Consider the following 119,444-nt stretch of genomic DNA (forward strand, 5'->3'; position numbering starts at 1 on the left):
AAGCCCGGAGAGCTGCTTGGTGTGCAGGGCTGGATCCTCCCCTCCCCCCGGCACAGGCTGCCGCTTGCTGGGGAGAGCGCTGCCGCTGCCGTTCCAGGCGGATAATTTCCCCTTCCCGTGCAAGTCCCTGCACGCTGCCCTGCAAACATCCCCACAGAGCGTTTCAGCACAGCAGATGCTGAGGCTCACAGCCCAGGCCCACAGACCCACTTCTCCTGCTTGCAAAGGGGAAACGAAGTCGTTTGTCCCCGAGGGAGGCAACTCTCGGTCTGCCTCGGCTGTGCCTCCGGGCCCATCGCTCCCGGCACGCCGCTCGGCAGGCACTTGCTCTGGATTTGGAGGGGGTTTGGTAAATGAGGGATGCATCTGCAATGATGACTTGGTGGTGAGGTTGTGAGCTCCACATGAGCCGCTGGGCTTGGTGATCTCTTTCAACCTCATCAGTTCAATGGTGAGGGTCTGGAAGGATTTAGAGAACAAGTCTTAAGAAGGAGCAGCTGAGGAAACTGAGATTGTTCAGTCTGGAGAAGCCTGAGGAGAGATTTCATTGCTCTCTGCCTGAAAGGAGGCTGCAGTGCTGTGGGGGTCAGTCTCTTCTCCCTAGCATCACAGAATCAAATGGCCTGAAATTGCCATTTCAGGGGAGGTTTAGGTTGGGTATTAGAAAACATTTCTTTACTGCAGGAGTGGTCAGGCACTGGAACAGGCTGCCCATGGAGGTGATAGAGTCACCATCCCTGGGGGTGTTCAAGAAACGTGTGGCCATGGCACTTTGAGGCATGGTTTAATGGCCAAGGTGGCCTTAGGTTGACACTTGGACTTGATGATCTTAGAGGTCTTTTCCAACTGAAACAACTCTATGATTCTATTCTATGAAGTGCCCACCGTGAGGCTGTGTGCCCATCCTCACTGCAGCGGCTGGAGCATTACAGTCCCTAGCTGGTGCAGCTTGCTTAAAGAGTGCCATACCCTCAGGAGGGATGATAAAGGGGATTGCACCACCATGCCTGCCTCTGAGGGCAGGAGGAACACCCCAGTGCCACATCCCAACAGCACTGCCCTGACCATTCCAGACCCATGAAGGCGATGCTCCAGCAGGGCCAGTTGCAACTGCTGGCCAGGAAGGGCAGGCGTTTAGGAGGATGAGCTGCAAGATGGGCCTGCAGGCATGTGTTCTGGAGGCAGCAGATCTGGTCCCCAGGGCAGTGAGTAGGTACAGCCACTGGCAGAGAGGCCCCTCTTAAGTGTTTCTAGTTGGCTCAGAGAGGCCCATGGTGCTTTCCCTTCCCTAGCCTGAACATGCTGCTTCTCTGTAAAACCCTTTGCGTGCAGCTAACCCACAGCAGAAAGTCTCGGCCTTATCAAATGGAGATCTTGGGTGGAACCAGGAAATGAAATCTCTCCCCATGATTAGGGAGAAAGCTGTGTCCCTGCCAGCCAAGTGATGGAGCTCTGGTTTTCCCTGCTCCCTGGGAAAGGGCCCATTGCATCTGAGAGAGGAAGATCCCAGCAGCAGGATGTGGCAGCACGAGAGGTTGACACCAGCCTATGGAGTCTTTGACTGGCAAAACCTCACTTCATGCACAGCTCCATTCCCTCTTCCTTCTCCCTTTCCTCCTAGTGCAGTTTCCCAGTGCTCTCTGCTTGTAACCACAGGTAACTCTGCAACCCACCCCTTTCTACAGGAGCAGGAGTTGTTGCTTGGGATAAACATGATACCTTTCTTCCCAGCCCAGCCTGGCTTTGAGTTGAGTAGGAGATGTGGAAAGCAAAGTTTTCAGCAGCTGTAGGCTCTCACCCACACTGATCAAGAATTAATAGCTGGAACTCAGGAAAAGTTCTCCTGTGCATCTTTCCCTTCCTGGATCATTGGGACATTAACCAATCCAAGTGGACCCAAAGAGGCCATCTTTGCCTTTGTATGGAAAAGAAGAGTCCATCAAGTCCATCTTAAGTGTCCTGGCCAGTCATGATCTGAAGATTTTGAGGTCTCCATAGCTGGAGTGCTGCTCACTCTGATGCTGTGGTTTAACTGGGAAAGGCAATACTTCTTATTGAGCCATCTGGTACCTTTGGAAACATAAACCTTGGACAATCAAGCTGTCCTTCACTCACATCCCCAGAAAGGCTGTCTGGGTTTTTTTTCCCCAGATCAGTTAATATGATGTTCCTCTGCTCCACAGCCAGGCAGCAAAGGCTTCTCTGAGAGATAAAACTCAGCCTCCTGCAGCCCTCTGCAGCCCCTAGACTGGTACCTTGCTCTGCCACTGCTGCAAAAAGGAACACTCAGTGTCATAGAATCATAGAATTGTCAGGGTTGGAAGGGACCTCAAGGATCAGCAGGTTCCAACCCCGCTGCCATGGGCAGGGACACCTCACACTGCAGCAGGTTGCTCACAGCCACCTCCAGCCTGGCCTTAAAAGCCTCCAGGGATGAAGCTTCCACCACCTCCCTGGGCAACCTGTGCCAGTGTCTCACCACCCTCCTGGGGAACAACTTCTTCCTAACATCCAATCTGAACCTACCCATTCCTATTTTTTTTTACATTCCTGTCACTCCCTGACACCCTCAAAAGTCCCTCCCCAGCTTTCTTGTAGCCCCCTGCAGATACTGGAAGGCCACAATAAGGTCTCCTCAGAGCCTTCCCTTCTCCAGACTGAACAGCCCCAACTCCCTCAGTCTGTCCTCATAGGAGAGGTGCTCCAACCCTCTGCTCATCCTCATGGACCTTCTCTGGATATGTTCCAGCACCTCCAGATCCTTCCTGTAACAGGGGCTCCAGTGTCATCAGTCTGCTGACAATGAGGTTGAGTTGTCAGCAGCTTTTGTGCCCAGTGGGCATTTGTACATGTTTTGGAAGGGGAACCAGGTTAGAACCCCCCCAAGCTTATGCCCAGCCTTTCTGCAGGGTCTGCCTGCCACATGGCTCTTCCATGGGCACCAGCTTCCTCAAACAACACTTCTTCAGCAAAGCACTGCAGGGAAAAGAGACTCCAAGAGGGCTTCTGTGCCCACCTGGAACAGCAATGAGACAACACCTCCCCAAAAAAGAGATCTGCCTCACGTCAGTCTCTTGCCTTGCTGAAGGTCAGCACTTCTAGCCCTGTTAGCTGGGAGTTCCCACCCTGCTGCAATGGATGAGTCCAGGCCCCTGAGCCCGCTGTCTCCAGGGCTACCTGCTGCTCCAGATGCAGGCAGAAGGAGCAAGGCAGCTGGCCACTTGTGAAAGGCTGCAAACACAGGGAAATGCTGGTTCTTGTAGCAACCAGCTGATGCCCTGAGGCCAGAGGTTTGCTCACTTGTACCATGGAGTGTCTAAATATAATACAAGTATTGTTCTGAGCCCTGCCTCAGCCCCAGTGAAATCAGCCACCAGTACCTGATTTTCTCGCCTTCCACGGGCGAGAGACACAGCTGTGTGAAAGGACTTTTCCTTTCATTCCCTCTGAAGGCACCTCCCACTGCCATTGCTGACTGATCACCCAGCCTCCTCTCATGAGACATCTTAAAGAAGAGGAGCTGACTTGCAATTTCTAGCTGCAATTACTTCTACTGTCACTTTTCCCCCCCCATTATTCCTTGTGCTTCCCTGCTAGTTCCTCTACAAGCCACATGACTAAGCAGCAGGGGAAATGGACAAGCTGCAAACAACTCCAACTGGATTTATCCCTTCTTCCCCTTCAGTTCAACCTATTTCTGAAGGGCCAGGAAGAGCTTGAAGTTGAAGTGATTTTGCAAGTGGGGCTAAGATGCTATGAAGAGAGCACCCAACATGACCCCCTGCAGCACAAAAGCAAACAGATCTGCCCCATGGTGACCCCAGGGAAATCATTCAGTCTCACCATGCCATGCAACTTCCCTCTCTCACTCTTGGTACAAAATGCTCACTAGATTGAATCTAAAATGCTGAGCAATTTTAATAGGATAGGGTGGGATAGGACAGGATAGGACAGGATAGGATAGGATAGGATTAACCAGGTTGGAAAAGACCCCAGAGATCAAGTCCAACCTATCACTCAACACCATCTAATCAATTAACCATGGCACCAAGTGCCTCATCCTGTTTCCTCTTAAACACCTCCAGTGATGGTGACTCCACCACCTCCCTGGGCAGCACATTCCAATGGCCAATCTCTCTTTCTGGGAAGAATTTCTTCCTCATCTCCAGCCTAAACCTCCCCTGGCACAGCTTGAGACTGTGTCCTCTTGTTCTGGTGCTGGGTGCCTGGGAGAAGAGACCAACCCCCACCTGGCTACAACCTCTCTTCAGGGAGTTGTAGACAGCAAGAAGGTCTCCTCTGAGCCTCCTCTTCTCCAAGCTAAGCAACCCCAGCTCCCTCAGCCTCTCCTCACAGGGCTGTGCTCCAGACCTCTCCCCAGCTTTGTTGCCCTTCGCTGGACACCTTCCAGCAACTCAACCTCTTTCCTTTTGATACCACTAGAACTGCACTTTCTGCTGATTTCACCTGATTGCTCTCACTCACCTCCACTGACACCCCCCCAAAAAAGTGCAATATATCATGGGTCAGCCTCTTCACAGCTCCTTGGATTTGCACCAGGAAACCACATTCCCATGTGCATTCCCATGCATTGGTGTCCTGTGATTCAATTCAACAGTGTCCACTTTGAGACAACTTCCAGTTGAAGCTGGACTTATGGCTGGAGGGTTCAGAACCTGAGGGATTTGCTGGTGATTGGCAATGTGCAAATTTGCACTGACCACTACTGCTCACACAGGGTGCTGATGGAGTCTGTCTCTATCCCTCTACCTGCTTCTGCATTCACTTCCATCATTGTCCCCCAGCATGGAGTCTCCAAAGGACCAGTCACAGAATCACAGACTCACCAAGGTTGGAAGAGACCTCAAAGATCATCAAGTCCAACCTGTCACCACAGACCTCATGACTAGACCATGGCACCAAGTGCCACATCCAATCCCCTCTTGAACACCTCCAGGGATGGTGACAGACACCTGTTCAAGCTATTTACAGTTAAAATTGTCCAGTTCTCATATTCTTTACTTGGCTTTGTTTTCCTAAAACTGAACAGAAAGCTTTCTGGTGATTTCCTTTGAACAAAACAAAACCAAAACCCCACCACACCACAGGGAGGAAAAGCTTCACCTAAACCTGGGCATTGAGATCTACCTGTATCTGTCCAAACCCCTCTGCAGTCTCAAGGGGCTATGTTAGCATTTACTGCAGGGTGTGGAGAAAAGAAGGAGAGGGGGAGAACTGGGGCAAAGAAGACAGAAGCTACCCACAGACTGCCCATCCCTGGAGGTTTTGAAGGCCAGGCTGGATGTGGCTCTGAGCAACCTATCTAGTGTGAGATGTCCCTGCCCATGGCAGGAGGGTTGGAACTGGATCACAGACTCACCAAGGTTGGAAGAGACCTCAAAGATCATCAAGTCCAACCTGTCACCACAGATCTCGTGACTAAACCATGGCACCAAGTGCCACATCCAATCCCCTCTTGAACATCTCCAGGGATGGTGACTCCACCACCTCCCTGAGCAGCCCATTCCAATGGCTGGCCTTGAGGTCCCTTCCAACCTTGACAATTCTATGAGTCTATGGTTCTATGCTCTAGCCAGCGTGACAAGAACCCCCACAGCAAGGTCCCCATCCCTTCCCCTCGGTCCAGCCCCAAACAATGCTTCCAGGCTCAGGATGCCATTTGCCAAAACAATCCCCATAAGCTCTGGTAGAAGGTTTAGTCTTCCTGTGCTGCCCTCTCCCCTTGCTGCTTCCCTCTCTTTTCTCTGCTTCCTGCCTTTTCAGGACAGGGACCACCTTCCCATCTCCTGCCTGCACAGCTCTGAGCACCCTGGGGCTCCTTGGCAGCAGCTGGGGCTTCTGGGGGCTCCCCCAACACAAACAACAACAACCTTCAAAGTGCCTCTCCACACGCAGCTGCTCTGAGGGCAGATTCAGGTTTCCCCCACCTCCTTCTCCCCATCCCTTCTTGCAACACCCACCTTGCAGCTGGTTAAAAAACAATCTGGCTTTTTCAAACGTGTTGGAGGGATTTACCTGATATATCCTGCACCCTTCCCACCCCTTGGAGTTGTGGTCCTAGATTTCGTGGCAAATCTAGTTAAACTAACAGTAAAAAGCTCTGCAATTATTTGGCTCTAAGGCTTGGGTCCGTGCCCAGCTCTGACACACACACACACAAGTTCACTTCTCCAGCAAGGGAGTGGGTAATGCCTCTCCTCTTCCTCCTCCTTCAGTCCGTCACGGAAGGGCTGGCTCTGCAGCGAGGTAGTTCCACCTCCTGCAACTTTCTCCCTCCTCGCTCTCAACCTGTGCTACTGGAGTTTCAGCCAGCGAAATCCCTTCCTGCGGGAGTTTTTCCGAGCCCCTTCCTCTGATTCGCGAGCACCATGGACCCCCAGCAGGCAGCGAGGTGCTGCTGTGGGAGAGGATTTTCAGCGGTGAGAGCCGAGAGGCAGTAAACTCAGGAGAGCTCTCTCCTGTCGCAACAGGTAAGGCACGCTGCTCGCCGGGGTGGGAATTGCAGTGTGACTCAGGGAGCCGTCTGTGCTGCACGGATGGAGGAAGGCATGGAGGATGCAGAGATTTAGTCACAAACCTGCTTTTGCATGTGAGTAGCTTTTGCTGAAAACAGACTTATCTTAAACGTGTTTGGGATGCAAAGGGAGAGCCTTTAACGTTTTCTCCCCTTCTGGCAAGCCCTAGCACGAGAGGCTGTAGAAGGAGCCAGGAAAAGCTTCAGCTGTGCTGGCAAGGAGTTTTCACCTGGACTCAGGTGGGAAACTTTAGCACATCGCAGCCAGTGCAAGCAGGTGGCCTCCAGGTAGCAAAGGCAAAAGCCTCGCTGCTGATCAAGGCAGGTGAGGAGGGACTGAGCAGAGAAGCTCTCCAGGTGTCTGCACGGGCAGGGTTTCTGCGGGGAGCATGTCTGTGCTGGAGCAAAGGGATTTGCTGCTGCAGGAGCAGCGACGGCGCCCGGCCGTAGGCTCAGCTGTTGGACACAGCCCCGTGTACCGGGGGGAGGCAGGACCGCTCCAAGGTCTGTCCCAACATTCCACTTGTCATCCCAAACTCGGCTGTGCCTTGGGGATCTCTGAGCAAACTGCCTGCCCTGGTCCCCCTCCGTGACAGGTAGCAGAGCCAGGCAGCTGAAGCGAGAGCCGCAGTCCCTGCTTCGCACCCTGCTCCGCACCGGAGCGTGTTTAAGCCTGTGCCTGTTTGCATCAGGGTGACTGTGCTCACCCTCAAGTGACTGATGGCAAAATGAGATTAAATCCCAGAGAAAATCCAGTCACAGTTCAGGGTGTGCAGGAATAATGTCCCACGGACGTGTGCAGCGCTGAGAAAAGAGGTGAAAACACCGGGAGGGAGGCCTGGGTGCTTGGAGCAGAGGGGACCCTTCCAAACAGCAGCTATCAGCTCATCAGCCTGCCAGGGCAGCTCAAGGCAGACTTGGTGGAGTGCAGCCTCCAGAGGGGCAAAGATCAGCTGTCACATCACAGGGTTTGCTCAGGACAAAGCCCTGACGGAAATGCCGGTGCTCACTTGGGTTTGCTGCTGTGAAGGGCTGAGAGTTTCCAGGAGGTGTGGGAAGCTGGGCTGTGCGGTGGCTGAGGCAGGCAGGGCTGCGGCTGACAGGCTCCTGCTTCACCCAGAGCACCCCGGATGCAGGCAGGAGGGCACGGAGTCCACTACATCCTCTGCTTCGGCATGCAGAGTGGGCAAAGAGCTGGCATGAGGCATGTAGAGAGCTGCCACAGCTCTCCAGGCTGTCAGCTAGAGAGCCCTGAGAGGTTATCAGAGGCTCGGGACGGAAAGCAAACAGTCTGTATCAGGCTCCTAAGGCTGTCTCGGTATTCGGGGAGCTTGGTATTGTGCACCCTTATCCTCTCCTAATGTGCAGTGCACCTCAGCTTATCAGGAACAGTTCAGGGACATCCGCCTGTCTGATAAATGGTTGGGGTTCCTGAGGGACTGAGCAGGCAGGAGGTTTCCAGCCCAGGCAGGAGGTTTCCAGCCCAGCCAGGGGCTCTGGTCTCTGCTTCTCCCCATCTGCTCCCTAACGCTGTGAGAGCGAGCCCAGCAGCCCCTGCCTCACCGAGGGGAGAGCAGAGCAGAGCAGAGCAGGGTCTGCTCCTCTCCCAAACCTTTCCCTCAGCTCCAGCTTGCACCACGACCTGCTTTTCAAACCCTAATGCCCTCACAAACCAGAGCGTCTCCCAGCCCTCCAAACAAACCCTGCGCGAAGGGAGAGTTCAAAGGAGGCACAACACCTGGAATCAAACATCTGTTACAAACTCATGCATTTTGCATCCCACACCCCTGCCAACTGCTCCGAGGCAAGTCCTACAGGATGGCTGCAGCCACCTCCGTGCTGCAGCGATGCCATTCCCTGCTCCCTGCGCTCACTCTGGGGTTTTTCTGCCACGTGTGGGGCGCGAGAGCGCGGCTGCACCCCGGGCACTCGTGGGCTTCTCCTGCCTCACGCACAGCCAAAGAGGATTAAATACCCTCAGCCCTTCGCTTGTGTTTCTCTCCAAGGCTGGGCTGGCAGCACTGATGCTCCATTGTCTGTTAGCAGGCTGATTTGCTGAGCCAGCAGTTTTCCCTGCTAATGGGGCAGGTACTGGTTTATTAGCAAAGAAAATTTCTTTCCTAATTCTCGGGAGAAGGCACTTGAGGGAGGGGCAGGCTGCAGAGGGCTGTTAGGAAGGGTTTGTAGCTCAGAACTGAACGAGCAGCAGGTTTGAAGCAAACCAAAGGAAGCATTCTTTTTTCCTTTTTGATTCTTGTGATTCTTTGTTGGTTGCTTGGTTTTTTTTACATGGAGGGCATAATTAAATCCTGGGACACGTTGCCACAGGATATTGCAGAGGCCAAAAGTGTACTTGGCTTCAAATAAGGTTTTGATCCATTTGGGATGGAGAGCCCCAGTGGAGGTTATTAAACAAACCAGCCCAAGAACCACCACATACTTGCACTGATGCTGGAGAGTGTTACACAGAGAATCATAGAATTGTTAGGGTTGGAAGGGACCTCAAGGATCAGCCAGCTCCAAACCCCCTGCCATGGGCAGGGACAGCTCACACCACAGCAGGCTGCTCACAGCCACCTCCAGCCTGGCTGCAAAAACCTCCAGGGATGAGGCTTCCACCACCTCCCTGGGCAACCTGTGCCAGGCTCTCACCACCCTCATGGGGAACAACTTCTTCCTAACATCCAATCTGAATCTACCCATTCCTAGTTTTTTTACATTCCTGTCACTCCCTGACATCCTAAAAAGTCCCTCCCCAGCTTTCTTGTAGCCCCTTCAGATACTGGAAGGCCACAATAAGGTCTCCTCAGAGCCTTCCCTTCTCCAGACTGAACAGCCCCAACTCCCTCAGTCTGTCCTCATAGGAGAGGTGCTCCAGCCCCATAGAACCTGCCTTGTTCCATGTGCTTCTCCTCTAAGCAGCCAAAACTGGCCCAAACTGGCCAATTGGGAAGAAAGATTGTAGAGAGAGGGCCAAGTGTGGCTATTTTGATGTTCTCATGTTGTGGGACTGTTTTGGCCAGAGCAGGTTGTGCCTTGGATAGATGCTGTGACTCAGGCAGCCCAGGCTAGGTTGGTTATGCCATGAATAGATACTCCATATGGCTCGGGCTGATAGGGACATTGTGTGCCCAGCCTGGTCTCTGGTTGTCACAGGTGCTGCAAGCAGTGTCCACACACAGCTGCCTGCTCCACAGAGGTGTTGCAATGGTGAGAGCCTTCAGAAATGTGAGTCCAGAAGACAGCCTGGACCGGGAGGCAGTGCCTAGTGCTGGGAGCAGGATATGAGCTGACGAGGACATGCTGTGGCCTGGGTAAACACACCTGTCTCAGAGGTTAATCTTTTCTCCAGTGAAACCCTGAGCTCCCCAGGGCAGGGGCTAGGTTTGCATCATCACTGTGAGTACAGAAGAGGAGGTGGGCTGCTGTAGGCAGCTTTCCCAAGGGCAGGCAGGAATGCAAGCCAAAGGTTTTCTATTTGAATTCAATAAATGTCTGCTGCAGGGAATTTCTGTGGCACAGCTGTTGGCATCCTGGATGGCCATCCTTTTACAAAGAAGGATCATGACCTGATCATCTCATTCTTCCTCTGTCCTCTGTGTCCTTAAGCTGCCTTAGAACACAGGAGAGGGACAAGAAGGAGCAGCCCAAAGTAGGCAGATGGCAACAGAGCGAAGGAGGCTGCAGTCAGAGCAGAAAGCTACTTTCTGTGCACCAGAAGGGAAAGACCAGCAGGGAGCTGGGCAAAGGAATGAGGAGATCTTAGTGCAGGAACAGGTCTGTGGATGAATGAGAATTGCCTGGTAGGAGAGAAAGAGATGAGAGAGGAGGCATAGGGGCCAGGGTAGAGTGAAGTCAAGCAGCCCACATCCTGCTGAGCACTGGGCTCCTCGCCTGGATCCAGCAGGGTGCATGGTCCCAGCTCTTTGTGCCAAGATGTTCTTGGACTCCTTCCCAACAAATCTGACAGGCCATAGGGCAACATGTATGTTCCCCACATGGAACCACAGAAAGGGAATGGGAGGACTGCTGGCACTCAGGTGATGCAGCCACTGTCCTGGTTGCTAACACACAGGTGGAGTTAAGGTACAAATGAGGACTCTCAGGGTCAAACAGCACAAGGTTAGAGCCCTTCCAAACGCTAGGCAGGGCTGCTCCTCTCACCAGGCTGGGGTGGGAGCTAAGTCCAGTCTGGATTCACAGCTCTGGTGGGTCAGAAGGGAGCTGTGTGTTGGGATCTCACAGGCTTTGCAGCACCTAAATAAACAGCTGTTTGGTGAGCAGCTAAATTCATGAAGCTTGGTTGCCTGGGGCACTCGCTCTCTCTTGTGTGGATCCCTCTGATGTCTAATAATCGGGTTGGGCTCACATTAGAGCCTTTTCTTCCAGCTGGGAGTCCTAATTTGGATTTCTCTCCTCTCTCCTGCTGCTTTTCACAAGTTTCTGCAAACCCAACACCTTTCAAGTCTTTACCTATCTGGTTAAATTCGACTGAAACTGGCCAGCAGGTAGCAAGGAGGACTGACAAGGCGGTGCCACACGCCAGCTTCCTTCAGCGGTCTGCAGACAGGGCAAGGTCATTTGCATCTCAACCATGAGGAAAATGTGAAAGGTTCAGTGTGAGCCTTGGCAGGAGAAAGCAATCAAGAGCGAGCCCAGGATCCCCTGTGGGCTCTCACAGCATGTGCTGATGGCCACTGCATGCCTGCTGGGAGAGATCCTTGTAGTGACTGAGGAATGTGGCCTTGGTATTAAGAGCTTCCGTGGGAGCTGAATCCCAGGCAGAGAGGTGCACGGCCCCAGCAACAGCAGAGTTGGGGCAGGCTCACATGAGGACCTGGCACACTGCAGCTGGCTCTTGTGCCAACACGTTTGGGCTGCTGCACCGTGGTGCCCAGCCCCTGGGCCCCTCACAGCATGCTTAGGGAGCAGCTCCCACCAAGCCCCGTCCCCACCGGCACTACTCTTATCCAGCCCCCTAGGGCTGTTCCTTTTCTCAGGCATCAAGTACCCAAATCCCATCTGAGGCACCAGTGGAATCTGCCTTTTCAACTCCCTGTCTCATGGCTGTAATGTTTGCAGTCCCTGGCCAAAGAGTTAGTCAGCACCCCCCATCACCTTCCTGGTTACCTGTGTAATGCAGCTTCTGGACCACAGGCAGGATTTATCCCTGTGCTGCCTGTAACTGAGGAGGGCAGGAGGCAATCAGGATGGAAAAGCAGCTCATCCATTCAGGGAAAAGCAGAGGAAAGGGATCTGGCTTCCCAGAGATGTGGTGGAGGCTCCATCCCTGGAGACATTCAAAGTCAAACTTGATGGGGACCTGAGCATCCTGGTCTAGGTTAAGATGTCTCTGCTCACTGTGGGGGGGTTTGGACAAGATGACCTTCGAGGGTCCCTGCCAAGCCAATGCATTCTGCAACCCTATGGTTAGGAATAATCCATAAGGATGCTTCCACCTGCCCTTGGCACAAGCAAGTCAACCACCCTGATGTCACACTTTCTCTGGGACAGGAGCCAGAAGCAAGGCAGTTGGCACTGCAAGGTTCCCTCATGGAACAGAATCATAGAATCAATAAGATTGGAAGAGACCTCAAGGATCACCAAGCCCAACCTGTCACCCAACACCTCATGACTACTAAACCGTGGCACCAAGTGCCACGTCCAGTCCCCTCCTGAACACCTCCAGGGATGGTCCCCTAGCCCCCCTCCAGCAAGGCCAGAGCACCACCGAGGACTCCACAGCTCTGGAGCTGTGATTAACTCCTGCTCTCCGATGATGTTGCAATGCCAAGACAGATAAAGATCACTGACCCTTCTAACTCCACGGGGAGTTCAAGCCTGTTCAAGTTCTCCTGGGCCTAACAGACAAGCTCCTGGAGGCTTACAACAATGACAGAGAAACCTCAGCTATGTGACACGTATCTGAGCCAGGCTAAGGTGCTGGCAGCAGCACAAAATCAGGCTCCTCACAGAGCATTGGACAGAAATGCACATTGTGACAAGAGAAAGCCTTTGGCTTTGCAGGCAAGGTGATGTTTTGCTCGTGCACAGAGGGTGGCTTGGAAGCAAAGGCACCTGGCACCTGTTCCTTCTGGTGTGAAGGAGCAAAACAGAGCAGCAGGTAGAGCAGAAGGCACAGGCAAAGCCATGAGGATGGAGCAGTGGGCACAATGTCCAAAGGAAAAGGAGTGAGGAGCTGCTGGAGGAGGCCACAGTGAGATGTCACGGAGGAAGGTGGCTTTGGACCCCATCTGGATCTGAGCCTCCAACCTGTGAACAAATGCATGGTGGCAAAGGCAGCAAAAGCACTCAGCTGTATGGGCAAAGGAGCAGCTGACATCAGAGTAACTAAACACCTCTCAGACACCCCTCCAATGTGGAAGACCATCCTGCTCTCTGCTCTCCTGTGCAACTAACCCATGTTCTGCACATCTGCCTTCATTGCTCCAGGGACAGTGTCCAAACATACTCCTGCTGTCAGCCCTGAACAGTGGTCCTAGCAGGACCTCTCAGAGGTCCTCTGGCAGAATAGACCCTGGGAAGGCAGCAGCCTGCTAGAGAAAAAGGGTGTCCCAGCACCATGCCAGGTCTACCAGCCTGGGGCCCAGATTGCCCCATACAAGACAATAACTTACAGGCTTCTGCTAAAATCCTTCAAGAGAGTCTCTGCTCTTCCAACACCCCTTAGATGCTGTTGGTCCAAGCTCCCCAGGATACTCAATCTGCCTGGAGTTAAAGTGCCTGCCTGGCCCAGCTGGTGAGATGAGCATCTCCATGGTGCTCATAATGCTGTACCCATTCTGCTCAGGAACCTGTTTCTGACCTGCCCCCCACCATGCTGAGCAGTCCAAACAAGAGTTGCTGCTCCACACGGTAGCATGGCAGTCCAATGGCTTTAGACTGAGCTTTACAGCTGAGCAGCCCCCAGTGCTGCCCACCCCATCGGCATGCAGCCACTTTATCACCAGCAAAGGAGCTGAACCATGAAATGATTACAGCACAAGGCCTGGGCACTGCCCACAGGCCACTCTCTGTGACAGGAGCAGCGTTTCATGGATGACTTGGAGCAAGGGTAGACCTCAGTTGTAAAAGGCACGTGCACCAGGATTTAATCCACCAGCCACCTTGCTCCAGGCTGTCTAGCAACCTGGAAACAATTTCCAAAGGTCTATCCAAGTCATCTGGAGATTGGAAAGTTGAGATGGGGAAGGAACAGCCCAAGTGTGCTGGGGTGGAATCTTGCAAGTGCAGCAAAAAGCTGTAGCCACACGAACACAGCCCCAGAGCAGGCTGGCGCAAAACACAGCTCTGCAAACACAGCTCGAAGAAAACCATCCACAGGCTCTGGAAAACCCCGAAATACTCTGAGGAACAAAACACCAGCACTTCAGGGGCTCCTTTCATTAGTTTTCTGGCTTTCTGCAGTACCTCCAGGATGTATTTCTGCAAAACCAAGCAGAGGCTCCACGACTGATCATGGGAGCAGGATCCCCGAGAACGGCTAGCAGCAGTTGCTAGCCTGCACTCAGCATCCCTTTCTGAGAAACGCTGCTGAGATCATGAGAACAGCTCCATGCCACAGCTTGGGAAGGGAGGGGTTGGTTTGTTTTTTCCCAAGTCTGGGAAAAGAGAACAAAAAAAATACCCATCTCCCCACAGAATTTAAACCCCACAGGTTTGGCTGGTGAGTGGCTGGCAGGAGACTCACCAAAACTGAGCAAGGCACCAAGTGGAAAAGGATCCAATTCCCATCAGCTTTGCTGTGGTGGAGGAGAAGGCAAACATTAACCCGACAGCCCAGCCCCCACACAGCATGCAGAGGGGTTACTTCAGTGCTGGGAATCCAAACATCTCACAGACAGGGCTCAACACCTGTACAAGGAGCATTCCTTTTCATCTGTCACTTTCCAACATTAAAACCCCAGGGACTGCTTTCTGGTTGATCCTATTTGGCAGGCAGCTGTAAGGATGTTGCCTCAACTATGCCTGAACTCCTTCTGCTCACCAACCATGCAAGCCAGGAGAAGACAGCATCCCAACTCTTATTTACTTCCCCAAGGCCTTGTATCCACCATCTTCCATGATTTACTTCTTTTGCTCTCTGTCTCTATGGCCCAGTGACCACTGAAATTCAGACCTGAAGTTAAGCTGTCCCATCACTGAGCATTAGACAACCAAACACATCTCCCTTCTCCCCCTTGGCACCTCCTGTTGTAAACTCCAACAAAGATGTTGATGTGTTTGGGGATGGTTTAGATCAGTACCTGTCCTGGGGGAGGAACTGTTTCTTGTAGTGAAGTAAAAAATGAGAGGGAGAATGTGGGGGAGAGAAAGAGAGAGAGAGGAAGAGAATGAGAGATAAAGAAAGAGGAAGAGAATGAGAGACAAAGAAAGAGGAAGAGATTTTGGGACGTGCGCTGGCAAAAGAGCAATGAGGCAAGAGTTGTCTTTATTTCCCCAAGAAAATGATGATTTTTTCTCTGATCTTTTGATGTAGAAACTTTGGGCCAATCTCCCACCACAGCTAGCGAGGGGAATCCTGCTCCTGGTGTATTCAGCGCTCGCCTTGTTTTGTGTTTTGGGTTTTTGTTGCTCTTAAATGCCTCTCTTGAAGAGAATTGAAGGGTGGGGCTGGGGCCACACCTGCTTTCTAGCAGGCTGCAGCGCTTTTCTGCAACATGGCCAACAAACACAACAACCCACACATGGCAGGAGACCCCGGGGAGGACCCCCCCCAGAGGGCTGCCAGCCCCCAGCCCGTGCCCCAGCTGCACACCCCGGCTGACTGGAGCAGCCGTGCCCTGCACCAATCCCCCTCCACATCACCCAACTGCACAGCCTCCCCACGCACCCACTTTGAACCTCAGTGCTGTGTTTGTTCCTCCATTTCAGAGCAACAGATTGGGGCATGTCTTCGAGAGAGGATCACAATTTGGATGTTAAATTTAGACGCGCGCTTAGGCTCTGATTAGAGATACTCCGAATGTTTACGCGCTCCGTGGGGAGTTTGCATCTACAGGGCTGAGGGCAAAGCCCCTCCGGGCTCTCTGATCCTCGCCTGGTGATTAGGAGAGGAGGTTGAATCACCACATAATGATGCCCTGGTATTTCCCTCAGTCAGGAACATGCCTTGCCTTCCTCACTCTACCCCACCGATGGGCTCCCTCCAACACATCCACCTCCCCATGTGCAACCGGCTCCAGGAGAGCATCTATGCCCAGGGAAGTCATGGGAAGAGAGAAGCACAGAGAGTCAGAGTCAGAATCACAGAGTCCCAGAACCACATAATGTTAGGGGCTGCAAGAGACCTCAAAAAATCATCCAGTCCTACCCCCCTGCCAGAGCAGGATCACCTATACCAGGTCTCATCAGAACACATCCAGGCAGGTCTTGAGTATCTCCAAAGAGGGAGACGCCACAACTCCCCCCAGGCAGCCTGAGCAGCAGAAAGAATGCAGAGTCATGAGGTCTGTGGTGACAGGTTGGACTTGATGATCTTTGAGGTCTCTTCCAACCTTGGTGATTCTGTGACAACATGGAGATCCTTGAGCTCCATTGCAAGGACCCTTGAGCTTAGCAGGGCTGCCCTTCCTTGGCAGCTGCCTGTATCAGGGATTTTAAGGGCTAGCAAATTGATTTTCTGCTGTTTTCACATTATCCACAGCTTTCCCACCCAAAGTACAAGTCATAGAAGGCAAACCTCCTTTCTGCTGCTTGATTAATAACACTTCCCAGGGGTGGCTCCAGCAGGGCTTTCCCTGGAGCTGAGCTAAGGCAGCAGTCAACCACATTCACCCTGCCTTCAGAGCACCGTGCCCCATTGTTCTGGTGAGATTCACCATGGCCTCTGGAAATGTCCCAGTTCCACTTCTGGATGGATTTGCATTGTGAATGTGGTGTAAACGATCCTAGTTGCAGAAGGTAGAGCAGGGGCTGCACAGTTGCCTCCTGGGAGATCTATTACTCTTCAAAATACATTAAAACCACGCTGGAGGAAGAGAAAGAAGGCATCTAGTGTGGCACTGTTTCAAACAAGGCATCCAGTGTGGCACTGTTTCCCAGTGCAACCTACTAAAGAGGAAACTCCAGGCTAGAAGTAGTAGGTGATGGTTTCTCATTCTGAGGTGGGAAGTTGCAGGCTCTACTGGGAACCCCAGGACACTCAAGCACAAATAGGTCAACTTTTGAAGCACACTGGTGTCACCAACCCTCTCCAACTCATCCTTTTAGCAAAGGATAAAATAAGAGGCAAACATGGGCTTGTGTGGAACTGCTCAAACAGTGACAGGATTTCCCAGCAGTACTGGGACAGAAATTGTCCAAGCAGATGCTCATGCAATAATAAGGGCGAAGAAAGAGCACCCCTCAGAGCACATGCAGTTGCTGTCAGGGGGTGTCATGGTCTCTCTGTGCTATTGTTGGGGCTTTGGGTATGAGACCCACCACAAAGGGAAGCTGCCAGAGTTCAGAAGCTGGTAGTGATGCCTCCTAAAAGTTCCTCCCAAAGTTTCAGATCGTTTCCAGAGGAAATGAGGCTTCTGCCTCATGCATGCCCCATGTGTGTAGTTACCCTCCATCCTTCATAATAACAGCTGAAGCCATGGGCTGCTGTCAACCCAGCTTGTAATTGAGAGCCAAGCTCTCAGAAATATGAGGTCACTACAGGTTTTGCAAAGTAGTTAGCTGGACAGAGGAGTAAAACCCTGCTAATGCCCCCACCACCACCACCCCCACAGAGATTAAAACCAGCAATGTGAGTGAAGCTCTTCTTAGATGTCAGGAAATCTGCAGGTAAGAGTGAGGTTAAAGACATTCCAGGAGGGATTCAGAAGAAAGCTTGCATCTTGCTAAATGCCAGAAAAACCCACTCCTTGCTCAAGGTTATCCTCCCATATTGAATTGCTGGTGTTCAAGAAGGCATGTGCTCTAGCTCCAGCTTTTCTTGTGGTTGTGGAGTTCATAACCGTCTCTGCCTTGCGGGTTCTCTGATGTCTTCTGAGCGATGAGTTCACATTGCCATTGCAGTGCAATTCAATTAAAAAGTCAATTAGCCCAGATACAAAGCGATCATCTTCATTAACTCTGCTGTTCATGGAACAACAACTGTTTTGTTGCTGGTTTATTCTGCTGCCTTACTCTGCTCTGGATTGGAGGTGACTTTTCCTGCTCCACAGTCCCAGCAGACACGCGTGCTCGCAGCACGCATGCATCTCCTTTCCAGGTTCAGCAGTTGAAAATGTTGGAAGGGAGCAGCTCTAGGCAAGTCCCTGCACGCTGCACGGCTCTTAAGCGTCGTTAAGTAACAAGCAGAGCTTTTAAGAACACGGTTTTCAACTTCTCAGAAGGAACCATGTGCCTTGCTGGGTCGCCCAGCCCCGTCCCCCAAGATTTTCTTTCATTTGCCCTGCACTTGAGACTTTGTCCTCTCTCCTAGAAGTGAAATGGTGGCATAAATAAAAGACTTAAACCAAAAAAAGAGCCTGGATTTTGTCAGATCCAGATCCTGTGGACTTCTCCTGGTTGTTTCTCCTCAGCTTCAGACCACTTGTTTCAAAAAGGAGTGACCACACAGCAGGGAGACTGCTGGGTGGCTGGCCTCTGCTTACCGAGGAAGAAAAGAGGTTTGAAGGAAGTCTGAAGGTTACAGCCTTGTATTTATCGGTAATTAGATATCTCAGGCAGAGAATATGACACACATTGTTCGTCAGGCTCGAGTAATTTGTCCCTACCATTCGACTTGACTTATAAATTGAGCTAGTTCTGGCTTTTAAAGAGATGAGTCGTGAAAAAGTGTCTGGAAGAACAAGTCTTCCCTGTTTAAATCAGGAATGTGCCAAATGACTGGCAGGTACTTGATCTATAATTTAAATTTAAAAGAGGAAGAAACAGTCCTAGATAAAGATCTCCTGGGATATCTAGGGGAACTATATGCACCTATATATAGCTTATCCCTGGTTTCAACCCTCAAATGCACACAAAGCAGCACACAAAGCAGCACACACTCGGGCTTTTGAAAAGAACAGACCGTGATCCTTTAACAAGCTCCACGAAGCTCCCTAATGAAGTTACAACCTTGTTAATCACCTACACGCTCCCCAGTCCCTTCTCTGGTACACTTTGTTCACAGAGAGAAATCAGCGAGCTGCAGCTGCTCAGGAGTTGTTAGAGAGGGAAGTTGAGGGTCGTGGATGGCAGGTCTTCCACAGGAATTCTGACCCCAGGGCTCTGGGAGGCACCAGAGAAATTGCTCAGTGGTTGAGGATGGCATGGTCAAAGTGTCTTGCTCTTTCAAGCAACACCGAGGAGGCAGCCAGGATCAGCCCTGTGAATCAGAACTGAACTACAGCTTGACTAGGATCTGAGCTGAAGCTGTTGAAAAGGGCCACACTGCTGAGCTGACCATTCAGAAGGAATTTGCACAGTGCAGCAGGGCATCCCTGCTGAAAGGGGGAGAACAGGGGGAGAAGAAAGGGAAGACAAATCATGGGGAGAGACATCAAACCGCAGTCTGGATACTGACTCTTGAAAATACTTTGCAAGGACTTGTGTGGAAAGAGAGTTAAGATGGAGAAGGGAGGATGGAGAAATGAAATTGAAGTGGGGTTTGATTGGGTGTGGAGAGTTCAAATATGCTGTCTGACAAGGGAGAAGGCAGAAAGGAGGGAGGGAGAGATCATTCACACATCAGGAAGTCAGCCTGATCACTTTCTGCCCTCTGCAAGGTCAAAACCAGAAGGAGAGAAAGTGAATGGGTCTGAGCCAGCATGGGGATGTGGGAGGTCAGGTCCTTCACTGGGACAGAAGGAAGAAGAGCTGAGCTAATTGTCAAGGTAGAGGGAGGAGGGAGGTGAGGCTAAAGCCCCGAGCCCATGGGGATTCTTTTCCTAAAGTTAATACAAATCACCAATGATCTTCCTTTGACCCTGCAGGACCCGAGGAGACACCACACCATGGAAGTCACTCTCAGAAGGCACTTCCTGAGTTTTGCTGTTTTCCTGATGCACTGTGTGGTCCACAAGGCAAGCTGTGAGAAAGGCAACACTTCCCCCCTGCACTTCACCCACTTCTTCTATAATGCCACCATCTATGAGAACTCAGCTCCCAAAACCTACGTGGAGAGCTACGTCAAAATGGGTATTTACAAGACAGACCCAGAGTGGGACATCAGATACAGGATAGCCTCTGGAGACAACACTGGTGTCTTTAAAACAGAGGAGCATGTGATTGGGGATTTCTGCTTCTTGAGGATAAGGACCAGGAGCAGCAACACAGCACTTTTAAACCGGGAGGTCAAAGACAGTTATATATTAATCATCAAGGCCACAGAGAGCACTTTTGCCTACGAAGCCTGGGCCAAGGTCTTGATCCACATTCTGGACAGAAATGACTTGAAACCTCTCTTTTCACCCCCTTCCTACAAAGTGTCCATCAGAGAAGACACTCCTCTGAAAACAGTGGTCAGCACGCTCAGTGCCACTGACGCCGATGCTGGGCAGAATGCTGAGTTCTACTACGCCCTCAATACCAAGTCTGACCTGTTCACTGTCCACCCCACCACCGGGGCAGTCATGACCACGGGCAGGCTGAACAGCACCCACCGAGGCAGGCACCACCTGCAGGTTTTGGCTGTGGACAGAATGAGAAAGATCATGGAGGGGAATGGCTTTGGCAACCTGGCTAGTCTCACGATCCAGGTGGAGCCATCTGCCAGGAAACCTCCCTCTATCTCCTCAGTGAAGGTGACACCGCCTGACTCGGCCGAAGACTTCCTCTATGCGACCCTGTCTGTAGAAAGCGGTGACTCAGAAGCAGGGATTGATTCAGTTGACTTTGTGGATGGAGATCCAGGAAGGCATTTCAAAGCCATCAAATCCTACTTTGGGAGCAGCGAGTTCATGGTTGTGTCCACCAAAGAGATCAACTGGTTACTTTACCCATTTGGTTTCAACCTCAGCCTGCAAGCCAAGGACAAGAGCAAGCCACCACTGTTCTCTCCTGTCAGAGTTATCCATATACCTCCCGCCAAGTACGTCTCTGCCAGGTTTGAGAAAGAAGTGTACCAGGTGCAGCTGAGTGAGTTTTCCCCAGCTGGAAGCCAGGTTGTTATGGTGAAGGTCACGCCAGCCTTCCCAAACCTGAAATACGTTTTGAAACCGACTCCCGACAGCGCGAGCTTTAAAATCAATCCTCACACCGGGCTGATAACTACCGCCAGAGCAATGGACTTCCACGAGCAGTCTCGTTTTGAGCTTGAGGTTACGACCCCGAGCGGCCACACAAGCACAGCTGTTGCCATTGACATCGTTGACTGCAACAACCACGCCCCAAGCTTTACTCAGTCCTCGTACCGCGGGGCCTTCGACGAAAACGTTCCGCCCGGCACCAGTGTCCTAACAGTAAGCGCTACAGACCAAGATGAAGGCGACAACGGCTTCGTCACCTACACTATAGCCAACCACAAGTCGGTCCCCTTCGTCATCGACCCCTACTCTGGCACCATTTCCACCTCCAAGTCAATGGACTATGAGCTGATGCAGAGATGGCATCACCTGCGAGTGTGGGCATCGGACTGGGGCTCGCCCTTCCGCCACGAAACGGAGGTGCACGTCTCCCTCATGCTGAGCAACGTCAACGACAACGCTCCTGTGTTCGAGAAGGCGAGCTGCAGCGGCACCATCCCGTGGGACTTCCCCGTTGGCAGCCCCGTGGCCACGGTCTCCGCAATCGACAGCGATGAGCTGCAGCATATCAAGTATGAAATCAAGTCTGGCAACGAGTTGAGGCATTTTGAACTCAATCCCATCTCTGGAGTAATATCTCTTAGAATCTCTCTGCGAGATCTTCCTCCTCCTGAGCAGCCACTCTTCTACTCTTTGAAAATAACTGCAACAGATGGAGAGAACTACGCCCTGCCGACATCTGTAAATATCACCGTGGTCGGCCAAGGCCTCCCTGTCAAGATGCAGTGCGAGGAAACAGGAGTCTTGAAGCAGCTGACAGAAACTATCATACACTCCATTGAGTCCCAGTCTCAAGGCCATGGGCAGGATGATGAAGCATCCCTGAACTTGCACCTCGTCAACCATAATGCTCCAAGGTTTGACGACAGCTTTCCACGATCCATTGATGTCGTAGAGACGGTTCCCATCAACTCAACCCTCGCTGACCTTTCAGCTATTGATCCTGATACTGGCTTCAATGGAAAATTGGTCTATGTCATCTCAGATGGAAATGATGACAGTTGCTTTACCATTGACCTGGAACTGGGTCTCCTTCAAGTCCTTTCTCCCCTAGATCACGAACGAACCAGCTTCTACATTCTTAACGTTACAGCATATGACCTTGGCACGCCGCAAAAATCAGCTTGGAAACTCTTGGCTGTGAACGTGTTGGATACCAATGACAACACTCCTAAATTCTCACAAGGTGCCTACTGGGTGGCCATACCAGAAGATGTGGCAACAGGGACAACAATAGCTCAGCTGAAAGCAGAAGATGCTGACACAGATGACAACGGCAGAGTAAAATATTCTCTCCTAACTCCCACTGAAAAGTTTGCCATTAACAGTGTCACCGGGGAAGTGATGGTTACAGGTGCCCTGGACAGAGAATTGTGGCCTTCCTATGTACTGAAAATAGAAGCGAGGGACCAGCCCAAAACCGGCTACCAGCTGTTCTCTGTTACAGATCTCATTGTGACTCTGGAGGATGTAAATGACAACACCCCACAATGCCTCCCAGCCCTCAACAGTGTGAAGGTCCCAGAGGACCTGCCCGTGGGAACCATTCTCCTGTTTCTGGAGGCTTTTGACCCAGATGCAGGCTCTGGGGGTGAGGTGAGGTACAGCCTGGTTAACGATGAGGAGATGATGTTCCGTGTGGATAAGCTAACTGGAGCGCTGAGGTTGGAGAAGGAGCTGGACTATGAGAAGAAGGACTCTTACAACCTAACCGTGCAGGTCAGTGACGCTGGGAAGCCCTTCACTCGCTCTTCCCTCTGCCACCTGGAAGTGAACATCCTTGATGTCAACGAGAACTTGCACCCACCACGCTTTGCCTCCTTTGTCTTCAAAGGCTGGGTGCAGGAGAATAGCCCTGAGGGCACATCAGTGATGATGGTCACAGCAAAAGATATCGACAAGGGGAAAGACGGAGAGGTTCAATACTTCCTCCGGGAGGGCACCGGCCTGTCTGCCTTCAGCATTGAAAAGGACACAGGTAAGGACAGCTCAGTTTAAATAGTGCATCTAAAGGCTTCAACCACACACGGGGTTTGGCCTGACTCTTTGGCCCAAGAGGACATTTCTGTGTTCTCTCCGTTCATGCAGCATTCAAATCTCTGTTGGTTGCGCAGGGATGTACAACGTGCGTTCCTGTATCTGGGGAGGAGCAAGCAGGCTTTGCCTCCTTAAAATAACACAAAGCCAATGTCTGTCCTCACTCAAAATGCCAAGTCCTTCCCTTTTGTGTACCATTTTACCCTCGATACAAGCAAGGCCTCCTCTTGGAATTAACCAGGTTGGAAAAGACCTTTGAGATCGTCGAGTCCAACCTGTCATCCCACACTATCCAACCAACTTCCACACATCCTGACAGCCAGGCAAGGTTGATGCACCTGCAGCAAATACCAGGAAGCAGACTACAGGCACAGGCTGGTCTGTCACTAAGGCTAAAGTGGTCTGAGTTTCTGAAATCCCTCACAAGTCATTTCTGTCGTTCTAGGCACCATCCGCACCATAGGACCCCTCGACCGAGAAGGAACATCTCACTACTGGCTGACAGTGCTGGCGCTTGACCTGGGAACAATTCCTCTGTCTTCTGTGACTGAAATCTATATTGAAGTCACTGATACCAATGACAACCCACCTCTGATGTCCAGACCTGTCTTCTACGCCTCTGTGATGGAGAATTCCCCACCAAACACATCTGTCCTTCAGCTTGATGCCCTAGACCCAGACTCTAGCTCAGAGGGAAAACTGACTTTTCATATCCTAACTGGAAATCCTCAAGGACTCTTCACCATTAACCTCATTACAGGTAAGACTGACCCAACTCAGCATCTCTTTTTGAGGTTTCCAAGTGCCCAGGGGATGTTCTATATCCAATAGAAACAGCCCACACAGTGGCCTTTGTCACAGCTTCCTTCTGCAGCAAAAGTCCCAGCCTCCAAACACGCAGTGTGGGGAGGCTAAGGGTTGAAACCCTCAACCTGAGGGCTGCTCTCTGCATCCAGATGGCTCTTAGAATGACACAAATGGGCTACTTTCAAAGCCCTAAATAGAACCAAGGAGTTGCTTTTAATCTTCCTTCTTGTAAACAACTGCCCTACTGCAGAGCCTGAGCCAGGAAACACCCTTCTGGAGGTGACTATCTGCTCTTGAGACAGACCAAGGCAGGATTAATAAAAGTGAATCCCACTGCACTTAAAGGCTCCACCCGTTCTCCGGCACTATTCATGTGCTAAGTCTCTTCTGCCATCTTCCTAGACCCTATCTTTCATCTGAGGATTAATTACCAGGTCTTTCAGAGCCATCAAAAACCCGCTGCTGTTTTGTGTAAACAGCTTCCTCCAACCATCCCTGCAGAGCTGACATTGGGCCAGTCTGGTGAGGAAAGCTGTGCCGAGCCCTTCGCTCCATCAGCTCCTGGGAGAAGAGAGAAGGGAGGGCAGAGAGCCTGAGCATGAGAGAGGATTAATTGCATGACTTTGATCTCCTGGGGATGATAAAAGCAGTTCACCTACTGCAGCAGGACAGAAGCTGGCTTTCAGCTGAGAAAGAAGCTGGATGTACTGAAAAAGGCTAGTGCAGCTCCCAGTTAGGTGCCACCTGCAGTGGAATGGCTCTTTGGCAGTCCTCTGCAGCTGGCTAGGAGAAGGGTTTGAGGGGGAAAAAAAACTGTTGTGCTGAAACACTGACACCCTTCTGGGTGAGACAGATTCATAGGGTGTCTACACATCCCCATGCAGATACACTTGGAGGTATCAGCTAACTGATCAGTGCTACCCCAGTTGTAGCTGCCTTCACTGTCAGAAGGTCTTTAGCCAGGTCAGGGCATTGCTCTGCATCCAACTTTCCCATGTGGTCCAAACATCTATGCACAACTCAGCCCCATGGACAGCTTGCACAAAGAGTGGGTTCCATGGAGAGGTGACTTCAGAGGCTTTGTTTTAGCAGACCACTTGCCTTTGCAACAGGATGTGGACCAGAAAGGGCTATCAGGACACCAAGGCTACCTCCCTTCACCTACTGAGCTCCAGCTAGCACCCTGCACGACATTCAGACACTCCATGCTGCAGGCAAAGCTGTCACCCCACTGCCAGAGCAGCCCTGCCAAGCCACAGTCCAAGGCAGTTGCATTTCATGGTAAAGTAAGAGACACTGGCACAATGTAGTGCTAATGAGACACCTCACCTCTAAGCCAACCCTTGAATTCCAAACTTAGACCAAAAAAAATAGTCTTGGGTATGAGTCATCTCCCATCCATCTCCCTCTACAGTCAGTTAATGTGCTTTGCATGCAGAGTGATAAGTTCCTCAGTCCTGCAAGGAACCCATGAGCTGATCTTATCTCTTGGACAGTTGCTGGAGGTCTCTTCTTTAAACCCTGAATTTGTTTAAGGCCCTGCTTCCACTGAATTCAGTTATCCATTGTTTTACCTGCATGATGCCCAAAAGGATAAAGAATGACCTGCAAACACTGTCATAAAATGAGCAGTTTGTATGCTTGCAGTATCTGAAGAGAAGTCTTCTTGCTGCTACTGCCAGAAAGAATGTCACAGCCTGGCTAAATTTCAGGCCTGTAGGGTGATCACTTGAAACCCTGGGACTTTTGTTCTGGAGACAGGGACATGCTAGTTGCTCCATCAAGCAGAATGAAACTACAGCCTTTGGTCTCAGCCTGGTGGTGAAGCATTGGAAGATGAACTGCTGGTCATTCAGGTCCTGGTCATTCACATCACTGCAGGGCTGTATCCCATAAAAGGGTAACCCCAGTGCAGTGCAAAACATTTGAACAGGGGAGGAAAGAAAGCACTGCAGGTATCTGAGCACTGCAAGACCACCAACACTTACTCTGCATCTTTAGTTAGGGCATAACCTTTGTTTTGTAGATGCAGTAAATGCATCTCTCCTTTGACTACCCAGGGGAAATGATCACCAAAAGACCCAGCAAGATTTCAGTTCTTGAAATACCAGAGAGAAATATAACCCAGGCTGTCAATACTCCATCCATGGTCAATCCCAAACCCTAGAACAGCAAAAGAGCTTGAGTAGGCAGAGCTCCTTATCTGTGATGCAGCTGAGCCTCTGTCACATTATTCAATGATAAACACTGAAGTTTCAAGAGGAAACCACAGAACCAGCTACTCTGTCACACCACCTGAGCAAAGGACAATCTGCATGTGTCAGGAGTTTCTCCAGCACCTGGGTGAGAAGGGAGGCTCCTACACATGGAGAAGACCATGACTGAGACCTTGCTTCTTCTCTTCTCCCACATCCATCAAAGGACAAACAAGTCACATGGGTACTGAAATCAAGGACAGCACAAGAGGGACAGAGGTCAGCCTGGGTCTCTCCTAGGCAGGGCATTCCTGGTAGGAGCCCCTTAGAGGAAGAGGAAGCTTGTTCTCATCCTGTGCACCACTAGGAATTAAGGTCCTGATTTACAACAGGAACATCTACACCCAGAATAACCCTTGATAATTATCCAGGGCATGGTGCCACACCATTGCAAGCAAGCTATTTCTGATCCTGGAGCTGGCATTCGATCCAGTGTCTCAGCATGAGGGTGGGTTGACAGTGGAGGCATAACCAGCAAGGCCCCTTGACATCTCCTGAAGCCTTGCAGGGAGACAGGAACAGCTGGGATCACTGTCCCTCAGCTGGGCTTGGCTCCTCCAGCATCCCTGAACTATCACAGGAGAGCTCTAAGCTCTTCCAGCTCTCAGTACTCTGAAGAGGGTGGAGAAAAAGAGGGAAAAATAAATGAAAGGCTAATGAGAAGAAGGAATAAAACTGAGCAGTGAGATGAAAGCTTTCTGCCACCGGCGATGGAATCTCTCCAGCCCAGACTGGCACCTGGTGCAGAGCAGAGTTTGTGGGAGACAGAGATAGATACATGAAGAGATGGGGAAGTAGCAGAGTTTGAGGGGGTCTTCTGCTGGAAAGGGTTGTGTGGGGATCTTGTTTTGTGCAGTGTTTGTAGTCCCAGATGTGAAGGAGTTGAGGCAGGACTGGGAGGAACTGGGAGGCTGTGACAGGAAGAGTCAGGATGAAGCCATTTGTCCCATTGAAAGGCTGTTTGGAGAACCCTTTTGCCTTGGACTATATTCAATTCCAGCTCTCGTGTAGTGCTTGTTCTTTTGGGGCTGCTTCTGCTGTGTCCATGGGCTTCCCCAGGCTCTCTGTGGTTCCCTGCATTTCTCTGCATGAAAGGACAATCCAGACACAGCCTTGCTCTTTAAATCTAAGGGATGGCTGCACTGCTGCTCCCTGAGCCCACATGCCACAGACTGCAGCTGAGCATGGAGTAGTGCAAAGCAGGGCCAGAACAAGAGGGCAGGTGGTAGGAGAAGGGAACAGAGAAGAGAGGGTGAAATGGAAACCACAGTGAGGCAAGAGAAAGGATTTCAGGAGAACCACCTCTTCCCTTCTCATGCTCTTGTGAAAGCCCCAGTGCCTGCAAACCTGATTCTGGCTATTTTAACTATCTTAGATTTTCCTCCCTGCAGCGAGGGCAGGGGGCCAGCAACCTCCACCCCAGCCCTGCTCTTGCCAGCTGAAGTGATTATTTTTTTGTTCCCTGACAACAATGCACTGTTAATTTTGCTGCTCCTGTTCCAACACGACCAGCTCTCCTCTCTCCCCTTTCCAGGCAGCAAGCAGGAGAGCTTCAGACAATCCTTTCCCATTGCTGTGTGTAGACAGACTGCAAGAGCAGAGCTTGTGCCTACCTGTACACAAGCAGCAGAAGGGATTGTTTCTGGACCTTCAGGTGAAGGCAGAGCTTGGCTAGTTGGCCAAGTGCAATTAAGACCTTTGACAGATTTGTTCAGTCTCTGTAGAACTTAGCAGAAAGCTCCAGGGCCACACAGAAGGACACAAATAAAGGACAGCCACAGGATCACAGATCCCGTGGGGTGGGCTGGCTGGCATTTGCCACTGAGGCAGGGGCTGCACCGATAACTCACACACAAAAGACACTCATTCAAACCACAAGCCTGCGCTTCCCAGGTCCTTGTAGGTGACAGCAGAAGGCACCCAGGAACTGTTTCCCCAGGCCACAAAAGCTGGCGGCAGTTCCCCTTTAATAACAGTTTCCACTTCCATTTTCACCCTCTGGCTTCGCCGGGTGCAGAACCAAGTAGCAACAAATCAACATCTGCATTAATTCCAGCTGGCTTCTCAGGAGCACCACGTCCCCTCCCTGGCTCCCTGGCTCTGGGTGCTCAGCTGCCATGTGAGCACCCCTGGCAGGTCCTGCACCTTGGCAGCCGCACAGCACCCTGGCCCCGCACGGGAACCAGGCTGAGTAGCTGCTAACCACAGCAGCTCTCTGATCTCAAGGCAGGCTGGCAGCTGGGGAGCTGGGAGCCACGACTGGGCACTGACTAATGGACAGAGGGAGCGTGCTAGGGGTCAGGTGAAGCAGTCAGCCCTTTGACTTTTGGCTCAACAGATGTGAATCATAGAATTGTCAGGGTTGGAAGAGACCTCAAGGCTCAGCCAGTTCCAAACCCCCTGCCATGGGCAGGGACACCTCACACTACAGCAGGTTGCTCACAGCCACATCCAGCCTGGCTGCAAAAACCTCCAGGGATGAGGCTTCCACCACCTCCCTGGGCAACCTGTGCCAGTCTCTCACCACCCTCATGGGGAACAACTTCTTCCTCACATCCAATCTGAATCTCCCCATTTCTAGTTTTGTTCCATTCCCCCCAGTTCTGTCACTCCCTGATACCCTCAAAAGTCCCTCCCCAGCTTTCTTGTAGCCCCCTTCAGATCCTGGAAGGCCACAATAAGGTCTCCTTGGAGCCTTCCCTTCTCCAGACTGAACAGCCCCAACTCCCTCAGTCTGCCCTCAGAGCAGAGCAGCTCCAGCCCTCTGCTCCTCCTCATGGCCCTTCTCTGGGCACATTGCAGCACCTCCAGATCCTTCTTGTCATAGGATGCTAAACCCAAACGTGCCCCCTGGTGAGGCTTCCAGCTGAGGTCTGTGGTAAGAAAGCAGAGCCAGCCCTCACTCCCCAGGAGATCTGAGCATGTCCAGATCATCAAGGTAGCCATTAAGTTCCAGCTCATCTACCTTCACTACAGACCTTCTCCAGCTCTGGGAAGTTCAGCTCCAGTCCTGGTTCCTTTCATTTTTAATATTTTTTTTTCTACTCATTCAATCATGAAAGAATCTCAGGGTGTGGCCAGGCAAATCCAAATAATCACTTCAGAGTGGTTTGAGTTACTTTCCATCGGCTGGCACGGAGTAACCAAGTGCAAACAAGATGTTAGTCTGTTGCAACTGTATTTTGCAACCCACTAGACTGGAAAGATCCCCACAAAGTCTGCACACAGGTGTTGGGTGGCTCAGCTGGCAATGTTTAACTACATGTCCTGTGGGCTTGTTAGGTCAAGACTCTGAACCATCCCCTGAAGGCAGCTGGAGCTGCAGGCTTTGCTGCTCTGTCCTCTCCAGCCTGCTTGCAATGTGGACAGCAGCATCACAGATCTCACTGAACTGCTACTACTATTCCTTCTTCAGGTCCCCCCTCAAGAGAGCATTTCCATCCATAGCAAGGGTTTTGGAGCTCTCAGGAGCCTAGAGGAGGTTCAAAAGCTCCTCAGCCAGTGTCCTCTCAGGCCACTGCCGAGTTCTTTCCACCTGCCAAGGTGTCAAAGGGAAGACTAGGGAGGAACGAAAAATTAATATCCATGACATGCATGCAAACAGAGTCTTTCAGATCCTCTTGTCATAACACATTAGGGAGTGTTGATTTACGATTTAGAGGCATCAAACAACTGTTTAGTGCAGCAGCTGGTGCCAAACATGAATAATCCAAGAGAACAAGTGGAAACCTTCACAACAGCCCTGTTCCAAGCAGCTGCTCCTCACTCCCTCCTTCAGCTGCCCCGTGTTTCCTGCAGCCATTTCACATTTTCTCCTGCCTGTCATGCTCAGACAGCAATACACCAAAGTATGCTACAACTGAAAACAAGGCTATTAATTAAAACTTGCTGGCCTGGGACCAGAGCTGAGAGTTGAGATGGGTTCACGCAGCTCGGCTTTACAAGTCTTTCAGGATGCACAAGTGCACGTGCGCACGGGGCTGTGAACACGCTCTGCCTCCCATGCAAACCATTTCCCAGGGCAGCATCAGCCTGCAGTGCTCAGGAGAATTCCCCCTGCTTTCCCTTTCGTGTGAGGAAGCAGGACTCAGCTTCATGAGGAATAAACACCGTGGTTAACAGCGACCGCTGGAAGCAGGAGGTGCAGGGGACGGGCAAAAACAGACTCACAGAACCATAGGACTGTGGAGCTTGGAAGAGAGCTTTGAGATCATCAAGTCAAACCACTCACCCAGAGCTCAGAACCCCACAGCTACTGCTAAGCCACTAAACCATGTCCCTAAGCACCGCATCCATGAGCCTTTTAAATATCTCCAGTGATGGTCTGGAGCACAGCCCTGTGAGGAGAGGCTGAGGGAGCTGGGGTTGCTTAGCCTGGAGAAGAGGAGGCTCAGGGGAGACCTTCTTGGTCTCCACAACTACTTGGAAGAAGGCTGTAGACAGGTGAGGGTTGGTCTCTTCTCCCAGGCAACCAGCACCAGAACAAGAGGACACAGTCTCAAGCTGTGCCAGGGGAAGTTTAGGCTGGAGGTGAGGAGAAAGTTCTTCCCAGAGAGAGTTGTTAGCCATTGGAATGTGCTGCCCAGGGAGGTGGTGGAGTCACTGTCTCTGGAGGTGTTCAAGAGGGGATTGGATGTGGCACTTGAAGCATTAGTTAGTCATGAGGTGTTGGGTGACAGGTTGGACTTGATGATCTTTGAGGTCTTTTCTAACCTTATTGATTCTATGATTCCATGGTGACTCCACCACCTGTCTGGGCAGCCTGCTCCAATGGGTGACTGTCAGATAATCATACATTATCTCTGCAATTTCCATCAGCTGGGAAGCAGCTGTGAAAATGGTCTAGAGCTGCTTTTCCTCAAAGGTGAAGAGCCAAGGCACTTGATAAGAATCATAGAATGTTAGGGGTTGCAAGGGACCTCCAGAGATCCTTGAGTCCAACCTCCCTGTCAAAGCAGGAGCACCCTAGAGCAGGTCACACAGGAACACATCCAGATGGCTCTTGAAAGTCTCTAAAGGAGGAGACTCCACAACCCCTCTGGACAGCTTTCTCCAGTGTTCCATCACCCTTGCAGTAAAGAAGTTTCTCCTAATTTTGAGGTGGAAGCACCATTATCAAACCAGGCATGGAAATGCAAGCCTCAACTCCCTCCTTTCTGCACTTACATCTACTCAGCTGAGTCACTGACAGATTCAAAAGAGGCAATTATGATGATTTTCTTTAAACTCCAGCCTATTATAGCCACAACTCCCTCCCCACTCCTGCCTCCAACCTATTCCCTGTGGTTAAACCAGTTATATTTTTAAAGAAATCCCTCAAGTCTTACAGTTGTTAAAAGATTCATCCTGTCTCTCAGCAAGGCTTAAACAATGCACCACGATTATTTTCAACTGTGTGCCTTATTTTTAGCCTCAATTCATTTGTTCTAGCAACAGAATAGAAAGAATTTCCCAAGACAGAAGACAAACTTTTGTCAGAACTCTGTAAATTACAAAGAGCAAGCAGAGGAGAATAGGAGTCAAGACTTGTCAGCAGGCTTGTGCCAGCACATGCAGAATGTTTCAGACTTCAAGGCATAAGAAAAGTTTTGTTTGCACAGTCCTGGAGCCTTTCTCACCGAATATCTTGACAATCCTCAGCTGCCATAGGTGTCTGGTAGGTGTCCTCCCTCCTTCATGGTCTCTGTGACCAGAGGAGCAAAAGCACCTCCTTGGCACAGGGGAAGTGGAAGTGGACAACTCACCTTCTGGGGGGCATCTGTCTCCTCTGATCACAAAGGGAACCTGGCACAGGTCAGGCAGGCTGATGTGAGGCACATGGGCATTTGGTCAGCCCTGGCTTTACCTGGATGCTCAAAGGCTTTCTTTCTTTCCTGGCAGGCCTGATTTCTACAACTTCACGGCAGCTGGATCGAGAATACAAGGCTGAACATATCCTAGAGGTGGGTAATGATGATTGTAATTAGCTTTATTTACCTACAAGTGCATTAAGTCCTCAAAGAGCTTTCCTTGCAAGTTGGAGCACAGAGAAAGAATCTCATCCCATCAGCTCCCAACTGCTGGGAAACTTAATTAAATGGTGTGTGTTGCCCTAAGAGACAGCTGCAGCAGCACTGCAGGGTTCATTATTTCCTCACTGGGGACTGGAGCAAAAGGCCTGCTTTGGGAGTGCTGTGGGAATGCAAAAAGAGGCCTGGAACTGTCCTCTAGCAGGATGGATAATAAGTTATGGGGGAAAGAGCAAGCCAGAGAAATCCACTGGCATTTATCTGATTGTCTCAGACATAGCTGTGTAGCTTTGTGTCACCAGCTCCAAACCGTGGGCATTTACAGCAGAGGGACCTTGAGGTGCTTCAGTCTATCATGGACACATTTCTCTCTGCAATGTGATGTGCTGGGAGCATGCACAGCACAGTGAGGATGGGTGATAGCTTGCTGAGCCATTGCAGCACAAACATTTTCAGCTGTGTGATCCCTAGTGACCGACCTGACCCATTGCCCAGAGCAGCTGTAAGCATAAGCCCTGCAGATGTGTCTCCCATGCAGCCAAAAGCCATGCATGGTGCCAGAGCCCTGCAGATGTGTCTCCCATGCAGCCAAAAGCCATGCATGGTGCCAGAGCCCTGCAGATGTGTCTCCCTGTGCAGCCAAAATCCATGCATGGTGCCAGAGCCCTGCAGATGTGTCTCCCTGTGCAGCCAAAAGCCATGCATGGTGCCAGAGCCCTGCAGATGTGTCTCCCTGTGCAGCCAAAAGCCATGCATGGTGCCAGAGCCCTGCAGATGTCTCTCCCTGTGCATGCAAAAGCCATGCATGGTGCCAGCTACAGCTACATCCTGCAGAGAGAAGCAACGTCTCTGAAGACATGGAGATGCAAATGCAGATCCACACTAAAAGTCCTGGTTTAGTCACTGCCCATCATCTCTGGAAATGCTGAGATGCAGATCCACACAAAATCCTGGTCCAGCCATTGCCCATCAGGATAAAGGTGGGAGGGTCACAGCCTAAGTCATGTCACCTCCTCCCTTTGCTTGCTGGCAGGTGGCTGTATCCGACAACGGAGAGCCAGCCCTGAAGTCCACCAGCAGAGTGGTGGTGCAAGTCCTGGATGCCAATGACAATCCCCCCAGCTTCCCCCACAAGCTCTTCATGGTGCAGCTCCCCGAGAGAGAAGCCTCAGAGACACTGCTGCCGGTCTACAGGCTGATCGCTTCAGACCGGGACCAAGGGCAGAACAGCCAGATCACCTACACCATCGAGGAGGAGGAGGAGGGGATATTCACCATCAACCCCACCACCGGCGTGGTGTTCTCCAGGAAAGCTTTTCCTGCTTCTGAATACAACATACTTACGGTGAGAGGAGGGGGAAACGGGGAGAGCCAATGGGAAGAGGCGGGTGGGGAGGGAAAGAGAGGAAAGGCTGCAGAAAGAGAAAAGGGAGAAGGAAAGAGATGGAGAAAATGCCGCGGTGGGAGGAGAGCTTGAATGAGGCAGACTCGAGCTGCAAAGAGAGAGAAACTGAGAGGCAATGATGAGAGATACAGAAGCTATTAAAAATGGAGGAGAAATGTAAAATTGTCTGGCCAACCCATCCTCAGAGGTGAACACAGTGATCCACGATCCCACATGCATGTGGACTCCAACCCAAACAGCCTTTGGGTTTCAGTGGTGCCTCCGTTTGACAGCCTGATCAGGCCACGGGGCTTGGAGGTGTGTTTAAAGCTCTCCTGCACTCTGTACTCTGTCCTACAAGGCTTGTGATTCAAGTCTCTGCTGTGGATTGAGCCTGGCAGATTTGCTTGCTGGACGAGAGGGATGTGGGTTGTGTGGTTCTGCCTTGGGAGCAGCCAGAGCGCAGAGCCACGGGTGAGGATTTGGTTTGGGGGGACCCGAAACTCCTGGTGGGTGAGAGATGCAGCTTTCCACGAGGATCCCATGGGCTAAACCCTGACTGCATGTGCGTTTCCTGGCAGGTCAAGGCAACAGATGGAGGCAGCCCACCGCTCTCCTCCCACGTGAGGCTCCACATCAGCTGGGTCTCCCGGCCCGGCCCCTCCTCGGAGCCGCTGGCTTTCGACGAACCCCATTTTAACTTTGCCGTGATGGAAACAGACCCTGTAAACCACATGGTGGGAGTGATCAGCATTGAAATGGGCCCCAGCCAAGTGTGGTTTAATATCACAGGTGAGAGACAGAAATTAAAGCCGGGCAGCGGTGTCTGGGAGGGTTTGCCCCAGCTCCCTTGGCTTTCAGCGCTCGCATGCCTGAGCTAATGAAGTTGTTTGCTTTAGGTGTAGGTGAGCTACAGGGGAAGCTTTCTCACAGACACCAAAAGGCTTAAACAACTGTACACAAAGCTTCACATCCCAGGGCTCTGGTGCCAAGTGCAATTATCTAAAACACTTTTCTAATGACATTCTGGGACTTGCCAATGGTTGAGGTGTTCCCCGATGTCACGTGAAAGGCAGGGCATGCCAGCCCCAGCTCCTCCTGGGAATCAAGTGACACTGCTGCTTGTGGTAAAACAGCCTGTGAGGATCCAGGTGTCTGCTGGAGGCTTGCAGACACACCTCACCTCTTCCCTTCCTGCTGAGCCCATAGTCTCACCCAGGAGCTGACAGCAAAAGAGTCCTCAAAGAGTCGGCCTGACCTTCCTCAAAGAGTCAGCCTCACCTAGCTGGTGGGGCTCTGTGTTGCACCTCACAGCATCCCAGCAATGTCTTAGACATAAGGAAGCTCTTTGGCCTCCTCTAGGATACGCAGTGGCAGGGCAGAGGGGACGTGGGACATAGAATACATACATAGAATAAACCAGGTTGGAAGAGACCTTCCCTGGGGGACTCGCCAGGCGGTACACGTGCAGAACTGGTCCTGCAAACAAGGGCCAAATGCCATCAAGCAACTTGGTGTTTTGAAGTGGTGCCCCAATCTGCCTTGTGCAGCCTTTCCCTCACTGCCTGCAGGGCTTGCTCTCATCAGACAAAGCCTTAACAGGGCAAGGGAATCATTTTGCCCATTATGATGTTAGGGCAAGGACAATGGTGTACAAATACAATGAGGCCACAAGAGATACAAGGCTACAGGGAGCAGACAATACCAGTGCCAGGCTTATCTGACGTTAGTAATGCCTGCTTGAGTTTGTAGAACCAGCAGTGCGTTCCTCTGGCAACCCCCATCCTTTCCCTCCTGAGTGCTTGTCTGCAGGCTCAGCCTCACCTTTGCCACTTCCTACTGCACCAAGGTTCTCTTGGTGGCAGAGGACAGGATTTCCTTTTCACTGCTAGGGAAGCAAAACATCACAATAACTGGCAACCAAGTGGGTGATGCAGAGATCCAGGAGTCTTCGGCACCTCACTCACACACTTACTTTTCCCAGCCCACACAGGCTCAGCCACTGGGGCTAAAGGTGTCTGCAAAAGGCCTGACAAAGCAGAATCTCTGTTCATCTCCTTTCAGCGCTTCCTGCTGCCCTTTGGCCCCGAGCAAAGGGAACTCTTCTCTCTTTTCCCAGGAAAAGGCATTCACAAGTCTCCCTTTTCCTCTTTTTCTGCTTCTTTCTGTCTCCTTCCCAGCAGGAAAGTGGTAGTCCCATTGCCAGCAACCTCTGCACTTCTCCCACAAGGGAGGATGTATAATTTAACAACGAGCAAGGTTTTCCTAACTGCTAAGAGCATAGAGTAAAATCCAGAGCAACCAGTAGCCAGGAAGGGAGTAGCTGAGGCCTGGGGTGAATCACTGAACACAGCTCATTCCTCTCCATATCTCAGAGCAGCACATCCATGCTTCACTGCAACAGAGAATTAACAGGACGCCATCAAGCAAGCCACGAGAAAGCAGTTGCTGTGCCAGGGCTGAGCAGCACCAGCATGAGGGACGTTCTGCTGCTGCTGAGCTGCTCAGGCCTGGGGTTCCTGGCACTGCTTGGCCATCTGGGCTGGAGGCACCAGGCTCTGCTCCCCCTGGAAGCTCCGTCTGCCTCCCCAACTGCTCCAGTGTTGGGCTTTCTTGGGTAGCTCACGGGCAGCCAACCGTGGCAATGAAGACCATCACTGATACACCCACAGTGTGACCTTGGATTGGAAGCCAGCAAGAGTGTTGCTCAACTCTGCAGGTCCCTGATCCCTCCTAAGCCTGGGATGCTGCTTAGCTGGAGACCTGGTGCAAATAAATCAATGTTCAAACATGCCTGTTGCAAATCTGGCCAGGCCATCATCAGCATATGTGCATCCTTTCACCTTCTCCAGTGCCCCTCACCTTCCCTTTTGTACTCCTTTGTCTCCATCTGTGACTACCTTTGTCCAGTTTATCTGTGTCCTCCCTGTCTTCTGTACCCATCTATCACATTTTGCACTGAGTTTCCAGATTTGGGGGAAAGCTCACTTGTGGCACTGTCCCCAGTCTAGCTGTGGTCAAAGAGGTACAGCTGAGCAAACACCTGCACATCCCCACTCAAGGTGTATTGCCTGCCCTGTCACTTATATGGGGTTGGAAATGAGCTCCTTGCCTGGTTTGTGTTTGGTGTCTGGAAGGGAAATCCTCATCCTTTGGATCTCCAGGTAGCTCCTAGAATCCCTTCTCCTGCAGAGGCTGCCAGCACCTACAGCTTGTGACTGACCCCTCATTCTCTTTCCTCTCTGCCTCATCCCAGGTGGTGACGATGACATGGACTTTGACATTGAGAAGAGTACAGGCAGCATGGTCATTGCAAGAGCCCTTGATGCAAGGAAGAAGTCAAACTATAACCTGACAGTAGAAGTCACTGATGGCTCCACTACCATCAAAACACAGGTAAGGCTTTTTCCTTTAGTAAAGACCCCATCTGGAGTGAGCACATGCCAAGGGTGATCTTCCTTCTGACTCCACCGAGCTCTGGATCAGCCACCAGACACAAGACTCTGCTTACACTGTGATCTGACCTAGTGACACCAGTACCAAGCCTAAGTACCAAGCTAAGATTTTGTTATTTCTTTTAATGTTGTTGGAAACACAAATGGTCTGGGAAAGCCTTTCCTGTTGATCACAGCCAGCACACAAGGACACAGCTATTCCACCAGCCAAGCTGGGCTGGCAGTTAGTACTCTCAGACCTCAGCTTGCCCTCAGCTGCTCAGAGTGATTTAGAGTAGAGTAGAGTAGAGTAGAATAGCATAGCATAGCACCAGGTTGGAAGAGACTTTTGAGATCATCGAGTCCAACCTATCACCCAACACCATCTAATCAACTAAACCATGGCACCAAGCACCCCATCCAGTCTCTGCCTAAACACCTCCAGGGATGGTGACTCCACCACCTCCCTGGCCAGCACATTCCAATGGCCAATCTCTCTTTCTATGAAGAACTTCTTCCTAGCATCCAGCCTAAACCTCCCCTGGTGCAGCTTGAGACTCTGTCCTCTTGTTCTGGCTCCTCATTTACAGCATGGCTGGGACAATGTGCTGGGATATAAGGGAAATGAATTGGCCTAAGCTGGTGTTGCCAGCACTGGGCACAAACTTGAACATAAGGAGTTCCATCTAAACATGAGGAGAAACTTCTTTAATGGTGACAGAGCACTGGAGCAGGCTTCCCAGAGAGGTGCTGGAGTCTCTGTCTCTGGAGACATTCAAACCCCACCTGGACACATTCCTGTGTGACCTTCTGTGGGGTGGTTGGACTCAATGATCTCCAAAGGTCCTTTCCAACCCCAACCATGTGAATACACAATCAGATCAGGCTGGGGGCCAAGTTACTGTGTGGAGGGATGTTCCTAATCACAGAATCACCAAGGTTGGAAGAGACCTCAACGATCATCAAGTCCAACCTGTCACCACAGACCCCATGACTAAACCATGGCACCAATCTGTGTAAAGCCAGCAAAAGATGAATCTGCAAGAAGTGAGGCCTGCCCTGTGCTGCTCCAAGTGTGTGAAGCATTGATAACACACCAGCACTGCGGTCCAGTTGATGAGTGAGGCAGCTGCAGAGATGCTGTGTCCTCTGAGAGGCCACAGGAAAAGGAAGCGCTGATGGAAGGAGGCATTTTGATGCACCCAAGCCTCAGTTACAACAGCTGCTGAGATTTGCCCATCTTTGCCTACCCTCAGGAGGGCTATTCAGGGCTTAAATCTTTCACCAACTCTTTTCTCCACACATAAGAAGCAGCCAAAGAAGAAAAAATCCAGCCCTGACTGCAGAGGAAGACCTAGAACGTGAGTCAGCCACCGGTGACGCTCACCGTGGGAAACTCACGGCGCAGGTTTGGGGGGGATGATGAGTGAGGAACTCTTCCATCCCTGTGAAATACACAATGTCAACTACCTTCAAGTACTGTTCCAGATAAACAAACAAAGCCCCACCTTGCCTGCTCTGCATTCCCTGCCACCTTGCATCTCATCCCTAGGTTTATCTTGGCACTCGAGGCCCCTAGCAGATGTCCAAAAGCCTGCTTGTGCAAAACACCCGTGGCATGCTCAGGTTTGCTAAAGGAAGCAGATTATCACACTTGGTTGGGACTTCCTAGGATGCAGTGAACACATCAGCAGGAGGGTGAGGGCAGTCATGGTGGAAGACCAAACAGATGAAACCTGCTGGCTTTGCAAGCGGGATTCAGTCAGGTCCCTTCACAGGGGTCTGCTGTTAAATGCAGAGGGGAGCATGGGGCTGAAAAGTGCTTTTGTTCAGCTTTGCTTCTGTATGCCTCCTCCACACACATGCAGCTCTTGAGATAACCAGCCTCTCCCTCCCTTTACCAAACATCTCCCCTCTGACAGCTTTCTGGTGTGTAATTAATGAGGGCTGGTGTGGAGGCACAGCCAGCAAAGTTGGCACCACAGCTGAGCAAATGCTGCTCTTCATGGCAGGCTGTGACAGTTTCCTCGTGTGCCAAGCACAGGCACATTCACTCTGAAGGGCTTGCCAGACTGGAAAGGTGAGGAAAATGAAAGGAAGCAAACTGAAAATCACCAAGGGAAGGCACAGCAGGAGTTCCTTGGGCAGAAGGACAAAAGGGCTCCCAGTGACCACGGATGGCAAAGCCCTAAGAGCTGCAGAGCTGTGACAATTACAGGGCTCAAGGCACTGCCACACTCAAGAGGGGTTGGCAGCTGAGATTTTACACAGCTGCATTAAGTTGCTGTCTACAAATACCTGAAGGGAGGATGTAGCCAGGTGGGGGTCAGTCTCTTCTCCCAGGCAACCAACACCAGAACAACAGGACACAGTCTCAAGTTGTGCCAGGGGAGGTTCAGGCTGGATATTAGGCAGAAGTTCTTCACAGTGAGAGTGATTTGCCATAGGAATGTGCTGGTGGAATGGAGGTGGTGGAGTTGCTGTCCCTGGAGATCTTCAAGAAAAGCCTGGATGAGGCACTTAGTGCCAGGGTCTGGTTGATTGGATAGGGCTGGCTGATAGGTTGGACTGGATGATCTTGGAGGTCTCTTCCAACCTGGCTGATTCTAAGTAGGTGTCTCTGCTGCCCTCCCTGTGCTGTCTCCTCTGCAGGCCTTTATTCATGTGATTGACATCAACCAACACCGTCCCCAGTTCCTGGAGAGCCATTACGAGGTGTGGATTCCTGAAGACACCCCCTCGGGGAGGGAAATCCTTCAAGTCAGTGCAACAGACAAGGACAAAGGCAAGGGGCTCATCTACACCATCCATGGCAGCGTGGACCCCAAGAGCACAAGACTCTTCCAGCTGGATCCCAGCAGCGGGGCCCTCACAACAGCGGAAGGCTTCAGCTCCAAGCCCATGCCTCTGCACATCCTCACAGTGATGGTGAGTCCTAGACAGCCCCTGCTGAGGCCATCAGCTTGGAGAAATTAAAACTGGTTCCAGGCTTTGGAGAAGGACTTCTCTAGAACAAAAGGGAAGAGGAAAGCAGGGTGTTAACCTTTACCTGACTAAATCTGGGTAAGCCCCTGCTTTCCTCCAGCCATCTGCTGAGTGCATCTCCTTTGAATTCCAATGGATGGCCACTAGATTCTGACACAAGAAAGAGCAGTGAGGAGTTGGTAATGTGTGTTTTCAGGTTCAAAGTTGAACTTTAGTGTGGAAGATCACAGGCTGAGTGCCACTGAAAAAAAAAAAAAGCCTCCTGTTGTAAAAGTCCTCAGGAGCTACTCCTAAACCTGGAGTGATGTGACTTGAACAGGTCCAGAGAAGGGCAACAAGGCTGGGGAGAGGTCTGGAGCACAAGCCCTATGAGGAGAGGCTGAGGGACCTTGGGGTTGTTTAGCCTGAAGAAGAGGAGGCTCAGGGAAGACCTTATTGTTCTCTACAACTCCCTGAAGGGAGGTTGTAGCCAGGAGGTTGATCTCTTCTCCCAGGCAATCAACACCAGAACAAGAGGACAGAGTCTCAAGCTGCACCAGGGGAAGTTTAGGCTGGAGGTGAGGAGAAAGTGCTTCCCAGCAAGAGTAATTGGCCATTGGAATGTGCTGCCCAGGGAGGTGGTGGAGTCACCATCCCTGGAGGTGTTCAAAAAGGGCTTGGACGTGGCACTTGGAGCCATGGTTAAGTCAGCCACGAGGTGTTGGGTGCCAGGTTGGACTTGATCTCTGAGGTCTTTTCCAACCTTATTGATTCTATGATTCTCTGACTGTAGCTGCTTTGCCTCTGCCGTTCAGGTCCGAGACCAGGAGGTGCCCATCAAGAGGAACTTCGTTCGAGTCATCATTCACGTGGAGAGCTGCAACCTTCACCCTCCCCAGTTCAGCAGCATCCATTACGAAGCAGAAGTGCTGGATTCAGCAGCAGCAGGCACAGAGGTTGTACAAGTTAGGGCCCTTGATCAGGACCAAGGAGCCAATGCTGAAGTCCACTACTCTCTTCAGGCAGGTGAGAACCATGCAACAAGATAGTTTAGCCTATGGGCATGCCTGCATTCCCAAGCTCTAGCTGGTGACCAAAGAGTTAATCAGGGACTGCATGCTTGTAAAATGTGATTTCCCTCCTACCCAGAGCAAGCAGGGAATTTCCACGTTATGGAATATTAGGATCCTTCCTTAAGCAGACAGTTCAATGTTGAGTCACTGCTCTAGGAAAAAAAATGAGTGTCTGGATGAATTAGAACCATTTAAAATCTGCTCTTCTCATCCGTGGGAACTGAGGGAGGAATCCCTGTTCAGGTGTTAGGCTAAAAGACCCAAGTTTCCACAACAGGCATCACCATTCCCACCACTGGGGGTGAAGGATGTTTTAGGGTGTCAGGGAGTGATAGGGATGGAATAAAAATAGAAATGGGTAGATTGAGATTGGATGTCAGGAAGAAGTTCTTCATGATGAGGGTGGTGAGACACTGGCACAGGTTGCCCAGGAAGGTGGTGGAAGCCTCATCCCTGGAGGTTTTTAAGGCCAGGCTGGATGCGGCTCTGGGCAACCTGCTGTAGTGTGAGGTGTCCCTGCCCATGGCAGGGGGGTTGGAACTGGCTGAGCCTTGAGGTCCCTTCCAACCCTGACAATTCCATGATTTCTACCAAGAAATACATCCTTGGGGAACAGTGAGCAGCCCCTCAGCAGTGGCTGGTGGTGGATTGGGATCGTACAAGCGCGGTGGGCAGACGTCGTATCGTTCGCTCTAAAGGTTAAAACTCCAATATTTATGGCTGTGCCACACTGCCTATTCAGCAGGTAAATTCTTTGCAGGAGACAACCCATCCTTTGCTCCATCTTTCTCACTGCAATTTAGATCAAGGACTGAGGAATTTAATTGCTTCTGAAGTATTGGTAATTATAAGCATGACAGGGCTTGAAGGAACTGGTAGAGTCTGTGTTACCATGTTCTGCACACGAGGCAAAAGCTTCGAGCACATGCTCTGCCACCACTAAATATGCTCAAATTAGAAGGGCATTTATCCCTGTTTTACATTTTGATTGATTTCAAAGCTGGCTCATAGATCTCCATGGGTTCATTGTTCATAGGGTGAAAATAGTTTAGAAACTAATGAAGATTGTTGTCTCCCGGTGGGGAACAAAAGAACAATACATAAAGAGATGTTAATTAGGTCTGAAATCAGGAACACCTATGGAAAAGAGGTGCAGGAAAACTGTGTGCAGTTCTGGGCCCCTCAATTTAAGGAGGACATTGAGGCTCTTGAATGTGTCCAGAGAAGGGCAAAAAAGCTGGGGAGAGGCCTCGAGCACAGCCCTGTGAGGAGAGGCTGAAGGAGCTGGGGTTACTTAGCCTGGAGAAGAGGAGGCTCAGGGGAGACCTTCTTGCTCTCTACGACTACCTGAAAGGAGGTTGTAGCCAGGAGTGGGTTGGTCTCTTCTCCCAGGCAACCAGCACCACAAGAGGACACAGTCTCAAGCTGCACCAGGGGAAGTTTAGGCTGGAGGTGAGGAGAAAGTTCTTCCCAGAGAGAGCTGTTAGCCATTGGAATGTGCTGCCCAGGGAGGTGGTGGAGTCCCCATCCCTGGAGGTGTTCAAGATGGGACTGGATGTGGCACTTGGTGCCATGGTTTAGTAGTCATGAGGTGTTGGGTGACAGGTTGGACTTGGTGATCTTCGAAGTCTCTTGCAACCTTATTGATTCTATGATTCTAAAACCAAACCCAACAGGGTGTCTGCATTCTTCACTTTGTAACTTCTCTCCTTGCAGGGAATGGGGAAGGTTTCTTTAACATCGACCCATCCTCTGGAATTATCACAGTTGCCCAGAAACTGGACCCAGCCAGGCAAGAGAGATTTACTCTGATTGTAAAGGCAGAAGATCAAGGGTTCCCCCAGCTTAAGGACTCTGCTACGGTTCACATCCGCATTAGAGCCTCTGATCGAACCCCTCCAAGGTTTCCAGAGGCTGAGTACATCACAGAGATCAATGAGTCCACAGCTGTGGGCTCTCCTTTGATCCAGGTTGCAGCCACCAGCTTGTCACCAGTCAGCTACGAGATAAAAGACGGAAACGGAGATGGAGTCTTCTCCATGAACTATCAGTCAGGCCTTATTTCCACTCAGAAGAGCCTAGATTTTGAGCAGGTATCTTTCTACCAGTTGAAAGTCCGTGGCACCACCATGGCTGGAGCATTTATGGACACGGTGGTGCTGGTCTATGTCATAGATGAGAATGACAACGCGCCCATCTTCCCCAAGCCTTCCTTCGTCGGCTGGATCATGGAGAATGCTCCACCGCAAAGCATGGTTCTGGATGAAAGCAACGCTCCTCTCGTGACCCATGCAACAGATGCTGATCAGGACTCCAATGCTCTGCTGGTCTATGAGATTTTGGAACCAGAGGCACTGAAATATTTCACTGTGGATCCCAGCACAGGGACATTGACCAGTCGTGCTGACATAGATTATGAGCTCACCCCGGTTTTTCACTTCAGTGTACATGTGCACGACAGTGGAAGTCCCAGCTTGTTTGCACCCAAGCCAGCCAAGGTCACAATCCACGTTAAAGATGTGAATGATTCGCCTCCAGTCTTTCTCAAAGACACTTATGAGCTTTCTATCTTGCTGCCTGCCCACCCAGGGATGGAGCTTTTGTCTGTGCAGGCCAAAGATGCAGATTCAGAGGTGACCTACAGCATTGTGGAAGGGAACACTGATAATGCTTTCTATATTCATCCACTCACAGGTCTCATCTCCATTCTTAACACCACTGGCCTGGGAAGCCATCGTGAGCTCGTGGTCAGAGCTGGTGATGGCTTATACAAAAGTACTGCTCTGGTTAGGCTGAATTTAACTCAAGCACAAGGCGCTGGCTTAAAGTTTGATCAAGATGTTTACACAGCAACTGTGATGGAGAACTCCACTGATGAGAAGACTCTCACCATCCTTGGGGTCAAGGGCCATCAGCTCAACGAACCACTTTTCTATTCGCTTCTGAATGGGAAGGAAAGATTCAAAATGATCCAGGCCTCTGGAGTGCTCCAGACCAAGGGGGTGAAATTTGACCGCGAAGCACAAGACACGCACGAGGTAGCTGTGGAAGTGAAGGACAACAGGAAGCCACCAAGAGTGTCCCAAGCCACAGTCAAGGTCTTTGTAGAGGATGTCAACGACAATCCCCCAGAGTTTGAGAACCTGCCGTATTACACCTCGGTGCAGGACGGCACAGAGCCGGGTGACGTGCTCTTCCAGGTGTCGGCAACAGACAAAGACGTAGGGGATAACGGAGCCATCACCTACTCCTTTGCAGAGGACTACAAATACTTTTTCATTGACCCCTACCTAGGAGACATCTCACTGAAGAAGCCTCTTGATTACCAAGCTTTAAATAAGTACAACCTGCGAGTCGTTGCCCAGGACAAAGGCCACCCTCCCCTCCATGCTGAAGAGGAGGTCGTGATCAGTGTGAGGAACAAATCCAACCCTCTGTTCCAAAGCCTGTACTACCGAGTGAAGGTGCCAGAAAACATCCCCCTGTACACCTCTGTCCTCCACATCCAGGCACGCAGCCCTGAAGGCTTGCGCCTCATCTACAACATTGTGGAAGAGGACTCCCTGAAACTGTTCAGCACCGACTTCAAGACTGGAGTCCTGACTGTGACAGGTCAGCTGGACTACGAGCTAGAGACAAAACATGCCTTCACTGTCAGAGCCACAGACACAGCACTGGGATCCTTCTCAGAAGCCAGAGTAGAGGTGGAGGTAGAGGATGTCAACGACAACCCCCCTGTATTTTCTGAGATGATCTACACGGCCTCTGTCTCAGAGAGTTTGCCAGCACACACCCCTGTTGTCCAGCTCTTTGCTTCTGATAAGGATTCAGGCAGAAACAAAGCGGTCTCCTACCAGATCTTGGACGACGGTTCGGACGCCGCCAAGTTCTTTAGCATTGATGCCAGCACAGGGCAAATAACAACGGCTCAGGCACTGGACTATGAAAAGCATCAACAGTTTCGCATGAAAGTGAGAGCCGTGGATCACGGGGTGCCCCCGCTCAGCAGCGACGCCCTGGTGCTTGTAGATGTGACAGACATCAACGACAACCCCCCCGAGTTCAGCCAGCTCCAGTACGAAGCCAAGGTAAGCGAAATGGCCACGTGCGGGCACGTCGTGATCAAAGTGCAGGCCCTGGACCCCGACAGCGGCGACACCGCCCGCCTGGAGTACGTCATCCTCTCGGGCAACGACCACCGGCACTTCGCCATCAACAGCACTTCTGGAATCATCTCCATGTTCAACCGCTGCAGAAAGGACTTGGAGGCTTCTTACCACCTCCGAGTCTCTGCTTCGGATGGGGTGTTCAAGAGCACGGTGCCCGTGTACATCAACACCACCAACGCCAACAAGCACAGCCCCTCCTTCCAGCAGAACCTGTACGAGGCAGAGCTGGCAGAGAACGCCGAGGTAGGCACCAAAGTGATCGAGCTCCTGGCGATAGACCCCGACGGGGGCCCCTACGGCACCGTAGACTACACCATCATAAACAAGCTCGCCCACGAGAAGTTCTCCATAGACAGCAAAGGTCGCATTGCCACCCTGCAAAAACTGGACAGGGAAAACTCCACAGAGAGAGTCATCGCCATCAAAGTCATGGCCAAGGACGGGGGTGGGAAGGTGGCCTTCTGCACCGTCAAGATAATCCTCACGGATGAGAATGACAACCCCCCTCTGTTCAAAGCCTCTGAATACACGCTCTCCATCCAGTCCAACGTGAGCAAAGGCTCCCCTGTCATCCAGGTGCTGGCTTATGATGCTGATGAAGGTGCAAATGCAGATGTCATCTACTCTGTTGACTCTGTGGAAGATGTAGCAGAAGACCTCGTGGAGATCAATGCTGCCACCGGGGTTGTTAAGGTCAAGGAGAGCCTCATCGGCTTAGAAAACAGAGCCTTTAACTTTAAGGTGAAGGCTGAAGATGGCAGACCCCCTCACTGGAACTCCTTTGTCCCAGTGAATCTACAGATTGTCCCCAGGGAGGTGACACTGCCAAGGTTTTCTGAGCCCCTTTATACGTTCTCTGCCTCTGAGGATCTTCCAGAGGGATCAGAAATAGGGTCAGTCAAGGCTTTTGCAGAGGACCCCATCATATACAGCCTAGTGAAGGGAACCACTACAGAAAGCAACAAGGATGAGGTGTTCACACTGGATGAACAGACAGGGGCTTTGAAAATCAAAAAGGCTATGGATCATGAGACCACCAAGTGGTACCAGATTGATGTGATGGCTCTCTGCTCCCACCAGGAGACTGAGCTGGTCTCTCTGGTCTCTGTAAACATTCAAGTGCAGGATGTCAACGACAACAGACCTGTTTTTGAGGCAGACCCCTACAAAGCTTTTGTCATGGAGAACATGCCCTCGGGAACCACAGTCATCCAAGTGACAGCTAACGACCAGGACATGGGAAGCGATGGGCAGGTGACCTACAGCCTGGAAGCAGAATCTGGCAACCTCCGAGGACTCTTCACCATTGATGGTGAGAGTGGGTGGATCACCACGCTGAAAGAGCTGGACTGTGAAGACCAGGAGACCTACCGGTTTTACGTGGTGGCCACCGACCACGGCAGGAAAGTGCAGCTCTCCTCCCAAACCCTGGTGGAGGTCACTGTCTCTGATGAAAATGACAACGCTCCACAGTTCACCTCCGACTTCTACAAAGGGTCAGTAATTGAGAACGCAGAGCCAGGGCAGGTGGTTGTCACCCTCAGCACCATCGACGCAGACATCTCGGAGCAGAACCGGCGGGTCACCTGCTACATAACTGGTGAGCTTCTTCCTGACTTTAACTCTTCAGTGAGTTGTAGATGACACAATGTCAGCTACAACTACCTGAAGGGAGGTTGTAGACAGGTGGGGGGGGGTGGTCTCTTCTCCTAGGCAACCAGCACCAGGACAAGATGACACAGTCTCAAGCTGTGCCAGGGGAGGTTTAGGCTGGAGGTGAGGAAGAAGTTCTTCAAAGAAGAACTTGGAATGGGCTGCCTGGGGAGGTGGTGGAGTCACCATCACTGGAGGTGTTTAGGAGGAGACTTGATGGGGTGCTTGGTGCCATGGTTTAGTTGATTAGATAGTGTTGGATGATAGGTTGGACTTGATGATCTCATAGGTCTCTTCCAACCTGGTCCGGTCCTGTCCTGTCCTGTCCTATCCTATCCTATCCTATCCTATCCTATCCTATCCTATCCTATCCTATCCTATCCTATCCTATCCTATCCTATCCTAACCCAGCTTCTTGCCTGATACCTTGTCTTACAGAATGTTAACACAGGAATAGAATTACCCTGACAGTTCTAACAGAAGCAGGAGATGAAGCCCAAGTTCTGTCATGAGTTAAATCACAGGCTCACAGGATGTTAGGGATTGGAAGTGACCTCTGGAGATCCTTGAGTCCAACCTCTCTGGCAGAGCAGGACTATAGAATCCAGCACAGGTCTCACAGGCACACATCTAGACAGGGCTTAAAAGTCTCCAGAGAAGGAGACTCCACAACTCCTCTGGGGAGTCTGTTCCAGTGCTCTGTGACCCTCACGGTGAAGAAGTTCCTCCTCATGTTGAGGTGGAACCTCCTGTGCTGTAGTTTGCATCCATTGCCCCTTGTCCTGTTACAGGGCACAAGTGAGCAGAGGCTGTCACTGTCCCTGTTCCTTCCTTCCTGAGTCCCAGCCCTCAGATATTTATATATGCTTATTATATTTATATATGCTTATTAGATCCTCTCTCAGCCTTCTCCTCTCCAGACTGAAGAGCCCCAGGGCTCTCAGCCTTTCCTCACCAGGCAGTGCTCCAGTCCCTTCAGCATCCTTGTAGCCCTCCCTTGGACTCTCTCGAGTAGATCCCTGTCCTTCTTGAACAGGGGAGCCCAGAATTGGGTGCAATGAGGCTGGGGTATCCAAAACTCTCTAGTAACTGACAGCAGTGGGTGGAATTATCACTATAATAACTCTCTCACCACTGAACCATCCTATTTCTTAGAAAATAAAGAAAGAAAATACAAATAATTCCTCTGTGCTGTAGAGATATTTCTCTACACTTTCTTAGCAAAGGAATAATTAAGACAGTGCCATTTTTCTTTCCTGTTGGGAGGACAGAAGCAGTGGCACAGCAGGAGGGAAGGTTTTTTTCCTCACACAGATACTGTGATTTGTATTTAAGGTCTTTGGCCCAGCTTTTTCTCCTGCACACAGTGCAGAGGGCTTACACATCTCCCCTGTGTGCAGCCTGCCTGGAGTTTTTAATGACTGCATGTATGCACATAGGGTGTGTGCAGCTTTCTGGAGTTAAATGTGTCTCCTATGAAGCCACAACAAACTAGTAGACTTCACAAGGCTGCAGGCTGGTGGAGAAAGTTCTTCACTGAGAGAGTTGTTAGCCATTGGAATGGGCTGCCCAGGGAGGTAGTGGAGTCACAGTCCCTGGAGGTGCTCAGGAGGGGATTGGACATGGCACTTGGTGCCATGATCTAGTAGTCATGAGGTCTTGGGTGACAGGTTGGACTTGATGATCTTTGAGGTCTTTTCCAACCTTGTTGATTCTATGATTCTATATTTGGACCATTGTGTCAGTCCTGCTGAGGGTTTTGGCTAACAAGAAGCACTAAGGACGACTCTTGCATCTCTGACAGTTCATCTGTGCCAAGTGAAATTAACCAGTGCTGTAAACCAGCTAAACAGTCACACTGGAATGTTTGTTGCGCATTTACACAACCAGAAGCTTGGGTTTATGGCACCTTCTGACCCCCAAAATGTCTTTCTCAGGCCTGGAACAGATACTGCAAATTAAAATGCTTGTTTGAACTCAAGTGAGGACCCTTCAGGGTCAAAACATTTAGGCAGATCATGCTGCAGCCTGTTATCTCTTGTTGTAAGCATCCAAAAGAGGGGAGGAATGTTGGTACTTCCAGTGGGCTTATGGCAAGCCTAGGTGCTTGCAAGCCTTTGGGAGGAAAGGTTCAACCCCTTTATGTCTTTACATTTAAACAGAGTAATAACTTCCAGCTGCTTTAAACCTGAGAGAATGCACACTAGCATTAGTGGCAAACACCATATGCTCTCTCTGCTACAGACTTAGAAGCACAAAACAGACTCTACCCAGGAACATGCAAACACGACTGCAGCCCAGCACTGAGGCCAAAGAAAGGAGGAGGTGAACACAGAGCTGAGCTTCACACTGCTCACACTGATTTCAGACACACAGAAACTAAATCTGAGCACAGGCTGGAATCTCTCAGAGTTAGAAGAAGGGCTCCAAAGGTCTCATTGTGCCTCCAGATTCACAGCCTCATCGCTGTAGTACAAATGAAAACAAAAAGAGACTGATTTAATTTACTCAGGTGTGTGGGGCCTGTCAGAGCCTAACAGAACAAGCCTCCTGGTTACCTAATGTGCTCCCTCTGTCCTCCTGATGCCATGGGTTCAGCAGAGGACACCAGCTCCTTGCCAGAAGAGAAAGATTCTGCAGGGGCAGCACCCTCCTCATTTAAAACCTGCTTTGTGTAACAGCAGCAGCATGAATTTGGTGGACCTGAGAGCCTGCTTAGCCTGAAATTTACCTGTGTCTCACTATCTGGCTCTTAGAGAATCAGAAAGTATCCCCCAGAAAAGTGCAGCTATACCTTAAACACATCCCTGGGTTAGAAGGAAGTACAACTATACATGTGAAAGTAAGATCCAACCAGTGTCTGCAGGGTATTTGCAGCTCTCAAGCCCTTTAGGAACAGGCACCAAGAAAGGCTGACACACTTGAGGAAGGTGAGACAATGTGGGGTTTGAGGCAATGAATATGTATGTCTGCAGAACATTACCGAGATGGTTTTGCAGGCAGTTGTTGTTTCCTCCTTCCAGTGGAATATGCAGACAGTGCATAGAGAAGCAGGCAGGGTAGTTCTCAGCTGTGCAGTGAGGCAGAGCAAATGCTCCTCACCTGCCTGATGCAACACCAGTGGCCTCTCTGCACGACCACTGCAAGTCCTGCAGCTCTCCTCAGGGGCTGGAAGTCAACACACCTCTCTCTCCCCTTTCCTTATGCCTTCTGATTGCCAGCACTCACTAAATGCCTTTGTTCTCCTTATCTCCTCATCCCTTCTAGAAGGAGATGTTCTGGGACAATTCACAGTCAACCAAGTTGAGGGTGAATGGACAATTTCTTCCAAGAAGCCTCTGGACAGAGAAGACACTGAGAAATATCTCCTCAAGGTGATGGCTTCTGATGGGAAGTTTCAGGCTACCACTGAAGTGGAAATTTTTGTTCTGGACATCAACGATAACAGCCCCGAGTGTGGTCAGGTAAGACAGCTGTCCTGGGACACGCTGTGGTCAAGTAAAACATCTGTCCCGGGACACAGAGGGCATGAGGGGAGCAGCTGGGAAGGAGAGAACACAACAGCAAGGCAAAAAGAACAGAGAGAGTGTGTTAAGAGGGTTTGGCTTGTCGTAATTCTTCTCACACGATCCTATTGCTTTGATTATGCTTAGCAACTTTAATTAAGCTGCATGTCAAGCAAGAACATTAAATCTAGCCTCCAAGCATGTTTGCCAGCAGTAAGTGAGTGCCTAAGCATTATGAAGGATAATTTTTGGAGATAAACAATGCCAGGAAGCCTCCTGGGTAGGGGCATGTAAATTACCCAGGTTTATATCCTGCTAAGACGAGAGATTCCCATCGGGAGGTTTTTACTGGAGAGAACCGATCGCTGGTATGGACATTACCCCTGGTGAGAAAGAGCAGTGGTGGTTGCTTCCCAAAGGAGATTCAAAGGCTTGTGTGAAATGAGCTCACTGGCCCCGGTCCACGCCCCAGCAGCCGGCAATGTGACGCACGTTGTGTTCCCCTATAAACCGCAAGGTTGATCCTCCTCTGTGAAGCCTCTGCTAGTCCCTTCCTCCCCGACAAGGGATGAAGGCTTCTCGGAGCCAGCTCAGATGCCAATGGCACCTTCTGTCCTCGCCAGATATTCTACACTGGGAGAGTCTCTGAAGACGCTGCGCCAGGCCTTTTCGTTTTGAAAATCTCTGCAACCGACCCTGACGTGGGCAGCAACGCCCAGATCACCTACAGCCTCCACGGGCCTGGGGCAGAGGAGTTCAGGCTGGGCCCACACACAGGTGAGAGCTGGGCAGTGGGATGCCCTTATCCTCTTCCTCACCCTCTCCTGAGAAATGCCAGCCCCGGCACAGTTCAACACCTACCTCCTCTTGAGCAAACAAAAGGGCGATTCATTCCAGCACTCCCAAGCCAGGAGGGAATGGCAAACAGGTTTATGGCATTGGGGTGTAGAGGAGAGCAAGCTCTGCCCCTTCCTGTTGGCATTCACCTCGCTCAAAGGTAGGGCAGACACTATAGCCCAGAGAGAGAGATCAGCAAGTAATTTGGCTTGAGACAGAGAGTCGAGTTCTAAGCCCTGAAACACAGCAGGTGTTGGGCAGTATTCTTGCCAGTGACCACGCTGATCGCTCCAGAGATCACCTGAGGTTCGTTACACTGCAGAAAGCTTAGTGCAGCAAGGTTTGCAAAGGCATTTAGAAGTACAATTTATTCATGAGCACATTTATCCCATGACGCCAGCCCTTGCATGAAATGCAGCCCGACTTCAGGGCTCCCCATGCCAAGCCCTGCCAGGGCACTGGCTGGCAGCGATCCGAGAATAGCCCCAAGCAATGTGGTGTGGACACATCACCACTATTAGCTGGATTACAAACACTGTTCAGACTCAGGCTGTTGCCTCCCACGGTTCAGCCAGGAAGGTTCACGCTAGAACCTTTCTGAGCTCTCCTGGGCTGCAGCCGCAGTGAATAGAATAGAATAGAATAGAATAGAATAGAATAGAATAGAATAGACCAGACCAGACCAGACCAGACCAGACCAGGTTGGAAAAGATCTTTGAGATCATCAAGTCCAACCTGTCACCTAACACCATCCAATCAACTAAACCATGGCACCAAGCGCTTCATCCAGCCTCTTCCTAAACACCTCCAGTGATGGTGACTCCAGCACCTCCCTGGGCAGCACATCCCAATGGCCAATCACTCTTTCCATGAAGAACTTCTTCCTAACATCCACCAGAACGAGAGGACACAGTCTCAAGCTGCACCAGGGAAGGTTTAGGCTGGATGTTAGGAAGACATTCTTCCCAGAAAGAGAGATTGGCCATTGGAATGGAGGTGGTGGAGTCACCATCACTGTGTTTACAGAGAGACTGGATGAGGCACTTGGTACCATGGTTTAGTTGATTAGATAGTATTGGGTGATAGGTTGGACTTGATGATCTCTGGGGTCTTTTCCAACCTGGTTAATTCCATTCTATTCTAATTATCTGGTTGCCTGGGAGAAGAGACCAACCCCCACTTGGCTACAACCTCCCTTCAGGTTGTTGTAGACAGCAAGGTCTCCTCTGAGCCTCCTCTTCTCCAGGCTAAGCAACCTCAGCTCCCTCAGCCTCTCTTCACAGAGCTGTGCTCCAACCACTCCCCTCCCCCCCCCCAGCTTTGTTGCCCTTCTCTGGACACCTTCCAGCAACTCAACATCTTTCCTGACCTGAGGGTCCCAAAGAACTGGACACAGTAGACAGAGAACTGGACACAACTGTGGGAGGCAAAACCATCTCCTGTTCTTCCCAACAGGGGAGCTGACCACCTCTGCCCCTCTCGACCGTGAACAGAAGCCTGTGTACCACCTTGTTGCCAAAGCAACTGACGGGGGAGGCCGCTCCTGCCAGGCAGATATCACGCTCACCATAGAGGACACCAACGACAACGCGCCGAGATTCTTCCCCAGCCACTGCGCCGTGGCTGTGTTTGACAACACCACCACAAAGACACCCATTGCTGTGGTGGCTGCCAGGGACCTCGATGAAGGTGAGTCAGAATGGGATTTGGGGGGTGGGGGGGGGGGTTGGTAGAGTTCATCTTTCATCCTGAACAGAAACCCTTGAAACCTAAGAAAGGGCTACAGCAATGGGCATAGGCGATTGAATCTTGGCAAAGATGGGACTGGAGCTGATCGATGGCATGAGGAGGAGCTTCTTCACTGTGAGGGTCACAGAGCACTGGAACAGGCTGCCCAGGGAGGCTGTGGAGTCTCCTTCTCTAGAGACTTTCAAGACCCAGATGAATGAGTTCCTGTGCAACCTGTGCTAGATTCTATGGTCCTGCTCTGGCAGGGGGGGTGGACTCGATCTGCTTCAGAGGTCCCTTCCAACCCCTAACATCCTGTGATGTTCTTGGCCAGCAGGCATCAGCAGTTTTGGGACCTGCAGGAAGTGCAGTATCTGTAGAAACATGCAAAGTCAGGCTTTGAGGACATACTCAGGAACTGTAACTGGGACACAAACTAGACAGCAACTTTACCGAAGATGGAGACAGAATGAGCATAATAAGGGATCTGGATGGGGTAGGCAATACAGTTGGAGAGGTCCTTCTGAAGACACAAAAGATTCTCAGAAACATAAGATATAGTCCTAAGAAAGGAGCTTTCAATAAGCCTCTCCAGCAAAGACTGGATTTACAATGACAGAGAAGCAGGGTGATATTTGTCTGCTTTGGAAGCAGATACAAAGGGAAATTGTGTTTGGAAACAAGGGAATTAAAAATGGGAATCAGCAGTAAACACAGACAGGTAATACTGAGGGATGATGGTGAGGGTGGCTGGGTGTCAGAGCCTACACAGAATCATAGAGTTGTCGGGGTTGAAAGGGACCTCAAGGCTCAGCCAGTTCCAACCCCCCTGCCATGGGCAGGGACACCTCACACTACAGCACGTTGCTCATAGCCACATCCAGCCTGGCTGCAAAAACCTCCAGGGATGAGGCTTCCACCACCTCCCTGGGCACATTTGATGTTCCCATAGCCTCCATTTTCCCCTAGCAATTTAAGGTCGTTGAGCACACAGAGTCCTAACAGAGTCGAAACACACAAATAAACACAACCAGCAGCACTCCTGCCCACCAGCTCATGCTGTCCCTTATCCTTCCAGGTCTCAACGCTGAGGTGGTCTACTCTCTGCCCGACTCTGCCAACGGACACTTCTCAATTGAGGAAACCACGGGGGTGATCCGTCTGGAGAAGCCTCTGAAGGATTCCCAGCACTCAGCATTTGAGCTGACGGTCTGCGCCACCGACCGGGGCACCCCGCAGCCCCTCTCCGCTCTCGGCACCGTCACTGTCTCTGTTGTGGATCTCAATGAGTACCTGCCTGTTTTCTTGGCCCCTGAGTACGTGGCCATGGTGAAAGAAGATGTGGCTGTGGGCACAGAGGTCCTCAACTTGTCAGCCCTGACAAGGGACAACGCAGAAAACACAGAGATCAAGTATGAAATTGTCAACGGCAACGACCATGGGAAATTTCAGCTCAACTCAAACACAGGTAAGGCAACCTCATGCCCAAACAGCTCCAGGGTGACCCAACATCAAAGGCAGGCATCTTCTCTGGCTCTCCCTTTGGCCTACACTTCCTCTCTACCCTGTCTTTAGCCAGCACAAGGAGAGGGAGTAGAGTCTTCTCTTCTACCCTAAAGTTTGACAACCAAGTCATTTAAGGAGGGATCCAAATCTGTCTTTAGCCAGCACAAGGAGAGGGAGTGGAGTCTTCTCTTCTACCCTAAAGTTTGCCAACCAAGTCACTCAAGGAGTGGTCCAAATCCTACTGCAATTAATGGAAAGATTCCTGTTATATATCTGGGACCTGAAACAGGCTCATGGGAATAAGGAATACCTGGAGAACAGGATGAGGACTTTTTTTTTCCACTTCAAAATGCAGGAGAAGGAGGTTTAATTTAAAAAGTCTCTCCATCCTGACCCCACAAGGAACCTGCAGCCCAGGGTAACAGGCACCTTTGTTAGGCAGCACTCACTGAGTGTAGGTAATCCTGGTCTGGTAATCCTGAGCAGGTGTTGAGCCAGGTTTACCAGCCAAATAAAGCACTGCTCTGTTTGCACAGCAATCTGATAAGATTCCTTATCTGAAGGCCAATGTTAACTCCCTGAAATAAACCCCTGGCTGCATCATCAGTGGCCGCCTGCCCTTAGCTGTAACATTCTCACCCATGGTGTCTCCCTCAGCTTCTCTGAGGGGAGAATTCTCCCAGTTTTTCCATAGCAATCTTCTTGTAAGTTTGTCCAACTTAGAATCATAGAATCAATAAGGTTGGAAAAGACCTCAAAGATCATCAAGTCCAACCTGTCACCCAAGACCTCATGACTACTAGACCCATGGCACCAAGTGCCACGTCCAATCCCCTCTTGAACACCTCCAGGGACAGTGACAGATACAGAACAATGTCATCTCCATGGCAGTTTCAGTGTTGAACCCAGGAAAGCATTGAAGTGCACAATCACATTCTGTCTCCCTCCTCTTTTGTTTTCTTTTCCACTTCCATTTACATCTTCAGTCCATGTTCCTCACTCATTTTTGCAGATTAACAAACTCCTCCTTCTTTCTGTCTTGCATCCTAAGCCTTGTGTATGAATCACAGCATCTTGCTGTGCACCTTTTCCTCCTGTACAGTTCTGCATTGCACCTTTTCCTCCTGTACAGTTTTCCTCCTGCATCTCTCTCTCACACCTTTTCACACTACATGTGATGCTCTACTATTGCCTTGGTCACAGCTTTCAATAGCCCTGTTGGGCTCCCATCCTATTTTGTTTCAGATCTCCTCCAGGTAAGAATCCTGGAGACCTTCCAGAGTGAAAGTTTATGTCACTTCTTCAAACACTTGATACCAGAATGAGGCAGGGTATGGCAGAATCAGTTTAGTTATAGTTTGGTTTATGTGATGCCATGTCCTTTGGTATCCTGATCACAGATCACAGGCTCACAGGATGTCAGGGGTTGGAAGGGACCCAAGGAGATCATCAAGTCCAACCCCCCTGCCAGAGCAGGCCATGCAATCTAACTCAGGTCACAGAGGAATGCATCCAGATGGGCCTTGAAAGTCTCCAAGAAGGAGACTCCACAACCTCTCTGGAGAGCCTGTTCCAGTGCTCTGTGGCCCTTAGAGTAAAGAAGTTCCCCCTTGTGTTGAGATCACAGATCACAGGATGTTAGGGGTTGGAAGTGACCTCCGAAGATCATCAAGACCAACCCCCCTGTCAGAGCAGGGCTATAGAATCTATCTGATTTAAGCAGAGAAGGTCCAAGTTAGGTGAGCAGCAGATTTTTCAGGTGGCAGTTTGGCAGTCACCATGCTGTGTCTCCAGTACTCCAAGAAACCTCCCTCACCGTTTATTCAAAGCATGTCCTGTTCTTCTCTATCCATCTGCCAATGCAGGTGCCTTATACATAAATGGGAGCTTGGACTTTGAAGCCAGTCATGAGTATTACTTGTCCATTGAGGGCACAAGGAAAGGCTCAGCCTCTCTCAGTGATGTGACCATGGTAGTCATCAACATAACTGACATCAACGACCATGCCCCAGAGTTCATCCAAGACCCTTACTTCGTCGACATCCGGGAGGATGCTGCCGTCGGAGAGATCATCCTCACGGTATGATCATGAGCCCAGGCAGCTGTCTCTGCCTCTTCTCTTACTTGTGCTGTACAAGATTTACTCTTCTTTTGCACCCACCTCTGTGGGTTTCTGATGCACAACATCTAAGATTCAAGCATGACCTTAAAAAACAACGATTGACAGAATTCCTGATGCTCTGTAGACAAGGAGAACATCTTGCCTCATAAGATATCTTTAAGTGAAAGCTTGAGACACCTAAGGATGGCTCAAGAGCTTTGGAGATCTCCCAAGAGGGCTAAAATGCCTGCAGAAGACCATATCCCTATAACCTGGGAAGGACAGAGGCTTCTCTGGACAGAATAGCAGAGCCCAACGTATTTCCATGTAGAGTTCCCTGCCCAGCTTGTTACCTTCACAGGGGTGGTGAGGTCAGGAGAAAGGGACAAGGACAAAGTCATTGTTGTAGCTGTGTGGAGTTTTGCCTTGAAAAAAAAATGTGTGACACTTAGGTAAACCACCTTCCTTCCTCCTCCTCATTTGAGGCAAGCTCAAACCAATACCCTTAAAAGCCAAAAATAAAAAGTCCTGCCCTTAATTTCTCCATGGCAAGGCCTTTTTGAGCCCAGGGTCCTAGCTTTTTTCCCCTCCTAACAGGTGTCAGCTGATGACTTGGATGGAGCGATGAACAATCAGATCACATATTCAATCGTGGAAGGGAACCCCCTGGGACACTTTGCCATTCAACCCAGAAGTGGGCACATCAGCATTGCCAAGCATCTGGACAGGGAGGAGGTGAGTACAAGAAAATGGGACCAGGAAGGGTGAAAGATGTGCCCCAAAAGACAGAGGGGGTGCAGTGGATTCAGCTACCTCCTATTTTCTGAATGATCTACTCAAAACACTTTAAGCAGAAGGCAAGGCTCAGTCATTCATTTTCTAGACTCACAGGTGATGCTGCAGGAAGGCTGAGCTTTAGAGAAGGCAACAGAACCTTTAGTGCTCACAGCTCTGGGCTTTGGTCTTCTCCACTGGTGCTTCGAGCTGGGTGAGAGTCTGCCCTAAACTGGAATAGCTGGTTTCTTCTTCTCTGTATCAGAGGTCTGGGGAGGAGATGGAAAGGTCATCTGGACAATCTCTCATTCATTTAACAGTAGCAGTTCAAGCCACTACTGACAGATGTCTGCCCAGCTTATCCTCATCCATCTTTGCCAAGTTGTTTCCCTTCTCTACAGCTATTGTGAGGTTGAATCTTTAGCAATGTGCTTCACGGGATGGAGCCTTAGCCAGGGGCAAAGCTATCGTTAGGGTGCACAGCATGGCCTCAGGCACTTACAACAAGCTGCAGCTGAGTCAAAGACCAAGGAGAAAAAGCCACCATTCCTCCAAGTAATCATGCACTACAAACCTTCCAGATCCCCAGTTATGCCCTGACAATTCGAGCCACAGACAACGGCCACCCTCCTCAGTTCAGTGACGTGGCTGTGAGCGTCCACGTGTCTGACGTCAACGACAACCCTCCTCGCTTCTTCCAGCTCAACTACAGCGTGGTGGTGCAGGTAAGCCAGGAGGTGGTTCCTTCTCTCAGTCCACCTCCAGGTGCTGAGGTACTCAGGCATGGGCTGCTCTTGGAGCAGAGGGGTGAGACAGAGACGAAGCATGTTGTTGTTCTGCGCTCACCTCCCCAAAGAACTGGTAGCCTCTGCAGGGGCAGATGTTCTACTAACAGGTGCCATTTTCCCTTTCCAATAGCTTCAGGCCCTTCCTGTCCTTTCCTACAAGAACACAGAGCTTTCCACACCTTCCAAGCCTGACTTGCAGCCCCTTTCTCCCTCACAATTGTCCACAATGTAAAGAGCAGACCCATGCACAGAGTCAAGCTGCTGGATGCAGCCCATTTGTCACTTGGATTCAAAACACAGAATCCCAGCAGCATTAAGGCTGGAGAAGACCTCAAGGTCACCATCAAGTCCAACCATCAACCTTGTATGTCCTCAGAGAGAAACACAGGCAAAATGTGCGTTCATCTGCTCTTGTGCTGGCAAGAGGAGAGCACAGGCACCAGCTCAACCATCTGCACTTAGCTGCCCTATGTGTAATGTCCTGACAGGGAGTCCCTTGCTGGATCTCTGCCACTGCTGGCACGAGGCTCAGTCTGTGTGTACTAGAGATGCACATGGGCTGTGGGAGTTGGTTCCCTCTTCCTGATCCAGCAGCTCTAGAGGCACTCTGCTTCCTCTGGGCCTTTTCTCTTTGCTTGCCTTTCTCCACTAACATCTCTCCCCATTGCAGGAGAATGCTCCTGTGGGTACCAGTGTCCTGGAGCTAATTATGAGTGACAGAGACTCCCCAGAAAATGGACCACCATATTCATTCCAGATCACCCAAGGCAATGATGGGAAGGCTTTTGATGTCACCCAAAACGGTCTGTTGGTGACATCATCTGTCCTGAACCGAAGAATAAAGGAACAGTACCTACTACAAGTCCAGGTAAAGCCTCCCTTACTGTCCTCTTATCCCTAGAATTCCCCAGAGAGATTAAGTAGCAACAAAAAGAGATTAGGATGGCACAGCTGGATGGAAACACATCTGGCTTTGGAGAAACCCAATCCAGGCACAAACTGTGCAGCTTGGAGCCGTCTCCAGAGCTGATTTCTCCACACAGTCTGCCCACAAGAAGCTGGGGACCAGCTTCTGTGCTGGTAACATCAGATAATACAGTGAGAAATACTCCATCAGCATTTCCCTTAGACAGATGCTTTTCCATGAATCCTTCTAGTGACTTCCAGTTTAAAGTGAGACCTGGCCCTAAAAACTTTCACCAAGCATCCTTGTCGTTTAAGAAGTGGTTAAAGTTCCTCTTCAAAGAGGATTTCTGTTGTCCCAGGGTGAGTTCATTAATGTCCAGTGTTACCAGTAGGGATAGTCCATTCCAAACAACAGGATAATCTCACACAAAGCACCACCTTCTTCATTAATGGTCCTTGTTCTGAAAGCCAGGTACTAGTAAATTAAAAGCCTCAACCACTAACAGCCTAAGATTAGGGAGAAACTTATCTTAGAATCACATTTTGCTCTTCTGAGGTTCCTTGACTTATGCCTGATAGACATTGTCAGAGGTGGGACACAGGCTCAAACAGCCAGGAAGGTGAGCAAGTGGTTTGATGTGTGCAACTGCTCTAGGCCTGTGCACACTCAGTTAGACATGGAACCCCAAAGACTGGCTACATCTCTAGAGAGGATTAATCCTCAAGGACACCAGAGCCACCCAGGTGTACCTCAGCTGCTGGTGAGCAGAGATGCGAGTACAACCTCACTGCTAATAGTCTCCACGCTGGAAAGCACACCTGGGGCCATCTCCAGGCAGAGGTTCAACACTGCTGCCAATTTTTGCCTTCTTCATTCCTAACCCACTCCCTGACAGCTTCCACCCACCGCTACATGCAAGCCACTCTCCTTTGCAAGACCTCCTCAGCCCATCCAGTCAGGTGAGGTGGCAGTTAAGTCATCACTTGGCAATAATGGATCCTTCTCTTTTCCTTGACAGGTCTCTGACAGTGGCATCCCTCCCCTGTCCTCCTCTGCGTTTATAAACATCCAGGTGACTGAGCAGAGCCAGTATGCCCCCTCAGCCCTTCCCCTGGAAATATTCATCACCACCAACGAGGAAGCCTTCCGAGGCGGTGTTCTGGGCAAGATCCACGCCACGGACCGAGACCCCCACGACACACTGCTGTACACTTTGGTGGCACAAGCGCCCCAGGAGGGCCTCTTCTCCGTCGGGGCTGCAGATGGGAAGATCATCGCCGGGGACAAGCTCCCCCACGGCCACTACCTCCTGAACGTGACGGTCAGCGACGGCACCTTCACGGCCACCACCAGCGTCAACGTCCACGTGTGGTGCTTCACGCAGGAGGCCTTGGACAAGGCAGTGGTGCTGCACTTCCGCCACCTCTCTCCCGAGGAGTTTGTGGGGGACCACTGGCGAAACCTGCAGAGGTTCCTGGGCAACGTGCTGCTCACCCGGCGCCAGAACATCCACATGGCCAGCCTGCAGCCCGCCGCCGCCTCTGACGGCGTGGACTTGCTGCTGGCCGTCGGAGAGCCGCACGGCTCCTGGTACGAGCCTCGCGTCCTGGCCAACAAGATCACGGTGTCGGCCGGGGAGATGGACCAGCTCGTGGGGCTCCGGCTGAAGAAAGCGATCCACGTGCCGTGCCACGGGGCAGACTGTGCCCACCGCGTCTGCAAGGAAACCATCCAGATGGATCCGGGCACCATGTCCACCTACAGCACCGCCCGACTCAGCGTCCTCACCCCGCGGCACAGCCTGGAGCAGATCTGCTCTTGCAACGGTGAGCAAAGCTTCCTGGTAGTGTCCCACCCTGCAAACCTGCGTGGCATTTCACGAGTCCAAGTGCCAGGTGCTGCACTTTGGCCACAACAACCCCATGCAGCGCTACAGGTTGGGGTTGGAGTGGCTGGAGAAGAGCCAGGCAGAAAGGGATCTGGGGATACTGGTTGACAGCTGGCAGAACATGAGCCAGCAGTGTGGCCATGAAGACCGATGGCATCCTGGCCTGCATCAGGAATAGTGTGGCCAGCAGGAGCAGGGAAGTCATTCTGCACCTGTACTCAGCACTGGTTAAGCCAAACCTTGAGCACTGTGTCAAATTCTGGGTACCTCAGTTTAAGAAGGACATTGAGACTCTTGAACATGTCCAGGGAAGGGCAATGAGGCTGGGGAGGGGTCTGGAGCACAGCCCTGTGAGGAGAGGCTGAGGGAGCTGGGGTTGCTTAGCCTGGAGGAGGCTCAGGAGAGACCTTCTTGCTGTCTACAACTCCCTGAAGGGAGGTTGTAGCCAGGTGGGGATTGGTCTCTTCTCCCAGGCAACCAGCATCAGAACAAGAGGACACAGTCTTGAGCTGTGCTGGGGAAGTTTAGGCTGGAGGTGAGGAGAAAGTTCTTCCCAGAAAGAGTCATTGGCCATTGGAATGTGCTGCCCAGGGAGGTGGTGGAGTCCCCATCCCTGGAGGTGTTCAAAAAAGGATTGCATGCGGCACTGGGAGCCATGGTTTAGTTGTCAGGAGGTATTAGGTAATAGGTTGGACTTGATGATCTCTGAGGTCTTTTGCAACGTGGCTGATTCTATGATACTGTTTTTTCCTTCTAAAGCACCTGGACTTCCCATGGGATTAGGTTGCCCAATGACCAACAACTCTGCTTGCAATTTCAAAACCAAGTCTTAGAAGCTTGGAGGCTTTTAAGGTCTCTTCTCCCAGGCAACCACCAACAGAACAAGAGGACACAGTCTCAAACTGTGCCAGGAGAGGTTTAGGCTGGATGTTAGGAAGAAGTTCACAGAAAGAGAGATTGGCCATTGGAATGTGCTGCCCAGGGAGGTGGTGGAGTCACCATCACTGGAGGTGTTTAATAGGAGACTGGGTGAGGCACTTGGTGCCATGGTGTAGCTGATCAGATGGTGTTGGGTGATAGGTTGGACTGAATGATCTTGAAGGTCTTTTCCAACCTGGTTAATTCTATTGTATTGTATTGTATTGTATTCTATTCTATTCTATTCTATTCTATCTGAGAAAGTGTGGCAAAACTGAGGCCTTTCCCTTCCTTTCCCTCCAGGAACAGCTGTGAGGTTCGGGGGGCACAGCTACATTTGGTACCAGCACTCGCAGGCGGGCTCCTGGCACATGCACTTCCGCCTGAAGACTCACCAGCTGCACGCTGTAGTGTTCCATGCCAACGGCACTGACCACGCCACGCTGGAGGTAGGGGTTGGAATGCACAGGGATTTCTTTCCAATGTTAAAACAAAAAGAAGAGAAAAACCCACCAAGCAACTTGCTCTTCAGAGAAGGGAACCACAGCCAGAAGATGCAGTAATGTGTGCCCTTAGCAATCCACGCCACTACAGCGTAGTCTTGGGATGACCAAGCAAAGAGCCAAGCACAGTGTGGCAGTCACTGCAACCACACCTAGGGAATTGGTTTTCACATCTGTGAAGGCCTGTGCTTGTCTCTGGTGTGAAGGCAGCTTTCACCCACATCATACATCTACATCGGCTTTCCTTACGGCTTGCTTCTCCAGCCCTCTCCTCACACCTCTCAGGGTGAAGAACTCCCCAGGCAGAATTCTTCCCCAGGCTGCTTCCACTGTAGCAAAAGGGAAAGTTCCCCCCCAGACGTCAGGAGTGGAGTCAAGCTCCCACAGAGCACACAAGCTGTCTGCCAGACCACATTATGATTGGGATAACAGGATATGGAGATGAGGAGGGCACAGGCGAGCTCTGAGGTTAGGAATAATATCACCAGCCTTCACCTGTCAGTTAGGTCACACACCTCATCAAATGGACCTCAAATTAAAGGTCCTTCACAGCAATGGACAGAACAGAGCAAACAGCAGCCTTAAATGCTATTTCTCAACCTCCTACTCTCTTCAAGCACTTTCTTCAGGTGGTTTCAGTGTTTCCTCTTTTCAAGTACTTCCTTCAGGTGGTTTCAGTGCTTCAGACACCTGCAGAGCCAGCAACATTTGTCTGATCTCTCTCCTTCCCTTGACTGCACACGAAATCAACCCAGCATTCAAAGATCACCTCCCCTTTCCACTTCTGCCAACAGAAGGAGGGAGCAGATGACTAAAGAATAGGTGGTTTGTCTATTTCTCATCAATTCAATTCAGACTAAAGGGAGACCAGGATCACAGGACACACTTATCAGCTTACAGAGTTCTGTCCTGCAGACTAATGGCATTGAGATCCACACACTGAAACCTACCTAGAAGTCTTCATCCTGTCCACGAGCTCCCTCACCCCTTCTCATGGTTTCACAACCCCATATTCCTATTTTGAAATGCTTTTCTTTCCACTTTATAAAAGACCCACACAGAGAGAGCTGTGCAGCAGCCAACACCCAAGGCCCTGCCCAAAGTACACATTGCAAGTTCCTGCTGCCACAGACATAGCTCCAAATGAGCAAGAGCAGAGAAACATCATCCATATGCCCTGTACCTATCTCCAAGAGTGTCATGAAGCTGCCTTGTAAAGAGCTGATGAGGCAAACTTAGCTGCTCGAGAAGGGTCTCTTGCTTTCTGCCTCACCTTTGAGGAGGAGAGTCACCAAGTAGTTCAGCAGGAGTCCAGCACTTCAGGTGGTGCTCAGAAGGGCAGGAAGCTCAACTGAACCAGGCCTAACATACAAAGACAAGGGAGAATAGGATCCTTATTGATGGATCCCCTGGTCTCCCACACCCCCATGACTCCACAAGGTTTGCAGACTGCAATACTCTAGCTATGGGCAAAAGCTTTGAAAGACTCCTAAGTGATGGTTATGTAGATTTGGTGAAGAGGATGAGCTCTCCTCCTAAGAGGATGCATATCATCACCCTTCCAATCACTAAGCTCTCCTGATGGTCAGAAACAGGTTGCAGCAAGAGAATGGCAAACCAGGCAAGCTGGAAAAGACTTGGAGTCTGACAGCTCTTGCTCCAGGGAATTGAGTTCTCAGCTGTGTCCCAGCCCCAGAAATTGATAAGGCCAATCTAAAGACCCATCTGAAGCAATGTTCCTCCTGATAAAGTGAAGTGACAAAGTTGCCAGTTGTGCAAAGAGATTTACATACACACTGCCCTGAGGCAGCCTTCCATGGTGTGTGCCAGCTGCACCTGGTTCTTCCTTCCCTCAGCAGTTGCTTTCTCCTCCCCCTGGGACTTATTTACACAGTGGACTCCTCTAAGAGTTAACTGTTGACCTGCTCTGCTTTTGACCCCTCCAGAGTAGCTCTTTCAATACTGCAGGTTGCTTCAGAGTTCAGTGTAGCCCACAATCACTCCTCCTCTTCCAGGCATCACCACTCCTCACTGTCTCTAATACCCACCATGAAGATCCCTTTTGCCTGGCATGAATTGCTTGATGTTGTGTAGCAAGCTCTGCAGGTTTTCCATGAAGGTTTTCTTCCATCTCTTTTTCTCCTTCTCCACAGGCTCTTGGCTTCTGGGAGGCTTTATGAACAAAGCACTGAGGAGGAAAAGCTGAAAGGGTTTTATCCTTTCTCCTTCCTCCATACTAGTTTTAAACATGAATCTTGGGCCACAAATAGGAATTTCTGACATCCCAGTTTACTGCAGGAGACACTGGTGTGGATCACTTTTAGCAGCTCACTATCTTGTCTCCCTCCCATCTACTGGGGATCAAGGATTGGATTGCAACACCTATCAGCAGCTTTGGCCTGGCTTTCCAGCGTGCTGGGTAGGAGCTGGGTACAACAGTGACTCCTTTCTCTGCCTCCCAGCTCCTCCTTGCCTCCTCCAGAGAAAGCTGCCAGTCCACCTCCCCAACAAAGTCCTTTCAGCACCCTCACCCATGCCAAAGGGGCAACTTCTCCAGCACTTTCTCCACCACTAATGAGACAGTGAGGACAGAATAAAGGCCATGTGTCCCAGAACAAGAGTCCATCTGTGGCTGGTGATGGAGTTGAGTATAGGCTGAATACCAGGGCTCTGATTAAGCTCAGGAAGGGAGGAGAGAGGATGAGCAGCTTCAGGAGGATGGTCACACAGCCCTGCACTCTGTTAATGGAAAGATGAATTTCCCTCCCTGCACACTGGTCAAAGGCTTCAGGGAAGGACCACTGATGAAACTGTGCCAGATATGAAAGGGTTTTGCAAGCTAAAAGAGGCTGCAGTCACCTAGAGAGGATTTAGCTGATCCATTCATAGCCAAACATGGGGGAAAGGGACTGCATTTGCCTAGCTGTTAATTTCTGCAGTCTGAGAGTTGGGACTGATCTTGACTCCCAGTGCTTGGGCAAGGAGGGGATCAAGCAGCAGAAGTTGAGTCCTGTGTCCAGTTCTGGGCCCCTCAATGCAAGAAGAACATTGAGACACTTGAATGTGTCCAGAGAAGGGCAACCAGGCTGGGGAGAGGCCTGAGGCACAGCCCTGTGAGGAGAGGCTGAGGGAGCTGGGGTTGCTGAGCCTGCAGAAGAGAAGGCTCAGGGAAGACCTTCTTGCTCTCTACAACTACCTGAAGGGAGGTTGTAGCCAGGAGGGGGCTGGTCTCTTCTCCCAGGCAACCAGCACCAGAACAAGAGGACACAGTCTCAAGCTGTGCCAGGGGAGGTTTAGGCTGGAGGTGAGGAGAAAGTTCTTCATAGAGTTATTGGCCATTGGACTGTGCTGCCCAGGGAGGTGGTGGAGTCCCTGTCCCTGGAGGTGTTCAAGAAGGGCACCTGGAGCCATGGTTTAGTAGTCAGGAGGTGCTGGGTGCCAGGTTGGACTTGATGATCTCTGAGGTCTTTTCCAACCTGGTTGATCGATTCCAAGTGCTGAAAGCCCCCGTGAAGAGCAGGCACCTGTGTCACAGCTAACCAGGCGCTGTGGGCCGTGTTTTGCAGATGGTCAATGGAGTCCCTCAGCTTGGGTACAGCTGCAGGGGGAGCTACAGCGGGAACCTCTCCTCCTCCCGCTCGGTGAGCGACGGCGAGTGGCACTCGGTGTTCCTGGAGGTGAAGAACGCCTCTGTCCGCCTGCTCGTCGACGGCCTGGGAAATGCCTCTCTGCAGCTGCCAGGGACCTGCCAGGTCCCCCAGGGCAGGCGAGATCTGCTGTTTGGGGGCCTCCGACAGCCGCTCCAGGCCCAGAGAGTCACGCTGGGCTTCAGAGGCTGCCTGGATGTGGTTGCAATCAATGGCAGAGAAGTGGTCCTCCTGCCCGGGAAAGGGCAATCCAAGGAAGTGGTGGAGGAGGTGGGGATCAAGCAGTGCTGCTCCCCCACCGGTGCCTGCAGCAGCAACCCCTGCCTCAACAATGGGATGTGCTCCGAAACTCACGGAGGAGGTAAGTGACCATCCCACCCAGAGCAATGGGAGAGCAATAAGCACTCAGGGGAGGGGAAGGTGTGACCTCTGCATTCATCCCTATGCTGAGGAGCTACTCCAGAGGAGAACCAGGGGCCCCCTGTCTTGAGAGATCTGAAGTGAGAGCTGAATCGGTGCAGCAACAGCTAAGGGGTGTGAGCTCATCATCCTGGCTCTCACCAGGAGACCATGGCCCGGAGGGCAGGAGGAGGTGTTTCTAAGGAGTGTGCATGACCTAGAAGAGCACAGCACTGCCAAAAACTCCGATGCAAATACAAATTCCACCCACCCCGCTGCATCCTCTTTGCTTGAGGAGCCATTATCAAGGCTGGAATCAAGCAAGATAGGATCAGGCAGTGATGCTATCTGGGCAGAAACAAACCAAGATCTTGGTCGGTTCCCACTGCAGTCAGTGACCCCTCAGGGCTATGGGAAAGGATATGGGAAAAACATAAGCTCAGATCCAAGAGACTCGGAGGTGCACGTGTTCAACAGAGGTTTGACACCAGGCTTTGCCCAAGACACTCACCACTGCCCCACTCCTCCCATCAGAGGGTCTCCCCCACAGCAAGCAGTGTCACAGGCACAGGGGTGGTTTGCAGTGGCCCTGGGGAAGAAACTGCTCCCAGAGACATCCACCCTTGTGTCATTGCCCTACACCCATCCACTCACACCTCAGCCTAACATCCCATCTGCCCAGATAGATACTGTCTGCACTTTGACCCTTCCTTGGGGCAGAGAGGTGCTTTCCAGGCTGCTGTGTGGGGCAGAAGCTGCTCCTGCAGCTCTGCTCTTTGGGGCCGTTGCCAGAACTCACACCCTGCCCGGTGAGCAAGAGAGGATGGAGGAGGGAAGCACACCTCCTCCTGCCCTGCCCCGAGCCTCTGGGAACAAGATTCCCAGCCCTGTCGACTCAGCAGCTGCCTGGTTCAGGTGAACTTGTTTGACATCTGTCCCTAACAGTGAGCCTGGCTGGCACTCCCACTTCAGCCTTATCCCTGAGACCCTCCACTCACAAAACCCCTCTGGCTAGGCTGGAAGGGGCTCAAAGCCCAGGAGGTGAAAACTCACCTCTGCTCTAAGTCAAGGCATCACCTGCTTGCTTTGCAGAGAGCATAACATGGGAGGGGGAGGAAGAAAAAAAATCACTCCCTCATTAATAATCTGCTAATCATCCAGTGCCCTTCCCATAGTTTCCTTCCAAGATGATTATCAGCTTCTCCTGCAAAGGGCCCAGCTGCCCACGAAAGAGCTTGTGGGACACGACTCCGGGCAGAAACCCGCCGGACAGTGCCGCAGGGAAGGGGCCGCTCAAGGGACATCGAGTTTGCGAGGCTGGCCTGGGTGCTTGGCTTCCTTGAGCTCAGTTCTGGAGCCCATGGGCGTGCAGTGTCAGTTTCTGCAAAGCTCTGCCCAGCGATCTCGGGCGTGGGATTACCGCACAGGCACAGGCAGGTCTGTGCAGGCGAGCCCAGCGAGGCCACCTGGCCGCGTGAGAACCCTTCCGTGCCGCTCGGGAGAGGTCAAAGCCAGACCAGCCACGCACCGGCCACGCACCGGCCGCGGCGCCGGGGACCGCAGGTGCGAACACATGTGAGCCCCCGCAGCCAGGAGCACGCGTTCCCGGGCGCACGCAGCCCTATGGGCAACCTCCAGCACCTGCCGCATGAGGCTCAGCACACCTCTGTGGCACAGCCACCGACACACATGTCGGAACAGGTCTGCGTTTGTTCCCCCTGCGCTCTGCAGCACAGACGTTTAGTTAGTGGACGAGCAGCGAAGATTGTCCAAGCGTGCTGCGAGGCTGAAGCTCTCAGCTTCCCGCATGGCACCCCCCAGCTGGGTGACCAGCGGAGCCCAGCACAGCCGGGGACGTTGCTGTGCTCGGGGCTACGCTAAACAGCGGCCAAAAACACAAACAGCAGCAGCCCCCCTCCGAGTCCCCAGCCCGGCAGGGTTTCTCACTGGCTGCGAGCAGACACCTCCCCCAGGCAAGAGAAACCCAACGTGTTGAGACAGGAGCTTCATACCGCAAGAACCTGCAGGACCAAAGGCTTCAGAGAACAATTAAGTTACAGACGACTGCGTTTAGCAGAGTCAGAAACTGTGAATCAGCCAGACAGGCTCCCCTTCCTTGAACCTGCATTTGTCCCCCAACTTCTCCGTGCAATAAAGCTGCGCCTTGAATGCATTCCCGGCAGGAGAAGGGTCTGTGTCAGGAGGGGACAGGCTTGATTGGCTGCTTAAATAGCTCTCTAGTGCCATTGCATTGTCTCGGAGTGGCCACCCAGCCTCCAGCAACTGCTCCGGGTCTCGTAACATACCCAGCAGCCTTCCATGGGTGGCCTGGGTGCTCCACAGCACCTCTGCAGCACCAAGCACCTATGCTCAGGTGCCAGACTGAGCCCTCTCGGGTGCCAGCAGCACCAGGCACCGCTCCTCCCTGTTCTTGCCAGTTCTTTGAGGTCTCTTCCAACCTTGGTGATTCTGTGATTCTTCCATATGGATACAGCCTCTGCATGCCATTCTCTCACCCTCTCCAGGTTACACCTGTATCTGCCCCGGGCTGTTTTCTGGTGAGCACTGTGAGCTGGGGGACAGTCCCTGTGACTCCAAGCCCTGTCTGCACGGGGGAACCTGCACCCTCACTGCCACCGGCTACTCCTGCCACTGCCCTGACTGGTACCTGGGCGAAAGGTAAGCTCCGGGAAGGCTTCAGGTGGGCTGAAAACATGCACTCTACCAGCGGGCGCTGCACGATTCTGGAGCTCCCCAGCTCCAGACTCTCTGGGATTCACTGCAAGCCGCACGTCCCTGGGCACTGCAGCAAGGAAGCGCTGGAAGGCAGAGCTGAGCAGACCGCGACATAAAGAGCTCTGCCATCGTGTGGTCACTGCTCCTCTGTGCCCATCTCCTCCCAGTGCTTGGTGCAGGCTCAAAGCTACTCCTTGCGAGGGGGAAGTCTCTGCTCACACACTGCTCCAGCCCGCAGTGTGAGCCGAGCTTGGCTGCGCTGGAGGTACTCTAGAAGCACTGACCTAGGAGGCAAGAGGATGCCCCCAAGGCTGAGAGGACACTATGACATCTGCCCCTTCCTTCAGTAGCTGGGGCATCCATCCTGGATGCTAAAGGGGCTGTTTCTGCCCAGGGGGATTTCTGTCCCACCTCACAGCCACAATTCATCCAACTCAACCTCATTTTGAGACATTCTTGCTCTGTACAACTACCTGAAAGGAGGCTGCAGTGAGGAGGGGGGTGAGGTGATGCCAGATATTCAGGAAATGGCAGCTAGAGAACTAATCCAGGCCCAGAGGCTGCTCTGGGCAGAGGGTAACTGAGCCTAAACCGTCACAGCTGCTCAGTCACCCTCTCCAAACCCTCTGCCCTGCCTCCAGCCCAGCCTGAGGAGAAATGCCCAGCACAAGTTCCAACAACATCATGTCCAGTTAGCCATTCAGGCAGGATGAACACTGGTCCTTTGAACCAAAGCAAAGGCAGGAATTATGCATGCAACTCTTGGAATGAAAATATGTAGCTGAGCATGAGGTGGCAGTGCAGTACCTGAGATCCCCTGCTGTCCAGCCAGAGCCTGTGGGGACATGCTGCAGACAGCAGCTCACACATCCTAAGACAGTAAGACACAAGAGGAACCCAAACCTCATGAAGTAACAAGGGGAACATAAAAGGAAGGAAAGCCAAATGTTCCCCCTAGCATGGGGAGATCATTACTGTTGGAAGGGAAAGCTCCCCCTGTACTGCTGGCAGACATTTAAGTTGTGTGAGCAGGACAGAGAATCAGAAATTCAATCTCAGCTCTGCAGGTGCTCTGCAAAATGCCAAAAAGCCTCTCCAACAAGGGTGCCACTCACCACTTCTCAGGTTAGATGTTCCCAAAATGCTTGCTGCAGCCTGCAGACATCCACAGGTCACCCTGAGACCCCCACAGTGCCTGGAGGACATGTTATAGACTCATAGATTTGATAGGGTTGGAAGGGACCTCAAGGATCAGCCAGTTCCACCCCGCCTGCCATGGGCAGGGACCCCTCACACTACAGCAGGTTGCTCACAGCCACATCCAGCCTGGCTGCAAAAACCTCCCAGGGGTGAGGCGTCCACCACCTCCCTGGGCAACCTGTGCCAGTCTCTCACCACCCTCATGGGGAAGAACTTCTTCCTAACATCCAATCTGAATCTACCCATTTCTAGTTTTGCTCCACTCCCCCCAGTCCTGTCACTCCCTGACACCCTCAAAAGTCCCTCCCCAGCTTTCTTGTAGCCCCCTGCAGATCCTGGAAGGCCACAATAAGGTCTCCTTGGAGCCTTCTCCTCTCCAAAGTGAACAGCCTCAACTCCCTCAGTCTGTCCTCATAGGAGAGGAGCTCCAGCCCTCTGCTCATCCTCATGGCCCTTCTCTGGTCACCTTCCAGCACTGAGACTTCACAAGAGGTTAACACATCTCTGAGTGACCCTGGGCTCCCTAATTTAACAGGATGGGAGCATCTCTCTATGCACTGTTAGCCCTAGAAACTCCAAATACTCCTTTGAGGCAGGAAGCCCTCCATATTATTTTGTGGGGTTTTTTGGTCACATACCATGGGAAAATAGGGACCACCCTGCAAAACATCCTGCCTCCTGAAAAAGGACTTCTACACTCAAGGACTGTGGTCCTCTGCCACGAGAGGCAGGTGGCAGGAACCTAGCAAGCAAGGCAGAGCAGACCAAGATGGAGCATCCTTGGCTGGTGTAAGTCTGGTTAGGCCACACCTTGAGTCCTGTGTCCAGTTCTGGGCCCCTCAGTTTAGGAAAGATGTTGAGTTGCTGGAAGGTGTCCAGAGAAGGGCAACAAAGCTGGGGAGGGGGTTGGAGGACAAGCCCTACAAGGAGAGGCTGAGGGAGCTGGGGTTGCTTAGCCTGGAGGAGGCTTGGGGGAGACCTTATTGCTCTCTACAACTCCCTGCAGGGAGGTTGTAGCCAGGTGGGGGTTGGTCTCTTCTCCCAGGCACCGACCAACAGAACAAGAAGACACAGTCTCAAGCTGTGCCAGGGGAGGTTTAGGCTGGAGGTGAGGAAGAAATTCTTCCCAGCAAGAGAGATTGGCCATTGGAATGTGCTGCCCAGGGAGGTGGTGGAGTCACCATCACTGGAGGTGTTTAGGAAGAGACTGGATGGGGTGCTTGGTGCCATGGTTTACTTGATCAGATGGTGTTGGGTGATAGGTTGGGCTCGATGATCTCAAGGGTCTGTTCCAACCTGGTTAATCCTGTATTCTGTCCTGTAAGTCAGAGCCCCCAGTAGGACACTGCAGCTTCAGCTGCAAGCCCAGGCTGATGGCGGTTGTCTCCATCCCCTCTCCCTCCCAGGTGCGAGAAGCTGGCTGAGGAGTGCCCAGAGAACCCGTGCCGGAACGACGGGCGCTGCGTCAGCAGCCAGGGCTCCGTCCGCTGCATCTGCCCCTCCGACTACCAGGGGCACTACTGCACGCAGCCCATCGTCACCCCTGCCATCGTGCCCACCCAGTGGGCGGTGGGCCCCGAGGAGATCGCGGAGATCGTGGCCGGCGTGCTGGGGGCGGCCATCCTGGTCGTGGCCTTCGTGCTCGTCCGCAAGCGCTACCGGCACCGGGCCAAGGCTCACAAGCCCGTGGCCAGGGAGGACCCCGACCTGCTCTCCAAGAGTGAGTTCTCCAAGAGCGTGGGCGTGGGCACCCAAGGCGTGCCGCCCATCGAGCTCAACATCCTTAGTGACACAGCACACAACAACCTGGACCGGGCCACGCCAGAGCAGCGCAAGCCCAGCAGCACCCCCGAGTTCCTTACCTTCAGCTCGGCCAACGCCCCCAAGCACCGGGGCACCATCGTGTGCAGCGTGGCACCCAACCTGCCCCCCGCTGCACCCCCCTCCAACTCTGACAACGAGTCCTTCATCAAGTGCACTTGGGCCAGGGAGGAGATGGGTCAGTAGTCACCGCTTCTTCTTCCTCTCACATGTCCCTCTTCCCCTTGTGAAGCGGGTTTGCAACCACGAGGGACCAACAGTGCTGCTTACAGCCAGGCAAAGCATGGGCAGATGCTGCCCAAGCCCTGCTGTAGGTCCTTTATTGGCTCTTCTCTGTCTGCTCACCACTACCTCCCTGCTTAAAGCCAGGCAAAGCATGGGCAGATGCTGCCCAAGCCCTGCTGTGGGTCCTTTATTGGCTCTTCTCTCCCTGCTCACCAGTACCTCCCTGCTTAAAGCCAGGCAAAGCATGGGCAGATGCTGCCCAAGCCCTGCTGTGGGTCCTCTATTGGCTCTTCTCTCCCTGCTCACCAGTACCTCCCTGCTTATAGCCAAGCAAAGCATGGGCAGATGCTGCCCAGGCCCTGCTGTAGGTCCTCTATTGGCTCTTCTCTCCCTGCTCACCACTACATCCCAGTTTTCTGCTTTAACTTTCTCAGCCTCGTACATGATTAATGCATAGCCTGGATTCCAACACATCCTGGGTCAAAAGGCCTTTGTGAAAGAGTATAATGAAGCTAAGGGGGGGAAATTAAGATCCTAAAAGTCGGTATGAGCTTTAGTGGAGGCATTTGCATGAGTGCTCCCTAGCACCCTCAGGGAAACATCTTGCATGGCTCCAGACAGCAAGGTTGCTGCTTTCTCTCCATGCATGAGTTCATCCCCGAAGTACAGTGGCAGAAGAGAGTCCATCAGAGCAAAAGCAGGGAAAGGCAGAGATTCAGTAGCTTGCTCTGCCCTCATTCCTTCATCATGCAAGACACTTGGGATGCAGTGCATGTTTTGGGTGTTAGAGTAGTGGATGTCTGAAGGCTGGTGGGAACACTGCCTCAGCACAGCCAGGGGTGTCCTCGGGTCTCCTCAGCTCCCAGAGCAGCAATGGCAACTCTCCTGTCTACACATCTCCTTTCTTCCCTGGTCTGCCACCTCTCCTGCAGGCTCAGAGGAGGAACGGGTGGGAGGGCGAGGGAAAGCAGCAGCCAGACCTGCAGCTAACACAGCTCTGTTTCATTCCAGTCTACCCAGCAGAAACAACCTACTGGCCTCCCCGGTACCTGTCATCAGACGTGCAGGAATATTCCCACTACGAGATCATCCAAGGCCCCCCTGCATCCTCCTCCCACCCTCCTCTGCCCCCGCCCCCTCCTCCGCCGACGGACGCGGAGCCAGTGACCCTCTACGGAGGCTTCCCCTTCCCCCTGGACCAGAGCAACAAGCGAGCCCCCATCCCACCCCGCTACAGCAACCAGAACCTGGAGGACTTCTTACCACTGGACGTGGGAGCTTCCCAGTGCCAGAACGAATACACAGCCATCAGCTACTACCCAGCCCAGCTGGTGCAGGGCGAGGGCATCCCCTACCAGCCTGAGCCCGGCTACAAGAGGGTGAGCATGCGTCTGAGCGTGGCCCAGCCCTCCTATGCAGACTGTGAGGTGGGCCACCAGCCCAGCATCCGAGCCCAGCCCCTTCCACCCCCCAACTACGAGGGCTCTGACATGGTGGAGAGTGACTATGGGAGCTGCGAGGAGGTGATGTTTTAACGGGGGGCTCGTTCTCCAGACGGAGAAGAGAAGCACGTCTCCAGAACAGCGTGCAGGGGGCTGGCACGTCCCGTCGAAGGGAGGTTCACCTGTCCCCCCCTGCCACAGCTTCCAGCCTCTTCCCCTGCACAGCTGGGTTGTAACTGGGCTGGATCTTTCCCCACGCCGCCTTCCATGGTGCTCGTGCTGCAAATGGAAGGGAAAGGCTCCAGCCGCTGCCAGGACACGGAGGATGCTCCTGAGATGCCAATGACTAAACTGCCTGCTTGCCAAGGGGACTTCCTCAGAGACTGTGCGGCACTGCAGCGCCGCCTCCTCCCAGCCCGGGCTCCGCGGCCACGGCGCGGAGCGGGAGGAGGAGAAAGGCGAGCACCGCAGGCATGGCAGCAGCCACGGTGGAGAACGTGTGAAAGGAGCAGCGATGCACAGCCTGGGAGTGCCCCAGGTGGGGTCCAGAGGCTCCCTTCCCCCTGCCCTGGCTCTGAGGGCTTGCATCAAGCCAACAGTTTGCCCAGTGGAACGGATCAGCTGGTGCAAACCCCCTCCCATGTCTGCTTCCCGATGCAGGGAGAGAGAGATGAGAGAACGCAGCTGGTCCCACCAGCGTGTCCCTAACTTGGCCAACACAAGTCCAAGGGGAAAACTGAAAATCAAAGAAAAGAAAAAGAACAAAAAGCTTCAGCACAGCAGGAACCAGCCACAGACTCCAACCAGCACAGCCAGCGGCAAAGCAGGACCCCTGAGCCTGGCTCTGGGGGAGACCCTGTCCCAGGGATGCCAGCACAGACGTGTCCTGCTGCCTGTCACTGCCCCATGATGAACACAGTGGCCCTGCCACCCAGCTGGGGCTCCCCAGTGTACCCCAGAAAGACTGAGCAGCACTGTGTGGCCTCTACCTGAGGTGGGCCACCGAGGCTGCAGAGCCTGGGGTTGGCCTCTTGTGCATCCTTGTGCTCAGAAATGTAATGTTCCTTCCTGAGAGGTTTCCTTTGGTTGGTTGGTTGATGTAACTTTTTTTTTTGGTCATTGATTTTTGGAAACTATTAAAAGAGTTTAGATTTTTTTTACCTATTAGGATTTCTCAGTGACTCAGGGATCCCCTTGTAGGTAGGACATCCCTGACTGGGGATAAGGAGCCCAGCTAAGGGCAGCCCAGGGAATAACAGCTTATTTTGGACCCTCCTTGCACCCCCACAGTCTCTTGAACCTGCAGAGAAGTACCAAGACAGCAAGCTCAGCACATCTCTGAGGATGCTCTAAGGGCCAGAGGAAGGAAGCAGACACACAGAGGCTTGCCTTGCTTTGAGAAGGCACAAGCCTCCCCTGTCTGCCAGCTTGGAAGCAAAAGGGTTGAAAGGCCCCAAATCTTAGATGCCCATCCTCTATCACACACACCTGGGGACACAGACATTCATCTCATTTCTGAAAGTAAAGCCACAGCCCTCATGGAGATGACTATCACCTGGTTAAGCTGGGAAATACACTTGACTCAAGCACATGTGCAGAGAGGTCCCCAAAACGCCCAGCACAGGCTCTATGGCACCCAGCACCCTGCCCCAGCTCCCACGGACACCTCCTGCAGCCCAAGCATCAGCCTGGCATCAGGGTGGTTTGCTGCTCCTCCAGCACACACCACCACCCCCCCATCCCCCTTCCAGGTCCCCACAGTGCTGCCTGTGTTACCTCCCAAGCTCTCTTGCACTTGGGCAGACTCTTTGTCACCACACAGCCCAGGCTGGTGGCTGCTGTCCCTCACCCCTGCATGCCAGGCAGCCTCCTCTGGAGACCACTCTGGGACCCACCTCAGAGTTTCCACAGCAACAGCCAATGACATTACCAGAGCCCACAATGCTCTCAGGGTCCTGATGGCATGAGCTGTCACCAGGGAGATGGCCAAGGGAGGGCCAGCAGGCCAAGTGCTGCACAGGCCAAGTGACCCCAAGGGGGACCACTGAGAGGGGACCAGCCTAGTCCTGGGCAGTGCCTCAGTGGCCCTTGCCTGGAGATCAGCCTCCCCCAGCAGCCCCCAGCTCTGTAACCCTCAGCCCCAAAGGGGATTCTGAGTTAACTTCAGCTAAAGATGTCCCTGCTGACTGCAAGGGGGTTGGACTAGGTGACCTTTAAAATTCCCCTCCAGCCCAGACCACTCGGTGATTCTGTGACCCCTCAGGGTCTGCCCCACGCCACAGGCAAGGGACACTCCTTTAGCAGATATTCCCTGAGCAGAGGTAACTCCCCAGCCCAGAAGTGGGCAAGTGCTGAGCTCCTGCTGACTGGCAGAGCTTGGCTAGCCAGGGACTGCCCTGGGACCCCAGCAGCTGAGAGGGAACCTGCTATCCACACCCCTTCTGGGATCAAAACTGGGGAAGAGGGATTGCATCTGGGACACACTGGACAGCCCAGACACAACCTGGAAGCAGCCCCCTGGCTGGCTGTCCTAAGTCATAGAACCATAGAATTGTCAGGGTTGGAAGGGACCTCAAGGCTCAGCCAGCTCCAACCCCCCTGCCATGGGCAGGGACACCTCACACTACAGCAGGTTGCTCACAGCCACATCCAGCCTGGCTGCAAACACCTCCAGGGGTGAGGCTTCCACCACCTCCCTGGGCAACCTGTGCCAGGCTCTCACCACCCTCCTGGGGAACAACTTCTTCCTAACATCCAATCTGCATCTCCCCATTTCTAGTTTTGCTCCATGCCCCCCAGTCCTATCACTCCCTGACACCCTAAAAACTTCCCTCCCCAGCTTTCTTGTAGCCCCCTTCAGATCCTGGAAGGCCACAATAAGGTCTCCTTGGAGCCTTCTCCAGGCTGAACCCAACTCTCTCAGTCCTGAGCTACCCTGAGGTTTGCAAGGGAATGCTTTGAGATGCAGCTCTGCACAGCACAAACCAGCCCCTGCCTGGATTAGGACTGAATGAAGAAACCCCTCTCAACACTCTCATCCTAAAAGAGCACAATCCCTGCATGCTGACTTTGGCACAGCATTTCTGAGCTCAGACATCAGCTGGTTGTGTAGAGGGACACATGAGAGATCCTGAGGCAGGTGTGAGAGTAAAAAGAGGTCTCTGTCATTCCAAGAGTTGGAAGATAAAACTCCCAAGGTCCCTGCCAGCCTCAGTTACCCTGCTACCCTAAACCACTTTGCAGGCAGAGCACAGTGGCATCTCTGCCAGGCCCCAGGACAGGGCTTGCCTCTGGGCAGGAGCAGCAGGAGAGGGGAAACCATCAGTACAGCACACAGCTGCAAACACCCAGTCTGACCACAGAACATCTATGCTGCCACCAGCTCCACATCCCAAGCCAGAGACTCACCCCCCTCCCCAAAACACCCCGGGGATACCCCAGCATCCTACCTGCTGGCTGAAGAGGAGCTCAGTGTGCAGAAGGGCTGGAGAGAGCCGGATCCTTCCTGCCTGAACTGCTGGCTGCAGGATGAGCATCACCTGGCACAGCCAGGCCCCCCACACCAACCCCCCTAACCCCACACACCTGGGGCTCATCCCAAATTAAAGCCAGGGGAGGGAGCATTTGGCTGCCCTTGTCTCCAGCTGGGAGCTCTGGAGCTCCCTGTGGCTGGTTTTAATCAAACCCCACACACAGACAGGTCCCCACAGCAGGCTGCCCCCCTCTGTGTGCTGACAGGAGGGTGTGAGGGGCAGGGGGGTGTGAAGGGCAGGTTGTGAGGGGCATGAGGCTGCTGTGAGGGGCAGGTTTCCATCCCCAGGCTTGCTGGAGGAGCAGCATTTTCTTCTGGCCAAAGGAAAAGCTGTGGTTCTCCTGCCCTGTCACTGTTTTCTGCTCATAAACTGCAGCTTGTGCCTTATCTCCCTGCCACTGCCAGCAGTCTGGGATGCCTCAAGCCCTGGCACAAGTGGGGTCCCAGTGGGGGTGTCCCAGTGGGGATGCCCCACTGCTGCTGGTTCAGGGCTTGGGCAGGTTTCCAGGGGGTGGCCAGGACGTTGCTGGCCTTTGCTCCAGGAGTGCCAAGGTTTCTCAGCAGCAGGCATTGCCTCCTCCAGTAAGGTGAAGCCAAACTGTTCTTCCCAACTTCCCAAGCAGTGTAATTAACAGTTGGTGACAGTTTCCTTTTAGACTTTTTACCTGCCTAGGGCCACCTTGGCTGGCAGCCACAGGGCAGGGAAAGGTGAAGGCATTAGAGTCCAGGGAGGTGGTGGAGTCATCATCCCTGCAGGTGTTCAAGAAACATGGATGTTAGGAACAGGCTCTTTACCATGAGGGCAGTGGAACACTGGAGCAGGTTGCCAGGGAGGTGGTTGGGGTCCCATCCCTGGAGGTATTCAGGGTGAGGCTGGACAGGGCTCGGGCAACCTGATTTAGTGGAGCATGTCCCTGCTGACTGCAGAGGGGCTTGCACTGGATGACTTTCAGAGGTCCATTCCAACCCAGACCATTCTATGATGATTCTGTGAGATGATGCTTGGCAAAATGAGAGCTGGGAAGGGGCAGCCTCAGCAAAGCCATTTCACAGAGTGCTGCAGTGCTCAGCCCTTGGAAGAAAGGATGGCTGTGGGGCCAGCTGTGGTGACCTCCTCTGGTCAGACTCACCCTGAGCAGCAGATGCAGCCTGTGTTTAGCTGCTCCCCCTGCCTCGGGGCTCAGGTGGCCTCAGATCCCTCTCTCCCCATCAGTCTGCATACAACAAGGAGGCTTTTCTGACACAGCTTCAGCAGCTTGTTTTATAGCCCTGATTTCCCAGACAGCCCTGCCCGGGGCACAGGGCAGGGGCATGAATTATTCAGCAGGGTGACAAGCAGAGCTGCAGTGAGGCTGGCATGGTGCCCAGCCTGCCCCGGGGTGGGCTGGCTTTTGCTCCCTTGATTCCAGACCAGCAGAGCTCAGCATCCATCACCCTGCTGCCATTGGCACATGCCAGCTGTAGCCCCGCTTCTGGCATAAACCAGGCTGCTGGCTCCCAGCACACAGCTAAGAAGCCAAGGCACAGCTTTGGTGGGGCAGAGAGAAGGACCAAGCCCAGAAAGACATCAGCCCACAGCTGATTGGCACAGATGCATTCAGAAGAAGGGGGGAGGGAAAGGTAATTTTCAGAGCAGCAAAGCTGAAACACCTTAAGCTGAAACCCTCAGCCCATCCCTGGAGGGTTTTGCAGCCAGGCTGGATGTGGCTGTGAGCAACCTGCTGTGGTGTGAGGTGTCCCTGCCCATGGCAGGGGGCTTGGAACTGGCTGAGCCTTGAGGTCCCTTCCAACCCTGACAATTCTATGATTCTATGTGCTGCTGCAGGGGTGGCAAAAGCACAAGGTCTGCCCCCAGCTGCCTCCTGGGCTCCAGCTCTCCTGCTCTCCAAGAGCTGCTCCCTCCTCCCTGAGCCCTTGTGGATGGGATTGGCAAAAAGAGCAAACCAACAAAAGAGAGAGGAGAGCCCTCCAAGCTGTAGCAGGACCACAGGCATCAATGCCTCATCACTGCCCCATCCAGCACAGCAGAGCCCCCCTTGGAGACACCCCCTGCCCCCCAGAGCAGCTCCACACCAGGCCCAAGCCCTGGCCAGGTAGTTTTACACCTGCCTTGTGGCAGGGAACCCCCCAAGATCTCACACCCCAGAGGCTTTTCAGGTAAAAAACAGGTGGTGTTTATTGATGAGAGTAAGATCCATGATTGAGGGCCAGCTCCAGCTCCCCTGCTGGGCAGCCCCCGGCGGCTCGCTGGCCACAGGCACAAGACATCAACATTAAACTCATTCCTCTATTTACACCGACGATTTCCTGGGTTACACAGCAGCCTGCCACACACCAGGGTCAAGTTTCCACGTCCATCAGGTCCTGGGTCCCGTCCTTGTGGCTCGGCAGAGCTCCTCACCCTTGCCTGGCCCCACCTCCAGGCAGCCCCTGCTCACCGCGACGGGAGAGAGGAGCTGCAGGAACCCTTCCGTGCTGCTGTGCCATCCCAGTCTCTGTGCAGTGAGCTCTTCACCACTGACTGCCAAGGGAGGTGGGGTGCTCCCAGAGCCCCAGCAGCACACCCACTGATGCCCAGCGCTGGGCTGGGGCCACGTCCTGGCACACAGCTGTCCCCCAGAACAGGGCCAGGCTCCTCGTGGGCCACTGACAGAGCGGAGGGCAGGCATCAGATGCCCCCTGCTCCTCACAGCAGGCCCTCCTCTGCCAAGGGTGGCATTTCTGCACTCAGACCCAGTCCCAAGGGCCCCACCAGGGTGAGGACAGAGTGATGGACACGAGTATTGCACTTTTCCCATCCACAGCGTGCCCTGGAGCCTCCTCCCAGACCTGGCTGCTTCCTCTCTAGCACAGAACCACTGAAGCTTTTCAGTGGGAAAAGATCTTTAAGATCATCAAGTCCAACCATCCTCTGACTGCCAAGCCTGGTGCTAAGGCACATCCCTCAGCACCACATCTCTGCAACTTTTCAACACCTCCAGGGATGGGGATTCAGCCACCTCCCTGGAGAGCCTGGTCAAGTGTTTGAGAACCCTTTCAAGGAAGAAGTGTCTTCTAATATCCAACCTAAACTTCCCCTGGTGCAACCTGAGGCCATTTCCTCTTGCCCTATCACTCATTGCTAGGGAGAAGAGACCAACCCCCACCTTGCTACAACCTCCTTTCAGGTCGTTGTGAAGTGAGAAGGTCTCCCCCAAGTCTCCCTACAGTGTCCTCCAGAAGGAGGATTTGACTTAAAGCTTTGCTCTGCTCATGACCAAGTGATGCCAGAGCATGCCAAAACCTTCACCAGCAGAGAATCAGAGTAGACAAGGGGAGCCCCAAGAGATGCAGCAAGCAGGTGAGGGGCTGGAAAGGAGCCACAGACCTGTTCAGCACCTGGCCATGGGTCCACACCCTGGCATGGGGCACCCAAAGCAGAGCCAGCAAAGAGGACACACAGCCAGACACAGGAAACACCACACAAGGAGGAGGCAGGCTGCAGGGACACCACTCTGCAGAGTCTTCTCCTCCCAGAAGTGGGTCGCACCCCGAAAGGACCCCCAAGCCTCACTCCTCCTCCATCACAGATGGGAGGGTAGCTCACCAGCGCTGTGTTCAAGCTCCTCCTTCCCCACCACACCAGCAGCCTTTGCCCAGCAAGACACAGCTGTGTCAGAAAAGGCTCTGGGAAGGAAGCCAGCACGCTGCCAGCATCTGGGAGCCTCTGCACTGGCAGGGAGGAGTCTGTCCCAGACACAGCATCACCGAGGGGTGGCTCAGCCCAAACCCTTCCACACGGCTAGGAAAAGGCATCCCATGAAGGATGCATTTGCTCCCTTGTCTTAAAAAGAAAAGAAATCCAGCAGAAAGGCAAGGAAAGTGTCCAGGGAGGAAGCTGGGCTCACTCAGAAGAAAGGAAAGCAGCAGTGGAGTGGGACCAACCCCCCCAGGCATGCACCAGCCACGATGCAAGAAGCAACAGGAGCACAGGGAGAAGAGCCAGAGAGCTGCATCCTGCCAGGGCACAGGAGCTGGGGCAGAGGATGCAGAGGGAGCAGGACCAGAAGAGAGTAAAGGAAAAAGAGCAGAAATGAAGCCTGGTGGTGTGGGTGTTGTGTGTGATTTGACATTCAGAATCGGCCTGCAGAAGCAGACGGAGTGCACCGGGGCCAGCTCGGGCACTGTAAACAAGGTGATGCATTCCTGTGGCGTGTGGGCAGCAGGTGGGAACCCCAGGGACACCCCACCCTGGCAGGGAGAGGGCTCCCAGCCCAAGGAGAGCAGCTCAGACCCTTGCTACGGCAGGGCCCAGCTGCTCCCCACGTGCCTCAATGCTTCCCAAAAGCCACAGGGTAGCGGTGTGCGCCGGGTGGGGAAAACGCAGTGTCACAAGGGAAAGCGTGGGCCAGGGCTCAGCCAACCCTCCCAGGGCACAGAGATGCCCAGCTCCAGGCCCTGCTCGGCCCCCAAGGTGGCTGGAAACAGAGCCAGAGCACAGCAGGAGCCAATGCTCACGGCTGGGGATCCTACCACGGGGGAGCTGGGGGGTCTGGGGACGCTCCACACCTCAGGCTCTGCCAGTCCTCCCCACAAGGCTGGGGTGAGGAGGCAGCTCCACGCTCTCCAACCTGAGCTGAGGTTTCTCTGTTGCTGTAAAAATAAAGTGCTGAGGGGGAACACAAAAAAAGCCCCAAAACTGGCACAAAAAAAGAGCAGTCCCTGTCCTCCCCACCCCCCGACTGAAGGGGCTGGGGAAATACAGAAAGGTTGGGGGTTAAAAAAGAATGAAACCCAAGTTTACCTCCCCAGGACTCCTCCCTTCTCCAGGTGACTATGTACAGAGGGGCCAAGGGGGCCGCTGTGCTGCACCACTTAAAGCCCCCCGGGGAAGGCAGCCCCCAGGGGAAGGCAGCCCCCCAGCCCGGATCCCAGCTCCCCAGCCGGAGCCTCGCACGGAGCCCTGCCGCAGCCGGGCAGGCGCCGCGGCGGGCAGCGCCATCCCCTCGGGCACCAAACCCAGCCCAGAGGGGAAGGAGCGCTGCCGGGGCAGCAGCAGCAGCAGTCCCCGGCCGAGCAGCAGCCGCCCCCGGCCGAGCAGCAGCAGCCGCCCCCGGCCGAGCAGCCCCCGGCCGAGCAGCAGCAGCAGCAGCCCCCGGCCGAGCAGCCGCAGCAGCAGCCGCCCCCGGCCGAGCAGCCGCAGCCGCCCCCGGCCGAGCAGCAGCAGCAGCAGCCGCCCCCGGCCGAGCAGCAGCAGCCGCCCCCGGCCGAGCAGCAGCAGCCGCCCCCGGCCGAGCAGCCGCAGCCGCCCCCGGCCGAGCAGCAGCAGCAGCAGCAGCAGCAGCCGCCCCCGGCCGAGCAGCCGCAGCCGCCCCCGGCCGAGCAGCCGCAGCCGCCCCCGGCCGAGCAGCAGCAGCAGCAGCCGCCCCCGGCCGAGCAGCAGCAGCAGCAGCCGCCCCCGGCCGAGCAGCCGCAGCCGCCCCCGGCCGAGCAGCCGCAGCCGCCCCCGGCCGAGCAGCCCCCGGCGGGTCAGCAGCCGCAGCCCCCGGCCGAGCAGCAGCCGCCCCCGGCGCCCCGGCGGCGCCCTCACTGCACCATCACCACGGTGGTGTTCACGACGGCGGCGGCGGGAGCGATCAGCTCCACCAGCGCCTCGTAGGTGCCCACCACGAAGCCCACGAAGCCGAAGAGGCTGATGAGGAGGTCCTTGGCGATGAGCAGGGGGTGCATCCCCTCCGCGTAGTAGGTGGCGATCTCCAGCAGCGGGGGGAAGATGAGGGCCAGGGCGCTGCTGCTGATGGAGCCCACCAGCGAGATGACGATGTCCAGGCGCGGGATCAGCACGGCCAGGACGCCTGGGGAGGGGCAGACACGGCGTCAGCACTGCCACCCCCCAGGCAGCACCGCCAGCTCTTCCCAGACACAGAGAATGGCCCTTGGAGTGGGCTGCCCAGGGAGGCGGTGGAGTCACCGTCCCTGGAGGTGTTCAAGAAGGGATTGGATGTGGCACTTAGGATAGAATTAACCAGGTGGGAAAAGACCTTCGAGATCATGGAGTCCAAGCTATCACCCAGCACCGTCTAACCAACTACACCATGGCACCAGGCACCCCATCCAGGCTCCTCTTAAACACCTCCAGGGATGGTGACTCCACCACCTCCCTGGGCAGCACATTCCAATGGCCAGTCTCTCTTGCTGGGAAGAATTTCTTCCTCACCTCCAGCCTAAACCTCCCTGATGCAGCTTGAGACTGTGTCCTCTTGTTCTGGTGCTGGTTGCCTGGGAGAAGAGACCAACCCCCACCTGGCTACAGCCTCCCTTCAGGTAGTTGAAGACAGCAAGAAGGTCTCCCCTGAGGGGCTCTCCCCCTGAGTCTCCTCCAGGCTAAGCAACCCCAGCTCCCTCAGCCTCTCCTCACAGGGCTGTGCTCCAGACCCCTCCCCAGCTTTGTTGCCCTTCTCTGGACACATTCAAGAGTCTCAATGTCCTTCTGAAACTGAGGAGCCCAGAACTGGACACAGGACTCAAGGTGTGGCCTAACCAGTGCAGAGTCCAGGGGCAGAATGACCTCCCTGCTCCTGCTGGCCACACTGTTCCTGATGCAGGCCAGGATGCCATTGGCCTTCTTGCCACTGGCCACTTGAAGCCATGGTTTAGTTAGTCATAGAATCACAGAATCAATAAGGTTGGAAAAGACCTGAAAGATCATCAAGTCCAGTCCTGAGGTGTTAGGTCAGACTTGGTGATCTCTGGGGTCTTTTCCAACCTTATTAATTGTATGACCCCCCTGCCAGCCCCACCACGGGGAGGTCGTCACAGGGGTCCCAGAGCACTGGAACAGGCTCCCCAGAGGGGTTGTGGACTCTCCTTCTCTGGAGACTTTCTAGACCTATCTGGATGTGTTCCTGTGAGACCTGCACTGGATTCTCTGCTCCTGTTCTGGCAGGGGGCTTGGACACAATGACCTCTGGAGGTCCCTTCCAGCCCCTAACATCCTGTGATGCTGTGACCTGCTGCAATCACACCTCTTCCCTTTTCCCTGACACAAGAGCTCCTTATTTTGCCAGCAGCTCCCCCCCCCAACAAGCAACTCCTCTGTTGTGTGGACTTCAAGTGCAGCACCTGGCCCAAAGCCTTTCTGTCACCCTGGGCACCCCCACAGCCAGCCCCAGGGCCAAGCACATTGGGTGCCCCAGCAAAGAGATGCTGCTGGCAGAAGAGCAGCTGCTGGCATCCCCAGCCCCCCTCTGCTGAGAGCCAGCACTCCTGCTCCCCACACCTGGGCAGCCTGAAAGCCTCAGAAACCCCATGAAAGCAGGGGATGGGAGGGGAAAGCCAGCTCCCCCCAGCCCAAAGAAATCCCTGTGGCTTGCCTGTGTTTAGAGCTGCTCCAGCAGCTGAGCACCTGCAGCACAGCCCCAGGGAGAACATTTGCTAGGGAAAAGCTGCAGCCAAGGAAAATCCCCTGGGAGGCTTCTGACAACTCCTGCTCCTGCTCCCCATCCTTCTGCTTTGAGCCAGGGGAGGATGAAGGGAGGGTTCCTTCTCCTTCCAAACAGCCCACAGCCACCACCAGCTCTGGGCTCCTCTCAGGGCATCACTGTGTTGGCATCTGGGGAGCAGATCTGCAATAAAGGACCATTAAGGTCCCATTTCACAACTGAGAGCAGTGCCCCTTGCAGCACTCAGACCAAGCCAGCTCCCCACCCTCAGCACTGGAGTGTGGCTGCTGCTGTTTGGCTGAGGAAAAGGCAATGAGAGCTTTGCTCAACACAGCACCCTCTGCAAGCCAAGCAGATTCAGTGCTCAATCCAAGTGACCAAGAGAAATAAACTGATTGATTTACTGCTTTGAAAGCTCTGCTCAGAATTAGGAGACACCAAGAACTGTGGCAGATACAGCCTCAGTGGAGAAGGGACATCTCAAGGATCCTCACTGGAGGGACTCTGTTTGCTCCCTGGCAATCAGCTACAGCCCAAACAGGCTGCTGGAGCCTCCCTGAGCCACAGATCACCCTCAGCACCGCAGGAGAGACTGACAGCAGGCCAAGACACCAACTGGAGATGCTCCTGCACATCACCACCACCCCTGCTCTGCTACCATCTAGAGGCAAACCATCCCTGCACCACGGGGAACAGCAGCAAAGGCGCCTGCTGAGCTGACCTGGATGAAGTTTACCCCAATGCTCAGCCCTGCCCAGAGCTAAGGGAGTGCTCTGCCAGCTCTCTGCTTCAGGCAGCGTCCCTGCTCCAGCAGCCTGTGGGGAGAGCGCAGCAGCTGACCACCAGCAGCACCCTCAGCCTACCCCAAACGACTCTGGGGGCCCAAAGGGAACACAAGTGTTAACCTTCCTCCTTCCAAAGCAAGCAGAGCTGCAGCACCAGCTGCAGCCCTCAGCCTGGGGGGGCAACGGTCGTGCTTCCCACAGCTGTGATTCAAAGGGTTCTCAACGGGGCTGGTTTTGAAGTCTAAGCTTGGAAGACACCCATACAGCCAACTGCATCCTCTCCTTGGAAGCCAAAGCCATGATGTGGGCTTGTTCTGTGGCCACACAATCACCTGGTGAATATTCATGCAGCCCCCCTCCCCCTCCCCCAGCTGCTTTTATCTGTGCCAGCAGCCTGAGCCATCTCTCACAGGGAAAGGGGAGGAGGCACAAAGGAACCAGCATCCTCCCACCAACACTTCCCATTGCCTCCCAACCCCCAGATGGGAGGGCAGAGCCACTGCTGGTGCCTAAAGCCATGCCATCACTCCAAGCATTCACCTCCCTGGCCAATGACACCCCAGTGTCCCCCAGAAGAGGCTCCCATTCCATAGGCAGGCTCTGAGCCCAAGCACAGCACAAGGTGGAGCATGGCAGCATCTCAGCCCTGCACTGCCCCTCCAGCTGCAGGCATCAGGGCAGAGTGGGCATCAGGAAGTCAGCACAGGCAGATGGGGCTTGGTCTGCATCTGCTAATGCAGCACTTCTGGCCCATTACAAGTGAGAGCCCAGAAACTAGCAGCACCCTGCTCTGTCAGCTCCACCCCCTCCAGTTAGTACCACTCTCCTCTCACATCCAAACCAAAGCCAGCTGGGATGCACAGCCAGGTCCCTGATGCTCAACTCTGGTGCATCAGCAGCATCAAGCCACAGGGGAAAGCTCTTTTGCAGCAGCTGATGCCCAGGAGCTCAGTCAAGCATCTCAGCTGTGCTGACAACAGCTAGGATCTAGCCAGCTCAAAATCTGATACTTCTGCACCTGAACTGCTCCACACCTTTCCAGCAAGACCTGCCCTGAAGCATGCTGCACACCCCAGCAGGCTGCCACAGGCACCCTGAGGCTTTAGTTGTGGCTCATGCAGCGCTGTCAGCTGTGTTCTGCTGTGCTACCTGCTGCAATGGGACTCGATGAGCTCCTGGAGGGGCCACCAGGAGTATCCCAGGCATGAGGCTCCACAGGCATCTGCCACCTCCAGATGATGTGGAAAGTTTACTACTGCTCAGGGGGGCTGGAAATAGATGATCCTTGAGGCCCCTTCCAACCCTGACAACTCTATGACTCCAAGGGCAGCCCCACAAAAGAGAGGGCAGAGGACCCCTGCAGCTTCTGCTCAGAGGCTGGCATCAGCAAGGTGCAGGAGACCCCCTGCTGGGAGGGCATTCAGACAATCATGGAATCAGTGAGGCTGGAAAAGACCTCAGAGATCACCAAGACCAACCTGGCACCCAACACCTCATGACTGACTAAACCATGGCTCCAAGTGCCACATCCAATCCCCTCTTGAACACCTCCAGGGATGGGGACTCCACCACCTCCCTGGGCAGCACATTCCAATGGGCAATCACTCTCTCTGGGAAGAATTTCTTCCTAACATCCAGCCTAAACCTCCTCTGGCACAGCTTGAGACTGTGTCCTCTTGTTCTGGTGCTGGTTGTCTGGAAGAAGAGACCAACCCCCACCTGGCCACAACCTCCCTTCAGGTAGTTGTAGAGAGCAAGAAGGTCTCCCCTGAGCCTCCTCTTCTCCAGGCTAAGCAACCCCAGCTCCCTCAGCCTCTCCTCACAGGGCTGTGCTCCAGACCCCTCCCCAGCTTTGCTGCCCTTCTCTGGACACCTTCCAGCAGCTCAACATCTTTCCTAAACTGAGGGGCCCAGAACTGGACACAGGACTCAAGGTGTGTCCTGAGCAGTGCTGAATACAGGGGCACAATGACTTCCCTGCTCCTGCTGGCCACACTATTGCTGATGCAAGCCAGGATGCCCTCGGCCTTCTTGGCCACCTGGGCACACTGCTGCCTCATGTTCAGCCTACTATCAACCAATACCCCCAGGACCCTTCCTGCCTGGCTGGTCTCAGCCACTCTGACCCCAGCCTGTAGCATGGGGTGCAGGACCCAGCACTTGGACTTGTTGAATGCCATCCTGTTGGCCTCTGCCCACCTGTCCAGCCTGCCAAGGGCCCTCTGCAGAGCCCTTCTGCCCTCAGTCTGCAGATGCCACCGAGCTGGGGGCAGGAGCTGATCTTACTGACGGCTGACTGAAGCAAGGCAAGGGGTGAAGGCACCACCAGCCCAGAGCAGGAAGGAGGGGGCACAGCCTGGCAGAACTCAGAAGCAGCTCTGTACTCACAGGTGATGCTGACCAGGGCCAGCCTGAGGAGCAGGTTGATGAGCCAGCCCCAGCGCTCGGGGCCGCGGGCCACCAGCGGCGGGATGATGATCTCGGCCGGCACGTAGAACTGCACGGCGTAGGTGAAGAAGATCCCAAAGGAGAAGAGCAGCTTGACAGCTTGGTACAGCCTGCAGACAAGAAGGAGGGAGAGCCAGTGAGCCATGCTCTCACCCCAGAGCCTGCCCCACCGACGGCAGAGCGCAGGAAGGGAACTCTGCCAAGGAGGACCTGCGTGGTCTGCCCTCCGGAAGGCCCTCCTGCAAAAATCAGAGGCGATGCCTTCAGGCCACAGAGACCTCTCCTCAGCAGCCTGCAAGCCATGGCAACACATGTCCCCACACCTGACCAGAGGCTGCATTCTGGCTTTGCACAGGGGTTCACCAGGCCAGGGCCTGGGCCAGCAGCCTCTGGAGTGCTGCTTTCCCCCTGGGAACAGCGGCGAGCAGAGAGACTGAGAGCTGTCTGGACAGAGACACCAACCACCAAGGAAAACCAAGCCCCAAACCAACAAACCACTGCCCTGCTGCTAACCCATCCAAAGGCACAGGGACAGCTGAGGTGCCCTTGGCCACAGGACCAAGAGCCTACCTTGTTTCTCCACAGGCTAAGGCACCTACCTACCTTTGCAGGTGTTCACGTGTGCCACACTGCCCTGGGCTGGACGAAGCAACAACTCCTCCAGGCACCTCGCTCCCTGTGCAGGGATATAGCATCTGCACCACCTTCTCACCTGAGCAGGCTGGACTCTGCAGGTCTGCAGTGCCAGAGGATGGCTTTCTTCACCACTGCCCCCACCAGACAACAGCTCCACACCCAGCAGCACTGCTACTGCCCGGAGCCTGCAGTCCTGACTTTCGACCAGAGCCCCAGAAGGCAGCTGCAGCCTTCAGCCACCCCACAGCTTCCTCACCTTGGCCTTCACTAACAAAATCAGGCCTCTCAGCTGAAGGAAGACAACAATTCTCCTTTTGTCCACCTTAGTGAAGATGAAGACCACCTCAGAGAGGCTGAGCAGCTGGTGCTGGCTGTGCAGAGTGAACTTGCCTCGCTGCAGGGATGTTTGCCCTGCTGCTGAGCAGCACTAACACAGACTCAAGGCTCCTCACCACACTCCACCAGTGAGCAGGCTGGGAGGGGACACAGCTGGCACAGCTGACCCCAACTGACCTAAGGCATATAGAGCTGGGGGAAGGAGGAGCAAGGGGAGGAGGTTCAGGGCCACAGAAGAGGAGGTTCAGGGGAGACCTTCTTGCTGTCTACAACTACCTGAAGGGAGGTTGTAGCCAGGTGGGGGTTGGTCTCTTCTCCCAGGCAACCAGCACCAGAACAAGAGGACACAGTCTCAAGCTGTGCCAGGGGAAGTTTAGGCTGGAGGTGAGGAGAAAGTTCTTCCCAGCAAGAGCAATTGGCCATTGGAATGTGCTGCCCAGGGAGGTGGTGGAGTCCCCATCCCTGGAGGTGCTCAAAAAGGGATTGGATGTGGCACTTGAAGCCATGGTTTAGTTAGTCAGGAGGCGTTGGGTGATAGGGTGGACTTGGTGATCTCTGAGGTCCTTTCCAACCTCATTGATTCTATGTTTCCCTGTGCCAGATCCCTGCCCTCCTGGAGGTGGCTGAACCCCTGCCTGCCCATGCTGCTTTACCTCTTGAACTCTTTCCCTCAACCCACAAGTTTGCTCACTTTCACTCTTGCAGTTGGCTTCCCCACCCCTCCAGGGGGGAGTGAGTGAGTGGCTGCCAGCTGGGGTTAAGCCCTGACAGTCCTTTTGGGCACAAGAAGGGCTCAGATAAGGAGGGGGAAGCAGCAGGTGGAATGGAATTCATGGCTGTTGAGCTGTTACTGAGCAGGCTCCTGCTTGCCATGGGGCTTGCTCCCCTCACTGTACCTTACAGGCTGCTTTTTGCTTACTCTGCTTGCTCTGCTGCTTATCACCTTGCCCTGCTGTGCCTGGGGGCATTCTGATAACAGCAACAGCCATGCTCCTGTGCTGGCAGAGGGCCAGGGCATCCTTACTGAACTGGACAGGCTGGAACTCCAGTGTGGACTCAAGCTGAAGGGACTCTGAGTTGACAGTGAGTTCACAGGGGTGCAGGAAGCCCTTGCTGCCAGCCAGGCTAGGAGCTCCATGCAGTGTTAAAGCCTACAGTCTGGTGTGAAGGGAGCAGGGGTGGAGAGTCTAATGGAAGTACCTTTGAGTTGTTGTAGCCCATGAGCTGAGCTGCATGTTACAGGAATCACTACAGCAGGACCCACCCAAGCCAGCACAAGCATTCCAAGAGGTGCAAGCACAGCCCTGGCCCAACTTGAGCCCACAGAGCTTCACAGAATGGTTTCAGTTGGAAAAGATCTTAAAGCTCATCCAGTTCCAACCCTCCTGCCATGGGCAGGGACCCCTCCCACCAGCCCAGGTTGCCCAAGGCCTCCTCCAGCCTGGCCTTGAACACCTCCACAACCTCCCTGGGCAACCTGTTCCAGTGTCTCACTGGAATGTCTTCCCAGCCTCCAGTCTAAATCTGCCCTGCTCAACCCCAGGCAACACCCCAGCTTCTCCTGGGTGCCCACCAGAGCAGACAGAGCCCAAAGCCACACAGCTTATGAACTCAGTGGGCACTCTGGGGACACCACTGAACATTTCACAGGCATCTCACTGGGGTGGTCCACAGACTGAGGGAATGATATGGGTGCTGCAGCAAAGGGGGGGAAGAGGGATGGTGGTTAATGAGGATGTGTAAGATGGTGTGGGACCTCAGCATGATGCAAATGGTATGGAACAGGGGGTGAAGGACGTGCAGCTAACATGGGGGCTGTGTGTCAGGCTTGTGCTGGAGGCAGTGCTGGTAACAGAGGGATGCTGCAGCTGCTGCTGAGCAGTGCTCACCCAGAGGCAAGGCCTTCCTGCCCCTCTCACCACCCTACCAGCAAGAAGGCTGGAGGTGAACAAGAAGCTGAGAGGGGACACAGCCAGGCCAGCTGAGCCCAGCTGACCAAAGGGGTATTCCACACTGTGACACAGTTGCAGCCATGAGTATTGCACAGGTTCCATTTACTGCTTGGCTCCTGAGGATGGGGAAGAGCACAGCACTGCCAGGGTGAGCCTGGGCTTACAAAGCAAATGCAATGCAAATGTCATCACCTCCACCTGCAGCTCAGCAGCAGCTATTTTTGGCACACTGCAGAGCACACAGCTGGTGGGCAGACAGCTAAAAGAGCAGCTTGAGCAAAGCAGGAGGAGGGCAGAGTGCAGCCAGGCTACAAACAGCACCCTCAGCTCGTGTCAAGTCACATCTCACCAAGTCACAGGTCCTACAGCAATGAGAGCAGGGCAAGCATGGCTGCAACAAAGAGCCTGCTGCAGGTGCCCAAAGAGCTGCCTCTCAGCCCTACCTCTGCCCTCAGCTCCCCAGCAGCAGGAGACACCTGCCCAAACCAGAAGTGAATCTAGATGCACCATGTATGGTCCTGCCCATTGGCCAGCTCAGGACATGCTGAGCACACAGGGCAGATGGATCCTGGCCATGCCATTTGGAGCAACAGGAAGTGGATCCAAGCTGGTGAAGGCATCTGCCTCCTCCTGCCTTCTTACATCCCCTCCCCTCCTTTGTTGGCTCTCCCCTCTCTGTGTTGGCTCTCAGCATCCAGCTGCTGCAACAAGAGCCTGAAAGCAGAGAAGTCCAAGTCTCCACATGCAAGATGACTTTGAAGAGCAGTGGCAGAGACTGGTGGAGTCCAACATCCCCCACAAGCACAGGGGACAGAGTTAGGGCTCACCCAAGTCAATGAGATGTTATGCAAGCCCATGGGACCAGATCAGGCTGTGCCAAACATCAGCCTGAAGCTACTTTATCATCTTTACAAGAGGCTGCAAGGCCTGGGCTCATTCAGCATGAAGAGAGGGTTAAGGAGGAAGTTATTACTGCCTTTACCTACCCAATAGAAGGGCATGGAGAAGACAGAGCCAGGCTCTTCTTGGAGCTGCACAGCAGAAGCAGCAGAGGCAGCAGAACCAGCCAAAAGCCTAGTTAAGCTCTAGTTAAGCTCCAGTTAAGCTGGAAAGCTGTGGAACCTCCCTCTCTAATACTCAAAATCTGAGTTACAGAAGCACAGAGTTACTGAGGCTGGAAAAGACCTCAGAGATCATCAGCCTATGACCTAACAGCCCCACATCAGCTAAGCCATGCCCCCAGGTGCCACATCCAAGCTTTTCTGAGACCTCCAGTGATGGTGACTCCACCACTCCCTGGGCAGTCCATCCCAGTGCCTAAGCAGCCTTGCTGTGAGGAAGTGCTTCCTGAGGGCCAACCTAAACCTCCCCTGGTGCAGCTTCATACCATCACCCCTTGTCCTGTCACAGGTTGCCTGGGAGAAGAGCCTGACTCCTACCTGAGTACAACTTCCTTTTAAGCAGTTGTAGAGAGTGATAAGGTCCCCTCTAAGTCTCCTCTTCTCCAGGCTGAACACCCCCAGCTCCCTCAGCTTTTCCTCACACCACTTTCCCTCCAGCCCCCTCACCAGTCTCTTTGCTCTCCTCTGGACCTGCTTTGAGCAGGTGGATCAGCTTGGGGACTTTTCTGATGACCTCTCCAAGCTAAGTGATCCTGGGATCCCACAGGCAAGCCAAGGAGAAAGCTGTCAGGAGTCCAGAGCGCACGTGTGCAGCCACGCATGACTTGAGAGCACAGCAGCCTTGAGCACCTGGCAGCCTTGAGCCACCTCCCCCAGGGCCTGCATATCTTATCACAGTGTTTTCAGCTAAGTGATGCTGTAAAGCCATAAAATGCTGCAGGGCAACTCCTGATTGAGAGATGGTATTAAAAGAGATCCAGCAGAACGCTGGGTACCATCCGGTACAGCTCGGGCACAAGGACACCACGCTCAAAGGGCACCTGAAATACCACCCAGTCAAAGAGGGGCAGCTCCAGCCTTGATCCACCCAGGGCCCTGGAGGGGAACTGCTCTGCCAGCCACAGCAACCACCTGTTAGCCAGGCCAGACCATCCCAGCTAGCTGCAGGAAATGGTTTGCACTCCTCTTGACCACAAACTCTGCCCCGTGCTGCAGTGCTGCTTCACCCTGCAGATGTTGGGGTGAAGCAACCCTTCTGAGGATGTGAGGAGGGATTTCTGCAGAGCACTGCAGTATTTCACAGGCCATGGTTAGGCCTTGGCACTGGGCACTGAGGAAGCTGTGGTTATGGTGCAATGAGGCTGGGATGTCCTCACTCACCCTGCAGCTCAACGCATTCTCCCAACGCCTTCTAGTGACCTCCAGGCCGTGGCTGCAGCCAAGGAAGGCTGCAGCACCTCTGCTAGAGTCCTCACCTTGCCTGCCACGCTGCAGGCAAGCCCCATGGCTTCTCATCCACAGCTTTTACAGCCCAATGCCTTTCAGCACCGGGGAGAAACCCCCCAGGCAAAACAAGATGAGCCAAACACTCATTGGGAGAGCGAGTCCTCAGCCCTCACCTGCAGCCTCCTGCCCAGGAAGCACAGCAGTCAAGGCTGCAGCTCAGGAATCTCAGCCCTCACTTCAGGTAACTCTTTTCCAAGCCCAACATTTACAGCCTCCACCAAACATTCTGCCAGAAGGAGCAGGCACAAACACCAAAGCACTCTGTGTGCACAGCACAGCCTTGCCCAGCTCCTGCTGCCTGCCTGGGCTTCCCCAGCTGCTGCCTCCAAAGGCTTGTGGCTCCTCTCCCTGCCTGAAGAACCCCCCCCAGTTTCCTTCAGAAAAGTCCTGGGACACAAAGCATGGATACTCCCAGAAACATGCCCTGGAAACAGCCCAGCAAGCCACAGAAATCCCACTGCCCTCTTCTCAGGGAATGTTGTTGTCCTTCAGAGCAAACACAGCTGAGCTGCTCACAGCAGCCCCAAGGGCAGCAGCACAGGGCAGCAGCCACCACAGGCTGTGGTGTGACTTGGTGCCAGGCAGAGGCCAAGCCCTGGCTCTGAGCTGCCTCCCACCTTCAGGAGAAGCATAGAATCATAGAAACAATAAGGTTGGAAAAGACCTCAGAGATCATCAAGTCCAACCTGCCACCCAACACCTCCTGACTAACTAAACCATGGCTCCAGGTGCCACCTCCAATCCCCTCTTGAGCACCTCCAGGGCCAAGCAGCAGCACTCCAGCCCCTCACTTGAGCTTGCTGAGCAGATGGCATTCACACTTACTGTGCCTGGCAGTGGGATTCAGATCTCCCTACAACACAGGCACCTTTTTCCACCAGCCCCATCCATCCTCACCAAGAGCAGGAGCCTGGCAGAGCTCCCAGGCACTGCAGGGGCTGATGCAAGGCTCTTAGCAGGAGCAGGACCTTCTGCCACACCAACATCCACGTCCAGCAGTTCAGTCACAACACAGATCCAGCAGAAATGAAAGTCCAAGCACTCAAAAGGGAAGAAACAGCCACTCCAGGACAGCAGGCACGAGCTCAGGCCCTGTGTATTTCTGCAGGGCTCCACTCAGTGACTGGAGCAGCTCAGGAAGCCTCAGCAGATCCCAGAGAAGGACAGACAGGTCTGGGGAGCTGCAGAGCTCAGCCCCCATGGGAGGGAAGGGGTATCCTCACAGCACCAGAACTCACAGGCAAACTCTTGGCTTGAGACAACCTGTACCCAGGCACAACATGGAGCCCAGCAGTGGGAGTTTGAGCTCCAGGGCTGCAAACAGGGAATGCAGCCCACACATGGAGACAGCACATCTCAGCCTCTCTGGGGGATCCCAGCTTCTGCTTAGTTTTCCATGTGCTCCCCTTGGCAAAGAGCTGCAGCTGTCACACAGTTCAACAACCTCCTGGTATGGTCAGATGGGTGCTGTGTTCAACAGCTGCCTAGTCCCCAAGGAAGGGGGAAAAGGAAACTGCAAGGCCAAGGCAGGAGCCGCAAGGCCAAGGCAGGAGCCGCAAGGCCAAGGCAGGAGCCGCAAGGCCAAGGCAGGAGCCGCAAGGCCAAGGCAGGAGCCGCAAGGCCAAGGCAGGAGCCGCAAGGCCAAGGCAGGAGCCGCAAGGCCAAGGCAGGAGCCGCAAGGCCAAGGCAGGCGCCGCAAGGCCAAGGCAGGAGCCGCAAGGCCAAGGCAGGAGCTGCACCTACCCAGGCCTGGACCACCAAAGAGTCCAGGAAAGCAGCCTGACCTGCAGAGCCAAGGCCAAGTGAGACAACCTCTGTCAAGCTCCTTTGGAGGCCTTTGGCTAGGGCATGGCTGATGACTCCCTGAGCTTCCCCAGGGAAGTTCCTCTAAGAAGCCATGTCCTCTCCTGGCTGAGAGCCTCCCTCCTCCCCCCAGCCCCTCAGCTCCCCAGGGGTCTCACCAGCAGTTGGGCAGGTTGAGCGTGATGCTGGCCTGGATGTCCGCCCCGAAGCGCAGGTAGCCCAGGACCCCCAGGCTGATGTAGAGGGTGGTGACAATGGCCATGCCCACGTAGAGGATGGCTGGGAACTGCCGAGGGTTCTTCATCTTGTTCTCCAGTGGCAGCACCTGGGAGAAGAGGAGGAGGAGGAGGAGAGAGCTGCGAGTTGCCCTCGCTCCTCTCTAAGCCTCACCCCCGGGGAAGCAGCAGAGGCAGCCCCGTGGCCAAGCACAGCCCCAGTGCCAGGGGGGGCAGGGTCACACATGGATCCAGCTGAAGGAGCTGCTGCTGGACTGGAGAGCTGATTTCTCTGCTCCCATCTGAGCCCCTAAAGCTCAGCAGGGCAGGCCCACGGGAGGGTCACTCGCCTTAACGAAGGGACCCGGACCTGCCCCCTCCCCTTGGCAGGAGCTGTGCTCGGCAGCACCTGGTGCCTTGGGGTGCTGCCATCCATCCCACACCTTGGGTGCATTACACTCTGCACCCCAAAGAGCACAGCCATGCCCAAGGGGATGAGCCCACTGTCCTAAATCATAGAATCAACCAGGTTGGAAAAGACCTCAGAGGCCATCAAGTCCAAGCTATTCCCTAACACCTCCTGACAACTACACCATGGCTCCCAGTGCCACGTCCAATCCCCTCTTGAACACCTCCAGGGATGGGGACTCCACCACCTCCCTGGGCAGCACATTCCAGTGGCCAATCTCTCGTTCTGGGAAGACCTTTCTCCTCACCTCCAGCCTAAATTTCCCTCTGCACAGCTTGAGACTGTGTCCTCTTGTTCTGGTGCTGGTTGCTTGGGAGAAGAGACCAACCCCCTCCTGGCTACAACCTCCCTTCAGGTAGCTGTAGAGAGCAGTAAGGTTTTCCCCAGCAGACCCTGGAAAGGCCAAGGTGCTTTCTCCTCTCCCACAAAGTCTCCCTGGCCAGGTTTCAAGCAGGCAGGACAATAAAAACAGGAAGGAGAGAGGCACGTCCTTCACCTCCAGGCTGCTAACACTTGCTGTCAAATATAGACCTTCAGCAAACACTTTTATAGCTGTCCTTGGGTGCTGAGGTTTCCAAGAAGGGAGACAGTGGCAGAGCTGGGGAGGAGGCAGGAGCAGAGAAGGGTATTTTTTATTTGCTTCTCCACCTCCAATTCATGAGAGGAAGAGAGCATCTGGCTGCCAGCAAGAGCCCTCTGCCCTGGGCACAGCAGCCAGTAAACACTCCTGTGCTGTGCTTGGCCTCCTGCAGCCTGGTGTTTACACAGCCACCTTATATTGAGAGATGAAAACAAGTTTCCCCCCCACCCCCCTCCTTTGAAGGGAGCTCCTGGAAACAACCCACAACGTTTTGGGGAGCCATGAAGGTCTCCAACCACCCACCCAGGTGTTTTGTTCCCAGCCACAGATGCTCTATTTCCAGCATCTCCTAGGAGAGGCACAAGCAGATCCGGCCGGGCTGGGGCCACGGGCCTGCCAAAGGGAGAGCTCTGTGCCTCTGCAGCAGGGTGGGGAGGGATGGCTCACCCTTTTTGGTGGCATGCTTTCTGGCCTCCCACTTGGGCAGCTGCAGGAGCCATCCAACTCAGGATGATGTTTACAAAGCTGTGAAGGGCAAGTGCCAGGAGGATGGAGCCAGGCTCTGCTCAGTGATGCCCAATGCTAGGGACAAGGGGCACTGGGTGCAAGCTGGAGCAGAGCTCCTGATGTGTTCCTTATGTGAACAACCTGAACAAGAGGACACAGTCTCAAGCTGTTTAGGCTGGAGGTGAGGAGAAAGTTCTTCCCAGCAAGGGTCATTGGCCACTGGAATGTGCTGCCCAAGGAGGTGGTGGAGTCCCCATCCCTGGAGGTGTTCAAGAGGGGACTGGATGTGGCACTTGGAGCCATGGTTTAGTTGTCAGGAGGTGCTGGGTGATAGGTTGGACTTGATGATCTCTGAGGTCTTCTCCAGCCTTACTGATTCTATGATTCTGTAAGGAAAAACCTTTTCACTGTGGGGATGACAAAGCCCTGGAGCAGGCTGCCCAGAGAGGCTGTGGAGCCTCCTTCTCTGGAGACATTCAAAACCCACCTGGATGTGTTCCTGTGGGACCTACTCCAGGTGATTCTGCTCTGGCAGGGGGATTGGACTGGGTGACCTCCAGAGGTCCCTTCCATTCCCTAATGCTCTGTGATTCCTCATCTGCAGGTCTGCCAGCAGAGCCAAAGGCAGCTGCCAGTCCCAGCAGAGCTCAATCTACCACCAGGCAGAGCCACCTGCAAAGCACGCAACCAACCTCCGAGGTCTGGAAGGGTGTGCTCCTCTAGCCCCAGATGGAAGCAACAGGAGACAGCCTGAAGGCTCCAGCTAAGAGCATCACCCAGAAGCTGGGCTCCTGTTCCTCTGCAAACACAGCTGCAGAGAAGGGCAGGTGCTCAGCAAGCCCCAGCAGGGGCCGGGCCTCCTGCGCTGCCACGCGCCCAGACTTACCACCCCGATGCCTTCAAAAGCAAAGATGGCTGTGCCAAAAAACAGAGGGTAGGTCTTCCAGGCTGCTGCTAGAGGGAGGTCACGGGGATCAGGAATGTCCTGGAAAGAAGCCCACACAGAGTTCAGACTCAGGAAGGGTGGGGAGGGCCTGGCCTGCCCTGCGGCAGCCCCAGGCGGCAGGGAGAGCCCAGCGGAGCAGAGGGCAACCACCCACGGGCGTGAGCAGCCCCCCAGGGTGTGCCAACACCTCCCTGCTCAGCTCCCCCTGCCCCCCCAGAAAGGCTCCTGACAGGGAGGGCAGAGGGGAGCCAGCTGCACCTACCCTGACGATGTACTGGTAGATGACCACCAGGCTGACGAACATGGCCACGTTGGCCAGCATGGAGAAGATGGACAGGACCTTGAGGTTCTGGATGAAGGTAAGCAGCACCACAAAAGGCAGGAGGGAAAGCATGTACAGCCTGGAGTCCATGGTGGGGGTCATGACCACCGTCCTGTTGGGGCTGCAGTCGTTGCTGGTCCCGTTGGCTGCAGCTACCACCTGGGGAAGCAGAGGAGGGCTTGGATGAACCCCAGCACAGCCTTGGTGGCTCAGCAGATCACCCCAGCAGCCCACTGTCAAATACAGCTGGTCAAGCAGCTTTATCAGGCAGCTGGGAAGCAACCCCTTGCTAGGAGCAAAGGTGGGACAAGACCCAGCACCTGAGCTGAGACAGCAAAACCTGCCCTGGCCCAGGCTCTCCGAGCACTCGACCCTGGCAGCTGAGCCTGACAAGGGCAGAGGTTGGTTTGTGCTGCCCATGTGGCCAGCTGAGAAGAAAGAGGCATTAAGTGTGACCTCCTCAAAGGGCCTTTTCCTCTTGCATCACCACCACACAGTCAACACTGCACAGCCCTTCGGTCACCCAGTGCCCTCTTCCCACCCAAAGACACCTGGCAGCTACTGCTGGCCCCCAGCTTTGCTTTCTCCGTGGGGAATCAGCCTGTCCTTGGGTTCTCTGTTCATTCCAAAGGCACTCTAGGCCACATGCTCACCTCTGGAGACAGCTCTGCCCCAGGGCCAGGGTGGCTGAGCCATCCCTCTCAAGGGCATGGGCATGCTGTCCATCCCCTATACAACCACAGCTGCTCTGGTTCAGCTACCAGCTGCCACCTGGCCAGTGCAGCACAGGGCTGCCTGCACACTAATTTAACCTGCTCTGGAGCAAATCCTGCCCCAGAGGAAAGGCTGAAGAGCTTCTGAGCAGATCAGCATCCCCAATGGGAGAGGGCAGTGCAAAGCCACTTGCATCAGCAGGCCAGTACTGCTCAAGCCCCTGCCTGCCCTGCTCGCCTCTCCTTGGCTTGCTCCAAAGCCATTTTGCAGACCAAAGCTCTGCCCAGCACAACAGCACTTTGCCTGAGGTACCACCTGCACCATCACTCCCCATCTCACACACTGTTCCCCACCACAAAAAGCAACCAGAAACACTCTCCATGCCACAGACTCCAGCGCTGAAGCCAAGGGGGTTCCCAGCTGTGGTTTCAAACAGGCTGGATCTGCAGGGCAGAACAGCAGCAAGAGGCCATTCACAGGAGCAAGGGTCAGCAGCCTGGCCCTATGCTTGCACCCTGCTCTCTCCTACTCTCAGGGCTGTTGGCAGCAGATCGCCAACCTTCACACACTTACTGCCTATCCCCCACAGCTGCTGCTCCTGGAACAGAGGCAGAGCTCACCCATCCTTTGCCATCCACCAGCAGAGCCCCTCTTGCTCCCTTGGGACCCACCTCTGAAGCTGGTGAGCCCCAGGGAAGAGCCATGGTGGTAGGAACCAGACCACTGCTGCAAGAGCAGGGCAGGAGCACACAGGGGGAACAGCACTGAGCAGTGCCTGCAAGCTGGAGGCTGGGGGCAGGGATTGTTGTTCTGTTTCTTACAGCACAGGAGCCAGATGAGCAATTCAGAGTTTCTGTTTATTTCCTCCCAACACCTGGCAGAAGGAAACTCTTTCCCTAAAGATGTAATTAAGCTCCAGAGCCACAAGATGAGGCAAGAAACTGGAATGTAAACAGGTCCAAGAAAGGCAGAAGGTTCATGGCAGGTCTCAGTCCCCATCATACATTACCATCTACACAGAGTATCAATGAACCTCCCAACCAAGGGGGGCAGGACACCAAAGGCACAGTCCCTTGGCTGTCGCTTCTGTCTTGCCTTCTATCACCAGGAACAGCCCCTGCTTCTCCTGGGGGATACAGACAGCTCCAGTACCTCTTGAAGTGGAGCAAGCCCACAGGCACCCTCAGAAAAACCACCCCTGGTTGAACAGGAAAACCAATCCCCCAAAATACCCAGGCAGAGGAGTGGCTCCTTCCTGAACAACATCAGCTGTGCAAACCAGACCTTCAGTGGCAAACAGGAGCGTGACACAGGAGCTAAGGACAACCCAAACACCCCCAGCACCCCAGCCTGCCTTCCCCTTGCCCACAGAAGAGGGAGCAGAGTCCAACCTGTCTCAGATTGTCAGCCAGGAAGACGAAGTACACACAGCAGAAGCCCAGCTGGGTGACGATCAGGAAAAGTGCCACCACACGCCTGGGGAAGGAAACAGCCCCTGGGTTAGCCAGGCCACACGGAAAGCAGCTCACCTGGGCTGCCTGGGGCTGCACTCAGGCACTGCAGTGCTGCTGCTCTCCCCAGGGGCTGAGAGTGCAGCTCAGGGCACACTCAGCTCACTTCTGCTCAAGGACCATACCTCCGGCCAACCCCTCGGGCCCTGGGCTCTCCCGTGTCCCCCACTCCCATCTCCTGCTTAAGGTCGGGGCCAACCTCAGGAGGAAAGTGTCCTCCTTGGCTTTAGCATCTCCAGGACAGTGTTCCCTGCACACAGGGGTGGGTGGATGTGCCCAGCACCTGGTAGGCAATGATCTGTGTGATGTGGGCCATCCACAGGGCTGGAAGCAGCCATTAGATATGTTTGGTGCCTGGCCAGATGGGCCAGCACTGGAGGTGTTCAAAAAAGGACTGGATGTGGCACTGGGAGCCACGGCTTAGCTTTCAGGAGGTGTTAGGTGTTAGGTAATAGGTTGGACTTGATGATCTCTGAGATCTTTTCCAAGCTGGTTGATTCTGTGATCCTCTATGTGTTACTTACCCCAAGACTTACTTCTCCCACCCCTTAAGTACAAGCCACATGGGACTGGGGGTCAATGACATCAGTGTTTATCCCCCAGGGAACACTGAGCACTTGGGGCAAGTGAGTCAAAGAACACTTCATGTGCTCATCTGCTGACACAGCTCAGAGAGCAGCCAGCTCTGCTGTCCTGGCTGCAGTACAGAATACAGAATTAACCAGGCTGGAAAAGACCTCAGAGATCATCAAGTCCAACCTACCACCCAACACCATCTGATCAACTAAACCCTGGCACCAAGTGCCTCATCCAATCTCCTCTTAAACACCTCCAGGGATGGTGACTCCACCACCTCCCTGGGCAGCACATTCCAATGGCAAATCTCTCTTTCTATGAAGAACTTCTTATCATAGTATCAGTCAGGGTTGGAAGGGACCACAAGGATCATCTAGTTCCAACCCCCCTGCCATGGCCAGGGACCCCCCACACTAGATCAGGCTGAACAGAGCCTCATCCAGCCTGGCCTTAAACGCCTCCAGGGACGGGGCCTCAACCACCTCCCTGGACAACCCTTTCCAGGGCCTCACCACTCTCATGGGGAAGAACTTCCTCCTCACATCCAGCCTGAATCTCCCCACCTCCAGCTTCATTCCATTCCCCCTAGTCCTATCACTACCTGAACTACCTCTTCTTCCTAGCATCCAGCCTAAACCTCCCCTGGTGCAGCTTGAGACTGTGTCCTCTCGTTCTGTCGCTGGTTACCTGGGAGAAGAGACCAGCCCCCACCTGGCTACAACCACCCTTCAGATAGTTGTAGGTGGCATTAAGGTCTCCCCTGAGCCTCCTCCTCTCCAGCAGGTGCTGGGCTGAAGGAGAAATGCCCTGCTTGGAGCAGGGCAGCAGGTACCTGCCCCAGGCGGCGTGTGTCCGCAGCCAGGAGACAGGAGTGGCCTCCAGGCCGTACACCACGGCACCCCCATAGTCCAGGAACTGCTTCTGGAACCTGTCCACAGAAGAAAGAAAGAAGGCACATGACATCAGCCCTGCCTGCTGAGTCCCAAGGCAAATGATGACCTGTGAGGGGAAAAGCAGTCCCTGTGGAAAGCCCAGAAGCTCCAACACAGGCAACTCGCTGCTAGGAGGCTGCCGAGAAACCACAGGGCCTGTTGGGAGGGAAGCAGCGGTGCCCAAAGGGGAGCTGCTCCTTACCTGTGGCAGAAGTGATGGGCACACTTCACCAGGATGCTCATGCAGTGCACAGCCACGACTCCCATCACCACCAGGCTCACAGGGCCCAGCTGCAGGGGAAGAGAGAGGGGGAAGGCTGCACTCGGATGGCCGAAGGCTGAGCTGCACCACGGGGGTCACCTCCAGACAAACTCCCAGGGGAACACTCCTGAACCAGAGCTGCTCCCAGGAACCAGCCCCCCAGGACCAAGTAACCCCCCACAGAGATGCAAGCTTGGCAGGAATGGTGCAGAAGAAGCAAGCTGGGGCAGTTTGGGTGCAGCTGAGCACTTCCAGCACGGTTTCTCAAACTGTCCTGCACATCCCTATTAGGCAGGGCACAAAGAGGCTGCTGTGGTCTGGCCAGGGGAAGGGAGTTTGGTTTGAATCATTGGTATTTTTCAGTCTGAGCTGTGGGAACACTGCACTGCTGAGCAAGGAAATGTGGAGCAGAGCAGTGAGGTGCCTCCACCTCTCCCAGGGACAGCAGTTGCTGGGGCATGACACAGACAGAGGAGCCAAGCACTGGGAGGGAAGCAGGGAGAGAGGTGACAGTGGCCACAGGCTGCATGACACCCACTGATCCCCACACAGCCAGAGCTGGGAGGCTGGGCCAGCCCATGAAAAACCCTTCAGAGGGAAGCAGGCCACCATCTCCCACCACCAGCCTTAACTGGTAACCTGCCCATGGTCACAGGACCCTCAGGAGGCACAAGGCATGCTCAGCACAGACAGGCTAGGACAAACCAAGGTGGAGGCCATGCTGAACCTGAGGAGATGCCACCCAGAGGCCAGGAAGGTAATAGCCAGCTGGGTACAGAGCCATGGACTCAGCAACCTGCCTGACCCCAGCAGAGGAAACTCCTCCAGACACACAAGGCAGGAGCAGCACACAAAGCAAGCCAGAGAGCCCAGGGTGTAAAGCTCACAAGCTGCTGAGCACCAAAGGCATCTTGGTGGGGAGACACTGGCCACCAACACTGGCCATGCAAGCTGCCCAGTGCCTTGAGGTCACTCTGCCTTACCAGGATGCCAGCATTCTTCACAGCCAGGGGCAGCCCCAGCAGCCCTGTGCCAATGTTCCCTTTCAGGAGGTGGATCAGGGTCTGGTACCATCTGAAGGAGAGAAGACACAGAGATGACCATCAGCAGATGCTTGCACTCAGACCACGCAGCCATGGCTTATCCTGCTCAGTGTTCAGCAGCTCTGAGCTGCACATGGAGGTCCAGATCCTCTCCCCTGAACTCAGCTCAGCCCAGTGGGACCAAGGCAGGAGGGAAAGAGGAGACAAAGACTCAGCACCTGCAAAAACTGGCTTTGAAACAAAACCCAGCATGGGCACAGCTCAGCACCAAGTGGCTGCACAAGAAGAAAGTCTCTGAGGTGAAAGGACCAGTCTCCCTCGGGCAGAGAGAGCATTCCTCTGGGGGAATAAGGCAGGAGGAAACCCCCAGGTCACAGCTGCACCATGCCCAGGTACCCTCTGAAGCTGGACATGCATTTTGCCCACCACAGCTCCTCATCAAACCAAGCAGGAGCAGGGGAATACTGGGGAAAGCATCAAGCATTGCCCACTGCCAGAGAGCCCAGCTTCCCTGGAGAGCAGACAGCAACCCTGGCACAGCTGCTCACTAGATGCCAGCACCCCAAGGGCGCAGGACAACACCTCTGCCCTCACGGCCCCCCACAAAACCACCACCTGCCAGCAAAGCTGGCAGGCAGCAGGGAGCCACCACGACCCTCGCAGGTGCCGAGCCGGCTGGGGAAGGAGGGCAGTGCCACTCACGTGGTGCCATTGGTCTCCCCAAAGCGCTGATAGGACTCGGGATGGGCAAAGCCGTTGATGGCCGCGGGGGGGCTGCCCTCCGGCGTGACGTCGGTGGAGCTGTAGTCATTGTAGTCCTCGCTGCGGAGGCGCCGGGTGGACATGGTCCCTGCGGGGGGAACGGCGTGAGGGCTGCCCAGCTCAACAGCCCCCTTCCCAGGCTCCTTGCGATCAGCCATCGTGCCAGAGCGATCGGCTTGTGCTGCCTGAGCCAGGGCTCCTCCGGAGCTTTTATACGGCGGCAGGCTCCCGCCCCAGCAATCCCGGCGCTGGCATGTCCCAAGGTCAAAGGCGCACGGCACCTTCCCCCCGGCTCTCCCTGCAGGCTCCTGCCCCCGTTTCGGGCACACCCAGTGCCCTGGTTTCGGCTAGGAGAGAGTTAACTTTCCTCCTAGTAGCTGTTTCAGTGCAGGGCTTTGGATTCAGTGTGAGAACAGAGCTGATAACACAGGGATGCTTCAGCCGTTGCCAAGTGGTGCTCAGCCCCGAGTGCAGGGTTTCAGTTTCCCATGCCCCGGCAGCCAGCAGGTGCACAGGAAGCTGGGAGGGAGCACGGCCAGCACAGCTGACCCCAAGCAGCCAAAGGGATGCTCCATACCATAGGCCCATGCTCAGCATACCAACTGGGGGGGAGTTGGCCGGGAGGGGCCAATCCCTGCCCGTGGACTGGCTGGGCGCTGGCCAGCGGGTGGTGAGCAGCTCCCTTGTCTTTCTTGGAGCCTATTTCCCTCCCTTCTGGTCTCTCATTTCATTAAAACTACTATTATGACTACAATCACCGAACTGCAGAGCGGTTGAGGTTGGGAATGACCTCTCAAGGTCATCTGCTCCAGCTCCCCTGCAGTGAGCCAAGGCCACCCTCAGCCACATCGGGCTGCTCGAAGTCCCATCCAACCCGACCTTGAGATGGCTAGTCTGCTTTATTTCAATTATTAAACTGCTCTTATCTCAGCCCACAAGTCTGACTTTTCATCCAGTTCCCCTCCCCATCCCACTGGGGCAGGGGGGAGGAAGAAGTGAGCAGCAGCCTGGCGCTGAGCTGCCAGCTGGGCTTCGACCACAACCCGCAGGCAAGGACGGTGTGGTGGGTCAAGGCCCATTCTGAAAGCAGGGTCACCACAGGTGGGCTCAGAATCCTGCAGCAGAGCCTGGATGTGACCCACTGCATGTCAAGCAGGGAATGGCAGCTGTGGCACATACAGAGGGGCATGCTGGCAGCGTGACCATCAAGAGAACCAGGCCAGGAAAGAGCAACTGCTTTTAACCTGCAGAGTTTGCTGCATGGGAACAGTTTGTGCTTGGTGGAGGACAGGAAAAGTTTCCTTTCTTTCCCCTTTTTTCTTTTTTTTTTTTGTTTAATTGAAGACTAAAAAGAATAAAAAAGCCCTTGGTTGATGATGTTCCACCAGGCAGGAGCACAGCCCATGTGCTGACAGCAAACCACCCACCCCAAGGCTTCCCAGGACGAGGCACCTGCACGACCTGGAGCCCTTTTGCTCCACTGAAAACCCCAGCAGGGCCCTGCAAGCCAGCAGCACCAGCACAAGCCCTCACCAAGGCCACAAGCCCTCACCAAGGCCACCAGCCTCCTGCCTTTGTCTGGAAAGCCACCAGAGGCTTCAATTCCCACATGTGCCCTGAAGAGCTCCTGCTGCTTTGGCACAGCCCCCAAAGCATTTTTGCTTCCTCCAGCCCCTTGGCCTCAGCCAGCACCCCAAGTTCCCACTTGGCAGGAGCACCAGAGACAGGGAAATTATCTACCAGGCTCCTGCCATATAGCCTGGAGGCTCAGCCCCTGTCCCAAGGTTCCTCTGGGGTGTGACACTGCAGGCATCACCCCTGTCCCAGCAGTCCCAGTCCTGGGCTGAGGCTGAGCAGCAGAGAAATGTCACCACCACAAATGGGCTCATTTCCTGCCAGGCAGCTCCTAAGGCTTCTGCCAGGTCACACGAGTGACCACAGGATGTGGCTTCAGCACAGGCATTTGGCTGAGCAGAGAAAGCTCAGCTCAGCTCAGGCTGCTCGGGTCCTGCTCCATCCCCAGAGCCCCCAGGCATTCCCCCCAGGCCCCAGCACCGCTCTCTCCAACCCTGGCTGCTGCCTGCCAAAACAAGCCAAGAGCTGCAATGGCTTGCAACCAGAAGGGAAGCAGGCCTTTGCTCAACTCTGGATGCTTGCTCCACATCCAACTGTCTGGGAGCAGTTACCCAGCCCCCCAGCGCTGCTTTATTTCCTGCAGCGCCAGGCAACACCGGCGGCAGCAAGCAGGGCTGGGCCGTCCCGTGCAACCCCAGCTGCCAGAGCAGCAGCATGCCCAGCTGCAAGGCAAACATGCCAGAGCTGAAGGCAGCACAAGCATCACCCCTGCCCAGCCTCCTCCCTCGCAGCCAGGCCACGTAATCATGCCCTGAACCGGCTTCACCACTGCCATCCAGCGAGGCAGGGACGAGGAAAAGCAGCAGCCTGAGTTTACACAAGGGAAGTGTTAGAAGCCATTTGTCATCGGTGGCAGGCCTGAGGGGCATGGGAGAGCCTTGGGAGGCTTGGCCAAACTGATGGTGGGCAAGGACAGCAGGCAGAGGGGGTGCCAGGGTCGGGTCAGGCACGGATTGCCCTCCCCGGGCACAGCCTGTATCTCATCTGAAGCACCCAACGGCAACGTCCTTCAGATGAAACACAACACAATTACATCACTCTGCCTGATTGCTCCCTGGGATCTTTTCATTGTTTGTTTGTTTCCCCCCCCCCTCCAAAGCAGGCCAGGCTGCTTTTTGCTTTGAAGAGCCGGGGAAATGGATTCATCGTGACTTGCCTTCTTTGTGCCTAGATTAAAGGTTGCGTAGCAGCAGGGAGCCAGCGCTCAGCTTCCCCCGCAGCCCAGAAGAAGCTGCAAAACTTGTCTCATCCACCTAATGAATGCTTCAAACTGACACAAAACCCCACCGTAGCACTTCCTCACCATCACAGAGAGCAGAGGCAGCCACCTTTGCTTTCCACTTCAAACCCATCTCCTCAGCCACTTTCCTGCTGCCTTTTGTTTTCTCCACTCCCTGCGCACCAGCAACTTAATCGCGGGGAGCAGCTGGGGGCAGTGACAACCCCCACGCCACAAGCCAAAAGCAAGACACAACTTGCTGCTGACCCTGACAGCTCTCCCTCGCCGAGCAGCAGCTGGATGCACAACAGGCAACAGGAAACCTCCCAGAAAAGTGAGCTGCACAGCAAAACTCTCTGCTGCTTCCTGCCGTGCGTGGCCAGTCCTTTCTACTTCCAACGCGCTGCCTGGAACCCATCTCAGAGTGATGCAAGGGAGAGCCAGCACTGCCAGACCCCACTGCTGCCTTGCCCCCATGGAGGCCAAGGCCCTTCCCCAGGCTGCTGTGCTCATACCAGCACACTGCCCAGACACGATGGCCATGCCAGCTGTGCCCCCACAGCACCAGTCCCCTGGTCCCTGTGTTACTGAGTGTTCTCATGGCCCCACACTCACCTTCCCAGCACTTCACAGCACAGCCTGGTCCCTGCAGCAAGGCTGCAAGCCACAAACCTCCCTGGTCCCACAAGCCTCACCTCAAACCCCACCAGAGCTGCCCCACTTTCCATCCACCCTGTACTCACTCATGGCACCCTACAGAGCCTGGGGCTCCTTGCACCCTCCAACTCACCCTCCCACAGTACCACACAGCACCACACAGCCTTACCAACACTTCACACCCTGGGGCTGTGCCCTCCACCACTGCACAACACCTCCAGACACTCCGAGGGGAACCCCACAGACTGCCAGCATCCCCACTGGGCACCAGCCCGCATCCCTGGGTACCCATGTAGGGGCTAGGCACACTTATACATCCGTGTGGGCTCTGGGCATCTACCCTAAAGCACGGCTGCAGGCTGCCAGCACCCTGCAGGGATCTCTGGGCACCCCTGCCAGCACCCCCTGCACGCACATCCATATACACATGTCCTACCAGCACCTTTAAGCTTCCCTGAGCACCCATGCGAGCTGGCAGCATGCTTGCGCACCGCTGAGCGGCCATGCCTGGTGCCAGCACCCCCAGGAACCTGTGAGCAGCCCTGCCAGCACCCCCTGCACCCACTCAGGCACCCAACACGCCACCGGACACGCGTATGGGCACCCCACGCTCAACACCCACGAGCACTGCCAGCATGCCTCTGCACCCCTGAGCACCCACGCCCGGTGCCAGCTCGCCCCTGCACCCCCGAGCACCCCCGCGGGCTGCCAGCACCCCCGGGACCCCGCCGCACCCGGGCGGACTGCTGCCCCTCCCGCCGCCTTCGCGGGCACCCCGCTGCACCCCTGCGCCGCTCCGCACACTGACAGCCAGCCGCCCCCCGCCCCCCGCCCGGCGCTCCCGCCCCCCGCCCGGCGCCGCCCGGCCCCGCCCGGCCCCGCACCTCGCCGCCGCCCCGCGCCGCGCGGCCCCCGCCGGGCCCGCTCGCCTCGGCCGCGCGTCACGTGACGGCCCGCTCAGCTGACCGCGGCGCCTGCGCCCGCGCGCAGCCAGCGGGGACGGCGAGGGGCGGGGCGACCGCAGGGCCGAGGCGGGCGCCGCCTGGCGGGCGAGGCGCGGCACCGCAGCGCGGCGCGGCGTCGGGCTCCCGCCGTCCTGCTATCGCGAATGGTAGAACGGTTTCGGTGAGAAAGGACATTTGAAGCCCACCTAGTGCAACCTCCCTGCACTAAACAGGGACATCTGCAGCTAGAGCAGGTTGTTCAGAGCCTTGTCCATCCTGATCGTCAGCGTTTCCAGGGATGGGGCACCTATCACCTCCCTGGGCAACCTGGACCAGTATACAGCCACCCCCAGCATAAAAAAAGCTCTTCCTTCTCTCTAGTCTAGATCTCCCTCATCTCCCTCTTCTAGTTTAAAACCACCACAACAGATGCTGCTAAAAAGATTGTCCCCATCTCTTTTATAGGCCACTCTAAGTACTGAAAGGCTTCAACAAGGTCTTCCCCAAGCCTTCTCTTCTGCAGGCTGCACAATCCCAACTCTCTCAGCTTTTCATCATAGCAGAGGTGCTCCAGCCCTCAGGTCATTTTTGTGGTCTCCACTCCAACAGGTCCATGTCCCTCCTGTGCTGAGGACCCACTGCAAGTGGGGTCTCACCAGGGAGGTGCAGAGAGGCAGTGTGCCCACCACATTGCTTTTGATGCAGCCCATGCTGCAGTTGGCTTCTGGGGCTGTCAGCATACATTGCTGCCTCACGTCCAGCTTTTCATCCACCAGTATCCCCAAGCCCTCCTCCACAGGGCTGCTCCAAATCCCTTCATCTCCCAGCTTGTATCAGAACTGGGAATTGCCCTCAACCCAGGTGCAGGACCTTGCATTCCACCTTGCTGAACCCCACGAGATTCACGCAGACCTACTTCTCAAGCTTGCCCAAGCACATCCCTCCTACTTCAAGAGAAACAAGTGCCACCTTGAGTTCAGTCCCCAGCCCCAAGAGGCACCAGCTTCACTTCCTGGTAAAAAGATTTATTAAGAACATATAGCACCTGCCTGAAAGGAGGATGCCACCCTCGCATGGGTGCTGCACAGCAGGGAGCAGGGTGAGGGGGTTAGAACTTCTTCAAGCTAAACAAACCCGGGCCAGACCCAGCAACAAGGTGAAACAGAGCAAGGTAAAGTCACTGAAAGGCAGTGGGAACACACCTGGCTGGCAGAAGACCTCCCACTGGGGCAGCCCAGCAGTAGTTAAGGCATATAAAAATCCTTGGAGGAAGATCAGCCCTACAGAGGGGCAGGGACAGGGAGGGATGCAGGTGGCCAGTGGGTCAGCCCCACCTGTCTTGCAGAGATCTGACATAGACAGGTGATGTCACACAAATGTCTACTCCAGAGCTGCAGGCAGGGAGGGTGCTGCCTGCCCACTCCTCAGCTCCCAGCCACAGGGCTGCAGGACCCCTGGGGGGGCCTGTGATGTATCTGTGAACCCTCAGAAGAGCTTTGGTGAGAAAACATCACCGTGCTCCCACGAGAATCTGGAAACTCCCTGGACAGACTGAGTGGGAATGAGAAACTGCAAGACAAGATGGGAGGCCACCTGCACGAGCTCAACAAGTCACTATAGCAATGCTATAGCTGACCCATGAGAATCTTGAGCAAAGTTCATGAACCAATTGCAGGCAGCCACACTAACAATGCACACAACATATGAGTTGTGTGCTGGAATAAACCAGTCGCTTTTTGGCCTTCTAGATGCTCTGCTTGTGTTTGATTCTTGTCACACAGACCGTCACCTCATCCATACCCCGACCCCTATACAGTGACAGACCTCCAAATGGGGGGGGAGGGGGTCTTCATGGTCACCTCCCAGTACACCCCATGCCCAGGATGGTGCTCCACATTGTGCAGGTGCTTCTGCCCAGGGAAATATGGTCCTAGTGCAGCATCCTGCCTCAGCTCAGCCCCAGTGCCTGAACGAGATGAATGGGACTTGTCCTAGGCCAGGATGTGCCCCAGCCACCCAGCACAGCCACATTCCCCTGCAGAGAGCACAGCCAGTGTCACTCCTACTGCTGCTGGGGGCAGCACCAGCCACTTGGTGCCTCACCGGTGGGAATGGCCACTGGGGGGTTGGGTGGTGCAGTCCTGCTGCAGCCGTGATGTTTGTCACAGGAGGGGCATGGGGAAGTGTCCCTACCAGTGCCTCATGTGACCAAGCTTGTCCCATGTGCAGGACTGGGGTGCCCCAAAGGCAGACCCAGAACTGCTCCTAGTGGCTGCTCTGCAGAACAGCCTCATGCTCTGGCCAGAGTTGGGGGGGAACAAGCAGAGACACCTTCCTTCCACATCTAATCCTGCATCCCTCCGAGCCTGCCCCAGAACTCCCAAATGCTCCCTCCTCCCCATGGACTGCTCCAAGAAATAGTGCTTTTCTATGGAATGTTTGTGTCTAAAACTGCCCTGATTGGATTAACTAGGGGGAAAAAAAGAGAGAGAGAACCATGTAGAGGTTAACTTCCCCCAGGTCACGCTGAAAGGCTGGGGTGGGACTTGGTGGCAGCAGGGCAGGCAAAGCAGCCTTCCTCTGTGTAAGCAGGGGAAGGGCAGCACCAAGCTGGGGTACGGGGGCCGGAGGGATGCACCTCACTGGAATGGGATGGGGTACAGCTGGATGGGATGGAACAGGGGGCCAAGGTGTTGGGGAGAGGAGGGACAGTCCCCCACCTCTCACTGGGACTGCAAGGAGAAGGCCAGCTTGACACAGGCCAGCTCCTCCCCACCGTTGCTGACAGCCGCCCGGACACGGTAGTTGCCGTTGGTCATCCAGGTGGGCAGCTCCACCTCGGGCAGGTCGAAGTCGCTGGCTGGCAGGGAGTAGGAGCCCTGTGGAGAGAGAGAGAGAATTTGTAGGCAAGACATGGGCAGAACCCCCCCATTCCCACGCTGAGGGGCAGGGTGGTGCCCAGCAGTGCTGCTGGCATCAGCAGCTGGGGGTTCCAGGCGTACCGCTTTGAAGGGGCAGTGGCAGGGGATGCCGTAGGTGAGCAGGGGCTCCGGGCAGGTGGTGCCAGGTGGGATGAGGTTGTCGAGGATGGCACAGACATCGTTGTAGGTGCAGCTGCCCAGCTGGTCGATGCAGGGCAGCTGGATCCAGAGGTCACCCAGCGCTTTCTCCACCACCAGCACCGCCTGGAAGGAAGGTGTTTGGCACCAGTACAGCCAGCACAGGTACCCACGGTTCCTCCAGACTGCCCCACTCCTCCCCCAGCCATCTCCCTTAGCTCCTGCTTCTGCAGCTCTTTGGGGTGTCCAAGGGGCTGCCACAAGTCATCCCACATCCGCCTCCTGCTTTTGGTTCCTCTCTCTGCAGGTTTCTCTTCCTTCAACCTCAGCTTGACCCCTTGAGCAAACACCACCCAGCACCCCACACACCTGCTCCTTCCCCTGTCCCCAAAACACCTGCAGCTCTCTTCCCACAGATCTGCCTCCAGGCTCCCCAAAGCCCCAACCCCAAACAGGAACCATGGCATTGCTCAAGAGAGCCCATGCACCTTGGGCAGAGAGGCACGTTCTGTCTCATTCCAAAACGTCCCCCAAAAGTGGTGCAAGGCAAGCCAGGCCAACCCAGGGCTCCCACAGAAGTGCTGTGGCGTGTCCTGGGAGGGAGCAGCCAGGTCTGGCCACTGGAAAATGAGTGCTGCAGTGACTGCTGGGAGCACTCAGGACACTTGGGGTTTCATTTCCTTCTTCAAGTCACTGCATCCCCAGGACATGACACAGCTCAGGTGGTTTCTCCCACCGGGTCAAGGTTAGAAGCTTCCCCCTGTGCCCATCACCCCATTCTGGCTCACAGAGCTGAGTGTGCTCAGCCCTGCACTGCTCTGTGCCTCCTTTCCCCAGAGGCTGCTCACTCCCATACCCTCTGCTGGTGGTTTGGGGAAGTTCTGCTCTCCCTCACCCCAGAGAGACCCCTCCAGCACACACCTTCAGAGGGGAGGCCATGGTCTTGCCGCTGCTGACAGCAGCACTGATGCGCAGGCTGCCCGGAATGCTGATGGGGTCAGGTGCCACGGAGAGGCTCTGCAGCACCACAGGGTTCTTTTTGTCACCACAGTTCTCCCAGGCAAAGCCACCAACCTGCAGCACCAAGGGATGGGAGGAGTTAGAAGCCAGGGCAAGCCTCACCCTTGGCTTGCAGAAGGTTTCCCCAGTGCCTGACCTCAAACATCTGCTCACAAACACAGCCAGAAAACTACCTTCACCCTCTCTTCACACACCAACTATTTCCCTCTGCATCTCTCACACTGACAGCTCTCTGAGCCTCAGGGCACTGCAGAAACTCTCCCTCAGCCCCACCATGCACATACTTTACATCCAAAGAGAAGGCTCCCAGGCTGCAATTTCCAGACTTGCCTCAACTGTGCCTCTGAACCGAGGCAAGAAGGATCCAACAGCACTCATCAAGGTGCATGAGAGCACAGGTCAGAGAGCAAGGTGGCAGTGGCTGCACTAGCCCAGGGGATGCTGTGCCCTGGGGCAGCTGTGGGGCTGGCTCAGCCTCCCAGCTTGGCTGTTGTGAGGCCTCATTCACCACCTCCAGCCACCTGATCCCATGCAGGAGGAGGAACTTCACTCACTCATTGCATTTTAAATGTGCTTTAAACTCAGCCCTCCAGTGCCTAAAAGAAGCCCACAGGAAAGCAGAGAGGGACATTCAGAAGGACATGCAGTGACAGGACAAAGAGTGGTGATTTTAAACTGAGAGAGGGTAGATTTAGGTTAGATATGAGGAAGAAATTCTTTACTGTGAGACACTGGAACAGGTTGTTCAGCAATGCTGGGGATCCCCATCCCTGGAAGCATTTAAGGCCACGCTGGACAGGGCTTTGAGCAACTTGTTCTAATAGAAGGTGTCCCTGACCATGGCAGAGGGGTTGGAGCTGGATGACCTTTAAGGTTGCTTCCAACTCAAACCACTCTATGAGTTGATTACTGCTGGTGGTAGAGGAGCCAGGCCTGATCCTGAGCTGGTTCAGCCCAAACGAACCAGGGGAGCAGCACTGCCTCGTGGGATAACGAATATCCACACACAAGGGATGCCAGCCAGATGGGGACACATCGCTCATGTCTGGGCTGGGAACCATGCTGGGGGAGTTTCCCTGCTTTATCCAACTTCCCCAGCCACAAGCAGCAAAGCCATGGACTAGCACAACCCAAGTGTGCAGGCAGGGGGATGTGACAGCCTGCAACAGCCACCCCTGAACCTGCTGCAAAGCAGCGGCGAGAGCCAAGCCCCAGCTTCCTCCCCAAGCAGGCTCCAGTCTAATTGCAAGTTTCTTCCTGGCAGGGAGTCAGGAGGACACCTTGCCTGTGCACCCTGAGCAGGTTTGGCCAGGGTAGCCCCCATGCCACAGGCTCTCCAAGCCTGCTCAGCAGCCGCAGAACCGGTGGGAGCTGTACTGCCTGGTGCCAGGGGGCACCGCTGCCCACGCAGGCCAGCAGCCTGTCCTGCCATCCCACTTACCAGCTGGGAGCAGCCCAGGGCAGGACACGGGGCTCAGGGCAAGCCAGGGCAAGGGGCGGGCTGCAGCCCGACATTTAGCAAGAGCTGGAAGCTCCTCATCAGTGAGTCTGCAGGGGAAGAGGCTCCACAGGAGCCACACATCAGTGTGGGGGTCTGCAGCGCTGTGCCACAGACCCTGTGCTTCCTGCAGAGCCTCCCTCCAGCCTTCCCACCCCTTCCTGGCACCTCAAATACCGTGTTCAGTTTTGGGTCGCTCACTGCATGAAGGACCTTGAGTTGCAGGAGTGTGTCCAGAGGAGGGCAACAAAGCTGGTGAATGGCCTGGAGAAGTCTTATGAGGAGCAGCTGAGGGAACTGGGATTTAGTCTGGGAGAGGCTGAGGGGAGACCTCATTGCTCTCTACAGCTACCTGAAAGGAGGTTGAGGGTTGGCCTCTTCTCCCTAGTATCAAGTGATCTGAAATTGTGCCAGGGATGTTTAGATTGGATATTAGGGAAAATTCCTTTACTGCAGGAGTGGTCAGGCACTGGAGCAGGTTGCCCAGGGAGGTGTTAACAGTGCCCATCCCTGGAGGTGTTCGGGAAGCATGGGACGTGGCACCTGGGCACATGGCCATGGATGGTCTTAGGTTATAGTCACAGAGGTTATTTCCCAACCTAAACGAGTCTATGATTTGATGATTCCATGAACATCCACCTTCCTGGAAAATAGACTGAGATCCTTCCCTCTCCACCTCGTGAGAGTCACGTATCTTAATGAGCTGCATCTTAATCAGCGTGTGCTGATCAGCCCAGCCCAGCGCTGCGTGGGAACGAGCAGCCCGGGCTGGAAAGGGCTGAGGAGCAGGAGGGATGAGCGAGGCTGGGCGCTGGAAGCCTACAGGGAAAGCTCAGCCAGAGGAAGGGAGGCCGCTGGGCTTCTTGTTCCAGCGTGCTTTGTCAAACTGAGATGCCCTCCTGCTGCGGGGCTGAATCCGAACCCGCAGCCAGGTCTATGGGACCCAGGTGACCCCCACCCAGCAGCAGCCACGCACCCCGAACCAGCCCTTGTCCTCCTGCATCAGAAAACGCTTCTGCTCCCTTGCAAAACCCAGCAGGATGGCGGAAGCTTGCCCACCCCGAGACCTTCCCTCCGCCAAGCTCCCAGCGCCCCCCAGGCAGCCCCCTCCCCGGGCCCAAGTCGGAGCAGAGTGCAGGGTTGGGAGTCTCACCTTGCGCAGGCTCCGGGAGCGGCTCCGCTCCAGCAACAGCTGCGGGCCGGAGGCTCCGAGCACGGCCGGGCAGAGCTGCAGCGCGCAGAGCGCCAGCGCCAGCCCCGCTCCCACCATCCCTGCAGACCGAGCAGCTGCAGCCAGGCACAGCGCTGGGCCAGCCGGAGGGGAAATGAACCCAGGGGGTGGAGAAAAGCGAGAGACGAGGCCGGGGGGCGGGCAGAGAGGCAGAGCTGCCTGCCGAGCGGAGGGGGGGCCCTCCAGAAGGCAGCCCCGGGACCGGCAGCGGCGAGGCTGGAAGGGTGCTAGCGCAATCTGCGAACTCCGGCCCCGCTCCCGATTCCCCTCCCTCCTCTCAAGGATTTTCCCTGCCTCTTTTATTTTCCTTTTCCCCTCCCCGGTTTTGCTGTCAAGCGCAGGACTGGAATCTCAGGGATGCTGGGACGGGAAGCTGCACTTTCCCAGCCACGCAGCAATTTACTCTCTGCTGATACAAAGGAACACCCACACCACCCAGATTCGGTGGGTGAGACCAGATTATCTCTCCAGTGACCCCCCCACACACACACCCAGAGCTGCACCTCACTCAAACTGGCCGAGGCATCTTGCACCTCTTTGCACAGTACCCTCCTCGGTCTGGCACCCAGGACCACCCCTCGACCCCACAGAAGGAACAGACATAATCCAAGATCTCAACCCTGAGGTGCTGCAGGGGGTGGGGGCACCCTGGCACTGGGTAGCCCCTGGCATGGGCAGATTGCCACAGCACTTCACTAGCCACCACCCATCTATCCAAAATTTCAGACTTAACACCTCCTTCTTCCACCCTTCCCCCTTCATTCAGGTGCTCCTTTTCCAGGCAGAGATGCCTTGAGCCCCTCATCATGCTGGAATGGCCCCACCACCACCACGGTTTTCCCACATACACTGCTGAAGAGAATTTTTCCCTGTGAAAAGCTGGAAGGGGCAGAGCCAACCGAGCAAAGAGATCACAGCACCACTAGGAGACACTTGTGGGACCCTTCCCTACATGCAGCTCAGCTCTTCCCTGCATGCTGGCCGGCATTCCCCTATCAGTCCCAGCCCTGGGAAGGCTTTCCTGGCCTGTCCAAACCCCTGCCTCAGCTCTATTTTTAGCTTCTCGTCCTTATTTAGCAGCAGCGAGGCCGGCCGGAGCGTGCCTGCAGGGCACAGGAGCAGGCAGGGGCTGGATGCTGCTGCCCACCCCATGCCCGCAGTGACAACTGCGTGGCTGACCCGCTGCAGAGGCTTAAGGCTGAGGAATAAATAGTCCTGCTCCCCCCACCCAGGAGTGGGGCAGAAAGTTATCCCCCGGGGATTAGTTTCTACTTTGAGGCCCCGGAGCCAGCCGGGGGACAGGGGTGGGGGACAGGGGTATGTGGGGAGGGGCACACACACACGGCCAGAGCATCATGTCGAGAGCAGAGCCCCTAGTCTTGAGCCCTCAGCACCACCAGAAGCTGCTTCTCACAGCTAGCATGGGTGAAGGTTTCACTCCCTCATTCTCCCATTCCCATCCTTTCACCCTTCCATTTTGCCATGGGGGAAAAGAAAGGGACTGCAAGGACAGGTTAATCCACACCTTTTTTTTGCTTGGAGAAACACAAGCAGGGGCAGGACTGACTAGAAATCGCTGCTCCACCTCCAGGCAGAAGCATGAGTGACCCAAATCCCCACCAAAGGAGTCTGCAGCCGCTTTTTGGGCTCCAACACGGGCAAGACCCTCTGCAGTTCAAAGTTTGCTGAGCTATCTCAGCCATGCAAAGCCCAAGTCAACAAGAACTCAGCAGATCTGCCTAGTAGCTTCGATTTGCATTGCAGTGAAGCTGCCAGCACAGATGGGTGGCAGCATTGACGACTTCATCAGGTCTCATTTACAAAAGCAACTGATGCGTGGGGTCAAAGGGTGCAACTACAGAGCACCCTCTCCCCCCTTGCCTCGACCCAGCAGGCATCACCACAGGCCAGCTCATTGTCCAAAGACTTTCTGGCACAACTTTCTGACATACACACACACCCTTTTATTTTTCTTTTGATTTTGTTCAGTTTGAGTTTCTGAAAACAAAAGGGGGGAAAAAAAATATGAATGACCCCATCTGTGCTCACAGGACCACCCTGCACACAGACCATGAAGGGATGGATCCCAGATGGATAGCCCATGCCTGGTACCCACCCTGTCCTGCCCAGTCCTTACCAGCTGGAACTGGAGAGAGAGCTGAGGCACTTGAACCGCTTGCATAAATACTTCTCTTATCCATAAGCTTTGCAAACACTTTCAAGTGACCATCGGTACAAATTAACTCACCATTCAGCCAGCTGTGAGCCCATTTACGGCAATGCAGCTGAGCGTGAGAGAAACCTCCCCGAGCTCACTTTGCTACACAAAAGCCTTTGGGAGGTCTCCAGGCGCTGCCATTCCTGGGGAGAGATCGTGGTAACCCCGAAAAAGACATCGGGGCAAGCACACTTCACAGTGTGCTGAAGCTGCCCCGGGTGGGTCTGCCACACACTGCCTCTGCCTTCCTCTCTCTTCCCGAGCAAAAATCCCCTCACTGCCACGGTCCCTTTTGTCACCAGCTCTCTGCAAGCAGCTTCTGGCAGCCCAGCCCTGCATGCTCCCCAGGCTTCCATGGTTAGGGAGGGGCGATGACTTGCAGGAGCCGTGAACCCCACCAGTACACCGCGATGGAAAGTCCCTGCTTTGCTTGAAAGCAGCTGGACAGAGAAGTTTCTGCCTGTTTTGAGTGCTGCTCTGCACAGGGAACAAGTTAGTAGAGTGTTGGGGCAGAGGAAGAGGAGTCCAGGCTTGAGATGGCAGATCTCTCCAGCTGGGGGACATCCCGCAGAGCCCACACAGGAAGACTGGAGAATCAGAGAAATTGCTAAAATCAAGCTAAAAGAAGAGACTTTTGGGACAGCACAGGCAGGACCTCTGGCAGGCAGCCTCACAGATGTGCCCGCAGGCTGAAGGAAGGAAGTAATGTGATCTGGTTCTGCCCCTTCTCCAAACGTCAGTGATTTATAGGGTTGTAGCTGCCATGGCACAGAGTATGGGGCTGGGGAGCAGGGTGCTGGAGTTAGCCTCACTCCCCAGTCCCAGCTCTGCCTTTCTGCCTTGATGCCTCAGCCCAATATGAGCAAAACTTCTGGTTTTTCTCCACCATATCAAGAGAAACTCTACCCAGAGCCAGCTTTGTGGCACAGGGGCATCCTTGAGCACCCACTCTGTGCCCCACAGTTAAAACCAGCAACCACCACAAGCCCATGTGTGAACTGCTGGACCTTCACGCACCAGCAAGACGTGACGGCAGCTGGACGGGCTCCTCCTCAGCTGCCCACGCTGCAGTTGCTTCTGTTCGTAGCCACAGCCCCGACGATGCAAATTCAGTCTGGAAAGAGGCATGTGCTTTTGTGCTCGCCCCTGCACGCCTTCACTCTCAAAAGTCTGGGCCGGGATTTCGAATTAACCCCGGGGAGGTGGAGACCAGCACCTTGCACTGACAGAGCTTTTTATCCCGCAAACGATCGACTCGGCCCAAATAAGTACACTCTCAGGCTGGGAAGGAGACTTGCCTCATGCGCGAAGTGCTGGGAGAGATAAGAACGAGAGACGCTCTCGGTGGTTTCTGAGCAGTGGGGACCGATGCCAGGAAGCTACCGTGACTCACGAAATGTCAGCCTAAGCTAAGCAGCACCTAGATGCAGGCAACTGGTCCCACCAGTCCCTGGGGTGACTTGGGGCAGCCAGGAACCTGCCCCTTTTCTTCCCCACCCTCCTATCCGAGTAGCGTTTCACAATTTCCCTGGTTCCAGGGTTACCGGGGCAGGAAAAAACACCTCCAAGAGGCACGTGATGGGGCGACCGCGGAGCTCTGCTCCCTTGCCAACCGGGCAGACGGCGTCAGAGTGGTGGCAACACACCAGGGCGAGCTGGCAGCCCCCAAGCCACGGGCTGCTTGGCCTGCACCCAAGGGGAGATTTGGAAAATGTCAGAATAGAAACTTGTTGACAAAAGCTGGCAGAGCCTCGTGACCAGGTTGAAACTCTCCTGTTTCAGCAGTGCTGGCTGGCAGTGCTTGGGTTTTGCAGGTCAGAATTGGTGTTCGTTTGGGCAAGCCTGTTATTTCACAGCCTTTCAAAACAGCATTAAACCCAAAGCCTCGGGAGGAGCCTGCCTTCTCCCCCACCCCACCCCAGTTTTCAGGCAGGACATTTTCATCTACACGTGTTTCCCTACCTCTTTGAGACCCATTGCCGAAGTGCGGGCTTTCATCCTGGAAAAAAAGCTCCCCGGCTTCCAGGCTCGGCACTTGGGGTGTTTGGGATGCTTAAGAGGGGAGTTGCCGGGATGCAGTCCCCCAGGCAGTATGGACCGCGCTGAAAGGCCCCTCCGGCAAGCACAGCTACCCCCAGAGCAGAGCTTCTGCCGGGAGAAAACACCCCCCACAGCCACCACTTTTACACAGCTACCCCAGCACAAGCTGAAACTTCATGGGATGGTGGGAAAAGCTGGGATGGACCCTGCCCTCACCCCTCATATCGCTTCTGCCTGGGGGGCTAGGGTGAGTTCACCGCTGGAAGCATCCCCCA

At 54.1% G+C, this 119,444-nt stretch overlaps 3 protein-coding genes across 3 annotated transcripts; 1 reads left to right on the forward strand and 2 right to left on the reverse strand.

Moving 5' to 3' along the window:
• The first annotated feature begins 6,408 nt into the window (after nucleotides 1-6,408).
• Nucleotides 6,409-73,868, forward strand: FAT2 (FAT atypical cadherin 2). Its single transcript, XM_009896143.2, has 24 exons — nucleotides 6,409-6,491; nucleotides 19,468-22,756; nucleotides 23,261-23,575; nucleotides 31,758-31,819; nucleotides 32,919-33,230; nucleotides 33,851-34,061; nucleotides 36,526-36,683; nucleotides 39,356-39,631; nucleotides 40,483-40,693; nucleotides 42,457-46,509; nucleotides 49,830-50,026; nucleotides 50,692-50,845; nucleotides 52,361-52,594; nucleotides 53,712-54,101; nucleotides 56,005-56,219; nucleotides 56,838-56,975; nucleotides 57,596-57,739; nucleotides 58,473-58,670; nucleotides 59,728-60,535; nucleotides 61,819-61,964; nucleotides 65,585-66,026; nucleotides 68,590-68,743; nucleotides 71,407-71,999; nucleotides 73,058-73,868. The coding sequence occupies exons 2-24, from the start codon at nucleotides 19,489-19,491 to the stop codon at nucleotides 73,579-73,581; spliced, it is 13,203 nt and encodes a 4,400-aa protein (XP_009894445.2). The 5' UTR covers nucleotides 6,409-6,491; nucleotides 19,468-19,488; the 3' UTR covers nucleotides 73,582-73,868.
• Nucleotides 73,869-82,572: 8,704 nt separating this feature from the next.
• LOC104296341 (proton-coupled amino acid transporter 1) lies at nucleotides 82,573-103,754 on the reverse strand. The gene is made up of 10 exons (XM_054168500.1): nucleotides 103,589-103,754; nucleotides 102,827-102,917; nucleotides 101,784-101,872; nucleotides 101,482-101,577; nucleotides 99,954-100,038; nucleotides 97,789-98,007; nucleotides 97,467-97,565; nucleotides 94,968-95,134; nucleotides 87,615-87,784; nucleotides 82,573-82,854 (listed from the first exon to the last, which is right to left on the reverse strand). Exons 1-10 carry the CDS (start codon nucleotides 103,729-103,731, stop codon nucleotides 82,586-82,588), a joined length of 1,428 nt encoding a protein of 475 aa, XP_054024475.1. The 5' UTR covers nucleotides 103,732-103,754; the 3' UTR covers nucleotides 82,573-82,585.
• Nucleotides 103,755-109,944: 6,190 nt separating this feature from the next.
• Nucleotides 109,945-115,158, reverse strand: GM2A (ganglioside GM2 activator). The gene is made up of 4 exons (XM_009911512.2): nucleotides 114,834-115,158; nucleotides 112,084-112,236; nucleotides 111,106-111,288; nucleotides 109,945-110,982 (listed from the first exon to the last, which is right to left on the reverse strand). Exons 1-4 carry the CDS (start codon nucleotides 114,948-114,950, stop codon nucleotides 110,827-110,829), a joined length of 609 nt encoding a protein of 202 aa, XP_009909814.1. The 5' UTR covers nucleotides 114,951-115,158; the 3' UTR covers nucleotides 109,945-110,826.
• Nucleotides 115,159-119,444: the final 4,286 nt, after the last annotated feature.

The sequence above is a fragment of the Dryobates pubescens genome, chromosome 16 (assembly GCF_014839835.1).
Source record: "Dryobates pubescens isolate bDryPub1 chromosome 16, bDryPub1.pri, whole genome shotgun sequence".
Lineage (NCBI taxonomy): Eukaryota > Metazoa > Chordata > Aves > Piciformes > Picidae > Dryobates > Dryobates pubescens.

Bases quoted from the DNA above. Each gene is read 5' to 3' on its own strand.
- GM2A (XM_009911512.2), bottom strand. From the start codon at position 114,950: ATGGTGGGAGCGGGGCTGGCGCTGGCGCTCTGCGCGCTGCAGCTCTGC. The intron at 112,237-114,833 runs GTGAGACTCCCA...TTGGTGCTGCAG, and splicing joins GCTCCCGGAGCCTGCGCAAG to GTTGGTGGCTTTGCCTGGGA. The intron at 111,289-112,083 runs GTGTGTGCTGGA...CCTTCCTTCCAG, and splicing joins CCATGGCCTCCCCTCTGAAG to GCGGTGCTGGTGGTGGAGAA.
- LOC104296341 (XM_054168500.1), bottom strand. From the start codon at position 103,731: ATGTCCACCCGGCGCCTCCGCAGCGAGGACTACAATGACTACAGCTCC. The intron at 102,918-103,588 runs GTGAGTGGCACT...TCTCTCCTTCAG, and splicing joins GGGGAGACCAATGGCACCAC to ATGGTACCAGACCCTGATCC. The intron at 87,785-94,967 runs GTGAGACCCCTG...TCTTGTCTGCAG, and splicing joins CTCAACCTGCCCAACTGCTG to GCTGTACCAAGCTGTCAAGC.
- FAT2 (XM_009896143.2), top strand. From the start codon at position 19,489: ATGGAAGTCACTCTCAGAAGGCACTTCCTGAGTTTTGCTGTTTTCCTG. The intron at 22,757-23,260 runs GTAAGGACAGCT...CTGTCGTTCTAG, and splicing joins CAGCATTGAAAAGGACACAG to GCACCATCCGCACCATAGGA. The intron at 23,576-31,757 runs GTAAGACTGACC...CTTTCCTGGCAG, and splicing joins CACCATTAACCTCATTACAG to GCCTGATTTCTACAACTTCA.